The following is a 115776-nucleotide window of genomic DNA, read 5'->3' as shown; positions in this document are numbered from 1 at the left end:
TTTAAAAATCATCAGATAAATCACAGTGTCATTCTTTTCATTATTCTGACTGACATCTAAATCTAAATACAAAAACAGTAAGTATAAATAGTATCTATGTAAAAGTCCCACACACTCTAAGATTCTAATTACAGCTAGCTAAAGTCAAGTGATAACATTTTATAAGATTTAAATTACACTATATAGTATATTGTTATTTATATATATATTAAATACAATATTTATATTTATTCTATTAAGTTTCAAATAAATGTAATATATGTCATGTTTTTAAGTTATCTGCAACATCAGTTTGATTTATTTATTTAAACATTTCCTTAATTATCCTAAATGTCAAATAATTAATTAGTGGATAGAGTAAGTATCTATACAGTGAATAAACAGTGAATAGCCCTATTTGAGTAATGTTCTAATACATATTATGAGACGCAAGAACTACTAACCTGGGTAAAGAAAAAAATACTTTAAGAAATGAAGGTTAATCAATCCAAAACACTGCAGTTGCAAAGACCATCAAAAACGTTATGATGAAACTGGCACTCATCAGGACTGCCCCGGGAAAGGAAGAGCAAGAGTTTCCTCTGTTGTACAGGGTAAGTTAATCAGAGTTTCCAGCCTCAGAAACTGCATGTTAACACCTCCCCAGAGAAGAGCACCTAAATGCTTCTTCACAGAGTATTTTGGTTTGTTTAAAACTTTTAAGTTACTACATGATTCCTTATGTGTTCCTTCATAGTCTGATAGATCACTTTAGTATTCATTTACAATGTAGGAAAGAAAAAAAAACACTGAATGAGAAAGTCTGTTTCTATCCATCCATCCATCTGTCCATCTGCCTAAATTGAACAAATTGTTCCCTCAGCTTAAATAAAGAAGTCATAAACTGTATTTTTTTCCTATTTAAGATCATTATAATAGACATTTAAAAAGTTCAAAATTAATGAGTTTATATAGAGACATTGAGTAAAATCTGAATTTATAAATGTTTAACAATTTTCACACTGATAATTCTATTCATTATCTCAACATAGAAACATATTAAATATTTCAGGACTACAGGTAACATTTTAATTTTGTTAAAATACAATTTAAAGCTTTTAAAGTCCAGCATCATCTCACCAACTAGTCAGCTATACTGTAAAAAAAAATAAATGTACGTTTTTTTTGTTTTTTTTTTTAAGAAAAATACATAATTCTACTTTCCAAACGTAAATGAATATCATGACAAAGTGGATAGTATACTATACTTTGTTTTATGTCTTATAAGTTATTTAGCTGTTTAGCTCCATTCACACCTATTCATTGAAAACTCACTCTCGGGCTCCCTCTAGCGGTTATCAGTAATATTGTAATATAAGGGTAGGCTCTGACTGACTGGTATCATTGTGTTATGGCCTTATTTATGTGGAGAGAACGTTTTTTTTTAAAGTAAATGTTTATATTTAGTTAATATAGGCAAGTGTGATCCAAACAGTCTTTTGTCTATGAATAGATAGCACAAAAAGTCTCCACCTGGATTTAAGTAAGTTAATTGATGTGGGGTTGATGCTGCAGTTGGTCTGCAGGTTTAGGTTCAGCAACAGTATGTGCTGAAAGAATGAGGTCAGCTGTCTCTACCTGAATATACTGAATATAGACCAGGTTATTCCATCAATGGATTTTTTCTTCCCTGATGAACACGAACATATTCCAAGATAAGACAGTATCAGGATTCATGGGGCTGGAATTGTGAAAGAGTTATTCAGGGAGCATGAGATCATCATTTTCACACATGGATTGAGAGAGAGTTCACCACAGAGTCCAGATCTTAACCTCATTGAGAATCTTTGGGATGTGCTGGATGGAGAAGAGCTGCTTTGTGCAGTGGTTGGTCAGACTCTACCATCATCAATGCTGCTGCAAGATCTTGTTGAAAAATTAATCCAGCAACACTGGAGTGAAATAAATCTTGTAACATTGCCGAAGCTTATTGAAACAAAGCCACAGTGAATGCGTCAAAACAATCAAAGATAAAGACGGTCCAACTAAATATTAGAGTGTGTGACCTTTTTTGGGGGGCCAGACAGTGTACTTTAGCTAGCTGTTGCCCAAATTTCGTTTAGTCTGAAAATTAACTTTGCAGATGTTTTTCTTTATATATATATATATATATATATATATATATATATATATATATATATATATATATATATATATATATATATTCAAGGATTCAAGGATTCAAGGAGATTTTATTGTCATTCGCATCTTATGTGGTACATGAGGTGGAACGAAATTGTGATCTCACGATCCAGTTTACACCCAGGAGCTGTTATTAAATAGATATATAGATAAAAGTACAATAAGGAATACAATAAAAATAGAATATACAAAATAGTTAAAGATAAATACCCCAAATGAAATAAATAGAAAGAGTAGACAGGTTGCAACAACAAGTCCAGAGTGCAAATGTGCTATAGCAGCATGAAATGAATTAGAGCAGTAGAAAATAAAGTGTCTCAGTGCGGGTAAAGTGACCGTGTTTGTGCAGTAATTGTCCTTGTGTGTCAGTGCAGTGTGTTGTTAAGTGGAGTTTAAGAGTCTTACAGCTTCCGGAATGAAGCTGTTTCTCAGTCTGGTTGTTTTGCACTTGATGCTCCGCAGCCTCTGTCCTGAGGGAAGCGGGACAAAAAGTGCATGTGCTGGGTGGGTGGGATCCTTCCTGATGCAGGTGGCCCTTTTCCTGCACCTGGATGTGTAGATGTCCATGGTGCTGGGGAAGCTGACTCCAACAATCCTCTGTGCAGCCTTCACCACCCTCTGCAGAGCTTTCCTGTCTGCAGCAGAGCAGCTTCCATGCCACACGTTGATGCTGGAGCACACGACTCTCTCGTCGTCTCCACATTGTAGATTAATATTAAAGACATGAAAACTATTAAGGGACACAAATTAAATTTGGTAGTAAACAGAAAAAAGTGTTATTCCTCCACCTGACCCAATCCCCTGATCTAAACATGACGAACTGAGATGGTGATTTGAGGTGATTTAATTGGGATGAGCTGGAGCTTCACAGCCTGAAGAAAAAACAGCTACTATTGTTCAGCACCTCCAGAAACTCCTTCCTTCACGATGCTGAGAAAACTATTCCAGGTGACTCTCCCTCATGAAGACACTGAGATTAAAATACCCTGAGTTATGCCCTCAAAGATAAATGTGCTACTTAAAGTTAGTATAAAACATATTGTAGTTAATTTAACACTACAGCGCTAGCATGTGTTTCTGTATAGCTTTAATAGAGTTTTCAATGTTAAATTTTACAATGTAAAAAATCATAAAAAGAAAGAAAACATTGAATGAGAAGTCCAAACTTTTGACTGATAATTTATAACATTAATAAACACTATTATATAATAAAGTAATGATTCAACTTATTATCAATTAACTTATTATCAATCAACACTTATTAAGAGATTATTAAATATTTCTAAATTGTAATGCTTGAGAATATGCTTGTAAATCACGTAAATAATCAATTATTTGAGATTATTGATGAATAATGCCTTAACAAATTATTGAAACATTCTGTCCTAACCAGAGACTGTAAAAAAAGATGGACGCCGTGTCTCCGTTCCCATGAAAATGAAGCCAAAATCTTCCGCCATGTTGGCGATCCTGCCACCCGATTCTGCGCAGTAGAGACCAGAGGAGGGAGAAAGACTGTGGAGAGCAGTGTGGTGTATCCTCTTGATGGATGGTTCTTGAAGAAATGAAACTTAACACACTGTCTTCTATTTTTATCAATCAGGTTAAGTTTCTATTGTATGGAATACAAACTCCTAATACATTTCATATGAATACAGCGTTTTTACCATTTTAATACACCACAGCAGCCTACTCATTTAAATAACCCCGCCCCCGAGGGCTGCCTCGAGGTCACAGGCTGCAGAGCGGAGCTGACGGTCTGTTACTGGTCCCGCCCATAAGCAGCCCTTTTACAATAACCACACCTTTTTTGAATAGAGCTGAATAACATTTTAAAAACCATTAATTAATATTTCATTAAATTATATATAAATGATCATAATGATTATTAATAATTCAGTTCAGTAACAGTGTGACAAAGGGTCTGACTAGGGTGCCAGATAGACGTTTTATAAGTAATAGGATCAGCCAATCAGAGCGCACCTCCTCCTGTGCATGCATGTGAATGATGCATGCACCTGTAATATTCTAGAAAGTTTTGGGGAGAGGTCGCCATCTTTCACTGCTTTTATATTATTTAGTTAGCAGTTTATTACTGTATCTTGTGGCTTGTGTGCGTCCAGAAACGTGAGTACATTTCCTTATTTAGTGTTTGTATGCTGTCAGGTGTATTAATAGGCAGGATTTATGTTTAAACCTTGCTTCATTTAAATCGCGGAGGTAATTTACTACCGCGAAATATTTTGCGTGAGTTACCCGCGAGGTTACAGTGCTTAATGTTCATTTGATGTCTTCATATTGTGCATATTCATGCTTATGGTGTTGATGTATGTGTAAAATGGTTATTTGTAATCTTTATTTTAGTTAGCTATGATGGGAAACAGTGGCATTTCTGACTTTTTCTTAACTAGTAAATGTAGCATTTGGTATTTAGCTTAGGTCAAGCTATTTCATATTTGTTTGTAAGCTACAGGATATACTGATGCTAATTTCTTTATTATTGTATTATGGAGTAATTTCTCCTTTGTTATTGGTTTCCTTTTCTTTCAGAAAACCACACATACACACACATAATTAACACAAGTACTGTACTTCTAGTGATTTATTATTTACAATAAATCTCCAATAATCCCCCCTGGAACATCTTTGTGTGCATTCTTACCGATGCCCCTCAGTGGCCACAACTTTCCTCAAAGAACTTTTTATTCATCATAACAAACAGTGTGTAATGAGTTGTATTAGTTCTCTTTATAAATTAATAGACACTGTTATGTGGCACATACCTTCTCAGAGCAGCAGAGGACAGTGTTGGACAGGCTGTGCATCAGCTTCATTCATACTCATTCATCTTTCATCAGGTAAAAGCAGACTTATTTTAACATATTCACTGTATGTATGTATATATATATATATATATATATATATATATATATATATATATATATATATATATAGTACGACAAAAAGGTTTGTCTTTTATAAATCTTTGGTTGTTCAGATCAGCAATTTCAGTTAATTATAACATATATCAGATAAACACAGTGATATTTGAGAAGAGAAATGAAGTTTATAGGATTTACAGAAAGTGTGCAATAATTATTTAATCAAAATTAGACAAGGGCATAAATGTGGGCACCTCTACCGAAAAAAATCCTTTTGCAGCAATAACAGCCTCTAAACTCTTCCTATAGCTTCCAATGAGAGTCTGGTTGAAGCTTCTGGTTGAAGGTATTTTGGACCATTCTTCTTTACAAATCATCTCCAGTTCAGTCAGGTTTGATGGTTTCTGAGCATGAACAGCCGCTTAAATCACACCACAGATTTATAGTAATAATAATAATAATAATAATAATAATAATAATAATAATAATCAGGTCTCATTCCAGAATTGTTCCTCTGCATGAATGCATTAATTAGAAGGGCTCTTCTCATTCAATGTCTTTCTTTTTATGATTTTTTTTTTCAATATTGAAGACTATATTAAAGCTATACAGGAACGCATGCAGAATTATTCTCTAAATAAAAAATGTTAAACAAAACAGAATTTTTCACATGTATCTTTGAGGACAGATCTGTACACTCTTGGTTTTAATTTTAATCTCAGTATCTTCATGATGTAGAGTCACCTGGAATAGTTTTCTCAGCATCGTGAAGGAAGGAGTTACTGGAGGTGCTGAACAATAGTTGCTGTTTTTTCTTCATGCTGTGAAGCTCCTTACTTGGCTTTTTAATTGTTTTAATGTCTTTAATATTAATCTACAATGTAAAAAATAAATTAAATAAATAAAGAATAAAGAAAAACAATGAACTTTTGCCTGGTACTATACATGATTAATTAAATGCCAGCTGGGATAGGCTCCACCCTACTATAATTAATCTATATCTAATATGAATATTTCTGTAAATTATTCAGTATTATTTTGATAAAAAGGGTCAACACTACACCTGTGCACGGGTAAAGGCACATAACAACCATCACTCAGAATCAGTACTGATCCTATTATATAATTAATATACCATATTTTCGCACTATAAGGCAAATTTAAAATCCTTTCATTTTCCCAAAAATCGTCAGTGTTCCTTATGTATGAATTTTACCAGTCAGGTATTAAGGAGCAGTAAAGTCAGTCCACTGAAGTACAGAGTTATACAGGAGTTTCAGTTTAGTTCTCCAACACCGAGACTGGAGCAGTATTAGCATTAGCCGCTAACCACGCTAAGCGCTAGCTCTTTTGCCTGTAGTCTGCTGCTAACCCGGCTAGCTGTATTAGCATTAGCGCTAGCTCTTTTGCCATTCAGAGGTGAGTATTATTGGCCTGTAGTCTGCTGCTAACCCGGCTAGCTGTATTAGCATTAGCGCTAGCTCTTTTGCCATTCAGAGGTGAGTATTATTGGCCTGTAGTCTGCTGCTAACCCGGCTAGCTGTATTAGCATTAGCGCTAGCTCTTTTGCCATTCAGAGGTGAGTATTATTGGCCTGTAGTCTGCTGCTAACCCGGCTAGCTGTATTAGCATTAGCACTAGCTCTTTTGCCATTCAGAGGTGAGTATATCAGACTGTAGTCTGTGTGTTTACTGTGTTAAAACAAGCTATGTGGGATGAACTGCTAGCTAATTTCGCCCTAGCTTACCAGAACACTCAGGGTTCCTCAGTGTAGCGCTGTCAGGCGGCATTAGCCGCTAATGCTAATGCTAATACTCCAGCTTACTGTAACTTAAATAAACAGAAGTGCTTTACTCACCCAAATGAACAGTTTTCAGGAGAGAAATCTGTGTAGATTAACATCCAGTGCTCATCTGACTTTAAAAGAAAATGTTTATTTAAGAATTACAGTTTTATTTAATTATCTTTAGCTTAGTTAACCTACCTTTAAACCCCCCACCCCCAAGCAGCGCGACCTGCTAAATTAGAAGATAAACACCCCAACACCCCTATTCCTTACTAGTGTCGCATAATGCACCTTTTAATCTGATGCGCCTTATAGTGCAAAAAATACGGTAAATTCTGATACTGATACTGTATATCTGTTCATTGCGTAAAAGAACACTAAGCTATTTCAGCTCCATTACGCAGGTCTGCACTGGTTACCAGGCCCTTTGTGAACTGGATCAGGTATGCTGGGTATGAATAGCTGAACCCGTGAAGAGCAGTGTGTTCCCGGGTGTCATGTCTGGTGCTGAAAGCACATCTGTGTCTCCCACATCCAGCTCTATCTGCGATTCTCACAGTAACAACTACAATACCCAGAACGCACCACTCCATGACACAACACACACTCCCGATCACATGACACGTCACATGACGCCACCAGGAAGCCCCGAGTACTGATTACTCAGAGTATTTAAGGACCATGCTCACGCTCACACCTCGCCGAGTATCTGTTTGGTAAATCCTACAATACAAAGCGTTTCTCTTGCCCTTGCTATTCTCCGTGTATGATCTTGTTTTTGTTTTCTACCGACTTTGATTTTTGCCTGCTCCCTTGTGTTGGATTACCGTGTATGACCTGGACTGTTTATTGTACTCTGGATTTTTGCCTACCCTGTGATACTGCCTACCTGTGTATGAACTCTGGACTGTCCTCCGGTTATGGTATGGTTTCTCTACACTGTGCATTTTTGGTACTGACCCTGTTTCTGTTGACTACCCCTGTCTACTCTATAACTTTAATAAAAGTTATTTTATTGTATCTGCACCAGTCTCATTCCTGTCTGGCCCTGACAAGATACTCGGCCGTAATGACAGAGACTGCGGATACAGAGTCTATTAAGTCTGGTTTGGCTAACCAGGGTCGGCTTCTAGGTCAGCACCAGCAAACGCTCGCTGGTGTGACCCAAGCTGTTGATGAGCTAGCACGCCACCAGGTTAACCAACAGCAGCAGCTAGCCGATATTATGAGTCACCTCCGGGGTTTGTCCACCCAGAACCCTAGCCCAGTGGTTAGCCCTATAGCCAGTCCTAACAAACCCACTACTCCCTTTTTCGCTGTGTGTAAACCAGAGGTCTATGACGGTAACACTGAGAAGTGTAATGGATTTCTGCTCCAGTGCTCCGTGTTTTTTAGCAACTCACCTCCTGCTTCTGATAAAGCTAAAATCGGGTTTATAATCTCTCGGTTGTCTGGCAAGGCTTTGGACTGGGCTACAGCTATTTGGGAAAGCATTTCTGAATCCAGCTACGACACTTTTTTGTCTATTTTTCGCAGTGTTTTTGATCATACACGCTATGGGCAATCTAGTGGAGAGCTTCTGATTTCCTTGAAGCAAGGTAAACTATCTGTGGCAGCCTTTGCTCTGGAGTTCCGTACGCTAGCTGCTAGCAGCGGTTGGAACGACCCTGCTCTCATCTCCATGTTTCGACACGGACTTAACCCCGAGATTCAAAGAGAACTTGCATGCAAGGACGACTCACTCACCCTGGATCAGCTGATCGCTCTGTCTATCCGTCTGGATCAGCTCCTTTCCCGTAAGCCCAAAGCTGTTAGCCACACTCCTGTGGTTCGCCCTGTGCAACTCCAGTCCGGGAATCCAGTTCCGGAATCTGTGCCTGCACCCAGCCCTGAGCCCATGGACATCACACGATCCAGACTATCTGTCGCTGAGAGGCAGCGTCGCATACGCCTTCACCTGTGCCTCTATTGTGGTGGTCCAGGTCATCTAAAGGCTAACTGTGAACTCCGGCCCAATTCTGCTCAAGCGTCTGCTCTGGGACAGCGCGTGGAGAGTACTCCACGCGCTAACGTGGTATGTACCCCTGTTTCTAAACTTAAAGAAAAATGTTTCGAGTTGCCTGTTATTATTACCACTCCAACGGATGTTTTTTGTGTCTCAGCGCTTGTAGATTCTGGGTCGGAGGGGAACTTTATCAGCCTGGATTTGGTGGAGGAGCACGCCATACCCACGAAAGTTCTCTCCAAGTCGATCTCCATCCATGCCATCGATGGAGAGACTGTACGCTCCGAACCTGTGACCCTGCAGACTCTTCCTCTCACCCTTCAAGCCAGCGCTCTACATGTGGAACAGCTCTCTCTCTATGTGCTCCCACGCACAGAACATCCACTGGTTTTGGGAGCGCCATGGCTAAAGACACACGACCCCGTCATTTCATGGAGCCTGGGAGACATCACTGCCTGGTCTCCTTTCTGTTGTGAGAACTGTTTATCTTTAATTTCACTCTCTTTGCAATCTACCTCTGTCGAAAGCCCTAATTCTGTAGATACCCCTGATATTCCCTCCGAGTACTATGATTTTTCTGATGTGTTTAGTAAAGCTAAAGCTACTGAGTTACCTCCGCATCGCCCCTATGATTGCTCTATTGATTTAATAGAGGGTTCTGTACTGCCCAAAGCTCGTGTGTACCCATTGTCTCGTGATGAGGAGAAGGCTATGGAAGAGTATGTTAGTGAAGCTCTTGCGCAGGGTTTCATTCGCCCATCCAAATCCCCAGTTGGTTCAGGTTTCTTCTTCGTGAAGAAGAAGGATGGGGGTTTGAGACCCTGCATAGATTACAGAGGCTTAAACGACATTACTAAAAAGTTCGCTTACCCGCTCCCGTTAATCCCAGCAGCTCTCGAACAGTTACGTAATGCCGTGTACTTCACCAAACTCGATCTCCGTAGCGCTTATAATCTCATTCGCATCAGGGAAGGTGACGAATGGAAAACGGCGTTTTCCACCACCAACGGCCACTATGAATACCTGGTCATGAGCTACGGTCTCGCTAACGCCCCAGCTATATTCCAGTCGTTTATGAATGACATATTTCGCGATCTCATTAATCACTCTGTTGTCCTTTTTATAGATGATATCCTTATCTATTCACCAGATCTCCCCACACACATTCAGCATGTCCGCCAAGTTCTCCAACGCCTGAGAGAACATAGTCTGTTTGCCAAAGCCGAGAAATGTGAGTTCCACACTCAAAGGGTCACATTTCTCGGCTACGTTATCAGTTCCTCCGGTGTCCTTATGGACGATGAGAAAGTAACTGCCGTTACTAATTGGCCAGTGCCCCAGACCATTAAAGAACTCCAGCGATTCCTTGGCTTCGCTAATTTTTATAGGCGGTTCATCCGTAACTTTAGCTCCATTGCTGCGCCCCTGACTGCTCTCACTAAGGGGGCTGCTAAAATCCTGAAGTGGTCAACCGAAGCAGATCGCGCTTTCAGTGAGCTGAAAGCTGCGTTCACTTCTGCCCCTGTACTTAGGCACCCTAATCCCGAGTTTCCCTTCGTAGTGGAAGTGGACGCTTCCGAATCGGGTGTTGGCGCGGTTCTCTCTCAGCGTAGTGGGTCGCCACCCAAATTGTTTCCTGTAGCCTTCTTCTCACGCAAGCTTTCCCCTGCGGAGCGTAACTATGGGATAGGGGATAGGGAACTTCTTGCTGTGAAATTAGCTCTAGAAGAATGGCGTCACTGGCTGGAGGGGTCCGTTCATCCGTTTACTGTGTATACTGATCACAAGAATTTGGAATACCTCCGCACGGCTAAACGACTTAATCCGAGACAAGCACGTTGGTCTCTTTTTTTCTCTAGATTTAACTTCTCGATCTCGTTCCGTCCGGGAAACCGTAATACTAAAGCTGATGCGCTGTCCAGGGTTTACAGCACTGTGGACAGCGTATCCCAGCCCCAGGAGGCTGAACGCATTCTTCCTCCCTCTGTTCAGATCGCAACCATTCAATGGGAGTTAGACGATCAGATTCGCCAAAGTAACGCTAATCAGCCCAATTCTGAGGACTGTCCTCAGGGTAAAACGTTCGTACCCGTTCAGTTTCGAGACAGGCTCATCACCTGGGCTCATTCCGCTTTAACCTCTGGTCATCCTGGTGTCACACGCACTTTACAATTACTCTCTGCCCGTTACTGGTGGGATTCTATGCGTGCTGATGTTCACTCTTTCGTTACCTCCTGCTCTGTCTGTGCGCAATGTAAAACGCCTAAAACCCTTCCAGCCGGTAAGCTACTACCTCTCCCTGTACCTGAGAGACCTTGGTCGCATATAGCGGTTGATTTTGTTACTGATCTGCCTGTATCTGAGGGTTATACTACAGTTCTCACTATTGTTGATCGTTTCTCTAGAGGGGTTAAATTTATTCCATTCCCAGCTCTGCCTACTGCCTTCCAAACTGCTCAAGCTATTTATATGCATGTATTTAGACACTTTGGTATCCCCGAAGATATTTTGTCTGACCGTGGTCCTCAATTTACTTCTCGTGTGTGGAAGGCATTTTTTGAACATCTCGGTGTACATGTCAGTCTCACTTCTGGGCATACCTGTCAAGTCTCCCGTTTTGGCCGGGAAACTACCGTATTTTACTCCTCTTTCCCGCCGTCCTCCCGTATTAATATTTTCCCGTAAATTTCCCGTATTATATTAAAATTAAAAAAACTTTATTATTGAGGAGACAGGGCACTGACCGATCTGTGTCTCTTAACCAATCGTGGTGCCGGTTCAAGGAGAAAGTCTCGCCTTTCAGGAGAAACAGCCAATCAGCTTGCTGGTTTCGCGGAGCGCAGAGGTATATCAGATTCTGATAATCTAAATTTAGTGTGTAAGTGGTTCACATGTGGTTATTTTAGATTTCTTGTAAACCTGTCTTAAAATGTAAGGAATACTAAATCTTGGTTGGGCTGGTGGGACGACTTTAAGCGGACGGAGGAAAATATCCCTTATTTTTAAATATAAAACTTGACAGGTATGCTTCTGGGTTCCACCCCACATGTAATGGTCAATGTGAGAGGGTTAATCAGGAACTCGGGAAATTCCTCCGCACATACTGCTTCAAACATCCCACTGATTGGTCACAATACCTCGTCTGGGCTGAAATAGCACAAAACTCCCTAGTTAACACTACCTCTGGCCTCACCCCCTTTCAGTGTGTTCTGGGTTTTCAGCCTCCTCTAGCTCCTTGGACAGCGGTGTCCACTGATGTGCCGGCTGTGGATGAATGGATGAAGCGCAGTGAGCAGGTGTGGGAAGACACGCATCGTAAAGTCTCTGAGGTACTGCGCGTGTACAAGGAGCGTGCTGACAAGCACCGTGGTGACAACCCAGACTACCAACCAGGAGATCGGGTGTGGCTCTCTACCCGGGACTTTAGGTTTGAGGGTAGTTGTAGAAAGCTCCTGCCTAAGTTTATTGGTCCTCTTAAGATTTTGTCACGTATTAATGAAGTTACTTACAAGGTGGAGTTACCCCCTCAGTATCGTGTTAATAATTCTTTCCATGTATCTCTCCTCAAGCCTATGGTCCCGGGTCCGCTCGCTGACGCTGCACCGGCTGATGTTCCACCCGCGGCTGTGGAGGGGGAGGGGTCGTCCACGTATGCTGTCCGGGAGGTGCTGGATTCACGCAGACGTGGGGGTGTACTCCAATACCTTATCGATTGGGAGGGGTATGGTCCGGAGGAGCGTTGTTGGGTGGCTGCCAAAGACGTGCTGGACCCTGCCTTGCTCGTGGAGTTTCATGCTCGTTTTCCTGGTAAGCCTGCTCCTAGGCCCCGTGGACGTCCCAAGCGTCCTCCGACCTCCTCTGCTCCAACTCGTCGGGTTTCTCGCTCTGGTGAGCCCCGTCTGTCTGGCACCTCCGCTCCGACACCTGCACCTCCCGCCGGTACTCCCTGTCCGCCGGGTGGTCGTCGCCGGGGTCGGCCCCGTTCTGCCTCCGCTCCGGGCCCTCAGGGGGAGGGTACTGTCATGTCTGGTGCTGAAAGCACATCTGTGTCTCCCACATCCAGCTCTATCTGCGATTCTCACAGTAACAACTACAATACCCAGAACGCACCACTCCATGACACAACACACACTCCCGATCACATGACACGTCACATGACGCCACCAGGAAGCCCCGAGTACTGATTACTCAGAGTATTTAAGGACCATGCTCACGCTCACACCTCGCCGAGTATCTGTTTGGTAAATCCTACAATACAAAGCGTTTCTCTTGCCCTTGCTATTCTCCGTGTATGATCTTGTTTTTGTTTTCTACCGACTTTGATTTTTGCCTGCTCCCTTGTGTTGGATTACCGTGTATGACCTGGACTGTTTATTGTACTCTGGATTTTTGCCTACCCTGTGATACTGCCTACCTGTGTATGAACTCTGGACTGTCCTCCGGTTATGGTATGGTTTCTCTACACTGTGCATTTTTGGTACTGACCCTGTTTCTGTTGACTACCCCTGTCTACTCTATAACTTTAATAAAAGTTATTTTATTGTATCTGCACCAGTCTCATTCCTGTCTGGCCCTGACACCGGGTCTGGAGTTCTGAAGTTCTCAACAGTCTCACCTTCTCTCTGTTCCTATCACATCTGACTCACATCATCACAAGCTGCAGGATTATTTAATATCTTTAAATGTCAAAATCAGAGTATCTTTACCAATCAGCCCCACAGAGATAGCACAGGAAAAGCTTCAGTATTAATAATTAATAATATACTGTTTTCAATTATCACTAAATGAGGTAACTGAGTTTTATAATCACTAATCAGTACAAACAACAGTGTTAATAATGACAGTTCAGTAGCTAAAGCTGTCTGATACACAATAGTACTTCCTTCATTTTAATCAGTAACTGATGCATCCTTAATAATCAATAATTAGTAAGACAAGCAGTCTTAGTAATCAGTTCATACTGAGGCAGTGTTATGTCTAATCAGTAATAACCAATACTCAGGCAGCTTTAGTAATCAACAATAGGAAACTGCAGAAGCCTTAATAGTCAATAATCAGTAATTGATGCTGTATTAATATTAGTAATAACAATTAGTACTTAGTAATAATAGTACATAGTTTATTATCCATAATAAATACTGCAGTTTTTTAATAAACAATAATCTGATAATAGACAATAGTCAGTACTATAGATCATAATCAGTAACATAGGATGTCTTAAATAATCAATAATCAGTAAGTGAGGCCATCTTAATATAAGTACTATTTATTTGTACTTAGTAATAATAGTCCTTGAAAGAGTTAGTTGATCAATAATACGTACCTCAGTATTTAGTAGTTTGGTAATAATAAGCAATAACCTGGTAATAGACAATAATTAAAAAGTAATATAGGATGTCTTAAATAATCAATAATCAGTAATTAAGGCTGTTTTATTAGTAGTACTAATGATTAGTAATAATAGTACACAAGACAAGACAAGTTAGTTCAATAGTACGTACTTTAGTACATAGTAGTTTGGTAATAATAAGCAATAATTTGGTAATAGAAAGTAACATAAATCATAATCAGTAACATAGGATATCTTAAATAATCAATAATCAGTAATTGAGGCTGTCTTAATATTAGTACTAATTATTAGTACTTATAATAATATGTAATATATAATAATAGAACCTGAGACAGTTAATCTATAATAATTAGCTTAGTTTGGTAATAATAAGCAATAATCTGGTTATAGAAAACAGTCAGTAACATAGATCATAATCAGCAACATAATATGCTTTTAAATCACATCAATCAATAATTAGTAATTATGGCTGTTTTATTATTAGTACTAATGGTTAGTAATTAGTAATTATAGTACCCGAGACAGTTAGTTGATCAATAATAATTAGTAGTACTTAGTATTTTGAAATTAATAAGCAATAATCTGGTAATAGACAAAAATCAGAAAGTAATATAGATAAATAAATAGTAATCAGTAATTGAGTTTTTTTAATATTAATACTATTTATTAGTACTTATTAATAATAGTACTCAAGACAGTTGATCAAAACAAAGTACCTTAGTTATAATTGGTAATAATAAGCAATAATATGGTAATAGAAATAATTAAGGTCTTCGTAATAAAAGTACTATTTATTAGTATTTAGTAATAATAAATTACTTTGGTAATAATAAGCTATAATTTGGTAATAAATAATATTCAGTAAAATAGATCATAATCAGAATCTGAAACGTACAGTATTTATCCATTATCAGTGACTGAGGCTGTCTTGTGTTTTTTTTTTTTTTTTGCAACTCAGGCAGTTACCTTAGGTTCACTTCATAATAAAAAAAAATTACCTTTTAATAATAACTCTTAATAATCAGTAACTAAAGCAAAATTTTAATAACTAATCATAACTCACACAGAAAACACACAACGTGAATGTTTAATTTGTGTTTATTTATAAATTACAGCACGTATGAGAGCGGGGTACTGAGTCCAAGATATAAAAATAAAAAAAAGTGATATTTAGTGTAAAAATGTGCTTGTAGAAGTTGGGATGAATAGCAGGGGGTGTGCTGGTTTTGACACAGGGCTGAAAAGCGTCGCTCAGACCAAGGAGGATATTCTAGCCTCGGGAGCCGAGTCACCCTGCAGCTGGTGTCCCTGTCAGTCAGGACATGTGGACAAGTAAGTGCTGGACAATCTGCTGATGTACCAATATAGAGTGTCGGGGCTCCAGGAGCAGGAGAAGAATCACTTTTGCATGTGCTGAGGTCCTGGGATGCCAACATACACTGACATGCCACATTTCATGGGATAGGAACTAGTGTCGTGTCCCAAGACTTTTGGCATGTCCCATGGTGGAAGCTGAGGAACACCGAGCTGTGAGACATATGTGTGAGGTTATACCTTCTGCATTGAATGGCCAGGTTTTCTGCAGTGCTGCCCATCATGCAGTAGTATGAACACAAACGCTTAGACTGGGAATTAGTGTATTTACCGTATTTTACACACTATAAAGCACAACTAAAACCGTTGCATTTAACCCCTGCTAAAGCAGCATTAGCCATTAACCACCATTAACCAAGTATATCAGTTAGCCACTAATGCTAAAGTTGCTGCACCTAGCCTTAGTGTAAATCTGGAAATCTAAGCTTACTTCAAATGAACGGAAGTGCTTTAATCAGCCAATTTTTTTTTTCAGGAGAGAAATCTGTGTAGATTAACATCCAGCGCTTGAAACATTTGAAAATGTTTTTTTTTTTTTTTTTAAGAATTACATTTTTGCTTACTTAGCTTAGCTTTACTTAGCTTAGCGGTGAGTCCTGCTAAATTAAAAGTAAAACATTAAGACACCTCTGTTCCTTATTAGTGTCGTATAATGCACCTAATCATTTGTTGTGCCTTATAGTGTAAAAATATGGTACTGTAACAGTAGGTTTACCATTATTTATAAACAGAAATATAGAAAATCGGAGGAGGATCTTTTACACTAATTAGATAATACTTCACAACATGATCAATTTACATACTCCCAGCCCATGACTTTTCAGGCATGTCAGTGAATGTTCCTCTTAAAATGCAGGACATATGATGTGAGGAATGTTTAGTTCTTAGTTATGACTGCTTATTATATAATTATATTACATTATCTGTGATTTAGAGAGAACCCACTAAAAGAATCCAGTCTGTTCTGTGAGGAGTACACCAGCTGAGTTGCATGCATGCTGTCGAGTACAAAAAGTGCAAAAAGTGAAGTTACAAATAAAAGAAAATACCCTCACATACACTTAGTGTTTGTCATAGTTGGCCTGACCATTTGTGTCCTAACATACAGCTTTTTGCCTCCACTCATTCAGAAATGGTAATAATGCAAATTGCTAATAAAGGCTAGTGCTAATTGTTTCCCACAGTGTTCATTCTGGTCTTTTAAATTTAGCTGAAGTATTTTGAAGCCCCAGTTTTAGATAACTAACTAACTAGCTAGTTAAAGTTTTGGTACTATGTGTAAAGCATAAGATGAAGGTCTAATAGCAATGATAATTTGTTTCTGTTTAATCTGTTTATTCTCAACCAACTTGGTTATAACAACCTTAACAGGTACGATTTTACTTATTTAATATTAATATTAATATTAATACCAGGCTCCGAGTGGTCTGAGAGGTTAAGCGCTGCCACTATGATCGGGAGATCCCTGGTCCGAATCCCGGTCATGCAGCTTGCCATCAGCTGCCGGAGCCCTGAGAGAGCACAACTGGTCTTGCTCTCTCTCTAGATGGGTAGATGGCGCTCTATCCCTACATCACTCCAAAGGGTGATGTGGATCAGCACAAGGCTGCATCTGTGAGCTGATGTATCAGAACCGAGTCGCTGCGCTTTCCTCCGAGCACACTGTGATGCTATTCAGTAATGCTGCATCAGCAGCAGTTCAAAAAGAGGCGGAGTCTGACTTTACATGTATCAGAGGAGGCATGTGCTAGTCTTCACCCTCCTGGTTTTGTGGCATTATAGGGGGAGTCCTAATGATGATAAGGTAATTGGCCTTGTAAATTAATATAAAATATTAATATTAATACCAATATTCCACTAGCAAGTTGGTTAATATCTTCCAAACCCGAGGCTTATTTTGCTCAATGCTTCTACAGGTCTCTAACCTCCCAAAAGTTCTTATCCCAAATGTCTGACTTCCATTAAAACTGGTTTCCCCCCTCATCTTAACTTTAACATTATGTGAATGAAGTGCATTATTTAGCCGTAATATGCTAGGCAAAGTGAATTACAGGCTCTAGCAATGTAGTCCATTATGTTTTGTTTTTTTTATTTCTACAGTTTACATGACGTAATTCAGTATGCAAGCCTCTAGACTCAGTTCTATATTCTCCCGATAATGCTTTACCTTGTATTTTTTGCATATTTTAAGCATTGTGAATGGTAAAATCATCAGTATATACAGACACATAGGCATGTAAACAGTATATTGCAGAGTTTTCGGTTAAATTGCAAGTCACCAGCATTGTCCATATGGTTTGCACTCGAAAAAAGAAAAGCATAGTGCCATAATCCCTTGTTTAAACACCAGCTCACATCAACTTTGTACATACTGTAACTCATATACAACATTCATGACATCCAAAGTGAACTGTCAACTGTCAACTGTCATCGTTATTATTATCCTATTAAACTTTCAAAAACGACAATCATCCATTATGTACCAATAGATTCCTTCCACATTTGGTTTGTGTCAGACCCAAAACTTCATCCACAAACTACGTTCTTGTACTCTCAAATCTTTGCAAAGCAACTCTATGTAAAAAAAAAGCTTGTTTTAGAATTATACAAGAAGAGACAACACAGAAAATAAGACCTTCTAGCACTGCTGTGAAGGTTCTTGCATGTTGGTTATTTCTTTGGTCACTAGAAGCAATGGAATGTCTTTGGTTAAGAACTGTTCCAGTCCATGTACTGCATAGATTATCAAAATAACTGCCCGTGTAACATACCTATGTAGGGCTTGTAAGAAAAGCCCAACTTTAGACACTTAGACCATAAACTTTTGTCCATGAATTAAGGTTGACTGTAACAATAGGGGCCAAATTAGGAAGCCCAACTTGGTTTCCATTCAAAGTCCATGGGAACCCACTTAGCCCATGTTTCGCCTGTGTGAACACCACATGAGCATGCTGACTGTATACAGTAAGGTGCAAAGGAATTGAAGAAATGTCTTCAGGTGCAAAAGTGCCCATTACCAATCCCTTCAAGAGCTAAATCAGATGTGTACGAGTTGGTAAAACACAAAGCAAAGGGGTGAAGTTGGTGTCTTGATGACTGGGACTGAATGCCACTGAATTAGAAGATAAAGTATTTTCATTATTGCTTCATAAACCCAAGTCTTCAACACTGGCAGTTAGCAAATCCCAAACTCCAGCATTACATTCTGAAATTAAAGGCCACTTTGGAATTAAAACAGCAGGAATAGAACGGCCCAAGAGTCTCTAGTTTATAGTCCATTCGCTGCTCAATTGGACATCAACCCTTTCAACCTTCCTGCAGAGTTGAGGTTCAACCCAAATCTTGTCTGATGACCAGCTTCCAAATCCATGTTCTGTACTCAATTGGCCATCCACCCTTTCAACCTCCCTACAGAGTTGAGGTCCAACCCAAAGCTGAACCATACTAAGGGCTTGTTGACTTGCTTGATGCCTAGCTCCAATTCCGTCCCATTGACATAAAAAGGTAGCATCAGTTGCAGACAAGTTCTGTATTCCATTGGCCAGCAGCCCTTTGGACCTTTGGGCAGGGTAGAGTTCAAATCCAAATCTGAAACACAACGTACAAATCCATTCCATAAAACCAAAAAGGTTGAGTACTCGCAACAGCTTGCATCAGTTAGAGGCTTGTTCTATACTCCATTGGCCATCAAGTTATCCAACCTTCCTGCAGAGTTAAGGTCCATCCCAAATTTGAAAAAAATATGTTTCATTAAACTGCATAGGTTGAGTACTGACAGGAGCTTGTATCTGTTTGAGACTTGTTCTATACTTCATTGGCCATAAGGCCAATCAACTTTTCTGCTTGCATTGAGCTTCAACCTAAATGTGAAATGCTTGAGGCATTACAATTAATTGCACTGGTAGAATAATGACATGAGTTTGAGGCTTGATATCAAAACAATACTGAAGTTCCCATAAATCACAAGAATGCCAGGTATTTTAGTTCACTTGGTACAACCAATATTTGACTATGAAAGTTTGGTCCCACATTTGGTAAGAAGCTATGTTTAGCAGTCAACATCTTAAAGTCTTGTTTGCTTTTGCCTGGTCACTTGACAAGAAGGTTAATCCCAGGTACACAAGTCTATTCTTTAGGATATTGCAACTGAGGAACATCCAAGGTAGCAAGGTAGCATAGCAAGTTTGGGATTGGACTTTAACTCTTTAGGCAGGTACATTTCCAAGAGGGTAGTTGAAGCCCATTGCAGGTGGTCCATCAACATTTGGTCCACTGTCTTGGCCAGTTTGTCAGTTTATCAGTTTGTCATCCAGCATCAGTTTGTCATCTCCCATAGCCCTTTCATCCTACAGGTCTTCGGACATTCCTCCTCTTTTCACTCTCAGACTCCCAGTCCAGCCACGTGGGCAGGTGTTGTAGCTGCGCACCCCAGATGAACGCACACCCGAATCCTCGGATTCCAGCGAGGCATCAGAATCGGTGAGCGACCGGGTGTTGTAGAGTCGCAGGGGGGACCGCACCATGCCTGTAGGAGTAGGCGGGGGGCTGGTGAAGGTTGGGGACTGGGCCCCCAGTGAGCGAGACTGAAATGGACTCACAGGTTTGTGTTCGAAGGGCAGGATGCTGCTGCTTACAGGTGACATAGGAAGACTGTGTCCACTTAGAGCCCCAGGTGAGGGGCTGTTTTTCCGCTTGGCTGCATTGATGATGTTCTTGGCCAGGAGGCGGTGATTGGCCTTGGTGTCCTGGGGGCTGATGGGGGATTGGCACCTTGTCTCCCAGGGTGGAGACACTGGAGACGTGGCAGTGCGGTTGTTGACAGGCCTGGAGAATGGTGGGACTGGGTTGGTGTTTTGGAATGCTCTTGGGGTTGTAGGGGAGGTGATGGGGTTTTTGATTGACTTTGGGGTTGGTGAGAAGGTAACCGGATCATAGAAGGGTCTTGGGGATGATGAAGAAGGGGATGGGGAGGATGTCACTCGGTTATGGATGGGTCTAGGGGGTGGGGAGGTGACCAAAGTGCTGCGATGGCTGGTGGGGGACCAAACTGGACTCGAGGGGCCCTCAGGGCTGCTGAGGCGGCGTGAAAGGTTGGGCGTCCAGGGCGTTGGAGTGCTTGAGCGGCTGGATGGAGCTGCAGTTGGTAACTCTTCCTTAACCTAAAGACAGACAGAACAAAAAGACATTAATCTCACTTATGTAACAAGCTTAAATTACTGCTTACTTATCCCACAGCAAGGACAGGCAATCATTTTCCAGATGCATGTTAATCCAAGAGGTAATAAGAAATCGCTGAAGGCAACAGCAAGTCACATAATGTCTCTTTTAGTTATCTAGGATGCCTAATTTAAGTCATGAAGATTTTAATCCAGTTAGAACTGGGCAATGCCTCTTCAGGACAGGCTTTGACAACCCTTTTCCAAGCCTTAAAAAATGATGATCCAACTGAATATACTCATTAAGCATGTGATTTAGATTAGGCCAAGCTTAATCTGTGTCCAGAAAACATGCCTCAGCTCATACAAATAGGCCAAATGAAGCTCTTTGTGCTCATGCCAACCAGCTACTGTGACCGAATATGTTTCAACAGGATCAGGAAACCAATAAACACCAAACCCCAAACGCCAAACGCATCCACAAGAACTATTCTATGTTAAAAAAGCATCTACAAAGTCTACAAAGCTGCAAGCAGTATTTTGGAGTGTTCCAAGTAAATATAGCAAGCTCTATTTAATCTCCAGCGTTCTCTTTTTTTTTCAGCATAGTGAGCCTTCGTGCCCTGTTCAGGTTACCAGCATGCAAGCCAACGGCACTAACCTTTGCTGAGATATGCGTTTACTCTGCTGAGCCTGCTGGGTAGGTTTTCACTTCCAGAGAACATTTATACCATGTGAGAGGGAGGCCAGGGGTCAGCCTGGCTGAAAGCAGGGGTTCGGGCCCTGTGGTGCAGGATCAAAACACTGGAGTTCTCAGCTATGTTTCAGTATTGATTTTAAAATCCTTGTACTTTTCTTGGAGTCTGTAATAGTCTAATGCGCCTTGTCTTGCTAACTCTTTCTAAGTGTCTTAAAAGTATTTTAAGAGTATTTTAATTCAGCATTACTGAAATAAGTTGAATTTACTTAAAACATTTGAGGAAACCAGTTGCCTTAAAAAAAGGGTAAGTAATGGGGAATGTGGAAACTCAAATTAGAACATCAAGTTATTACAACTAAAGAGGAAGTTGATTTAACTTTTTTATTTATTTTTGTTATACTGTAAGACCGGATAAGTTGAGTTTACTTAACATTTTAAGGCAGCTGGTTTGCTCAGTTTTTTTAAGTAATAGGGAATGAAAATTTGAGTCAGCATAAATTAAAACATCAACTTATTACAACTAAAGGGGAAGTTGATTTATTTCTAAGGTATCCCAGGGGGAATCACTACACACTGATGGTGAGTGTTAGTCAGAAACTGTTGGACACACCCAGTATGCAAATAGATTGTGAAAGAAGCCAATGGAAAAGAAGCTGATAATGGAAACAGACTAAACTCAGTTATTGTAAGTTGGTTCAACTCAAAGATCTCAGTTTGAATAGTACAGTATATGTGCCCACAAATGTTCAACTAACTCAAAATAGTTGAGTATTGTTTAGAAATATCCAATTTTATGTAAAACAGACTTAAATAATTTGAGTTAAAACAACGTATGGGTTTACAGTGTAGGAGTATACAATAAGGCAAATAAGGCAAATGTTTCACCCACTTGAAATGTTAATTAACTGCTTTTTTAGGCTCATTACTATGTTAAATTACAATCTGTGGACAAAGGTATTGTGATCTCTTAGTCATTACAATCAAGGGTTTATTTAGGCCCATAGCTAAAGGTGAATGACCATTTTCTCTGCCTTTAGTGAATGGGTCATCTTAAAGCATTGTTCTTCAGTCGTATTTATAAAAGGGCCAGTGTGGCTTTAGGTTTTCATTCCAGCCGAGCAAAAGTTCATGTTATCAGTTGTTTAAAGACTGACCAACTGATTAAACTGGTGTAATGTCTGGCAACACAGTAGCAATGGCGGCAAGGGCGGTGGCTGAGCAGGCAGAGCAGCTCTCAGCAAAAGAGGAAAATTTGGGCATTAGCATAAAAGATGCTCCCGCTACTATAAGTCTAATGTCTAGCTGCATTTTGGCTTGCCAGAATAATAAATGCTTCCAGAGAACATTTATACCATGTGAGAGGGAGGCCAGGGGTCAGCCTGGCTGAAAGTAGGGGTTCGGGCCCTGTGGTGCAGGATCAAAACACTGGAGTTCTCAGCTATGTTTCAGTAGTGATTTTAAAATCAATGTTTCAGTATGTTTCTGTTACCAATATTAATGGTAACAGAGTGACCGACAAGACACGAACCAAATGTAACAGGAACCATAGGCTTAATATGACTGGTTGTGGTTTGCACTATATAGGTTTTAGTTTAGGTAAAAGTTTTATTTTTATTTTTTATTTATATTGTTTCTATTTTTTATAGACTTAATTTGTGGGAGAAACCAGTGTTTTGAAGTTTGCGTTATGTAATTTTATAAAATTATTTTTTTCTTTAAAATATTTAAAAATCTCGTCTCGTTCTCATAAACCCAGTATCATGTCTTGTCTCGTCTCATGAGATAAGTGTCCCGTCACACCCATAGTAATTTCCCAAAAAATGTTTTTTTTTGTATCTGCTGTTGATTAATTATTGGTGCCTATGGGTTTTAAATAGAATGTCATAAAAGCTCTGGTAGGTGTTATGTGTAGGTGTCCTAATACTTTTGCCCAAATCTGCTGTTAGAAAGACAAAAAAGGGTAACTGTCTCTATATGTTAATGCCTTGGGTTTAGAATAGGATGTTATAAAAGGTCCTGTAGGTCATGTACAATAAAGAATGTACAATAAAAAAAGGAAATGAAATGAAAACATACTGTAGGTAAGCAGGAAAGAAAAAGTAGCATAGAGGTGTTAAAGCAGCGAGGAAAGAATAAAGAGGCCAAAGGACAGAGTTGTGTTGTGTTGTTGTGTTTTAATGAAGAAGAAAACAGAAGATCAGAAAAGAAAGTAGTAAAAGAAAGAAGCATAAAGCATTCAGAGAAGGAAGTCTTCAGTGGAGTCTAATTCTCTAATAAATCTACTCTGAAATAAAAATGCTAAACAAACCCAACACACACAGGCTTCCCTGCTCATGTCATGTCATTAAAGCATGGGAAGACAATTATGTTTTCATTATGTGGAAATATTGCATTCTTGCATCAAAAACAAGCATTTGGTACGTCTGAGAGACAGTAAAGGAGTTCCCTCACTTCTTCTGTCATGTCTCTCTACTCATATTAAATTACAAATCATAGATCATAAGCCCGGGACAACATCTGCTAAAGTGCTTTAGAAGACCAGAGCAGACTCAAGCTCAACCTAAAGACCCACCAGAAAGGTTTTTGGCCTAAGCAGAACTAAAGCATCTTCAAAATACGAGTTGCACTAAATTAATACGGCTTCATTTAGTGACTTGTCCAAAAATAAGACACATATTTAGTGGGAGCTGCAGGCCACGAGACTCAAAATAGCCCTCTGGTGGCCGGCGCAGTATGGAGGAGTTGCCGTTTCTCAGAAGACTACCTGATGTTTATTGCCTCCCCATGCAAAAGTGGGAAAATAAACTACTACAGTCAAGCATATTTCTTCATTAAATCAGGGACGAAAGGAATCCTGGACGCCTGAAGAAAATAATAAACTGTCTCTGTGTGAAAATAATCTATAGTGCCTTCTTTTTCCTGGACTGTCTCCCATTGCTGCATGTGCTTGTTTCGTCTGCTATAATTGCACAAACAGCACGGTATGTCCCGTGTTAGGCCTCGTCACGTGTTTCACTTTGGTCTGTAGAGTGCACTGAATGAGTAACAAGAGCAGCGGAAAATTTACAGAAGAAGAGAAGTAGGCTAAAAGTAGGAAGGCTTCCACACCTGTGGGGCAATTCCAGCTTTCTTGGCAGAGAAGGTTGGCTTGGGTGCCTGTGCAGCCGACCTCGGTGAAGCCACACGTTCTGGCGCTAAACCTGACACAGGAGTTGACTGGAGGCCACTGCTCATGGACCCTGGAGGCATCATGGTGGGTGAGAAGCAATGGGCAGATATGTAGGCAGCTGAGGGACTGTACTGGGTGGTGATGGGGCTTGCTGGGAGAGAGGTCTGTCTGGGGAAGGAGGATCCAGCCAGTACAGGTTTTGGTGGTGGTGCTGCTTTTGGAAGGGTGCTCATGGGGTCCTTGGTTGGGTTAAGGATGAACAAGGAGGAACTGAGCTGGTACGGTTGGTGCCTAGACAGTTCCATTTCCACTCTGCTGCAGCCATTCTCCAAAGCTGGGGTTTCTGGCACTGGAGGTGGAATAGATACTTGTATCTTTGCTGGAACATTCTTCTTCTGCGTGGCCTGCTTGACTTTGAGAGATTTCGTAATCTCTGCACTGATATTGGAAGAGCTGACGATAGCCTTGACTCGACCCGGCATGTTTGATGGATACACCCAAGAAGGAGGCAGGGATGAAGTCGGAGAAGGAGACCTCGGACCGGCTTTGTGTTCATGGACATACTTCTCCATCCTGGTCTGACGCTTGGCAAAAAGCTCTGCTCCCTTACCAGATGCATCAGTCAGGGCTTGCTCTGGCTTGTGCTCCATCCTGCTGCGAGTCCTTGAGCTTTTGAGTGTGGAGGCCCACTCTGGCACCAAGGCCTCCTCCACTCCGCCCCCATCTTTGGCTAGGAAATTGGAGGCCTCTGCACCAAGGGCAAGCAGCTCCTCTTCTGGCTGTTGTGGCTCTGGTTGTCCCCTCCCTCTTCTCATCTGATCTGTCCCCTGGACCAGTGACAGAAGCTCAGGGTTTGGAGCTAACTTGGGCTTCTCCTGAAACGTGAACATGGACTTGCGCGTGGACCTCCGCACAACGCCTTCATCCAGAATTCCCGTACGAATGGGAGTCAGCGACCTTCTCTCGCTCAAGAACTGAGGGACAAACAATGGCCGAGGTGCAGTCGGGGGAGCGTAGTAGGTGGGGGTGGGAGGAGGTGATGTGACAGACATGGTGGAGGGTGGTGGGTTTGAATGGATAGACTGAGGTGGGCTCATGTAGGTGGGAAGCGGAGGGGTTGGGTACGAAGGTGCAGGAGGTGGAGGGGAGAACGCTGGTCTGGATAACACTGGGAAAGGTGGATCGACACGGGTTGGTGGTTGTGGGTCAGAATATGCACTGCTGAGTGGTACCTGGTTAGAGGTAAGTGGAGGAGTTGAGTAGGAGAGTGCTGGAGGGATGTCTGGAGCAGGACTCCCAGAACTAGCCATGGTCACCGTGGCTGGAGAGAAAAAGGGTCGAGCTGTCCTGTTCACGATGGTTGGCTGCTTTGCCATTGGCTTGGATGCATCTCCATTGGGTTGTGCGCTGTGGCAGCCGTTCGGCATGTCTTTAAAAGCCTCTGCTTTTAATTCCAGTTCCTCTCGTTCATCTTGATCAAGAACTGCAGTGGTACTGTCGCCAAGAGAGGTAACCTCATCCTTTGCTTCTTCAAGTATCTCCTCATCCTTCTCATTTACAGGGAGAAAGTGTCTGTCTCCTGCACTGTCCTCCACATCTGCCAGCTCACGCTCTACCTCCCCTGCTTCCATGTCACGTCCCTGCAGGACTTGCGTTTGACTGCGTCTGTGATTCTGTGAGTCTTTGAACTGGTTGTCAGGCGAGTGGTCTCTGTCCCATGTCAATGTGCTTGAAGCAGGAGAGTACGGTTCATTCCTGGACTCGTTGTTGCCTCCTCCTCCTACACTCACTAATGTGAAGGCATTCACCCTCTGTCTCCGTCGATTAAAAAGCTGGACGCCTCTGGAGTTGGGGTTGGACGAAATGGTCAGCTGTGCAGCAATGATCTGACTTCGTGTTCGTGCTTCCTTCAGCTCCTTCTCTGAGAGACTGGCACTTCGGCTGAGGTCTGCAATTACAGAAAAAAGACAGCAGAAAAAAGGTCAGACCAGAAATACAGGCAAAAAAATTGATGTCTATACAGTGACTTCATTGCTTGCGCACAGTCTAACCCACATGCAAGGCTAGTGCTGTTCCCCCCCTCAGTTAACAAGGAGCATTGTGAGGTGTTGCTCAACAAAGCTCGTAAATGTCTGACTCGCTGTGAACCACCAAGCGCAAACTATTCACAAGCCTGGTGAGGCATATACTATTTTGACACCCATATAATCTTTCCTGCTGCATGTGGTTCTGATTAGCAGCATTCTAGCACGGCAGGCCCGAGGTGATACATATTGTAGCTCGGGCCCTGTTTTGCATTAGAGCATCTCTAAACGAAGCCTGGCGACTCCTACTCTGTCTTTATTTTCATTACCCCCTCGTTACTGTCATGAGAGTTTGGGATTTGCCTGAATGTTAGCCATATGGGATCTCCTAATAGCGAGGGCCCAGTGCAGTTGTCTCTTTGTATTAAACATTTCAAACGGTAATTTAATGTTAGCTCCACTGAACAGATTCAAACCACTCGATACATTAGCAGCAAAGTCATCCACTGACTTTCCAATTGTCTAACTGGCTCTGTCTTTGTCTTTTAAAACATGTAGGCTATAGAAGTAGTCTTTTCACATTGTGAATACAGATGTTTTCAATTTTAACAAATAAAAAATTTCTCCCCAATTAGTTTCGTAGTCACTTGACGAAACTAATCACTAGGACTTCCAGGATCACTTGTACTTCTCCCAACCAGAGATGAGCACATGACTCACAGTTAAGACATATACAACAAATAGATCACAGACTTGACTTGCAACTCAAACCTCATTCATGGCTCAACTCAAAATAATACAGGATCAAATAATACATGATACATTTCAAGGCTCGAAAATACTTAATGATAAAAAAAGTGTCTTTTTTATCATAGACATGGTGTGGGAAAGTTAGAGGAAGTTACTTTATTCTGTTGACTTGTGCGAAGCGAACAAAGCAGTGTAGCATCCTGGGAAGAGTATCAACATTTAAAGAAGGTGGGAAACGAAATATAAGACTCTGGTTCACACTTCATATGGTATCTAAAAACACCCCCTTATTCTTTGGCTTATAAAAAGCTGCTTAGCCATCATTCCAGCTACATTCCAGCATATGCTGTATGTCTAAAAGTTTGTGGACACTCCTTCTGACGAATTTAGTTATTTTGAAGGAGAAATCCAGTGTGAAATGGATCTGGGTTGTAGTAACACATATTAAAGAGTACAAACTTTTATTGAATAGCCCACCTCTGTTCTCCCCCAGAATTCCCAAATATAGCACTTTTAGCCGATGCTCCCAAAAGGCTTACAATGCAAGTTCATAGCATTGTTCATGTAATCCCAATTTTTACACCATTGACAAGCTCAGAGTAGCTCCACACATTATTGGTAGAATTCTGATGGCCCTGGCCTTTAAAACGTGGCACTAAGAGCTTTTAAAAGTCCACATGTAGCTTATTAAAAAACAATTTTAATACACAAATACCCTGAGGTAGTTGTCTAGGAGCCATCACCAAGTCCATTTTACATGTAGTTGCACCCATTGCTGACATAGATGTGCAAATGCACACACATTGACTTAAGTCTTGACTTGACGATGACTCAAGCCTCTGTAACTTGGTCAGGTTAACCAGGTCAACTCTGTAACTTGACCTGGATTTGAGCCTAAACAGACTTTTTACTTGGAATTGATGAGCCTAAAAACTCATGACTTGATCTGGGCCCAATCACATTTCACCCCTTGGCCCTACCACTTACCCCTTCCCCTTGTTTTAGAGTGTAACCCTTTCCCTTGGAACAGAGTTACAAGGGGAACGGGTGAAATCCTAAACCCTAAGAATTGAGACAACCCTTCAAGCACCCGATACGTCATCAGTAACCTAGCTGCTGCTGCTGGTTACCTAGTTAACTTTAGGGTGTATTTTATTGTATATCTTCAGAAAGGGGGGAGATGGTGCAGAAAAATAATTATTATTGTCCATTACTTAAGTCCTCTGTGATGGGGAGCTGAAATTAGCTTTGATTAGCTTTTATTTTTTTGTTTCCATTCCACCTTAAATGCTGCAGCCCCTGCTGTGTGTTGCAACATTTAAGGTGGAATGGGAAAGTTAGCCAGCTAGCTACTGGCTAACTACTGGAGATCTTTTATTATGCTTGTTATGTAGAATTTGGCCATAAAACATTGAAACAACACATTAAATTATGGTAATATAGTGTTAATCATTACTTTTAACAAGGAAAATACTTACATTTGTGGGTTTCCTTTTGTATGTTGGTTCTGCTATCTTATCAGTAATTCTCAAACCCCTCGGTTTAAGGTTTGCATCTGAAAATCCCCATCCCTTCCCCATAACCTACCCCTCCAGCCTAACAAGAATCGGGACACCCAGGTAAGGGGTAGGGGCCAAGAGGTGTAATGGGATTGGGCCGTGGAAAAGTGGCAGATACCCAGGTTGGACACATAAGCTACAATAGTAGTGATTAGAGGAAAAAACACCATCTACCCACCCAGAGACATTATGGTTAACTGTGCTCTCTCTGAGTCTGGCTGCTGATGGCGAACCATAGGGTCAGCTTATAATCATCTGCTGAGACCCTCTTAGAAACGGTTAATTCAGAGTTCCAGCAAACCCCTGCACTATTTTATGTAAATTAAACCCCAAAAACAAACAAATAAACCAAAAAAACCCTTTTCAATGATCTGAAACTCATGCACACCTCAGTGGACGGTGATAAGCTTTTCCAGCTTGTTGTTTTAACGGTCCACAAGAATGAGGGGAATGTAAGTGACTGTGAAGCTCTGGCAAAGAGAGATGTTAAACAAGCATCTTTCTGTTGAAAATGGAAGGGGTTTTATTGTCTGGCCGTTTAGAGCTCCCATTCCTTGCTGCACAAAGTATTTCCTTTAGCACGCGTCTCCAGTCCCTCCCTTAGCATTCCTCAACTGCCGAGAAAATTCCCTGCCTCGCTCTGTGGCATGCTTGCTCTGTGACGCTGGACAGTTGTCTGGCCCCATTAACATCATACTGGACATGCGCCTCCAAAATAACATTTAAATGCTTAGTTCTTTGATTGAATTACAATTATATTAAATTCTTACCTGTCCCTATGCCTATTATACAATTCTTTACACTGTAGTTACGATGTCATTTATATTAGAGTTTTCATATTCAGTATGTGACATATTTTGCCAAATCGGTACCATTTCTGTCCTCAGGAAATTACATGTATATATGTGCACACAAAATAACTTTAAAATACATTTTATTATTAAGCATAGTGTCATGTACATTGACCTAATTGGAAAAGTAAGATACGTAATTAAAAAGTTAATAAAAATACTTTTTGTTACTTGTCTCCACTCTAACTATAAACTTTACCATACAAAATATACTTATTAAAATCTTTTAGAGATTTTTTTTGCATTGTTGTAAGACTCCAAATCCCATCTATGCTTTAAAAAATATTTTTCTCACACTTTAAAATACACATTTTAGTTGTGTCCCTGGGTTTTACTCAGTCCTGTTACCATAACACATTACCCTGATCATCTGAAACATCTGGAACATTCTACAACAGTCACATCTACAACAGGAAGTGGTTCTTCTGAAGACCATTAGAAGTTCCCTCATTTGTTTTTCTGTAAATTTGATCTTATTGTAACTATGACTGAGGAGATCAATCTCAACGCTCTGTCCTGTTACCCAAAATCACTAGAATGTGCTCAGTGTCCTCATGCTATTAGCATAGCCACCATTTTGCTATTTTTCATGTTCTTGCTAATTCTAGGGTAAAATTTCAAAACAGGAGTGAGTGCCAGTAACAGGAGTGAGTGCCAGTAACCGGAGTGAGTGTCAGTAACAGGAGTGAGTGTCAGTAACAGGAGTGAGTGCCAGTAACAGGAGTGAGTGTCAGTAACAGGAGTGAGTGTCAGTAACAGGAGTGAGTGCCAGTAACAGGAGTGAGTGTCAGTAACCGGAGTGAGTGCCAGTAACAGGAGTGAGTGTCAGTAACAGGAAAGAGTGTCAGTAACAGGAGTGAGTGCCAGTAACAGGAGTGAGTGCCAGTAACAGGAGTGAGTGTCAGTAACAGGAGTGAGTGCCAGTAACAGGACTGTCAGTAACAGGAAAGAGTGTCAGGAACAGGAGTGAGTGCCAGTAACCGGAGTGAGTGTCAGTAACAGGAGTGAGTGCCAGTAACAGGAGTGAGTGTCAGTAACAGGAGTGAGTGTCAGTAACAGGGGTGATTTTTTTTTGTCATAAATATCAATTATTTAAACTTGTAGTAAAACATTTCTTTAAAATGAAGAGAAAAATCATAGGAATTAGTTGACTTGCTTTTATACATGCTTTTTAAATGTCACATTTTTTGTGTCACATGAGTTTTGTAAAGATAAAGCTGCCTGAGTTTGACCAGCACATGTTTTGAATAGTTAAATATATGTGTTATTAGATTCAGAGTTGAAAAGAGATGAAAAGATAAGTTTATTTTGAAGAGTTACAACAGGCAAATGGCACAGTATTGTGTTGATATACACTGTACAGGCACTGTAATCAACAATGCCTACTGTATATTTATGCATAATAAATATTTACATTATAGTTTGTTTTTCCTTGTTAGAGACACTTAGACTTAGTAAGACAAGCTGCTGTAGCTAAAACAGCTAGAACAGGTTTCCAACCATACATGACACCTAATGCTGATATACAATTCTGCAGTGTTTTACGTGCTTTTTTGTGATGTCATAAAAGAACCAGTTTTGTGTGAAGAACCTTTAAACTGTGGAAAAACTTATGAGTGTTCTGATACATTAGCTCACAGGCGCTTTGTGCTGATCGACATCACCCTTTGGAGTGATGAGGGGAAAGAGCACCATCTACGCTGCTCTTAAATGGAACCAGTTAACAGAGAGCATTAGAAGAGCTCCAACACTAAACATGTTTAAATCCAGACTGAAAACCTACATGTCTGAACAGGCCTTTAGCTCAGCTTAAAACACTGCAGCTCCGCCCACTTTTATTCTGTAACGGCACTTTTATATTATGTTTTATTCATGCTTTATTCTTATTAATTCCTTGTTGTTCTTTTACATGTTTTTAATTTAATTCTCTTTGTTTTAATCATGTTTTAATCAATCATGCTTTATTCTTATTTTAGTTTTTATTTCCATTTTTACTGTTAATCTTTTACATGTTTTTTTTTATTTTTATTTTTTTATTTGATTTCTCTGTGTATTTTCTAATTTGTAAAGCACTTTGAATGACCGTTGTGTATGAAAGGTGCTATATAAATAAACTTGCCTTGCCTTGCCTTGCCTTACTGTACCCACCCAAAAAGAGCAAGACCAATTGTGCTCTCTCAGGGCTCCGTCAGCTGATGGCAAGAAATCTATTTTGTAAAATGAAGCAGGTAAACCCAAGAAGAAAGGAAAAAATAAATAAATAAACACACCACTCCTCACACAGGATCGAACCCGTGTGTCAGGGTTGCGGCCCAATACACTACCGCTGCCCCAGCTAGTGAATTGGGACACGGCCAGGGAAAAAGGCCTTATAAGGAGATAGTGAGCCCGAGAACGGGCGAAAAAACAAGAATGGGCGGAAACTAAAGTCACACCGAGATCGACAGAGAGAGAGAGGGACAGGGGAGGGATGTAAACTAAAGCTCACCAGAGAAATCTTTTATTTAATTTATTAAATTTTTTCATTATAGTTCATTATAGTTCAAACAACCTCACGGGCCAGATGTTTCACACTTGTTACACATCTGTAGCAATAGAAATGCTCAGAAACATTTTAGCATTGGCTTATATTGAGAGTTAAGAAGTTTTATTCACTGTCATGCAAAAGCCTTAAGGGCCCTATTTTTGCAAACTATAGTGAACAGGTCAATTGCACACTGAGCAGCTGTATTTAGGGTGTGTCAGTGAGTCTTTGGTATCGTGAGGGTGCAAAAATATGCCTTGCGTGGCTTGAAAATACTTGCGCAAAAAGGCATGTTCTGATTATCTTAATTAATCATGAAATAAACCATTCAGTGTGCCAGTCGTCATTTCCTTCGAGAGCCAGATGAGCTCTGACTTTGGCGCGTTGGTATCTTAACAGTGTGGCACATTTACTTTTCTCTGCAAAAATAAAACTGAAAATAAACTGAGACTGAGATTGGCGCACTAGCAGATAATTTAAGGGAACAGCAATGTTTTTTTTTTATTCTTTATTCTGTTTATTGCTGATGTAAAATCTGGATTTGTGCATTTTGTCCAAAATGGTCAATTTATTGAAGAAGAAGCAAACCCTCAATTGTAATGGAAGCCAATGTACAAATATTTTAGTCTAATCATTTTGGAAATTTTCTATTGGTCCATTCATCACTGCCAGATTCACGGCAATGGAAATTCAGGGGTTTTCCATAACAGCATCTCTACACAAAATGTCACATAATGCCATCAAACATCACTTTTAAAAGCCCTACAATAACACCCCCACATGCATCACTCTCTGAAATGTCTCACACTGAGAGTGAGGCCATTGTTGTGGGCTGGATGACTCCCTCGAGAGAGAGCTGACTCTCGATACAGTGCTGTCAAACAGAGCAATACGAGCGCAGTCTGTTTCCTTAATAGAGCTGTGATTAATTGTTCGCTGTGTGTTTCTCAGTGGGAGTTAAGAGCTTTTGTCTTTAATCCTGCACCGGGAAGTCTGGCTCCACACTCAACAGCTAACAGCGTTCAGAGCAGAGCAGGCCCGGCCCGGCCCTGCCAGCGCTCGGCTCCAGCTATTTCAACCAATAAAATTCGAGAGTTGTATTTAAATCCTTCTTTGAATATTTTATGAGCCGACTTGTCAGGCTCAAAACAGCTTTCACTTCAAACAGAGCAAAATCACACACTCGCGCCGCGTCTCACCAGAAAACGCCTCTCTCTCCTTAACTGACTCAGGCTGCTGAAAGCTACCTCAGAGCCAGTGGTTAGCATTTTCCATTTTCTTCCTGCGCAAATATGCATCTTCTTTTTCAACAGATATTCAATATTCAGATGAAGCTTGTGTCTCTAAAACCAGCCGTCACCACATTCCACAGTAAAAGCCCGACTTTACATCAGAAAAATAACTACAAAAAAAGACTTTTACTGTGGAACAGTGACAGTAAACTAAGCCACACATTTAACATTAACATTTACGATCACATGCTCAGACAGCGTGGGTGTTAACTTCATATGTCACGTCATATATTCAGCAATTAGTCCAACACGGATGACAGTACGAATGCCACACACAAATGTTAAGAGCTTTATTAGAATAAAGAAACTCTACCTACCATCAGAAAAACATATAATTCAAACTAAATCCCTGCCTGAGCTAAACCAAATAAATCCCAAACCAAACAATCTACAAATCCCTTCCGCAGAAACTAAAACCCTATAAGACAAATTAATTCATATATACAGATCTAGAAAAAATTAAGAGACCATTTAAAAATAATGAGTGTCTTCAATTTTACCAAATATATAATCAAGAGGAAGATGGATGATGTCAAGCCATCAAACCAAACTGAACTGCTTGAATTTCTGCACCAGGAGTAAAGGCATAAAGTTATCCAAAAGCAGTGTGTAAGACTGGTGGAGGAGAACATGCCAAGATGCATTAAAAAACAAATACTGAGCTCTTAAAACTTCATTAATATGAACTTGTTTGCTTGTTTTCTTTGCATTATTTGAGGTCTGAAAGCTCTCCATCTTTTTTGTTATTTCAGCCATTTCTCATTGTCTGCAAATTAATGCTCTAAATGACAATATTTTTATTTGGAATTTGGGAGAAATGTTGCCTGTAATTTATAGAATAAAACAGCAATGTTCATTTTTACTCAAACATAAACCTATAAATAGCAAAGTCACAAAATCTGATTCAGAAACTAAAGTGGTCTCTTAATTTTTTCCAAGAGCTGTATATATATATATATATATATATATATATATATATATATATATATAAAATAACCCCAACTAACATATACTAAATCATCTCACACACTAAAACAATTGAAACAATCTAAAGCAAGCACCCTCAAATCTAACACAAAAAACAAAAAAAACGAGTTGTCCCCCTGTCACAGGGGGACGTAGGGCCCTCGCACAACAGCGCAAATCGTACCGGGCCAAACCGAGAAACCGGTGAAAGTAATTTTGAGGTCTTATTAAGAATGGTAATTTTCAAGAGTTTTCTATCCTGCCAAAAATGTGAAATACCCATTTAAAATACAGGTGGCGCTATAGAGCTGTTAAAACACATATATTTGAAATTCTAATTCTAGATCAAACAACAGCCTCAGATAAGCAGGCCGGTCAAAGTTTGTGAGCTTTTCTCTCTTATAACGTCCTCAAAACTCCTAGCATTTCCTATGTGTCAACCTCCAGTTTTGATGTGGCATCTCAAACATTCAACCGTCCGCCATTCCCTCCTCGTTTAAGATATCGACTATTTCTTCACAATTTATCATCAGATATGTTCAATGTTTATATTTACCAAATACCAAGAGAATTCAACAAAATTTCTAGGAGTAGTTTGACAACATACGCAAAAAATGTATGTAAAATTCAGATATTTCAAAATGGCCGACTTCCTGTTGGGCGGAGTCAGTCCTACCAATACTGAAAACGTGTCTAATGATGTCTCTTGTGTTTTTGCCAAGTTTCATGAATTTTTAATCATCTGTGTTCTGACCGTGTCATTGTTTCACTTTGGTTTAGTGTTGCGTCTCTAGTCAATCAATTGCTCGCCATTACGTCACCGTTTTAGCGATCAACTATTCCTTTGGCAATTTTCATCAACTGTGTCTGATGTTCATTCTCAGCTAATTTAGAGGTAATCTGACAAAGACTTTAGGAGCAGTTTAAATGAGTTTGTGAAAAAAAGTGTAAAAAAATTACAAAATCCAATATGGCCGACTTCCTGTTGGGCGGAGCTAATACAAACCAATTGCAAATATGTGCAGAGTCATAGTATCTACGCTCCTACCAAAATTTGAGAAGATTAGACAAATTGTGACACATCCACAGCTAATTTATTAAACGAACGAATTAGGGGGCGCTGTAGAGTCTGCTAGCTATACATGAAAAATTTGTCAAAATATTTGTAAAGTGTTTTTAGGTCTTATGCAATCTGTCAATTTTCAAGAGGTTTTGAGCATTCCCGTAATGTCAAATATGCATTGAAACCTAGGAGGCGCTATAGAGCCAATGAAATACGCATACAAGAAATTTTAATTTCAGATCAAAGTACTGCTTAATTCAAGCAGGCCTGTAAATTTTCGAGAGTTTTCAACCTTTTTAACCTCCTCAAACACCTACTAACACCAGAATGTATTCACTTCCTGTTTTAATGGGGCATCTCAAGCCGTTCAACTGTCCGCCATTTCGTCCTCGTTTAAGATATCGACTATTCCTTCGCAATTTATCATCACGGATGGTAGTAGTTTTTTGCTGACAAATATCAAGAGTATTCAACAAATTCCCTAGGAGGAGTTCGACAAAGTATGCAAAAAATGTGTGTAAAATGCACATATTTCAAAATGGCCGACTTCCTGTTGGGCGGAGTCAATCATTCCAATACTAAAAACGTGTCTTATGATGTCTCTTGTGTTTTTACCAAGTTTCATGATTTTTCAATCATCCGTGTTCTGACCGTGTCATGGTTTCACTTTGGTCTAGTGTTGCGTCTCCATTAAATTAATTGTCCGCCATTACGTCATCGTTTCAGCTATCGAGTATTCCTTTGCAATTTATCACCATGTATGTCTGGGGACTATCCACTGACAATTTAGAGGTAATCTGACAAAGACTCTAGGAGGAGTTCGAATGAGTTTGTGAAAAATATGTAAAAATTCCACAAATTCCAAAATGGCCGACTTCCTGTTGGGCGGAGCTAATGCATTCCGATTGCTAATATGTGCAGAATCATATTGTCTATGTTTCTGTCAAAAATCGAGAATATCTGAGAATTTTTGAGAAGGCCACGGCTAATTTATTAGCCGAACCAAATAGGGGGCGCTGTAGAGTCATCTAGCTACACGCGACAAAAATGACAATATATATCTAAGTCACTTCGAGGCCTTATTGAATCTGCCAATTATCAAGAGGCTGAGCACTTTCCAAAAATGTCATATGAAATAGGTGGCGCTAGAGAGCTGATGAAACACGAATATACAAAATTTTAATTTACGGTGAAAGTTTGGCCTAAGCCAAATAGCTCTGTAAAATTTTAGGAGTTTTCAAACATCCTAACCACTCCGAAACCCAGCGGGAAACTTTTTATTTTGCAACTTCCTGTCAAAATGGCCGACTTCCTGTTGGGCGGAGTCAAATAAAACCTAGTGATTCTTGTTGTTTATGAAGAGGTCAATGAGTGTACCAAAGTTGGTGCACATTGGACAAACTTCATCCCGGCCAATGCCGACGTTTGGGGGCGCTATGGAGCTCCTGAACCACGCCCATGTCAATGCTCTATGGAACTTTTACATTTTCACCAAGTTTGAGGCCTGTGCCAAAATGCGTGAGTTTTCCCATATCAGAAATGCCTCAAAAATGAGCGAAATGATCAAGAAGCGTAATAATAATAATAATAACGAGTTGTCCCCCTGTCACAGGGGGACGTAGGGCCCTCGCACAACAGCGCAAATCGTACCGGGCCAAACCGAGAAACCGGTGAAAGTAATTTTGAGGTCTTATTAAGTGTGGTAATTTTCAAGAGTTTTCTATCCTGCCAAAAATGTGAAATACCCATTTAAAATACAGGTGGCGCTATAGAGCTGTTAAAACACATATATTTGAAATTCTAATTCTAGATCAAACAACAGCCTCAGATAAATACCCATTTAAAATACAGGTGGCGCTATAGAGCTGTTAAAACATATATTTGAAATTCTAATTCTAGATCAAACAACAGCCTCAGATAAGCAGGCCAGTCAAAGTTTGTGAGCTTTTCTCTCTTATAACGTCCTCAAAACTCCTAGCATTACGTATGTGTCAACCTCCAGTTTTGATGTGGCATCTCAAACATTCAACCGTCCGCCATTCCCTCCTCGTTTAAGATATCGACTATTTCTTCACAATTTATCATCAGATATGTTCAATGTTTATATTTACCAAATACCAAGAGAATTCAACAAAATTTCTAGGAGTAGTTTGACAACATACGCAAAAAATGTATGCAAAATTCAGATATTTCAAAATGGCCGACTTCCTGTTGGGCGGAGTCAGTCCTACCAATACTGAAAACGTGTCTAATGATGTCTCTTGTGTTTTTGCCAAGTTTCATGAATTTTTAATCATCTGTGTTCTGACTGTGTCACGGTTTCACTTTGGTTTAGTGTTGCGTCTCTATTCAATCAATTGCTCGCCATTACGTCACCGTTTTAGCGATCAACTATTCCTTTGGCAATTTTCATCAACTGTGTCTGATGTTCATTCTCAGCTAATTTAGAGATAATCTGACAAAGACTTTAGGAGCAGTTTAAATGAGTTTGTGAAAAAAAGTGTAAAAAAATTACAAAATCCAATATGGCCGACTTCCTGTTGGGCGGAGCTAATACAAACTAACTGCAAATATGTGCAGAGTCATAGTATCTACGCTCCTACCAAAATTTGAGAAGATTAGACAAATTGTGACACATCCACAGCTAATTTATTAAACGAATGAATTAGGGGGCGCTATAGAGTCCGCTAGCTACACATGAAAAAATTATCACAATATTTGTAAAGTGTTTTTAGATCTTATGGAATCTGACAATTTTCAAGAGTTTTTGAGCATTCCCGTAATGTCAAATATGCATTGAAACCTAGGTGGCGCTATAGAGCCAATGAAATATGTATCTATGAAATTTCAATTTTTAATCAAAGGACCGCTTAAATCAAGCAGGCCTGTAAAGTTTCGAGAGTTTTCAACCTGTCTAACCTCCTCAAACACCTACCAACACCAGAATGTATTTACTTCCTATTTTAATGGGGTATCTCCAGCAATTCAACTGTCCGCCATTTCGTCCTCGTTTAAGATATCGACTATTCCTTCGCAATTTATCATCACGGATGGTAGTAGTTTATTGCTGACAAATATCAAGAGTATTCAACAAATTCCCTAGGAGGAGTTCGACAAAGTATGCAAAAAATGTGTGTAAAATGCACGTTTTTCAAAATGGCCGACTTCCTGTTGGGCGGAGTCAATCATATCAACACTGGAAATGTGTGTAATGATGTCTTTTATGTTTTTGCCAAGTTTCATGAATTTCCAAGCAGCTGTATTCTGACCATGCTAATGTTTCTATTTGGTTTAGTGTTGTGTCTCCATTAAATCAATTGCCCACCATTACGTCATCGTTTCAGCTATCGACTATTCCTTCGCAATTTAGCACCACGTATGTCTGGAGACTATCCACAGACCATTTAGTTGTAATCTGACAAAGACTCTAGGAGGAGTTCGAATGAGTATGTGAAAAATGTTTAAAAATTTAACATTTTTCAAAATGGCCGACTTCCTGTTGGGCGGAGCTAATACATGCCAATGGGTATTATGTGTGGCATCGTAATATCTATGTTTCTACCAAAAATTTTGAACATTGGGGAAAATTTGAGACAGCTACCGCTAATTTATTAGCCTAAACCAAATAGGGGGCGCTGTAGAGTCATTTAGCACCACATTAGAAAAATGTTTACATTTCTCGAAATCATTTAAAGGCATTATTGGGTCTGCTAATTTAGAAGAGGCTAAGAGCTTTCTATAAATGTCATATAAAATAGGTGGCGCTAGAGAGCTGATAAATTATGAATATGAAAAATTCTAATTTTACATCAAAGTACAGCCTATGCCCAATAGGCCTGTGAAATTTTATGAGTTTTCGAACATCGTAACCCACCCAAAACACCACGGGAAACTTTTTATTTTGCGACTTCCTGCCAAAATGGCCGACTTCCTGTTAGGCGGAGTCAAATAAATCCAAGTGATTCTTGATCGGTATAATGAGGTCAATGAGCGTACCAAAGTTGGTGCACATTGGACAAACTTTATCCCGGCCACTGGCAACGTTTGGGGGCGCTATAGAGCTGCTGATCCACGCCCAAACCTGTGAACAATGTAATTTAAAATTTTTCACCGGCTTTGACGTCTGTGCCAAAATGCAAGAGTTTTCGAGTATCAGAAAGGCCTCAAAAATGGGTGCGAAGTTTAAAAATAAAAATAATAATAATAAACGGACCAAAAACAATAGGGCTTTGCACCTCCGGTGCAGGCTTCGCCTGCGCCTTCGGTGCTCGGGCCCTAATAATAACGAGTTGTCCCCCTGTCACAGGGGGACGTAGGGCCCTCGCACAACAGCGCAAATCGTACCGGGCCAAACCGAGAAACCGGTAAAAGTAATTTTGAGGTCTTATTGAGTGTGCCAATTTTCAAGAGTTTTCTATCCTGTTAAACATGTGAAATATCCATTTAAAATACAGGTGGCGCTATGGCGCTGTTAAAATACATGTATTTGAAATTCTAATTCTACATCAAACAACAGCCTTAGATAAGCAGGCTGGTCAAATTTTGTGAGTTTTTCTCCGTTATAACCTCCTCAAAACACCTGGCATTACCTAAGTTTTCACCTCCTGTTTTGATGTGGGATCTCAAAAATTCAACCATCTGCCATTTCGTCCTCGTTTGAGATATCGACTATTCCTTCACAATTTATCATCAGATATGTTCAATGTTTATTTTTACCAAATACCAAGAGAATTCATCAAATTTGCTAGGAGAAGTTTGACAATGTACACAAAAAATGTGTGTAAAATGCAGATATTTCAAAATGGCCGACTTCCTGTTGGGCGGAGTCAGTCCTACCAATGCTGAAAATGTGTGTAATGATGTCTTTTGTGTTTTTGCCAAGTTTCATGAATTTTCAATAATCTGTTTTCTGACCATGTCATGGTTTCACTTTGGTTTAGTGTTGCGTCTCTAGTGACTCAATTGCTCGCCATTGGGTCACCGTTTTACCGATCAACTAATCCTTTGGCAATTATCATCAAATATGTCTGTTGTTCATTTACAGCGAAATAAGAGGTAATCTGACAAAGACTTTAGGAGCAGTTTAAATTAGTTTGTGAAAAATTTGTAAAAATATTACAAAATCCAATATGGCCGACTTCCTGTTGGGCGGAGCTAATACAAGCCAATTGCAAATATGTGCAGGGTCATACTATCTACGATCCTACCAAAATTTGAGAAGATTAGACAAATTTTGACACATCCACAGCTAATTTATTAAACAAACGAATTAGGGGGCGCTGTAGAGTCTGCTAGCTATACATGAAAAAATTGTCAAAATATTTGTAAAGTGTTTTTAGGTCTTATGCAATCTGTCAATTTTCAAGAGGTTTTGAGCATTCCCATAATGTCAAATATGCATTGAAACCTAGGTGGCGCTATAGAGCCAATGAAATACGTATACAAGAAATTTTAATTTCAGATGACAGTACTGCTTAATTCAAGCAGGCCTGTAAATTTTCGAGAGTTTTCAACCTTTTTAACCTCCTCAAACACCTACTAACACCAGAATGTATCCACTTCCTGTTTTAATGGGGCATCTCAAGCAGTTCAACTGTCCGCCATTTCGTCCTCGTTTAAGATATCGACTATTCCTTCGCAATTTATCATCACGGATGGTAGTAGTTTTTTGCTGACAAATATCAAGAGTATTCAACAAATTCCCTAGGAGGAGTTCGACAAATTATGCAAAAAATGTGTGTAAAATGCACATATTTCAAAATGGCCGACTTCCTGTTGGGCGGAGTCAATCATTCCAATACTAAAAACGTGTCTTATGATGTCTCTTGTGTTTTTACCAAGTTTCATGATTTTTCAATCATCTGTTTTATGACCGTGTCATGGTTTCACTTGGGTCTAGTGTTGCGTCTCCATTAAATTAATTGTCCGCCATTACGTCATCGTTTCAGCTATCGACTATTCCTTCGCAATTTATCACCATGTATGTCTGGAGCCTATCCACACCAAATTTAGAGGTAATATAACAAAGACTCTAGGAGGAGTTTGAATGAGTTCGTGAAAAATGTGTAAAAATTCCACAAATTTCAAAATGGCCGACTTCCTGTTGGGCAGAGCTAGTACAAGCCAATGGGTAATATGTGCGGGATGATAGTTTCTATGTTGTTGCCAAAAATCGAGAATATTGGAGAAATTTTGAGACAGCTACAGCTAATTTAATGGCCTAAACAAAATAGGGGGCGCTGTAGAGTCCTCTAGCTACACATGAGAAAAACGACAAAATATTCCTAAATCATTTCAAAGACTTATTGAATCTGCCAATTATCAAGAGGCTGAGAGCTTTTCATAAATATGATATAAAATAGGTGGCGCTAGAGAGCTGATGAAAGACGAATTTACGAAATTCCAACTTACGGTCAAAGTATGGCCTAAGCCAAATAGCTCTGTAAAATTTTAGGAGTTTTCAAACATCCTAACCCCTCCGAAACCCAGCGGGAAACTTTTTATTTTGCAACTTCCTGTCAAAATGGCCGACTTCCTGTTGGGCGGAGTCAAATAAAACCTAGTGATTCTTGTTGTTTATGAGAAGGTCAATGAGCGTACCAAAGTTGGTGCACGTTGGACAAACTTCATCCCGGCCACTGCCGACGTTTGGGGGCGCTATAGAGCTCCTGAACAACGCCAAAGTCCAGCCTCTATGGAAATTTAAAATTTTCGCCGAGCTTGAGGTCTGTGCCAAAAAGCGTGAGTTTTCGAGTATCGGAAATGCCTCAAAAATGGATGCAAAGAGGCAGAATAATAATAATAACGAGTTGTCCCCCTGTCACAGGGGGACGTAGGGCCCTCGCACAACAGCGCAAATCGTACCGGGCCAAACCGAGAAACCGGTAAAAGTAATTTTGAGGTCTTATTGAGTGTGCCAATTTTCAAGAGTTTTCTATCCTGTTAAACATGTGAAATATCCATTTAAAATATAGGTGGCACTATGGCGCTGTTAAAATACGTGTATTTGAAATTCTAATTCTACATCAAAGAACAGCCTTAGATAAGCAGGCTGGTCAAATTTTGTGAGTTTTTCTCCGTTATAACCTCCTCAAAACACCTGGCATTACCTAGGTTTTCACCTCCTGTTTTGATGTGGGATCTCAAAAATTCAACCATCTGCCATTTTGTCCTCGTTTGAGATATCGACTATTCCTTCACAATTTATCATCAGATATGTTCAATGTTTATTTTTACCAAATACCAAGAGAATTCATCAAATTTGCTAGGAGTAGTTTGACAATGTACACAAAAAATGTGTGTAAAATGCAGATATTTCAAAATGGCCGACTTCCTGTTGGGCGGAGTCAGTCCTACCAATGCTGAAAATGTGTGTAATGATGTCTTTTGTGTTTTTGCCAAGTTTCATGAATTTTCAATAATCTGTTTTCTGACCGTGTCATGGTTTCACTTTGGTTTAGTGTTGCGTCTCTAGTGAATCAATTGCTCGCCATTGGGTCACCGTTTTACCGATCAACTAATCCTTTGGCACTTATCATCAAATATGTCTGTTGTTCATTTACAGCGAAATAAGAGGTAATCTGACAAAGACTTTAGGAGCAGTTTAAATTAGTTTGTGAAAAATGTGTAAAAATATTACAAATTCCAATATGGCCGACTTCCTGTTGGGCGGAGCTAATACAAGCCAATTGCAAATATGTGCAGGGTCATACTATCTACAATCCTACCAAAATTTGAGAAGATTAGACAAATTTTGACACATCCACAGCTAATTTATTAAACGAACCAATTAGGGGGCGCTGTAGAGTCCGCTAGCTATACATGAAAAAATTGTCAAAATATTTGTAAAGTGTTTTTAGGTCTTATGCAATCTGTCAATTTTCAAGAGGTTTTGAGCATTCCTGTAATGTCAAATATGCATTGAAACCTAGGTGGCGCTATAGAGCCAATGAAATACGTATATATGAAATTTTAATTTCAGATCAAACTACTGCTTAAATCAAGCAGGCCTGTAAATTTTTGAGAGTTTTTAACCTTTTTAACCTCCTCAAACACCTACCAACACCAGAATGTATTCACTTCCTGTTTTAACGGGGCATCTCAAGCAATTCAACTGTCCGCCATTTCGTCCTTGTTTAAGATATCGACTATTCCTTCGCAATTTATCATCAGGTGTGTTAGTAGTTTATTACTTACAAATATCAAGAGTATTCAACAAATTCCCTAGGAGGAGTTCGACAAGGTATGCAAAAAATGTGTGTAAAATGCACATATTTCAAAATGGCCGACTTCCTGTTGGGCGGAGTCAATCATTCCAATACTAAAAACGTGTCTTATGATGTCTCTTGTGTTTTTACCAAGTTTCATGATTTTTCAATAATCTGTTTTATGACTGTGTCATGGTTTCACTTTGGTCTAGTGTTGCGTCTCCATTAAATTAATTGTCCGCCATTACGTCATCGTTTCAGCTATCGACTATTCCTTCGCAATTTATCACCATGTATGTCTGGAGCCTATCCATACCAAATTTAGAGGTAATATGACAAAGACTCTAGGAGGAGTTTGAATGAGTTCGAGAAAAATGTGTAAAAATTCCACAAATTTCAAAATGGCCGACTTCCTGTTGGGCGGAGCTAGTACAAGCCAAAGGGTAATATGTGCGGGATGATAGTTTCTATGTTGTTGCCAAAAATCGAGAATATTGGAGAAATTTTGAGACAGCTACAGCTAATTTAATGGCCTAAACAAAATAGGGGGCGCTGTAGAGTCCTCTAGCTACACATGAGAAAAACGACAAAATATTCCTAAATCATTTCAAAGACTTATTGAATCTGCCAATCATCAAGAGGCTGAGAGCTTTTCATAAATATGATATAAAATAGGTGGCGCTAGAGAGCTGATGAAAGACGAATTTACGAAATTCCAACTTACGGTCAAAGTATGGCCTAAGCCAAATAGCTCTGTAAAATTTTAGGAGTTTTCAAACATCCTAACCACTCCGAAACCCAGCGGGAAACTTTTTATTTTGCAACTTCCTGTCAAAATGGCCGACTTCCTGTTGGGCGGAGTCAAATAAAACCTAGTGATTCTTGTTGATTATGAGGAGGTCAATGAGCGTACCAAAGTTGGTGCACGTTGGACAAACTTCATCCCGGCCACTGCCGACGTTTGGGGGCGCTATAGAGCTCCTGAACAACGCCAAAGTCCAGCCTCTATGGAACTTTAAAATTTTCGCCGAGCTTGACGTCTGTGCCAAAATGCGTGAGTTTTCGAGTATCGGAAATGCCTCAAAAATGGACGCAAAGAGGCAGAATAATAATAATAACGAGTTGTCCCCCTGTCACAGGGGGACGTAGGGCCCTCGCACAACATCGCAAATCGTACTGGGCCAAACCGAGAAACCGGTAAAAGTAATTTTAAGGTCCTATTGAGTGTGCCAATTTTCAAGACTTTTTTATCCTGTTAAACATGTGAAATATCCATTTAAAATACAGGTGGCGCTATGGCGCTGTTAAAATACATGTATTTGAAATTCTAATTCTACATCAAACAACAGCCTCAGATAAGCAGGCCGGTCAAATTTTGTGAGTTTTTCTCCGTTATAACCTCCTCAAAACACCTGGCATTACCTAGGTTTTGACCTCCTGTTTTGATGTGGCATCTCACAAATTCAACCATCTGCCATTTCGTCCTCGTTTGAGATATCGACTATTCCTTCACAATTTATCATCAGATATATTCATTGTTTATTTTTACCAAATACCAAGAGAATTCAAAAAATTTGCTAGGAGTAATTTGACAATATACACAAAAAATGTGTGTAAAATGCAGATATTTCAAAATGGCCGACTTCCTGTTGGGCGGAGTCAGTCCTACCAATACTGAAAATGTGTGTAATGATGTCTTTTGTGTTTTTGCCAAGTTTCATGAATTTTCAATAATCTGTTTTCTGACCGTGTCATGGTTTCACTTTGGTTGAGTGTTGCGTCTCTAGTGAATCAATTGCTTGCCATTGGGTCACCGTTTTACCGATCAACTAATCCTTTGGCAGTTATCATCAAATATGTCTGTTGTTCATTTACAGCGAAATAAGAGGTAATCTGACAAAGACTTTAGGAGCAGTTTAAATTAGTTTGTGAAAAATTTGTAAAAATATTACAAATTCCAATATGGCCGACTTCCTGTGGGGCGGAGCTAATACAAGCCAATTGCAAATATGTGCAGGGTCATACTATCTACGATCCTACCAAAATTTGAGAAGATTAGACAAATTTTGACACATCCACAGCTAATTTATTAAACAAACGAATTAGGGGGCGCTGTAGAGTCCGCTAGCTATACATGAAAAAATTGTCAAAATATTTGTAAAGTGTTTTTAGGTCTTATGCAATCTGTCAATTTTCAAGAGGTTTTGAGCATTCCCGTAATGTCAAATATGCATTGAAACCTAGGTGGCGCTATAGAGCCAATGAAATACGTATACAAGAAATTTTAATTTCAGATGAAAGTACTGCTTAATTCAAGCAGGCCTGTACATTTTCGAGAGTTTTCAACCTTTTTAACCTCCTCAAACACCTAATAACACCAGAATGTATTCACTTCCTGTTTTAATGGGGCATCTCAAGCAGTTCAACTGTCCGCCATTTCGTCCTCGTTTAAGATATCGACTATTCCTTCGCAATTTATCATCACGGATGGTAGTAGTTTTTTGCTGACAAATATCAAGAGTATTCAACAAACTCCCTAGGAGGAGTTCGACAAAGTATGCAAAAAATGTGTGTAAAATGCACATATTTCAAAATGGCCGACTTCCTGTTGGGCGGAGTCAATCATTCCAATACTAAAAACGTGTCTTATGATGTCTCTTGTGTTTTTACCAAGTTTCATGATTTTTCAATCATCTGTTTTATGACCGTGTCATGGTTTCACTTTGGTCTAGTGTTGCGTCTCCATTAAATTAATTGTCCGCCATTACGTCATCGTTTCAGCTATCGACTATTCCTTCGCAATTTATCACCATGTATGTCTGGAGCCTATCCACACCAAATTTAGAGGTAATATGACAAAGACTCTAGGAGGAGTTTGAATGAGTTCGTGAAAAATGTGTAAAAATTCCACAAATTTCAAAATGGCCGACTTCCTGTTGGGCAGAGCTAGTACAAGCCAATGGGTAATATGTGCGGGATGATAGTTTCTATGTTGTTGCCAAAAATCGAGAATATTGGAGAAATTTTGAGACAGCTACAGCTAATTTAATGGCCTAAACAAAATAGGGGGCGCTGTAGAGTCCTCTAGCTACACATGAGAAAAACAACAAAATATTCCTAAATCATTTCAAAGACTTATTGAATCTGCCAATTATCAAGAGGCTGAGAGCTTTTCATAAATATGATATAAAATAGGTGGCGCTAGAGAGCTGATGAAAGACGAATTTACGAAATTCCAACTTACCGTCAAAGTATGGCCTAAGCCAAATAGCTCTGTAAAATTTTAGGAATTTTCAAACATCCTAACCCCTCTGAAACCCAGCGGGAAACTTTTTATTTTGCAACTTCCTGTCAAAATGGCCGACTTCCTGTTGGGCGGAGTCAAATAAAAACTAGTGATTCTTGTTGTTTATGAGGAGGTCAATGAGCGTACCAAAGTTGGTGCACGTTGGACAAACTTCATCCCGGCCACTGCCGACGTTTGGGGGCGCTATAGAGCTCCTGAACAACGCCAAAGTCCAGCCTCTAAGGAACTTTAAAATTTTCGCCGAGCTTGAGGTCTGTGCCAAAATGCGTGAGTTTTCGAGTATCGGAAATGCCTCAAAAATGGACGCAAAGAGGCAGAATAATAATAATAATAATAATAAACGGACCAAAAACAATAGGGCTTTGCACCTCCGGTGCAGGCTTCGCCTGCGCCTTCGGTGCTCGGGCCCTAATAATAATAAACGGACCAAAAACAATAGGGCTTTGCACCTCCGGTGCAGGCTTCGCCTGCGCCTTCGGTGCTCGGGCCCTAATAATAATAAACGGACCAAAAACAATAGGGCTTTGCACCTCCGGTGCAGGCTTCGCCTGCGCCTTCGGTGCTCGGGCCCTAATAATAACGAGTTGTCCCCCTGTCACAGGGGGACGTAGGGCCCTCGCACAACAGCGCAAATCGTACCGGGCCAAACCGAGAAACCGGTAAAAGTAATTTTAAGGTCTTATTGAGTGTGCCAATTTTCAAGAGTTTTCTATCCTGTTAAACACGTGAAATATCCATTTAAAATACAGGTGACGCTTTAGCGCTGTTAAAAAAAAAGGATTTGAAATTCTAATTCTACATCAAAGAACAGCCTTAGATAAGCAGGCCGGTCAAATTTTGTGAGTTTTTCTCCGTTATAACCTCCTCAAAACACCTGGCATTACCTAGGTTTTGACTTCCTGTTTTGATGTGGCATCTCACAAATTCAACCATCTGCCATTTCGTCCTCGTTTGAGATATCGACTATTCCTTCACAATTTATCATCAGATATGTTCAATGTTTATTTTTACCAAATACCAAGAGAATTCATAAAATTTGCTAGGAGTAGTTTGACAATGTACACAAAAAATGTGTGTAAAATGCAGATATTTCAAAATGGCCGACTTCCTGTTGGGCGGAGTCAGTCCTACCAATGCTGAAAATGTGTGTAATGATGTCTTTTGTGTTTTTGCCAAGTTTCATGAATTTTCAAAAATCTGTTTTCTGACCGTGTCATGGTTTCACTTTGGTTTAGTGTTGCGTCTCTAGTGACTCAATTGCTCGCCATTGGGTCACCGTTTTACCGATCAACTAATCCTTTGGCAATTATCATCAAATATGTCTGTTGTTCATTTACAGCAAAATAAGAGGTAATCTGACAAAGACTTTAGGAGCAGTTTAAATTAGTTTGTGAAAAATTTGTAAAAATATTACAAATTCCAATATGGCCGACTTCCTGTTGGGCGGAGCTAATACAAGCCAATTGCAAATATGTGCAGGGTCATACTATCTACGATCCTACCAAAATTTGAGAAGATTAGACAAATTTTGGCACATCCACAGCTAATTTATTAAACAAACGAATTAGGGGGCGCTGTAGAGTCTGCTAGCTATACATGAAAAAATTGTCAAAATATTTGTAAAGTGTTTTTAGGTCTTATGCAATCTGTCAATTTTCAAGAGGTTTTGAGCATTCCCGTAATGTCAAATATGCATTGAAACCTAGGTGGCGCTATAGAGCCAATGAAATACGTATACAAGAAATTTTAATTTCAGATGAAAGTACTGCTTAATTCAAGCAGGCCTGTAAATTTTCGAGAGTTTTCAACCTTTTTAACCTCCTCAAACACCTACTAACACCAGAATGTATTCACTTCCTGTTTTAATGGGGCATCTCAAGCAGTTCAACTGTCCGCCATTTCGTCCTCGTTTAAGATACCGACTATTCCTTCGCAATTTATCATCACGGATGGTAGTAGTTTTTTGCTGACAAATATCAAGAGTATTCAACAAATTCCCTAGGAGGAGTTCGACAAAGTATGCAAAAAATGTGTGTAAAATGCACATATTTCAAAATGGCCGACTTCCTGTTGGGCGGAGTCAATCATTCCAATACTAAAAACGTGTCTTATGATGTCTCTTGTGTTTTTACCAAGTTTCATGATTTTTCAATCATCTGTTTTATGACCGTGTCATGGTTTCACTTTGGTCTAGTGTTGCGTCTCCATTAAATTAATTGTCCGCCATTACGTCATCGTTTCAGCTATCGACTATTCCTTCGCAATTTATCACCATGTATGTCTGGAGCCTATCCACACCAAATTTAGAGGTAATATGACAAAGACTCTAGGAGGAGTTTGAATGAATTCGTGAAAAATGTGTAAAAATTCCACAAATTTCAAAATGGCCGACTTCCTGTTGGGCAGAGCTAGTACAAGCCAATGGGTAATATGTGCGGGATGATAGTTTCTATGTTGTTGCCAAAAATCGAGAATATTGGAGAAATTTTGAGACAGCTACAGCTAATTTAATGGCCTAAACAAAATAGAGGGCGCTGTAGAGTCCTCTAGCTACACATGAGAAAAACGACAAAATATTCCTAAATCATTTCAAAGACTTATTGAATCTGCCAATTATCAAGAGGCTGAGAGCTTTTCATAAATATGATATAAAATAGGTGGCGCTAGAGAGCTGATGAAAGACGAATTTACGAAATTCCAACTTACGGTCAAAGTATGGCCTAAGCCAAATAGCTCTGTAAAGTTTTAGGAGTTTTTAAACATCCTAACCCCTCCGAAACCCAGCGGGAAACTTTTTATTTTGCAACTTCCTGTCAAAATGGCCGACTTCCTGTTGGGCGGAGTCAAATAAAACCTAGTGATTCTTGTTGTTTATGAGGAGGTCAATGAGCGTACCAAAGTTGGTGCACGTTGGACAAACTTCATCCCGGCCACTGCCGACGTTTGGGGGCGCTATAGAGCTCCTGAACAACGCCAAAGTCCAGCCTCTATGGAACTTTAAAATTTTCGCCGAGCTTGAGGTCTGTGCCAAAATGCGTGAGTTTTCGAGTATCGGAAATGCCTCAAAAATGGACGCAAAGAGGCAGAATAATAATAATAATAATAATAAACGGACCAAAAACAATAGGGCTTTGCACCTCCGGTGCAGGCTTCGCCTGCGCCTTCGGTGCTCGGGCCCTAATAATAATAATAATAAACGGACCAAAAACAATAGGGCTTTGCACCTCCGGTGCAGGCTTCGCCTGCGCCTTCGGTGCTCGGGCCCTAATTAAACACATGTATGTCCCCTTCCAATCCACTAACAAACAAACTAAACCACTGTCACACAAACTAAATCATTATAACACAAGTTAAACCACTGTCACGAAACTAAACCCCATTAAGCACCTACCACACAGATTAAATGACTAAGCAAACCAACCCACAATCCAACAACCTAAACCATTAACACAAACACTCACACACACACATACGTCAGGTATCAAAACCTGTCATACTGCAGATAATAACTGTCAATAACATGGTAACACCATACCAAACACCCAATACCAGACTAATCCCATACAACAGGGAATACTATCACAACACACTAACTAAACACCTAACATACAGTCATTAACAGAATAATATAAGTCTGCCCAGATGCCAAACTAACTAAGCCCTGCCCACATAGATTAAACCCTTACTTAAGTAACTAACCCCCTCCCACATAACTAATACCAGACTAATCCCCATAACACAGGGATTATTAACATATTGGTTGTAGCAGACTAGACTATACCACACTAAATAAACTCATAAATTACAGTCAATAACAGTTTGACCACTTGCCAAGCAGACTAAACCCCTTCTACACAACTAATACCAGACTAAACCCATACCACAGTGACTACTAACATACTGGCAATGCCAGCCTAGAGTCATATCAAATTAACTAAACACCTAACATACAGTAAATAACAGACTAACTGTATGCCAAACAGACTAACCCCCAATTATACAACCACCCATACCACTCTACAGGCACTGCCACCACTGTACAGGACTAAACCCTTACCTAAGATACTACTACCAGAGACTTCCACACAACCAGTACCAGACTTAACCCATGTCACAGTGAGGTAAACCACATCAACTAAACATCTAACATACAGTCAGGAACACAGTAAAACCAACTAAACCCATACCACGGGGAATACTACCGTACCGCACTAACTAAACATCTAGCATACAGTCAGTAACAGAATAACATAAGTCTAAACACAAGCCAAACGGACTAAGCCCTGACCACATAGATTAAACACACACACACACAACTAATACCAGACTAAACCCATACCACAGGGACTACTAACATACTGGCAATGCCAGCCTATAATCAAATCACACATACAGGCTTTATCACAATAAACACATAGACCAAACCCTTACTAAACAGACTAACCCCCTTCCACACAACTAATACCAGACTAAACCCATACAACAGCGACTACTAACATACTGGCAATGCCAGCCTAGAATCAAATCACACATACAGGCTTTATCACAATAAACACATAGACCAAACCCTTACTAAACAGACTAACCCCCTTCCACACAACTAATACCAGACTAAACCCATACCACAGCGACTACTAACATACTGGCAATGCCAGCCTAGAATCAAATCACACATACAGGCTTTATCACAATAAACACATAGACCAAACCCTTACTAAACAGACTAACCCCCTTCCACACAACTAATACCAGACTAAACCCATAACACAGGGACTACTAACATACTGGCAATGCCAGCCTAGAATCAAATCACACATACAGGCTTTATCACAATAAACACATAGACCAAACCCTTACTAAACAGACTAACCCCCTTCCACACAACTAATACCAGACTAAACCCATACAACAGCGACTACTAACATACTGGCAATGCCAGCCTAGACTCAAACCAAATTAGCTAAACACATAACATACAGTACATAACAGACTAACTGTATGACAAACAGACTAACCCTCAATCATACAACCACCAATACCACCAGACTGACCCCATAACACACACATACACGCATTATTAAAACACATAAGACTAAACCCGTACCTAAGAGACTAACACCAGAGACTTCCACACAACCAATACCAGACTAAACCCATACCACAGGGACTACTACTTATACAACTCACCAAAATACAAATGGCAGATTAAAATTCATTAAAAGTCCTATGACACAGACTAAACCCTTATCACAGAGACTAACCCCCACCATAGAGCAAATACTAAATACTAAACAGTAGCTTACATGTTAATAACTTCATATAATAAATAGTAGGTCCACTCCTTTACCCTGATCTCAGGTCAGATTCACCTGTGTTACTCCTGTCAGTATGAGCTGAATATAATCTTTACCCAGTCTTACAGTAGTTGAATCTTTCTAACAGACAGTCTTTAATCCTGAGAGTTAACCCCGGCTGCTGCTGTGCTGAGTGTTTATCTGGTGATTTCTCCTTTAGAAAAGTTACTGAACTCCCCTGATCTTCCCTCTTTCCTTCTTTCCCTCTGTTCTTACCGTGCTGAACTTCCAGTGCTGCCTCTGCGCTCACTGCTCCTCCGCCTACTGCCACTAAACTAACTCTCTCTCTCTCTCTCTCACTCTCTCTCTCTCTCTCTCTCTCTCTCTCTCTCACTCTCTCTCTCTCTCTCTTTCTGTCTCTCTTACACACACACTCTCTCTCTCACATACAAATTCAAATGGCTTTATTGGCATGAATTGTAAACAACAACTGTTGCCAAAGCAAACAATTCAACAAATACAAAAATAATAATCAAATTATGACAAAATTGAAGGATAATAAATAAATTACAATATGTGAGAAAAATAATAATAATAATAATTATTATTATAATAAGAAATAAATGTACATATAGTTTATGCAATAATATATATATAATTATATAAGCAGGGTGGTTTAGTGTAGGGTGGGGCTCTGGTTTCTCAGGGTGTGGCAGTTGTGTACATATTTAGCAGATAATCCAACACATTCTGTAATCTCTCCTAAATACAGTCTGATCAGATCTTCCTCTGTTATTAATCTGAGCGATGGGATGGTGGATGTGATGTTCTGTAGGAACTGGAGTCTGAGCTGGGTGTATTTAGAGCAGGAGGAGAGGAAGTGCTGCTCGGTTTCTACCTGCCCGGAGCTGCAGTGATCACACACTCGCTCGGCTCTGGGTCTCCAGTGTTTCCTCTGTCTCCCGCTCTCTATCTCCAGGCTGTGGGCACTGAGTCTGTACATCGTCATACTCTCTCTCACACACACACTCTCTCTCTCTCTGTCTCTCTCTCTCTCTCTCTCACACATACACACACACTCTCTCTCTCTGTCTCTCTTACACACACACACACTCTCTCTCTCACACACACACACACACACTCTCTCTCTATTTCTCTCTCACACACACTCTCACTCTCACACATAAACACTCTTTTTCTTACTCTCTCTCTATTTCTCTCTCTCACACACACACTCGCTTTCTCTCACACACACTCTTTTTCTTACTCTCTCTCTCTCACACTTTCTCTCACACACTCGCTCTCTCTCTCACACACACACACTCTCACACACTCTCTCTCTCGCTCTCTCTCTCCCTCACACACACACACTCTCTTCCTCTCACACACACACCGTTTTTCTTACTCTCTCTCTCACACACTACCTCTCTCTCTAACACACACACACACCCTCTCTCTCTCTCTCTCTCTCTCTCTCTCTCACACACACACACACACACACACCCTCTCTCTCTCTCTCTCTCTCTCTCTCTCTCACACACACACACACACTCTCTCTCACACACACAGTCTCTCTCTCTCTCTCTCTCACACACACACACACACTCTCTCTCACACACACAGTCTCTCTCTCTCTCTCTCTCTCTCACACACACACACACACATTCTCTTGTCCAACACACACATACAAACACACACACACTCTCTCTCTCACACACACACAGTCTCTCTCTCTTTCTCTCTCTCACACACACACATACACACTCCCTCTCTTTCTGTCACACACACACCCTCTCTCTCTCTCTCACACACACACACTCTCTCTCTCTTTCTCTCTCTCTCACACACACTTTCACTCTCTCTCATTCACATTCTCTCTATCTCTCTCACTCTCTCTCTCTGAGGCTGAGTGTTTGGCTCATGTTTTTAGTTTCGGGTGATGAGCTGTAAAGCAGTTCTCTTGCCGCTTCCTGAAATTCACTGCATGTCCAAATGCTTGTTCACATCCTTTCTAATGAGAGAATTCATCTACACTAAGTTGTGCACAGTGCTGACACAGATGTGCAAGCATGCACGCTCTGTATAAAGCCCCCCAGTATTGAGCTGTGGATCAGTGGAGGAATTGTGTTCACTGGGATGAGTTGGAGATGGGGTGGGGTGGGGATCAATCATACAGCATCCTGACCTCACTAACTTGTCTCTTGTCTTGTCGCTGAATACAATCAGATCACAGCAATACTTGTAGAATGCCTTTCCTAGACAGTAAAGACTGTTGTGGTTTGGATTACTAATTTTATGATTGAGAATGATGTCACATTGTTAGTGTTTTGGTTGAGAATGAGATTTGGAATATTGGTGTTTGGATTTTTGGTTTTAGGGTTGGGAATATAGTTTGGACTGGGAATAATGTTGGATTATTGGTGTTGGTAATGGGAAAAGGGTTCGGATTGTTAGTGTAAGGATGGAGGTTTAGATTATTGGTGTGAGGCTTGCAGACATAACATTTTGCCATGATCTGCTTGCAGACATAAAATTTTACTTTTATTTTAATTCATTATTTTTTTTATTAGATTTACAGTATTTAGAGGTGAAATGAGTTTTATATTTTTCCTTTTTGGAAGGCCCTACCTCTGCTTTCCCTGCCTCCGCCATGATCTGCTTTCTCTCCGTCCGGGAGGGGAGAAAAACACTACCTGTCTCACAGACTCTTTGCAGAGAACAGGTCAATCAGAACCCTCTCTGTTTTCTCTCTCTCCTTCCCACACGTGATTAGAGAAAAAAAAGTCTGTGGCCTGTGTGTGCGTTTGGGGCACTCGTTCTGAATTCCGGGAGATTATATGTGACTCGCGGGCATCAGGGAGCCACTACCGAAATGCGGGAGACTCCCACAGCTTCAGGGAGACTTGGTTTGTCTGGGCTTGGGAATGAGGTTTAATTGAGAATGATTATTCATTAGTGCTATAGAACTTCCTGATAATGTTCTACTAGTCTGTGGTAGGCAGCGTCCTTTTTTACGCTGTAGTGTGTTGGGAAGGCAGCATCAGCAAGAGGGATGCTGGACGACTCAAAGGGCTGGTGAGGAAAGCTGGTTCTGTGCTGGGATTAGAGCTGGAGTCCTTAACACCAGTAGCAGAGAAGAGAGCCCTCAGCAAGCTGCTGAACAGCATGGACAATGTTCATTTATCAATCTGTATATTTACAGGGGTTGGACAATGAAACTGAAACACCTGTCATTTTAGTGTGGGAGGATTCATGGCTAAATTGGAGCAGCCTGGTGGCCTATCTTCATTAATTGCACATTGCACCAGTAAGAGCAGAGTGTGAAGGTTCAATTAGCAGGGTAAGAGCACAGTTCTGCTCTAAATATTGCAATGCACACAGCATTATGGGTGACATACCAGAGTTCAAAAGAGGACATTGTTGGTGCACGTCTTGCTTGAGCATCTGTGGCCAAGACAGCAAGTCTTTGTGATGTATCAAGAGCCACGGTATCCAGGGTAATGTCAGCATACCACCAAGAAGAACCAACCACATCCAACAGGATTAACTGTGGACGCTGTAAGAGGAAGCTGTCTGAAAGGGATGTTCGGGTGTTAACCCAGATTGTATCCAAAAAACATAAAACCACGGCTGATCAAATCACGCAGAATTCAATGTGCACCTCAACTCTCCTGTTTCCACCAGAACTGTCCGTCACCACAATAAATTATTGTGGTCTAAAACCAGGTGTTTCATCTATCTGTCTACCTACCTATCTAAATGTGAACAGGATTGAAAATTATGGGATTTTTGGTTTTGGTAATGTGAACAGGGTTTGGATTATTAGGTTTAAGGTTGAGAATGAGGTTTGAATTAGTGTTATTGTGAACATTGTGAATGAGAATAATAAAAGATCATTATTGATAATAATGTGAACAGGATTGAAAATTATGTTGAAATATTGGGTTTTGTACATATGTAAAGCATTGGATTATCAGTGTTAGGGTTGGGAATGAGGTTTGAATTAATATTGTTGGGATAGATAATTGTGTTGTATCATTGGTTTTGGGAATGGGAACAGAATTTGGACTTGGATTATTGGTGTTAGGGTTGAGAATAATCTTGGATCACTGATGTTGGGTAATGAGAACAGTATTTGGATTGATGGTGTTTGGGTTGTTTTTTTTTTTATTTGGCGTCTGAGTCTGGGTTCAGTCCTCTCCAGATTGAGCACTCTGATTGGTAACCTGACTCAGTTCACATTAACCTTTCAGGAAGAGACAGAACCCCCTCCTACTCCTCTTCCTCCTTCAGTTCCTCCAGGAGAAGCAGAGACAGACAGAGACCGGAAACCAGGGAGAAACAGACACTAAGGAGAGAGAGAGGACACGGATAGAGGGAGGGCAAGAGTTCAGACGAGTGGAAAAGGAGAGAAAGTGAAGGAGTGGAGAGGGGGAGAGGGAGGAGAGGAATCTGTTAGCCCCTGGCTGATGGTCGTGCTGATGGCCGGCTGTGTGATGTATTGGTGGTCGTTGGTGAGGGTAGAGCGGAGGACTCTGACCCTGGCTATGTATCACAGGTCAGATCTCACTATCTGATGTTGTGGTTGTTCAGCAGGAGACCAGATTAAATGACATGCTTCCACTGGGCTTGGCATGCAGATTAGCCTGTGTGTGCAAAATGTGGACAGCATGGGATTTAGGGTTTTCCTTAGAGAGTTCTGCTTCCCAAAAACATCATCTTCCAAAAAAAAAACCTTCCAGAAAAAAGTGTGTGTTGCAATCGAGGATCATATTTGTGCAGTTATCTGATTATTCAAGTGATTAATTAAACAGCATTCTAGAAATATGATTAGGAAATCCAATAAAGAGAGCAAGAGCTCAATAATCATATTTCTTTGATTATAAAAAAGACAGAAATCCAATTATTATTTCATGTAAACCCAGACTTTCTGAATACCCAAGTGCATGTTAACATGTTTATCTGATTTTCTGTAATTATTCGGTTATTAAGTGCATATAAATGCAGCTTTAAAAATCACTGTGATGCTTCACTGACTGTAATAAGGAGAATATTGATCCTACAGTTGCTGCTCCAAGCTTGAAACACCGCTAACTGCACTATGTAACTCTGGCAAAGTGGGCAGAAAGGGTGTGCAATATTGTATCATACAGTATGTAGGAGTGGACGATATTGTCCCTAAAATAATATCACGATATTTATTTATTTATTTTGTTTTCACAATAACCATATGGGGATATGACAAAACACTGAATTAAAAAATATATATTTCAAGAATGCTCTACTGCAACAAAATGAAAATAAAATTTTATTATTGCATACAATACAATATGGCACGCCCCTAACTGAGATATTAGAAAATACAAGAATTTTATCAAATTTATAACAGAAGTCAATATCCAGAATGTCATCATACTATTAATACACTCCTAATATCTCCATATATCCAGGATTAAAGTAAAATAAATGATACTGGACAGATATAATCTGCCTCTAGTAGATATATAATGGGAAATGAGAACAGTGTGAAACTACCCTGGAATATTGTGATATTGTTTTAGGACCATATTGCCCACCCTAGTGGGCAGAACCATCTCAGCCTTTATACTTCTTTCACCTACAGTGATTCCGTATCTTTCAGCTTGTCCAGAAATGCATGTGTAAATGTCAGTTTATGCATATTGCCAACTGCCAGGTTCAGTGTGTATCAAAAATGTAAAAAAAATGGCAAAAATTGAGATACACTGTTTTTGCGTGACAGTGACGATATGCAGCTCTAGATCAGTTGGAGTTGCATTTCCAGCGCTCAGAATTTTCCTTTTGCAGTTTTTCAGATGCAGCAGATTGTGTATATGAAAACAGATGCTGTGCATTCGTGAGGAATTTGCCTGTTAATTAGGACCATGTTAGGTTAAAGGCACATTTGCTTGGATTCAGCTGGCAGGTTGGGTTGATGTGGCCTGTGAGTGCAGAGTACAGAGTGTGGAGACTTTCCCCAACCCAGCAAACCACAGAGAGCCAAACCTCTGCACTGTTTAATGCATTTAAGGCCTGGAGGCTGATGTCAGAAATAAAAGTTAACACATGAGATGCCTTTCAGGGCACAGCATGTCTACACGCTACAGGACTGCCTGTACAGTTGTGGTCAAAAGTTTACATACACTTGTAAAAAAACATAATGTTATGGCTGTCTTGAGTTTTCAATAAGTTCTACAACTCTTATTTTTCTGTGATAGAGTGATCGGAACACATACATGTTTGTCACAAAAAACAGTCATAAAATTTGGTTCTTTCATAAATTTATTATGGGTCTGCTGAAAATGTCACCAAATCTGCTGGGTCAAAAATATACATACAGCAACAAAATTTGTCAATTTTGGTGATGTAGCGAGTTGTGTCAATCAAATTAGCTTCATGTCATGGCCTCTTCACTTCTTGTAAGTGATTCTGATTGACTACAGCTGTTGACTTCTCATGAGCCCATTTAAATAGGGCTCATTTGACCCAGTGATTAGACTCAGCTACAAAAGCTACAATGGGAAAGTCAAAGGAACTCAGTGTGGATCTGAAAAAGCGAATTATTGACTTGAACAAGTCAGGGAAGTCACTTGGAGCCATTTCAAAGCAGCTACAGGTCCCAAGAGCAACTGTGCAGACAATTATACGCAAGTATAAAGTGCATGGAACAGTTGTGTCACTGCCACGATCAGGAAGAAAACGCAAGCTATCACATGCTGCCGAGAGGAGATTGGTCAGGATGGTCAAGAGTCAACCAAGAATCACCAAAAGCAGGTATGCAAGGATTTGGAAGCTGATGGAACACAGGTGTCAGTCTCCACAGTCAAGCGTGTTTTACATCGCCATGGACTGAGAGGCTGCCGTGCAAGAAAGAAGCCCTTGCTCCAGAAAAGGCACCTTAAGACTCGGCTGAAGTTTGCTGCTGATCACATGGACAAAGATAAAACCTTCTGGAGGAAAGTTCTCTGGTCAGACGAAACAAAAATTGAGCTGTTTGGCCACAACACCCAGCAATATGTTTGGAGGAGAAAAGGTGAGGCCTTTAATCCCAGGAACACCATGCCTACTGTCAAGCATGGTGGTGGTAGTATTATGCTCTGGGGATGTTTTGCTGCCAGTGGAACTGGTTCTTTGCAGAAAGTAAATGGGATAATGAAGAAGGAGGATTACCTCCAAATTCTGCAGGAAAACTTAAAACCATCAGCCCGAAGGTTGGGTCTTGGGCGCAGTTGGGTGTTCCAACAAGACAATGACCCAAAACACACATCAAAAGTGGTAAAGGAATGGCTAAACCAGGCTAGAATTAAGGTTTTAGAATGGCCTTCCCAAAGTCCTGACTTAAACCCCATTGAGAACATGTGGACAGTGCTAAAGAAACGGGTTCATGCAAGAAAACCATCACATTTAGCTGAACTGCACCAATTCTGTCAAGAAGAGTGGTCAAACATTCGACCTGAAGCTTGCCAGGAGCTTGTGGATGGCTACCAAAAGCGCCTAGTTGCCGTGAAAATGGCCAAGGGACATGTAACCAAATACTAATGTTGCTGTATGTATATTTTTGACCCAGCAGATTTGGTGACATTTTCAGCAGACCCATAATAAATTTATGAAAGAACCAAATTTTATGACTGTTTTTTGTGACAAACATGTATGTGTTCCGATCACTCTATCACAGAAAAATAAGAGTTGTAGAACTTATTGAAAACTCAAGACAGCCATAACATTATGTTTTTTTACAAGTGTATGTAAACTTTTGACCACAACTGTATATACATACAGCTCTAAACAAAAATAAGAGACCACTTAAAAATGGTGAGTTTCTTTGATTTTGCCAAATTAAAAACCTCTGGAAAAAAAATCAAGAGGAAGATGGATGATCACAAGCCATCAAACCAAACTGAACTGCTTGAATTTTTGCACCAGGAGTAAAGCAGCATAAAGTTATCCAAAAGCAGTGTGTAAGACTGGTGGAGGAGAACATGATGCCAAGATGCATGAAAACTGTGATTAAAAACCAGGGTTATTCCTCCAAATATTGATTTCTGAACTCTTAAAACTTTATGAATATGAACTTGTTTTCTTTTCTTTCTTGTTTTCTTTCATTACCGAGTAACATCACAGCGCATTCAGAGGAAAGTGCAGCGAGTCGGTTCTAATACATCAGCTCACAGACGCAGCCTTGTGCTGATCAACATCACCCAAGGAGTGATGAGGGGAAAGAGCACCATCTACAGCAAGGCCAGTTGTGCTCTCTCAGGACTCCGGCAGCTGATGGCAAGCTGCATGACTGAGGTTCGACATTTCACGCCACTGTATATCACATCAAATCTCCTGAGGTGTAGACACACTTTCAGTTTCTGCAGGAACTTTTTTACTCCCGGTTTGGTTCTTTACTTTTCTCTGGAACCTGCACAAGACTATGAAATAATAAAGCAGTAACTTGTCTATAAAGTCTGTCTAGTGCCTTTTTTTCATCCCTCATCTCCTCACACTCTCCCGTTCACCTCTTTCCCCTCATACACATCACCTCACGCTCTCCCCAAAGCTGAAACAATACCAGCATGGCCTGTAGAAATGCCTGATTACCTCTGCACCCTGTCTGAAACACGCTCTCTGAACTTCAGGCTGCTTTTAATGCTTTTCCCACCCGCTCAGAACTGAGAGCCCTGGCGCAGGAGTGTGAAATGCCTCCCAGCGGCCCGAAGGCGAGCGGTCATCTGTGATTCTGATTGCGAATTCCTTCCAGCGAACTCTTTTTAGCATATGCATTATGGTCAGCGGCTCTGCGGTGGAGTCGAAAAGAGAGAAAGAGAGAGAGAGAGAGGCCCATTACTGCATTACAGCACAGGAGAATCAGCACTGTGACCAGAAGGAAGCAGATGTGGGGTTTAATGTTTAATGCTGAGCCCTTTCTGAAGCTTGACCAGTAAGGGTGTGGTGATCTGGCTTGGTTTCTATCAAACTCAGATGTAATTCCTTCCTGATGATGACATTTCCAGCCACCCGTATGAAGCTACACACGGCCCTGTACTGGACCATGTTGTTCAACATGAGTGGGTATCAACAGTACTCATGCTTACAGTCCTGGATGTAAAACAGTAAAGCAAAGTAAAGCAGTGAGGCTGAAGCACTGGTTACTATCAAGCATCAGATCCCCCAGTAGAACATCTATGAGGACTGTTATGTTTTATGTACCATCGGTGTACAGTGTGACACTTCCTGGTAACAGAGTCAAGACATGCTCTCAGAGATTTAGGATGTAAACCATCCTAAATCGTCGCTGTCCAATGAAAAACAAGTATCTCCAAAACAGCAACTTTACAGGAGAGAGAAAAAACCTTCTGAACTTTCAATGGAAGTCAATGTAAAAAAAAAAGTTCATTTCAGGTCATTTAGAAGTACTTCTATTGGTCCATTCATCAAGAAATTCTGGGACAGTATAAGGGGCAGTTTGTTTGTTACAATTTTGTAGTAAACTAAAAATCGACAAAAAAAAGGATTTTTCCCTTTTCTTTCCCATTTAAGCTCTTTAGGTTTTCAGGTCCAGCAAATAACTGAAAATTGTAAAAATAATAATAATAAAAATAAATAAATAAATAAATAAATAAATAATCATTTTAAAAAGAGGGCAAACAAATAATTGGTTAACAACTTTTAATAAGCTGGTAATTAGCAATTAAGAAATTTGACCTTTGAAAATTGATTTAAAACATAAAAATTTCCAAAGTGCTAAACTCAGACTTAGTCCAATCAAGTTAAGCTGAGCAAAAGGCTAAAGCTATTGCCATGCGTTCACCGCTCTTTGGCTTCATCTGTAATTTCTCTAAAGAAAAGACATGTACTTTTAATAGTTACAGAGTTCTCTGTGTTTTATCTGTATATTTTCCTAGTTATTATGATGAAAGTGTGAATGTGCTGTGTGTGTGTAAATGTGTAAATGTTGCAGTAGAGAGTACCAGCAGTAACTCCATCTGTTATTAAATTGACATGTTAAATCCATTTCTAAGGCTCAGTTTAATTCCATTACTACTGTATTTTTCGCAATATAGGATTTTTTCGCACTTAAATCCTTAAGTTTTCCCAAAAATCGTCAGTGAGCATCATAATCCAGTCCTTTTAATGTATAAATTCTATCAGTCAGGTATTAAGAAGCAGTAAAGCCACTCCGCTGAAGTACAGAGTTATACAGGAGTTTAAGTTTAGTTCTCCAGCACCAAGACTTAAGACTGGAGCAGTAGCATTAGCATTAGCCACTAATCATGCTAAGCGCTAGCTCTTTTCCTGTTCAGAGGTGATTATTATTGTAGCCTGCTGCTAACCCTGGCTAGCACTGCTGGAGCAGCATTAGCAACACTAGTGGAAATCTGATATCTAAGCTTACTGAAAATAAACCGAAGTGCTTTAATCACCCAAATAAACTGTTTTTAGCAGAGAAATCTGTGTAGATTAACATCTAGTGCTTGTTTTTTTAAATATTACAGTTTTGTTTACTTAACTTAGCTTAGCTTTACTTAATGTGGTTACCTTTCCAACACCACCCAGCAGTGAGACCTTCTGAATTAGAAGGAAAACATGGTGACACCCGTGTTCCTTACTAGTGTTGCATAATGCGCCTTATAATCTGATGCGCCTTATGTATAAAAAAAATAGGCCAGAAAAAACTTTTTTTTTCTTTTTTTTCAATAATAATGATTTTTTTTTTTGTGTTTACTACATTTGACAGTTGTACACTGTATTTTGGAGAAATAAAGAGTAAAGAATAAAAAAAGGGAAAATTGGGGGTGTTCTAAAACTGTTGACCGGTAGTATATAAAGTGTTTCTTTGGTTTGTTCAATAACCTCAGCTACACAGCAGTTTTTAAATCACCCACACACTTTTGATCAAACAAAGAGGTGGAGTTTTGTAGATTTTTGCTAACCCTGGCTACCACTGCTGGAGCAGCATTAGCAACATTAGAGGAAATCTGGAAATCTAAACTTACTCTAAATAAACGGAAGTGCTTTAATCACCCAAATAAACGTTTTTTGGACTTTTTAAACTTCTTTTTTTAGAATTACAGTTTGTTTACTTAACTTAGCTTTATTTAACTTAATTACCTTTCCAACACCACCCAGCAGTGAGACCTGCTGAATTAGAAGGAAAACATGGCGACACCCCTGTTCCTTACTAGTGTTGCATAATGCGACTTATAATCTGACGCGTCTTATGTATAAAAAAAAAATAGGCCAGAAAAAACAATTTTTTTCTTTTTTTTCCAATACTAATTAATTTTTTTCAGTGTTTAGTACATTTGACAGTTTACTGCAAAAAGTTGTACACTGGATTTTGGAGAAATAAAGAGGAAGGAATAAAAACCCACACACTTTAGATCAAACAAAGAGGTGGAGTTTTTGTAGGTTTTTTTTTTTTTTTCCAAATTCTTACGCTTACGGACATTCTGTCGCTCTGTCTGAAAGCTGTGTTTTGTCCAACCACATGGCAACACTCAAAACAGAGCTCTCCAAACCTCCACCCTGGAGAGTGTTTTCAAAATCCTCCAGTTTCAGTGACCTAAAACCCAGTTTTCTGGAGGACGGGAGGCCAAAAGTGAAAAAAAAAACACTTTTAATAAAAATATCAGAGTGTTTGTGGAGAGGCCTGAGACAACCTGAGGACTCGGGTCTCTGGTTTAACATAGGAAACGTCTCCGAACAGACAATCAGACCAGACACATGATGAATTATGAGTCGTCTGCCTTTCAGCAGATCTTTGTTGGTACTTGTAAGAGACGAGGTTCTCACATTGTCTGGACATGTGTCTGCGTTTCCTTGTGAGCTCTGAATAAATCATTAGAGAGCAGATAGGTTCACTATTAGTACAAGGCTGGGTCACGTTTTAAATCATTAGGAAAATATATATGTGTGTATTAAACCCATTACGAAAGTACAGTACGTACACTATATGTGGATATGTGGCCTTTGAATGCAGGAATGCATTGAGCTTCTTTGAGCTGCTGAAGCCATAGCTGACACAGATGTGCAAACGCACACACACACACACACACACACCCACACACACACAGTTCCTGCAGTGAAGCATTGCCAATAGAATAGGACATTCTGGAGCAGACGAACAAGCATTAGCCTACTAGCACTGTGCCCAAAGTCTGGCCTTACCGGAATCTACGTTGATATTATTTTATTCTACTCAAACTAATAACTTTCCCATAATAATCTCTTATAATAAATCCATACCGATGGGTAGCATAATTCGACAGAAAACCGGTTCCCCCGAGCACAGCTGAATTACACAGTGTCTCTGCCGCTAACTGCTAAACACTGCTGGGAAAAGTTCAGCTGCGCTGCCATGGAGAACAAAACTTATTTTTTTTTATTCAGACAATTATCCCCCCCCCCCCCCCCTTCCCAGCATTTTTTTTTTACTCAGTAACAGGGAGTTTTCCAATGTAGTGAAGTAAATTACTTGTGCCAAAATGTACTTGAGTAAAAGTAAAATTACCTATTTAAAAAATTACGTTGATATTATTTTATTCTACTCAAACTAATAATTTTGCCATACTAATCTCTTATAATTTACTCTTTTTATAGAGCTTTCTGAGATCTGTATTAACAGTTTTAATTAGTGATGTAATTGCATTACATTGTTGCAGTTCATGCTGTTCAGAAAGTTGATAACTTTTTATTTATGCTGAAATATTGATTAAATCTTATAACTAACACTCACTCTCCTTAATCTCTTTAATCTTCACTCTCTTTCTTTTTCTTTCTCTCTCTCACTCTCTCTCTCTCTCTCTCTCACACACACACACACACACACACACACACATACACAGTTCCTGCAATAGAATAAGACCTTCTGGAGTAGATAAACAAGCATTAGCCTACTAGCACTGTGCCCAAAGTCTAGCCTTACCTGAATCTACGTTGATATTATTTTATTCTACTCAAACTAATAATTTTCCCATAATAATCTCTTATGATTAACTCTTTTTATAGAGCTTTCTGAGATCTGAATTAACAGTTTTAATTAGTGATGTAATTGCATTGCATTGTTGCAGTTTATGCTGTTCAGAAAGTAGATAACTTTTTATTTATGCTGAAATATGGATTAAATCTCATAACTAACACTCACTCTCCTTAATCTCTTTAATTGTCACTCTCTTTTTCCTTCTTTCTCTCTCTCTCTCTCTCTCTCTCTCTCTCTCTCTCTCTCTCTCGCTTTAACACTCACACTTTTTTATCTGCAACTTATAACCATAAATTAATACAGTCCCAGTCCTGTAGTCTTCCCCATTTAAACATTCAAACATCATGTTTTTAGACTAGGAGGTTCTCCAGGACCAGGGTCAAGACCTGCTAACCTCTAAGACCATTCTAGCATTTCTTTTCCACTTAATAAACAAGATATTGGAGTAAATATTTACTTGTTTTGCGCCCCAGCCGGCTGGAGCCAGAGGTCAGGGCTGGCTTCACTTTGACCCAGCTGTGCTTCTCCTTCTCCCATCCATGAGGGCTAGTCCTGTCCTCGCTTTCCCCACAGGAGATCACTTCTTCGTGGGTTTCCTGCAATTCGGCTCTTCCCAGCGTGGTCAGCGTGGTAGCCCCGGGCCCTGACCAGCTGACACCTCTCCTGATGGGGTCGTGCTCCTGCTCCATCCTTTCCTCCTGGCCCGAGGCTGGAGAAAGTTCAGCGGAGGTTATTAGTTTAGGAGTTTTAAGAGCGAGGAAGCGTCTTGTGGTCTGTAGCGTCTCGTCTGCTTGCTTCTCTGCCTGTCCAGGCTTGACCGAAGCTTTGTGTTTGTGTTTCTGACTGGAGGTCAGAGTGGCTCAGATGGGAGGGGGGTTTCTAGCTCTTTGGACTTGCGGGAAAAAAGGAAAAAAAAAAAGCTTCCACCCACTACATCTGCTTAGAGGTCTCTCTCTCTCTCTCTCTCTGGAGTAATCCGTCCGAGGAGATAGAGATGTGTTGAAAAGCCACGCGTTTGCTTTGCGTTAAACTCCACACGATATTACTCAAGCTCTAACTGGACCGTCATGGCCGACTCTCCCACAGACTCTCACTCTGAGTCTCTCTAATGCACCCTGGATCCGTTCCCATGGAAGAACGCCAAGGAAATTTCACAATTCGCGATGCGAAGGCTGAAACACCATCCGATCTTCAGTTTTAGGACTGTTTTCCTTAACAAACGATCCAGAAATTTGTCTTTCGTCTGTCTGTTTTTTCTTTCTTTCTATCTTTCTTCTCTCAGTCCAGTCTCCCAGTCCCTGAACGACCCCCTTCAAAGCCGAGCGACGTTCAGAAGGTTGGCTGCGCTCCTCAAAAGACACGTGCACGCCCCTTGCCGCTGAAATCTTTCAACAATGTCTGAAAAGAAAGGCAACGTTTCACAGCTTCCTGTAATTTCTCACAAACATGAAACCACCATTCAGCTGGAAAGGTCACCCAAACGTTCCCGATGTCAGCGCTCAGAACAGAGCAGAGCATTCTCGTTTCAACAAGGATTTATCGTATACATTAGTATTATAAACAGATCCCTGATGCTATAATCCCTCCGTATCCTCACGCTGTTGACAGATTCGCTCTGGGTGGTTCCGTTGAGGTCCGTGCTCCTTCAATCAGAGCCAAAGCCGATGGCGATGGTTTATTTGTTCTCTTCAGATTAGGTCCGATGAGACGAGGCAGCTGAGGCAGATGGTTTATCCAGACAAAGTAGGGTGTCTGAACTTCTATTTTGGCTTGAATGTCCTACAAAAATTCCATTGGAGTTGAGAAGAACTCAGAATGGCCTCTACTTGTCCTCTCTCACCTGAAACAGAAATATATAAAAAAATATTAGACCAGTAGTAATAACATCTGAATATATGAGTAGCCGTTCATGAACCCTTTTTTATTTAAATTTTATTCATATTTTTTCCCTATTTTCTCCCTAATTTACACGGCCAATTACCCAACCCACCCATTTGGACTGCCCCTATCACTAGTGATGCCCCAACACACCAGGAGGGTGAAGACTAGCACATGCCTCCTCCGATACATGTGAAGTCAGACTCCGCCTCTTTTCAAACTGATACTGATGCAGCATTGCCGAGTAGCATCACAGCGCTAACGCTCGGAGGAAAGCGCAGCGACTCAGTTCTGATACATCAGCTCACAGACGCAGTCTTGTGCTGATCCACATCACCCTAAGAGTGATGAGGGGGAAGAGCGCCATCTATTGTACCCACCCAGAGAGAGCAAGACCAACTGTGCTCTCTCAGGGCTCTGGCAGCTGATAGCAAGCTACATAAACAGGATTCGAACCAGCAATCTCTGACCTATTTGGAGGTTTTGTTTTAAGGAACGATGAACAATTTGAAATGAAAGTAATGTACAGTACATTGATTTTAGTGCACTGTTATGTTTTACAAAAAAATCTGGATAAGTGGAATATGAGGATTATGAGAATTACCCCCTTTTAACAGTTTTTTAGCTAGAAATTTAAGGAAACAAACTGTCAAATATATTGTTTCCTTTGTTAAAATGTTCCGATATTTTGCACATAAAGGTGTTCTTTAAGTGGTGTGTATGTTTAAAACAGTTCTGTTTACACTAGTTACTTAGCTAGCTAACTATATTGTGCAAGTAAGAAAAGGTGGGTAGTCCAGGTCCAGAAATCCACCCTGGGGTTTTGTTTCAACTGCCAACTGGGGTGGATTTTTACTTTCTGGACCTGGACTACCCACCTCTGTGTGTATGTAACTATAGGTTTACACAGGATCTCCGGTGGATTTTATGTTTTACAGAGACTCTAAGACTAGGTCAGTGGCTGAAAGGAACTATGCAGGACATTATGTTGTAAAGTAACATTTGACATTGCAAAGACTGTTATTAGAGTAAAAATGTCTTTATTTTAAAACATTTCTTATTGTTGTCCATCTCGCTGCTTCCTGGTATCACAGTGCTGTTAGCCAATCAGAGGCGATATGTTAGCATGTATGAATATTCATGAGCAAGAGCAGAATTCCTATCGTACTTCCCTGTCCACTCCTCCACTTGACTAAAGCAGTGTTATACCGGATCACCAGAAGCTAAGCTAAGACTAAGCTTTTGGAGGTGTGTCAGTGTGATAGGCAATTGTGTCCATGCTAAATTGCGTAAAATCCCATAAGTGTGAGTGTGAGTGAATAATTGTGGCACTTTATTTAGGGGCTATTCCTGCCTTGTGCCCAGTGATTCCAGGTAGGATCTGGACCCATCACTTCACTGACCAGGAAAAAGTGGATAAAAAGATGGAGGAACTGCCAGCATGACTGCAGGTTTGGATGTCATTCAAAATAAACACATTATGCAATGTGACAGTTTCTGAAAGAGATAATTAGTGTTTTATTGGCAGGACTTCCAGCCCTGAGGCGACGTGAACATCAACGTCAGAACCAATTCGCTCTGGTGAAATCTCTGAAATCTCACCAGGTGGGCTGGATTTGTTGTTGGCAGAATGGCAGAACTCCCCTCTAGTGGATGTATTGTTTGACATTCATGCCAATGTAAAGGGTATACAAGAATGCGGACAGTGATGTTATATTACGTTTAAATTATCCTTTTTGGACGCATTTCCTCCATGACTCTTTCAGCTTTTAATACTGACATATAAATTCTCACATGTAAAATACGTATAAATTAGCCTTAAACCTTGTCCCTGGGGGAGGTTGAGCTTAAAGAATGGCCATATATAAAGCAAAGTAAATAAACATGCTGACCAAGAGGACTACTGTACAATCTAAAACAAAGAGGGCAGGGTCTTTCTGTGCACGTGAGTGGCATATACAGCTCTGGAAAAAATAAGAGACCACTTAAAAATGATGAGTTTTTTTATTTTTACCAAATTGAAAACCTCTGGAATATAATCTAATATAATCACAAGCCTTAAACCAAACTGACCTGCTTGAATCTTTGCACCAGGAGTAAAGCAGCATAAAGTTATCCAAAAGCAGTGTGTAAGACTGGTGGAGGAGAACATGATGCCAAGATGCCAAAACTGTAAATAAATATAAGGGTTATTCCACCAAATATTGATTTCTGAACTCCTAAAACTTTATGAATATGAACTTTGTTTTCTCTTTGCATTATTTGTTTTTTTGTTTGTTAATTCAGCCATTTCTCTTAATTCTCTGCAAATAAATGCTCTAAATGACGATATTTTCATGTGGAATTTTGAGAAATTTGGTCCATAGTTTATGGAATAAAACAACAATGTTAATTTTACTCAAACATAAACCTATAAATAGCAAAATCAGAGAAACTGATTCAGAAACTGAAGTGGTCTTTTCATTTTTTTCAGAGCTGTACACTCATCACTGAATTAAATACAGATTTCCTTTGTACTCTTGCGTTAAAGGAGGGACGCTTCCTTTGGTTTTTATTAACATTCATTTTTTCCAATCAGTTGTGGAACAGACGTCCCTCCCAATGAATTATTATTGGAAAGAATGATCTGAATTTCCTACTCATGTAATACAACAATGCGAAAGTCATTTTTCTTTTGACTAACGGCAAGAGAAGGAAAGGGTGGCAAACGCAGCAGCTAGGTGTTGCCTAATTAGGGGCTGAAATGTGATAAAGTCTCGTTCCTCGTGTTGGAAGCTGGAAGCTGGGAGGGTTCAAATGCTTTCGGGGTGTTGGCGACTGGAGATATCCCAAGAATGTGCTGAAAAGCTCTCACTCTGTGTTCTGCTGTATAAGCTTTTGTGCAACGAAAACCGCAAAATGAACGAGGTCCATGCATTGAGTGGCGGAGTTTCAAGTGGAAAAAAATCGTAAATCACCTCTGGCCTGTGCCGGCAATGCTCCCTCTCTCTCTCTTTCTCTATCTCTCTCTGTCTCACTCTCTCGCTCTCTTGTATCCTGTGGAACCAGTGCCTGAAGACATGTGAACTGGAGAGACACCATTTATCACAATCATCTTCTTTCCCACTCTATTAAAACCCATTACAGTCTAAATAGAGAGAGACTCCCTCTCCAGCTACTGATGAGTTTTACTTGTCCTAAGATCAGAGGCACCACTTACTTTTGTTTGGCCCCATTCCAAAACCATTCTTTGGTAGAATGGCTTGAATGCTTAGGGTCATTGTCTTGCTGCATGACTCATGTTTTCTTGAGATTTAGCTCCCTCAAAATTTGCAGGTATGATTTACAATCTGTTGTTCCATCAGTGACAGCAAGCCAAGCTGTCCTCACCCAGATACAGAAGAACAGGCTCAAATCATGATACTACCACCACCATGTTTTACATGTCCAGGAACAGGGTTGGGGTACACTTTCCTGACAATGACAAGATCTCTATGGAAGCGGCTTTTGAAACAGCATTTTTTTCATTCTTACAGAAAAGCTGTATATATTTTGTGCAATAAAAATCCCCAAACTGAACAAAATCCATGCGTGTGAACTGGAGAGAGGACATTTATCGCAATCATCGCCTTTCACACTCTATTAAAACCTATTTTGGCCTAAAAAGAAGAGAGACGCCCTCTCCAGCTACTAATGAGTTTTACTTGTTCTAAGATCAGAAGCACCACTCACTTCTGCTTGGCCCTAATCCAATATATTACATTTATTATTCTCCATTAACCATTCTTTGGTAGAATGATTTGTGTGCTTAGGGTCATTGTCTTGCTGCATGACCCACGTTCTCTTGAGATTTAGCTCCCTGAGAGATACTCAGACATTTTCTTGGTAAGCCATGCTGTCTTCACCCAGAAACAGAAGAACAGGCTCAAATCATGATACTACCACCACCATGTTTTGGATGTCCAGTAACTGGGTTGGGCTACACTTTGCTTTATCATCTTTTTTCTTGGGAGGATAATGACAAGATCTCTATGGAACGTAGCTTTTAAAACTGCAGGCCTCATTTTTTCATTCTTACAAAAAAGGTTTAAATCTCTTAATTTGCTATATAAGCTTTTGTGCAATAAAACCTTCAAACTGAACAAGATCCATGCGTGTGAACTGGAGAGAGGACATTTATCACAATCATCTCCTTTCACACTCTATTAAAACCCATTACAGTCTAAATAGAGAGAGACTCTCCAGCTACTAACGAGTTTTACTTGTCCACTTACTTCTGCTTGGCCATAATCCAATATATTAGGTCTATTCTCCTTTAACCATTCTTTGGCACAATGACTTGTGTGCTTAGAGTCATTGTCTTGCTGCATGACCAACGTTCTCTTGAGATATATCTCTCTGAGAGATACTCAGACATTTTCCTTCAGAATGTGCTTTAGAATATGATTTAGAATTCATTTTTCCATCAGTGATGGTAAGCCAAGCTCCTAACCCAGATATGGACGAACAGGCACAAATCATTATACTACCCCCACCATGTTTCGGAGGTTCTGGAGCAGGATTGGGGTACACCCCATGTCGCCATTTCAATATATTACATTTAATCTCCTTTAATCATTCTCTGGTAAAATTACCAGTGTGCTTAGGGTCATTGTCTTGCTGCATGACCCATGTTCTCTTGAGACACAGACATTTTCTCTTTAGAATTTGCTGGTATGATTTAGAATTCATTGTTCCATCAGTGATGGCAAGCCAAGCTGTCCTTTCCTAGATGCATAAGAACAGGCTCAACTCATGATACTACCACCACCATGTTTCAGATGTCCTGAAACAGCATTGGGGTACACTTTGCCATATCATCTTTCCTGTTTCAAGTCTCTGTTTTGCTGTGTAAGCTTTTGTGCATGCATTAAGTTCCCTGAAGGCATGTGAGCTGAAGAGACGCCATTTATCACAATCATCTCCATTCATACACTATTAAAACCTACACACAGACACTCCCTCTACAGCTACTGATGAGTTTCGCTTGTCCAGAGATCAGAGGCACCATTCGCCCAACGCCTCCGTCTCCAGCTTCATGCCGTCACCACTAAATCGCAGACAATCGACTCAAACAAACCCACTTGGCCGCAGCAGCCTTCAGATTAGCACTCTCTGTCACGATACCAGCGAAAAACAGCTGCATTGTTTAGATATGCTACGAGGAGATGGGACCTTTGATGGTAGCCATTAACGTTTATCACTTCCAGGCCGAAATAAAAAGTTCAAGAGCTGCTGCTGGAGTCCGCCCAGCCAGTATGGACCACAGAACCTCACAAAAAAGAAAGAAAGAAAGAAAAGGTTCCGAAATATGAGCATCTGAATGCTTTAGGAGGTCATCAAGTTCAAGATGCATCATTTAAACCCCCCAAAAGACACTTTTGTCTCCTGAATAGCTTCTCCAGGGTCTCCACACTTTGAAGATCCATGCAAAAACAGCAATGACAGCAGCAGTACGTAAAGGAACCTTTGGTGCACCCAAAACCCTCTACAGCCAAAACCACAAGGTCACCGGTTCAGATCTTTTCACAGAACATTAAAGAGATGTATCAGGATCAAGTATCAAAGGCCTGCACTTTTAAAAAGCCCCTTCCGTACTACTCTTGTCATTATCCTGTGAAACAAGCATGCAGTTGGGAAAAGATGATACAGCAAAGTGGACCCCAACCCCGTTCCTGGAAATCCACCTTCCTGTAGAGTTCATTTCCAGCCATGATCCACCACATCCGCTCCAGATAATTACTGTCTCCAGACGACTTTGATTTCCAGGATCAGGTGTAGTGGTGTCAGGTGAGAAATATAGGCATCCAACATTTTTGACTGAAGGAAAAAAAAAAAAACATATAACCTCTAGCATACTAGTCAAGGCTAAAGCTATTTCTCACAGTTTCTCAACACAACTACATTTCTATGCAGCTTTCTGCACCAGAAGTGTCCCAAAGCAGCCTTAAAGAAATGTGGTTTAATGAGTGACTGTAAATCAAGCCTGGGAGCATGAGAAAGGAGCACTGAGAGAAACCATCAATTAAAATGATTAACTCTCTAAGATCACGAGGTAGAACTGTGGAAGAAACTTCAGGAAAAAAATGAGAAACTCAACACAAGGAGAAACACTGAGAAGAACCAAGCCTCAAAACTTAAAAACTCTTTAAAACTAAGGCTATTTTCATAAAGCATAGTTATAAAAGTGTATAATACTCTAGGTGACTCTGATGTGTTGTCTCTATGGTAGTGTAAAGGCGCAAATACACTGAATCTGACTTTTTTTTTATTCCTGTGAAGAGTGGACGTAAGTGCGAGTTTTTATTGAAAAAATAAAGAATTAAAGAAAACAAAACAAGAAACTAAAGGAGACATCAGATTGGTGAGATAAACACACAGCTTTAAAAAAAAATAAGCGGCGACTTAAAAACTATGAGTTTCTTTGATTTTACCAAATTGAAAACCTCTGGAATATAATCAAGAGGAAGATGGATGATAACAAGCCATCAAGCCAAACTGAACTAAGCTTCTTGAATTTGTGCACCAGGAGTAAAGGCATAAAATTATCCAAAATCAGTGTGTAAGACTGGTGGAGGAGAACATGATGCCAAGATGCATGAAAACTGTGATTAAAAACCAGGGATATTTCTCCAAATATTGATTTCTGAACTCATAAACTTTATGAATACTTTATAAAAACTCTTTTTTTTGTTATTTCAGCCATTTCTCATTTTCTGCAAATAAATGCTCTAAATGACAATATTTTTATTTGGAATTTGGGAGAAATTTTGTCTGTAGTTTATAGAATAAAACAACAATGTTCATTTTACTCAAACATAAAACTGTAAATAGCAAAATCAGAAACTGATTCAGAAACTGAAGTGTTCTCTTCATTTTTTCCAGAGCTGTATGGGGGCCACTTGTTTTACTTGTTGTACAAACACAGCATATAATGTGCAATAGAAAAACTAAGAAAAACCAGGCCTCAAAGTAAAAAACTCTGTAAGAATGTAAAAAAGAACCATCCACCCACCCATTGAACCATAGATCGTATAGAAGTATGGTTCCCTGATCTAGTGCCAGAGATCTATAGATGTGTGTATGTTTCTGCATGTAGCTGTAAGTGTATCAGTACTGGTATCATCACACATCGGAAAAGCGATTAGGAGAACAGTGACTGCTGATTACTCGCCTGGAAGCCCTGAGCCTGCATGTGCGACTGTTATCGGTTGTGTGTAGCAAACACGCACACACACACACACACATAAACATGTCTTCTCAGTGAGGTAAGCTGCTCTCTCTCCTCCACTGCTCTGCAGCTATTTGTTTTTCCTCTACCTCTCGTTAGTGAACGATGAGTGCTGCCAAACAGCTCCAGGACAGCAGCGGTGCGGTCTCGTCTACCACCGCTAATGACTTCATCCTGCCTTTACACACTCACACACTCTTCTCACGACTCAAACAGTGATGAGTGTGTGTGTGTGTGTGACAGTGACTGACACTTGTTAATAATGAGTTTCCAATTTAATATCCAGATCCATTACAGCCTTCCAGACCTGAATCCCTCACTCACCCCCAACAACCTGATCAACACCTCTAACTCTCTCTCTACCTCTACCTCCCTGTCTCACTCTCTCTACCTTTCTCTCTATCTATCTATCTATCTATCTATCTATCTATCTATCTATCTATCTATCTATCTACTGTCTCTTTTACTGTCTCTCTCTACCTCCCTGTCTCGCTCTCTCTACCTTTCTCTCTCTCACTCTCATAATCTATCTATCTATCTATCTATCTATCTATCTATCTATCTATCTATCTATCTATCTATCTATCTATCTACTGTCTCTTTTACTGTCTCTCTATACCTACACTCTCTACCTCCTTTCCTCTCTCTCTACCTTCTATTCTTTCTCTCTCTCTCTCTCTAACTCTCACTCTCTCTACCTCCCTGTCTCGCTCTCTTTACCTTTCTCTCTCTCACACTCTCATAATCTATCTATCTATCTATCTATCTATCTATCTATCTATCTATCTATCTATCTATCTATCTATCTACTGTTTCTTATACTGTCTCTCTATACCTGCCTTACTTCTGTCCCTACCTCCTTACCTCTCTTTCTTTCACTACTTCTCTGTACCTCTACTCCCCTCTCTTCCTCATCTATCTATCTATCTATCTATCTATCTATCTATCTATCTATCTATCTATCTATCTATCTATCTATCTATCTATCTATCTACTGTCTCTTTTACTGTCTCTCTATACCTACACTCTCTACCTCCTTTCCTCTCTCTCTACCTTCTATTCTTTCTCTCTCTCTCTCTCTAACTCTCACTCTCTCTACCTCCCTGTCTCGCTCTCTTTACCTTTCTCTCTCTCACACTCTCATAATCTATCTATCTATCTATCTATCTATCTATCTATCTATCTATCTATCTATCTATCTATCTACTGTTTCTTATACTGTCTCTCTATACCTGCCTTACTTCTGTCCCTACCTCCTTACCTCTCTTTCTTTCACTACTTCTCTGTACCTCTACTCCCCTCTCTTCCTCATCTATCTATCTATCTATCTATCTATCTATCTATCTATCTATCTATTGCCTCAATATACTTCCCTCTCTCTCTCTCCATCTTTCTCTCTATACCTCTCTTTCTGTTGCTACTTCTCTGTACCTCTGCTCCTCTCTCTTCCTCATCTATCTATCTATCTATCTATCTATCTATCTATCTATCTATCTATCTATCTATCTATCTATCTATCTATCTATCTATCTATCTATCGCCTCGATATACTTCCCTCTCTCTCTCTCTCTCTCTCTCTCTCTCTCCATCTTTCTGTCTATACCTCTCTTGCTGTCGCTACTTCTCTGTACCTCTATCTATCTATCTATCTATCTATCTATCTATCTATCTATCTATCTATCTATCTATCTATCTATCTATCTATCCCTCTCTTACTCTCTTTCTACCTCCGCCCCCCCTCTCTCTCCCTGTCTCTCTCTCTCTATACCTCCATTACTCTCTCTCTCTACTTCTCTCTAAATATTTTTTCTATACCACTCTCGTTATATATGTGTGTTGTGCTGGTGGTACAGTGAGTGGATGAGATGCAGCAGTGCTGCTGGAGTTTTTAAACACTGTGTTTAATCTCTCACTGTCCTCCACTCTATTACACACTACTACCTACAGCTGAAACACCCTGGAGATAAAGAAAAAAATTACTAATGTGTTACACACTGATTATTAATGATTTTTAAGGCACTTACAACCTAATTAGTAACCATTAATAAACTAATTGTAAACCCTTTATAAAGGTAGTCTAATTTTAAAGTGGTACCAACTTAAACAACACAAACTGACTCACTTTATCCCTTCTTTCTGTTCTTCTCTTTAATCTCTTTGTCTTCTATATGTATCTAATTTTCCATTTCATTCCATCTGATTTCTTTTGCAAACTTACACCCATATCTCTTTTTCAGTATCATACTTTCTTACTGTCTTTCTCACTTTTTAAACCTCTAAACCTCTCTCTCTCTCTCTCTCTCACACACACACACACACACACACACACACTTTCTCTCTCTTTTACACACATTTGTACTGTACACACACACACACTCACAAGGCCCTGTTTAAGCACCTGTAAATGCTTTGAAAAATAATTTGGGGTTTGTTGCTGTGCGATTGGCATTCCTTGAGACTAATGTTCAGAGGGCTCATGATGTCCGACGTGCCCCGGCTTGTACCTGCTGGTGACAGACAACCAAAACACCACCAGCAGCTCCACACCTCTGAAACACACACACACATACACACCACAAGTGTCTTTCTGAGCTGAATACAATGACAATGTTTCCCAGTGGAACTATGATAACATTATAGCAACACATAATGAACCACTCGTCTCAAGCCATGGGTCAGAAGTTTATTAATTGATCATGAAGTGTTTCCTCAGGGAACAGCTTGGGAACACCCACTTCTGTATAAGTTGTGAGGTGTTATCTTGTGATTAAGGCTAAACACTGGCCATTCCATCTCTGAAGCTGTGAGGGTATTTTATATTCCTCGATCCACAGGGTCATGTGTGTAAGGGGAGTACTTTATAGAAGGCTAATATTATCACCCACAGTAGACAGCACAGTGGTTGATAAGTATCATGACCGGTGGTGTCTGGCTAGAACTGCACTGTGTCACTATCCAGTCCAATGACAGACATGGGCTAGAGGGATATAAAGTGGAATTGTGTTCTATGGAGTGATGGAGCACCATCCATTGCTTTTGGATTGGATAAGTTGGGGAGTTTGAGATCACCTGAATGCAATCAAATCCTCACAGCAATGCTCCACAGCTATCTAGTAGAAAATCTTCTCTGAACAGTAGAGACAGTTACTCCAACAAAAGCAGGATAAAGTCATTTTAATACCATTGATTTTGGGTGAAACAAACACTGAGGAAGTATCGCAATACTTTATTTAGTCCATAGAGTATAGTAGTGAAGTGGTAAAGTCAAGATGGAACTAGACTTACAAGACCAGTGGCCCTATCTTACACCCTGTGTAAGGCACATCGCAATGCTCATTGCTATCTTATACCCCATCAACAGTCTATTTCATGCCTTGTGCCCACACTGTTAAAACAGCTTTAGAGTTTATGAATGAATCTACACTGATGAGCATGGTGGTCTGGAAGTGAGGTGTGTTCAGGTAAATTTCTGGCACGTTTCTATATATTTTGGTGGGGAAAAACACAGATGCGCCACTGACTGATTAAAACCCTGACAACAGTCAATCATGAGAGTCCAATTGGAACATGGCTTTTGCACTTTTTGAGCCACGCAAGGTGTATTTTTTGATCCTGCACGATACCAAAGACACACCAACCTGCTCTAAATCCAGCTGCACATCAAACAATTGACCGGTGCTCTATAGATAACTAAAATAGAGCCCCATAGGCTGTTGTTGAACACTGCAGGTAGAGAATCAGTGAGGCAGAGCAAAAGCAGCAGATGCCCAGCGTCCTGCTGCCGTCTGCAGCTCAGCGGCTGATGTATAAGTCATTAGTCATTACGGTCGCTAAGATACTGCTACACCGGATACACACTCTACCGACTCTACTGTTACTGCACACCTCTGCTGCTCACACACACACACATACACACCAGCTCCACAAAGAAATGAACGCACAGCTTTCACTCACCTGATCATCATACATCTTCTCATTACCATTTCATGTCCTCAGTTACAGTTACCATCATCCTACCATCAGACATATGTTCTCTGAGCCTACCTGAACAAACTCTTTAACCATGAAACCAACTATAACAATACTATATGCGTAAAAATGAGTTTTCCACTATATTTATCATATTAAATTTTGTTGGACTGTAAAATATAAGCTTGATATCTTTAGATCTATATAAGTCTATATAATATTTCATATAACTTTTTTAAGCAAGGTTGCTCATCCTGGTGCTGGAGATCTACCACCCTGGAGATTTCAGATCTAACACACCAGAAAGAGTCCAGAAAGTTCACGTCCCCGAAGGCCTTATTTACCTGGATCAGGTGTATGAGATCTAAAATCTCCACGGTGGTAGATCTCCAGGAACAGAATGAGCAACATTGCTCTAAAGTGATATGAAATATTATATAGACTTCATAGATATATAGACAGCTCTTCAGTTTCTGAATCAGTTTCTCTAATCTTGCAAGTTATAGGTATGTTTGAGTAAACCTACTGTAAAACATTCAGTATTTACTGCACATAATTCAGTACCTACTGTGAACCATTCAGTTTCTACTTTCCATGCTTCAGTACCTAATATGAAGCATTCAGTATCTTCTGAACACGATTCATAATGTACTTTCAAAGTATTCAGTATCTACTCCACATGATTCAGTGCCTACTATGAACCATTCAGTGTCAACTGCACATGATTCAGTACCTACTATGAAACATTCAATATCTACTGCATACAATTCAGTAACTATTCAGTACCTACTATGAAACATTCAATATCTACTGCATACAATTCAGTAACTATTCAGTACCTACTATTAAACCTTCAGTATCTTCTGAACACGATTCATAATGTACTTTCAAAGTATTCAGTATCTACTCCACATGATTCAGTACCTACTATGAACCATTCAGTGTCAACTGCACATGATTCAGTACCTAGTATGAAACATTCAGTATCTACTGCACACAATTCAGTAACTATTCAGTAACTACCGTGAAGCATTCAGTATTAACTGCTCATGATTTAGTACCTACTATGAAACGTTCAGTATCAACAGCACATGAATCAGTACCTACAATGAAACATTCAGTATCAACTGCAAATAATTCAATACATACTGTGAAGCATTCAATATCAACTGCACATGATTCAGTACCTACTAGGAATTATTGAGTATCTACTACAAATTATGAAGTTACTACTATATATTACTCAGAACCTACTATGAAGCATTCAATATCAACTGCACATGATTCAGTACCTACTATGAAACATTCTATATCCACTATAAGTTACTCTTTACCTACTATGGATTATTTAGTATCTACTACAAATTATGCATATACATTACTCAGCATATTTTATGAAGCATTCAGTATCTACTGCACATGATTCAGTATCCACTGCACATGATTCAGAATGTACTTTGAAATATGCAGTATCTACTTCACGGGATTCAGTACCTAGTATGGATTAATTAGTATCAACTGCACATGATTTAGTATCTACAGTGAAGAATTCAGTATCAACTACACATGATTCCATACCTAATATAAAGTATTCAGTATCAACTGCACATGATTCCATACCTAATATAAAGTATTCAGTATCAACTGCACATGATTCAGTACCTACTGTAAAGAATTCAGTATCTACTGTACATGATTCAGTATCAACTGCACATGATTCAGTATCAACTGCGCATGATTCAGTATCAACTGCACATGATTCAGTACCTACTGTAAAGAATTCAGTATCAAATGCAAATGATCCAATACCTAGTATAAACTATTCAGTATCTACTGTACATGATTCAGTATCAACTGCACATGATTCAGTATCAACTGCACATGATTCAGTATCAACTGCACATGATTCAGTACCTACTGTAAAGAATTCAGTATCAAATGCAAATGATCCAATACCTAGTATAAACTATTCAGTATCTACTGTAGATGATTCAGTATCTACTGCACATGATTCAGTATCTACTGTACATGATTCAGTATCTACTGCACATGATTCAGCACCTACTATGAAGCATTCAGTATATACTGCACATGATTCATTATCTACTGTACATGATTCAGTATCTACTGCACATGATTCAGCACCTACTATGAAGCATTCAGTATATACTGCACATGATTCAGTATCTACTATGAAGCATTCAGTATATACTGCACATGATTCAGTATCTACTATGAAGAACTCAGTATATACTGCACATGATTCAGTATCTACTATGAAGCATTCAGTATATACTGCACATGATTCAGTACCTACTATGAAGAACTCAGTATATACTGCACATGATTCAGTACCTACTATAAAGCATTCAGTATCCAGTTACTCTGTACTCTACCTATTCAGTATCTACTACAAATGATTCAGTAACTACTATACATTACTCAGTACCTACTATCAATTATTCTGTATCTACTATGAACTACCCTGTATCCACTATGAATAAGTCAGTACCTTCTATCCTTCTGTGATCAGTATCTTTAGTAAACATGCAATTTGAAGAAACATCTCACAGCAAGCATGCATACACACCTACACCACACACACACCTCTACCACACACACACCTCTACCACACACACACATTGACTCAATCTGATCTATCGTAGCTCAGCGAAAGTTCCGTCAGCTTGTGGTTAGTGTCCTGCATCCGTTCTCAGGTCAGTCCGATCTACAATAGATCAGATTGAGATCAGACAGACTACAAATCAGACAGACAGGCAGATAGATCAGTAAACGCAGACTCACCTGAGCTCTCCTGCACTCTGCAGTGTGTGTGTGTGTGTGTATGTGTAAGTGTGTGTGTATGGAGATGACAGCCTGTTCGTTCAGCCCCCTCACCAGACCCTCCTACTGTTCTTCTCCTCCTCCTCCTCCTCTTTCCTCCCTCACTCCCTTTCTTCCCGCGTTCTTTTCTTCTCCTTCTCCTGCTTCTCTTTCTCTCTATCACTTCTGTTCTTGCATTCTGTCACTCTTTCCCCACTCTTTCTCTCTCTCTCTCTCTCTCTCGATCCCTCTCTTCCTCTTCCTCTCTCCAGTCTCGGAGAGTGAACGGGGGGAAAGGGGGAGTGGACGAGTGGAAAACACAGAAGGTTCTTTGTCTGCCCGCTTTCATATGGTTTCCTTCAACTATGCATACTGAACACATTATGCCATTATATATTTTCATATTTAACGCATAGAGTCACTTTCTCTGCCTCTGCCCCACAGTATATTGTACCTGGCACGGCTGAAGCTGAACTACCTTGTGGAACTTATAGAAAGAAAGCAAGAAAGATGGATGGTTGGATGGATGGGTACAAAACAGACAACAAGAAAGAAATGCATGAAAATGAAAGAAAACGAGAGAAAGAAAGAAATAAAGATACATTTATATTGAAATGTAAAAAAAGGAAAGAAAGAAAGAAAGAAAGTAGGCATGAAGGTAAAAAGAACACAAGATAGCTGGAAAGAAAGGATGAACAAAGGAAATGGATAGAAAAATAGTAAAAAGAAATGCTAGGTACACATATTAGCAAATATTAACTTGTAGATTACCATGTTAAAGAAAGCGTGAGATAGATGGATGGATGGATAGTTACAAAGACATATAGTGAGAAATACATACTTGAAAAAGAAAATAGAAAGAAAGAAAGAAAGAAACAAAGAAAATATAGATTAAGAAGGAAAAAAGGAAAGTAAAAAAGGAAAGAAAAGAAGAAAAAGCAAGATAGATAGATGGATAGATAGATAGCATGAGATAGATGGATGGATAGATAGATAGATAGATGGATGGATGGATGGATGGATGGCTACAAAGTCAGATTGTGAGAAATACTTAGAAAAGAAAAAAAGAAAGAAAGAAAGAAAGAAAGAAAGAAGAGTTACAAAAAGGTACAAATAGAAAGACAGGAGGGAAAAAGAGAGATCAAGAAAGAAAAAAGGAAAGTAAAAAAGGAAAGAAAAGAAGAAAAAGCAAGATAGATAGATAGATTGATTGAAAGACTGATTGATAGATAAAGAGAGACCAAGAAAGACAAAAGGAAAGTAAAAAGTAAAGAAAAGTGGGGAAAAAAACAAGAAAGAGAGAAAAAAAGAGATCAAGAAAGAAAAAAGGAAAGTAAAAAACTAAAGAAAGAAAAAAAATTAAGAAAACAAATATTAGAAAGAAAGAAAGAAAGAAAGACATAAAAAGGAAAAAAAGGAAAGTACAAAAAAGAATGAAAGAAAAGTAAGGAAAAAACAATAGAAAGACAGGTTGAAGTGTTCGACAACCACCTGAAATGCAATAGCAACCATCCTAGCAACCACCCGGAATTTCATACTAAACACCATAGCAACTATCAAGAAACACATTAGCAGCACCATAACTCCTCCATACCAAACACTTTAGCAATAACTTAATCTTAGCAACCACCATGTATACCAATGTAACCCCAGGTGCAATCCTCCTGCATTACTGTAGTGACCACCTTAGCACCTTACCTTAGCAGTTACCAAGTAACCACATGTTATACTGCAACACTTTAGCAACCACCTGGTACACCATAGCAAGCACCGAGAAATTATTTAGCAACAATGTTGCACCCAATCAGCAACACTTTAGCAACCGCCTGATACACCATAGCAAACCACCGAGAAATAATTTAGCAACAACGTTGCACCCAATCAGCAACACTTTAGAAACCGACTAGTACACCATAACAACCACTAAGAAATAATTTAGTTACAACTTTGCACTCAATCAGCAAGACTTTAGCAACCACCTGGTACACCATAGCAACCACCGAGAAATAATTTAGTAACAACTTTGCACCTAATCAGCAACACTTTAGCAACCACCTGGTACACCATAGCAACCACCGAGAAATAATTTAGCAACAACGTTGCTCCCAATCAGCAACACTTTAGCAACCACCTGGTACACCATAGCAACCACCGAGAAATAATTTAGCAACAACGTTGCTCCCAATCAGCAACACTTTAGCAACCACCTGCTACACCATAGCAACCAATAAAGAAAAATCCACCATAGCAAGCACATAAACACCCCTCAACAGCCACCTTAGAACCACCTGAAATCTTCATAGTATGCCATAGGAGCCACTCAGGAATAGTTTAGCAACACCATTGCATCCACTAAAATCCCAATAACTTAAATAGCAAAAGCAATTGCATACAAACAACCAGCGATACCAGAGCAACCATATTCAGCAGGTTAATCAGTTTTACTGTAGTAAATGTGTTGCAACTCCTTGAAAGTGGGAGCCACTTAAGCACTGCAACCACACGTTTCCTTCAGTAAAGTAAAGTAAGCTATTTTATAATGTAATTTTATGCTTTTTGGTTTAGTGCTTGGTATTTTTTCGCCTGCTCAAAGATTACAATCCATAATGACAGATAAAGCGTGTACTAATCTGCGCTGTCAGCTGAAACCTGAATTTGTCAGTTGGGGAGAAAGTAAAAGTGAGGAAAGTGGAGTAAAGTAAACGTGAGGAATGTCACGGGGAATTGGTGTATATGTGAGGAAACGTACCCTAACGTGGCCCCCAGAGCGGAGAGCGCCGTGTTTAGACTGGGTCTGATTGTTATGAATTATAAGAGTACCCAGCCAAGGCTCCGATTACTCCCTCCTGTGAGTCTCAGATGGAAGTAGAAAGGTGCGGGACGAAAAAAACGAGGTACAGATGGTTTTCCCACACATTTAGAGTCTGATTTAGAACTGGAGAAAAGAGCAAATTTGGCCCAAACTATAAGCTAAATTCTGGACCTTGTGCTTCCACTCAATGGACACTTTATTAGAAACACCTACAACTTACTACCTTCTACTTCCGCTCACTGGCCACTTTATTAGAAACACCTACTACTGTTACATTGTTCTTCCACTCAGTGGACACTTTGTTAGAAACACCCATATCTACTACTACTACTACTTCCTTGTGTTTCCACTTACTGGCCACTTTATTAGAAACACCTCCTACTACTACTACTACTACCTAGTGCTTTCACTCACTGGCCACTGTATTAGAAACACCTACTACTACTACCTAGTGCTGCCCCTTATTGGCCACTTTATTAGAAACATCTACTACTACTACTACTTTGTCCTTCCACTCACTGTGGCCACATTATTAGAAACACCTACTACTACTACCTACATTCACAACTAACTTGTGCTTCCACTCTCTGGCAACTTTATTAGAAACACCTACATTCACAACTACCTTGTGCTTCCACTCACTGTGGCCAATTTATTAGAAACACTTACTACTACTTCTAGTATCTTGTGCTTCCACTGACTGGCCACTTTATTAGAAACACCTACATCTACTACCTTGTGCTTCCACTCACTGGCCACTTTATCGGAAACAGGTCAGTCCTTTGTCTGGGTTTGTATGAGGTTCTGCTTTATCTTGCTCCACAGCCACAGGCCTGCTCAGACTTCCCCACAAATACTTGTGTCTGTTTGAGATTTCATACCAGGGTGATACTGGAGGCCTTCAAACACACACATGCTCTCACACACACACACACACACACACACACACACAGAGTCATAGTCATCTGGCTTTGCTCGAACACAAGTGCGTGTCTGAAAACTTTGATCTCGGACCACAGGCATACACTGCATAGAAAACATAGCACTGCAGAGCTATAAATTATTGGGCTGTTTTTCCAGACGAAGATTAGGCCTAATCTCAGTCTAAATTACATGTCTAGGTCTACAGGGAATCCTAATCTTACAAAGACAGTCATTTAAGTTTGAGTATCAGGTCAGAACTGATACAGGAATCTGACGACATACAAAATTAAGTCACATCAGATTTGTACTGACACTAGTGTGAGTTAACCTCATATAAAAAAACCTTGAACACCATAGCCCCGCGTAGTAACACCTTAGCAACCACTTAACATATACAAATAAAAAGACAAAGTTCATATTAAGCACCAACAAAAACAAAAACTAATTTTAACACCAGAACATCCACCCAGAAACACCTTATTAACGACTTGAAATAATGTCCCCTTGCCCTGTTTCCCTGTTTTTTTCCCTTCTGTGCTCACATTTCTGTGTTTTGTTTTCCCATGCGTTCCTGCACATGCTCTGTGTTTTCCCTGTGTCTCTGTCTGAGTGTTCTCACCTGTGTTCCCCCACGTCCCTCTATATGTAGCTCCGCCCCTTCGTTACCCTTCGTTTCTGCAGGTGTCCCCCATTTCCGTTTCCCTCCTAGTATATTTATACCCCAGTGTTTCCGCGTTTCCTTTGTCTGTCTTTTTTCTTTATTGTATCTCATTTTCACCGGCGTTACTTCCCTGTGGCTTTGTTTCAATAAGCTTCTGCAATGTTACAAGATGTATTTCAATCCAGTGTTGCTGGATTAATTTTTCACCAGGATCTTGCAGCAGCATTGATGATGGTAGAGTCTGACCAACCACTGCACAAAGCAGCTCTTCTCCATCCAGCACATCCCAAAGATTCTCAATGAGGTTAAGATCTGGACTCTGTGGTGAACTCTCAATCTGAATCACTCTTTCACTATTCCAGCTCCATGAATCCTGACATTGTTATCTTGGAATATGCCCGTGTTCATCAGGGAAGAAAAAATAAATCCATTGATGGAATAAGCTGCTCTATATTCAGTATATTCATGTAGTCAGCTGACCTCATTCTTTCAGCACATACTGTTACTGAACCTAAACCTGCAGACCAACTGCAGCATCAACCCCACATCACTTACTTACTTAAATTACTTACATCCAGGTGGAGACTTTTTTTGCCAGGCAAAAAACTGAAGTAAGCTACAGTTCAGAACTGAGTCATGTCAGAATAATAATCTAAGGTTAGTTAGTAAACAGCAATTAACACATTTAGGTTAATGGGGATTCCTAAACTCACCATGACAGCCCTTTAAGTTTAAGGTCTAAAATTACATGTATATGCAAGCAGACCACCAGCATATGTTATAGTATCTTTTTATTTAAGGCCATATAATACTGCCTGAGGGGATTGTTCACATTAGTAAGAGTATGATCCAAAATACGACTGACATAAACACATTCACAACATGACTTGTTTAACTTTTACAAACTCCAAACGCATGTAATACGATAGATATATATATATCAATCTGCGGAAGGTCAGAAATGTGCATAGTGGGTGAAACCAGCACTGCATTTGTCTAGTGCTGAAAGTGGGCCATAGATCACTTTGATTCATCCCACTCTCGCTGGCTCTTTTCTCAATGCGTGTTTATTTTCTTTTTTTTTCTCTCCGCCCCCTGTGCAGCTGGTTGGCCTGCCGCTGCTGCTCTGTGTCCTATGGGCTAGCTTGACTTTCCAAAGGGCAGCTGTGTGTGTATGAGTGTGTAAGAGTGTGGGTGAATGGGAAAGCTTGGGGTCCGGGGGTTTTCTTCTTTCTTCGTCCTGCTGGAATTTCCTAAGTGTTCTGGCCTGCGCTTTCCCCCGCTCTGTCTCGTACCCAGAACGTTATTAAAGACGAGCTCTCACTGAGATCCGACATGATTACAATCATATGCCTCCCACAAACCAACCCCCGCACCCCCCAGCCGGACCACCAGCATCCCAACCTTCTGCTCCCACAGATTCACAAGCCTCAGCCCAGTGGGAGAGAGGATCAGCGACTGGTTAAGACTGAATCAGTGTGAGTTACAGTTCATAAATGACTCACCACAGTAACAAGTGAAGACTGGAAGCAGTGTGGGGTAGGAGTTCAGAAATGAGTCAGTTCAGTTTAAGAATGAACAATGCTGAAGGCAGAGTGAACTAGCTGGGGTCGACTCAATAAAACAAGAAGAAGAAGGCCTACGTAAGCTCTGAAATGAGTCGGAAATTCAGGCCCAACCACTTAGGTTGTCCTGATTTTTATTAGGCTGGAGGAGGATTTTTCAGAGGCACTCTCCAAAAAGAAGGCTATTAGAATCACTGACAAGATGGCACTGGCACAAGCGGCCAAAGAAACGCACAAATCTGAATATATTCCTTTTTAAAAATGACAATAACCACAATATTACCATAGTTTAATGTGTAGTTTCAAGGGTTGCAAGAAAAATAATTACCATTAATTGGATGAAGCCTGACCCCCCCTACCATTAGTCAATGGCTACAAAAAGTCAAATATGTCTACATGATGGATTGCACAGCTACAAAATAAAGCTTCCAATTTTTATTAGAAGGTGGACACCTTTTACTATGTATCTTAACTCAGTTTAAAAAACAAATCAATAAAACATAGTTGCATATGTCTATGCATGTATGTATGTATGTGTTTGTATGTATGTGAATGCATTTGAGCATAAATGTTGGTAAAATAATGTAGGTATAAAGAACATAAGGTATGGATGGATGTAGAAGTTAAGTGATGCCAGATCTCAAGGTGTTTTTGTTATATAATGTTAATTGCCTGTCAATGTGTGTTAATGGAAATAAAGTAAAAAAAAATAATAATAAATAAATATATAATGTGTAGTTTCAATGTCTTATTGCCATTTTCTTCATAACAAGCATAAAAAATCGCTAGTAGTTAAATGTTGCAACAAACAGAACAGATGTAAATGTAATAAAATAAAAGGTACTAAAAAGCTAATTTCAGCTTCCCATTACAGAGGAATTAAGGAATGCACAAAAATAATAAAGTTTTGCACCATCTGCCCTCTTTCTGAAGACATACTATATAGCCATAACTAGTTGAACTTTAGCGCTCCACTGCTATAGCTATATATCTGTATCGGGTGCATGAAGGGTCATCCCAATTCTTAGTGGGAGGATTTCACTCCCTACACTCCAAAACAAGGGGTAGTACTGAAACCAGTATGAGTTAAAGTTGAGAATTGATTTATATTAGACTAGTACTAAAAAAAGTGTAAGTCAAAGTGCTATATAGGATTTATATGAGTTCAAAAATGTCATATCATTAAGTAGTTAGTACTGAAATGGGTATGGATTTGAGTTGTTGCATTAGTAACTGGTTAGCACTGAAATCAATTTCAGTTCAAACTGATAATATTAGTTGAGTACTTAAAGAAACACATTTTTACTGTGAGCTTAGATTTCCAGATTTCCACTAAGGCTGGGTGCAGCAATATTATCATTTGCAGCTAACCGCTAGCGCTAGTTAATGCTGCCCGACAGAGCTACACTGAAGAACCCTGAGTGTTCTGGTAACCCAGGGTAATATTAGCTCGTGTTTTAGAATGGAAAACATGCATACTACAGGCCAATATACTCCCCTCTGAACTGCGAAAGGGCTAGCGCTTAGCATAAGTAGCGGGTAATGCTAATGCTGCTCCAGCAGTGCTAGCCGGGGATATCAGCAGGCAACAGTCTGGTATACTCACCTCTGAACAGGAAAATAGCGGTTAGCAGCTAATGCTAATATTGCTCCAGTCTCGGTGCTGGTGAACTAAACTGAAACTCCTGTATAATATAGATAAATAATATAATATAATATATATAATATATAAATCCTTTACTTCAACAGAGTGGCTTTACTGCTCCTTAATATCTGACAGTTAAAATTCATACATAAGGTGCAACAGATTATTAGGTGCACAGATAGTCTTAGTATTGTTTGTTACTTTGTTAAATTTCCATATAGCTTCAGTTAAAACTGTCTTGTATTTGCCTCCTCCCTCTGACTTTGAGTCGTTACAAATTGACTATAGTTGAGTTAAGTCAAAAATGACTGAGCTGTTTTAGGGCTCTGTCACCTTTATGCAAATAAGCTGTTGCTGGCCACACCCCATGTATACCCTAAGTTTTGCCACATGTTAGTGTTACCTTGTGCTAAATGGCAAAACACAAGCAAGCTAGTTAATGCTTAACAGCGATAGAAACACGAAACTCATTATTTGTATTTATAGCTATATCTCCCTCATCTTTTGACTCCTCTCCGGACAGTAGGTACAGATCCCTCCCTCAAACGAAGTCTGCTGGCTAATCCTGCTGTGTATTGTCTGAGGTTCTCAACCAAAGTGACTGAAATGTATTTTTAATTTCAACTGATCTAGTAGGTGGGTTCTGATGGGGGTTGACAGGTGAGGGGTGGAGTCAGGGTGGTTCTATGCAGGAGCTTCTGCTTCTGGAGATGCTCTAAAAGGTTTTTGTTAGATATTATTAGCACTACCACAAAACTTATATTATAGCTTTCTTGACAATTAGAACAGGTCTATGGGCTATACACAAAACATGACTTTCAATATGAGATGTTTAAGGGCTCTGTCACATTTATGCAAATAAGCTGTTGCTGGCCACGCCCTGTATATGCTGAGCTTTTGCCACACATTAGTGTTAGCTTGTGCTGAATGAACAAGATAGTTTATAATTAACTGCAATATATCTCCCTCATTTGCTGACTCCACCTGGACAGTAGGTACAGATCCCTCCCTCGGAAGAAGTCTGTTGGCTAATCCTGCTGTAAGCTGTCTAAGCTTCTCAACCAAAATGACTAACATGTTTTTTTTAACTGATCTGGTAGGTGGAGTAGGTGGTGAGGGTTTCCTCCTTATTGTAACATCACAATAAGGGAGCATCCAAACACATCATAGAAACAAATTATTCCTGATACGAAACCAACTGTTTAGCTGACTCACAGAAAATGGATGGATGGATTTTTTTGGTGATTCTAGTCTTTTTTCCATTTTTTTTGCAATCAGAAACAATAACACATTTCAAAAAGTGTGTAAAAAAGAGTAAGTAAACCAACAGTCATTTCTTAAGTGGGAAATACCAAATCAGGCCCAGTCACTCTCCAGTTCTCACACGCTGGTGAGAAAACACTCCGTGTGCAAACAAAAAGCAGGAGGTAACTTTGGCGAGTCGCGGTTTTGCCTGAGAGCAAGTCAGGTTCTGTAGATATGAATCAGCATTAAGATATGAGATTAATCACACTGAAAAAAACACAATCACAGCTCTCTTTCTGCTCCACTGCTTCTCTGATAGGAACTTTAACTCTTCAGAGTTCGGAAAGTGAGAGTTTAGAATATTAAAGTTATATTTAAGTTTTATTTTTGCCATTTAAACAATTTAAAAAGTGTGCTTTGTTGGGTAATTGTGTACTGCAGTTGTATTTCAGTATTTTTGCAAGGAAAAAGGAAATTTAAATCAGTACTCCTTAAGGTTTACTTTTGAATTAAAGCAGTAGTAGCAGAGTTGGAGGAATGCTCCAAAATGCCTTGTTCCTGTTTATAGTGTAGGCTACAGGGATACAAAACCCTTTTTTTCTGCAGTAAAATAACTTATTTACACTCTGAAAATTTAAGAGCTTTGAAATCTCCTACAGAACAATTAGAGAAGCTGCCTGTTTTCTCTCTACTCCACTTAATAATTCCAGATCAGTAACAGGAATCAACCCAAATTCTGCATGTTTGAAAATAAAGACGTGAAAACTAGACAAACATAACGAAACTAAAGGTTTGGAGGCATGAACTGTTTGATAAGTATTCAGGAAAATACTGTTTTTATAATGAAGTTCAAAAAAGAGACAATTTTATGATTTTATTCATTATATTTTGATTAGCAGATTTACTTAAAGGAGAAGTCGGGTGTTAAATAGACTTTTGGCGAATAGCACACCTCTGTTCTCCCACAGCGTTCCAAGATCCAGAAATTTGTCCAATATCTTATACGGCTAGCTTCAGCTCTAAGCGCTGCCATCACTGAACTGAAAATAACATAGACATACAGGGGTTGGGCAATGAAACTGAAACACCTGGTTTTAGAGCACAATAATTTATGGTCCTGACGGACAATTCTGGTGGAAACAGGAGAGTTGAGATGCACATTGAATTCTGCCATGATTTGATCAGCCGTGGTTTTATGTTTTTGGGATACAATCCGGGTTAGCACCCGAACATCCCTTTCAGACAGCTTCCTCTTATAGCGTCCACAGTTAATCCTGTTGGATGTGGTTGGTCCTTCTTGGTGGTATGCTGACATTACCCTGGATACCGTGGCTCTTGATACATCACAAAGACTTGCTGTCTTGGTCACAGATGCTCCAGCAAGACGTGCACCAACAATTTGTCCTCTTTTGAACTCTGGTATGTCACCCATAATATTGTGTGCATTGCAATATTTAGAGCAGAACTGTGCTCTTACCCTGCTAATTGAACCTTCACACTCTGCTCTTACTGGTGCAATGTGCAATTAATGAAGATTGGCCACCAGGCTGCTCCAATTTAGCCATGAAACCTCCCACACTAAAATGACATTTCAATTTCAGTTTCATTGTCCAACCCCTGTGTATATACATAGACTCAGCATAGCCTAGCAGCTGGCGCCAGGAGGCAGGCTATGCAGACTCTATGTATATATATATGTCTATGTCATTATCAGTACAGTGATGGCGGCGCTCGGAGCTGAAGCTAGCGTTATAGTATGTAAACAGTGTTTTTAATAAGCTTCTTGTGCACTTTTTAAAGTTATTAAAGCCTCGTTTTAAATGTCAGGGCTCTCCGGATTCTAACAAGGAGGTGTGAAGCTACTTTGAGTCTGGATAACGGTGGAAAAAGCGATTTATCAGGGCAAACTATGTCCCGTTCACAAAGTCTGAAGGGTGTTTGGATAAACTGTTAAAATTTCTGGATCTCTAAACGCTGTGGGAGAACGGAGGTGTGCTATTCATCAAAGGTAAGAACTTTTTACCATGTTTTACTACAGCAAAATCCATTTTACACCAGAGTTCTCCTTTAAATATTGTTTTATATTTTCTTTTACAATTACAGTTATGATTTTCAGTAAGATTCCTTATCAAACATTAACACTTTTCATGTAATGCTTGAATAGAAATCCTCAAGATTTAGTGGTGTAATGTCAGGCAGAAAATGGACAAAAATTCTGGCCTATTAATGGGTTAACTTGCACTAAAAGTACTCTAAACTAGTACACTTCTAAAGGCTTATTTCACACACTCTGGGTCTGGTGCATCAGGTTAATCAAGGTTCATAAGCCAATATAAAAGGTGGTTCTAAATCAGAGCTGTTAGGACGCTGAGAACTTTCCGTGCTGCGTTGTCCTCATTTTAGAATGTAACTAAAATAATAGCAGTGTCCCAACCCTGTCAGATTATCGACCTCCCGGTGTCACACTCATATCCGCTGTTTGCTTGCTTTGGCAGTGTTGTATGTCTTGCATTCACACTGAGACATATTGCACCAGAGCCAGAGTGTGTCAGATTAACCCTTAGACGTATAATAGAGTTTTAGGGCCCTAATCTAGTGATCTATTGTGCAGCTGGATTTAGGGCGTGTCACGCTGTGAAGATACGCCAGCAGCTCATTCAAAAGAACAGCAATGGTATTTTATTCTTTATTCTGTTTATTGTTGATGTAAAAGCTGTATTTGTGCTCTGCAGCACATTTATTTGTGTGTATAAGGAGCGACTGATTGTTGACTGTTGTCAGGGTATTAATCAGTCAGCGGTGCACCTGTATTTTACACAGCCAAGATACAAACACACCAGAAATTTACCTGAATACACCTCACTTCCAGACCTAGATATATTCACAAGCACTGTTGCTATATAAACAACACAGGTAGATGCCATGAAAATAGACTGTTGGCAGGGTGTAAGATAGCAATGAGCTTTACAACGCGTCTTTCACAGGGTATCAGGGTTCTAAAGCAGGACTTGGGTCTTAGAACTGCGTCTAAAATTGAGCTTAAATGTTAGCTACTGTTATGAGGCTGAACAACGAGGCTATGTTCACATTACAAGCCACATTGCTCAAATCTGATTTTTTTTGCTCAGATCTTGGCGAGTTACATTCACAAATGTAAGTGATCTGTATCTGTGTGTAATGTGAACAAATCTGTCCCTAAAATGCTGCCTCACATGCGCACATTGATCTGTGTATAAACGTCTCCTTCTTTACCAACAACAAAAAAGAACCTTGTATTAGAGAGACGAGAGACTCGTAGCTTTATAAAGGGAAACGAATGAGTTTGTTAGCAGCTCAAATGTGAAGCATCTTTTGCTGGAGTGGCGAGTAAACAGCTGCTCTGAAGTCACACAGACTCTTCGCACTGATGCCGTCCGGCAGAAGATACAGAAGCATCCGAGCCTCAACTACTAGACTCTGCAACAGCTTCTTCCATCAGGCAGTCAGACTCCTCAACACACAGAGACAGAGCTGAACCCCACCCCACCCACCACAAATCCAACACACTTACACAAAACTGAACTGAACCCCCCCACCACCCTTTACACACAAAAAGACTGTACTTCACACAACACACACACACACACACACACACACAAACACACTCAGCACACAGAGACTGATATGTCTTTATTCCTATCAGCAATATTTGCTGCTACTCCCAAAAAACTATAAACTCTCTACCTCAGTAACTGCTGTGATTATATATGTTCTATATGTTACAGTATGTTACACATCTCTGCATATCCTCACTATCAACATTAATATACTGTATCGTTACTGCACTGTCCTGTCTTTTAAATTGTCTCGTCTTTTGCGGCATGCGGCTCTTTCATCCTAATACTGCGGCTCCGTGTGGCTTGTGAAAATAAATTATAAGTATTTCATTGAAGTGTATTTTATTTTTTGTTAGTTTTTTTATTTTTAATAGTTCTAAATTGGAAGATTATTGTAATCCTGAAATATTAAAACAAAATGATATTTTATTATAATTCATCGCTCAAAATAAGCGTCACACTTGCAAGTCGTGTTGTGATGCTCGTTACTATCTTACACCCTGTCAACAGTCTTGCGCACACGTCGTTAAAATAGCTTCCGGTTTATCCACTCACTGATTAAAACCCTGACAACAGTCAACAAAATACCACATATCACCGCCACCCCACTCCCACAACACGCAACAATTCTAGACCACAGCTCTCTCCAAGAGCCTCAGGAACCAAAAAAAAAAAAAAAAAAAAATGTGCACAGTAACTATTCATTACTATTAGTTATATTTTTCTGATATTTATAAGGAGTTATAATTATAGAACGCTAAAATAGGGCCCAAAAAGTATTTGTGGCTCCCAGTCTTTTCTTTTACGAGGAAACCGGGTCCAAAATGCTCTTTGAGTGTTAAAGGTTGCCGACCCCTGCACTACACTGTGTACCTGTACTCAGATGTAATGACTATAGAAGCCTCTTGACTTGACTTGGCTTGACATGCTCAGGTCGAGGAGGTGAAAAAAGGCCAGGCGGTTTGCTTTTGTATCAACTGTACATTAAAAATCGATAAAAATCATAGGGCTAATGTTTTCCCATTCTGCATGAATCTATGGCTCCAAATGTCTCATACTGTAGGAGGAAGGTGAATGACTCAGGTAGTGATGAGTTTCTCTCTCCGCTGAAAGTTATTATCCCAGCTGCTGGAAACTCTGACCCATCCTGTATCATGCTCTTCAAATCCCCTACAGATCAATAAATCTCCCTCCTCGTTTTTATCTATATAGACGTTCCAGCCGTCAGCCCGTATACCTTCTCATGAAGACATTCCTGCAGGATGAGGTGAAGGTCTTTGAAACTTTATCCTCTGAAAAAAGCACAAGCTCGGTATATCAATGAAATGCAGCCTCGCGTTACATTCCCAGTGTGTGATGTTCACCAGGATCTGGATGAAGTTTCTGTCTGGAGAACACAGTCTATAGATATACGGTTTACAGTGTTCAATTCAAGACAGCAAATAGCAAATCCTGGGTTCAATCGAGACAACTGACTTCCATTCCATTGTTCTTACAAATGACTGAAGAAAAGCACGGACAACATGTACAACAGCTCTCAAAAGTAAGGCTAACATAAGTCTAGTGCCTCTGCTGGCTGGTTTCAGTATGATATGTACCTACATTCATCACCAAAGGTTTTATACTGTATGTTTCAATAATAATATCTCCAGTGGCGAGTTTAAACAGGTAGTTTTCCATGTGCTAAAATTGCAATATGATTTATTTCCCCAGGAATCATTTTTTTTTTAATCAGCTTTTGAGATCAGGACAAGAAAAGCCCCCTGCAAGTTGATCAATTCATGAGAGTTTGATGGACCAGCTGGTCTACCAGCATGATCAAGTTGACCAAGCTTTTTAACTAATTTGGTTTAGCTGATCAAGCAATTGAACCAGTACGGTCATGACTAGCTGTCACATATTAGCCTGTGTCTGTCCAATGTTTTTTCCTCTTTTGGTTCTATGTGCTTCCGCTCTGTTTTCCTATCTGTATTTCCAGCCATGTGCTTTTTTGAGCACATGGCATTGTTTTGTTGTAGTTCTGTCTCCACCCTAGCCCCGCCCTAACCATTAGTGTTATCACCTTGTGTCTTGTTTGTAACCCTGTCCCCTCGTTATCCTGGCCCAGGTGTTCCTCACTCTCCTTGTGTATTTAAGCCCCTCTGTTTCAGTGGTCAGTGTGGAGTCTTTTGTGTGTTACCTTGCTGTGTATGTGTCAGGTTGGTTTTTGAGTCTAGTATTACTGTTTTCTTAGTTTTGATTGTTTTTTAATCTCATCTTAGTTATTTTTGTTATTTCAGTCTTGTATTTTTGATTTGTGTTTTCTTGTGTTTGCTTTCTGTTTTATTTGCTGTTTTGTTGTTTTCTGTTTTATGAGTTTACTGTTTAAAATTATTAAAGTTTATATCTGCACTTACGTCCATCATCTCCACCTCCCTGCGTGACACTAGCAGGTACATTTCAAGTGTGTTGCTATCTTGGCAAAGGAAAAAACAGGTGCTCCACTGACCGAAATGAACCTAGACAACAGCCAATCTTCCAGTCCATTCCTATAGGTGCGCCTAGCACTCTTTTTTACACTTTCACTCATTAAACACACACATACGGATGCACTGCAGAGCATAAACCCAACTTTTAACTCAACAATAATGAATATAAAGATTAAAATAACATTGCTGCTCCCTTAAATCCTTACATGAGCTGCTGAGCATAAAGTACCCTTCCCAGATCAGTATCTGCCTCTGCTGAGACACACAAAAGCTCCACACTGTTAAGATATCAACGTGCCAAAGTCAGAGATCACCTGCCTCTTAAAGGTAATGACAACTGGCACACTGATTGGTTCATTTCACGCTACGCCCAAAATTAACCACACCCATGATTAATTAAGAGAATTAGTTCATGGCTTTTGTGCTTTTTGAGCTGCGCAAGGCGTATTTTTTGTGCCCCTATACGATACCAAAGATACACTCTGATACCAAGATAAATCCATGAAGTGTGCCATTGACCAGTGTGCTGTAGATTGCTAAAATAGGGTCCTAAAAGTTTAAAATGATGTGTCTTATTATTTTTCACATGGTTATATTTATTCATTTGGCATATTTGAGTTGTGAATCAGTTTAGTTGTGTGTTTAGTGTACACATGAAAATCCAGTAAACACTGGATCTGCTGGAAGGACAGGAAGCTCCTTTCCATCTGTTTTGATCTGTCGTCCGAGGAATGTAATCAAAATCATCCCATTACAGCAACAGCAGCAGTGAAACATCCCGGCCTGCCTGTACAGACGTTCATATCACAACAGCTTAATCCATGTCACACAGGATAGATTTAAATTATCCAGCTAAATTTACCCACAAATGAGGTTAATCTGATAAACCTGAAGTATCAGCACACTCCCATCTCTATCTCGCATACAGTACGGCTTTTATCTCTCTCTCTCTCGTTCTCTCGTTCTCTCTTTCTCTGGATGTGTAATGCAGCATTCCTGGAGCTCAGCGATTGTGCAGCAGGTTTGTGAGTTTCATTATGAAGGCCCGTGTGGCTGTAATGAGCATGTAGCCTCGTCTCTTTGTGCCAAAGCCCTCTCTCTCTGCTCTCGCATGATCAGTGGAGCTCTACAGCAATTAGAGCCCCAGTTTACTGAGTTATCCACTGCTCTCCTCCAGACCAACACAGCCTCACTACACAGCTTCACTGCTGAGATTAAATAAAAACTAATAAAAAAGAATATTATAAACGATTAAAGGCCAACATAAAAGTATGCAGTGTCTGCCTGCTTAGCAGACATGTATAAAAAAGTAATAAAGAGACAGACTTCAGTAAAAAAAAATCTGATCTACACTGAAAAAAAGGATGGTAACACTTTCTATGAATGTCATCTCTATAAGACTCTATGACCACATTCATAACATATTATAATGCATTTATAAGGCATTATAAACGTGGCTATAAATATTTATGAAAATGCATAACCCATTAAAGCCATGTTTATTAAGCATTATAACTTATTATATATATATATATGTTAAAATAGTATATATCTATCGTTAATAATCTAGTCCCACAATGAAAGTCTGGCACTTTACTCAGAGCACACAAAGACCTGTTATAATACATTATAATTGACAATAACTAATATTATATTCACGACAAGAATAATTTATGAGTGGTTATTATTGACGGTGTGTTTATAAGAGGGAGCTTTTATAGTCGTAATACAGTCTGTAAGCTGGGACTGAGTTTCTTGGTATCGATGTATAACATGTTATAAACACAGCGATTTATAATCACAGTTCATGATGCATAATAAACATGGCTATGATGAATTATACATTTTTATAATGCATTATAATGTGTTATGAGTATATTTATAGAGTCTTATAGAGATGACATTCATAAAAAGTGTTACCAAGATGATGCGTTAAATTTACTTAAAAAAAGCTTTGCAACTTTATGCATTTGCTTTTTATTAAGTAAATTTAATTTAATGTAAATTTAAGTAACTTCAACTCTGTTTCAAGACCTAAATGTTACACATTTAGTAAGTAAATAAGTGAACCGAACTTCAGACAATCCTTTATTTAAGTAAACTTTACTTCATTTATTTTTACTGAATCAATCCTTTCTTTTATTAAACTTTACTTCATTTATTTTTACTGAATCAATCCTTTCTTTTAGTAAACTTTACTTCATTTATTTTTACTGAATCAATCCTTTCTTTAGTAAACTTTACTTCATTTATTTTTACTGAATCAATCCTTTCTTTTAGTAAACTTTACTTCATTTATTTTTACTGAATCAATCCTTTCTTTTATTAAACTTTACTTCATTTATTTTTACTGAATCAATTCTTTCTTTTATTAAACTTTACTTCATTTATTTTTACTGAATCAATCCTTTCTTTTAGTAAACTTTACTGAATCAATCCTTTCTTTTAGTAAACTTTATCTAATTTCTGCATACAATATTACTTAATTACAATTACTTCATTTATACAATATTACTAAAATAATTTATGATACATATTATATTATAATTCCTGAAATTTAAATATTTCTAGTTAAAACACATATTACACAGTCTCAACACATGGATGGCATGTAATACAAATCCAAATACAAATAGGTGTTTCCTATTTCTTGCTTAGGTCCATGTGTGTTTATAGTCTGCGTGTTTTTGTTCTCCATTGTCGGTTCTTGTGCTTTTTTTCTACGTCTGTTAGGTTGTAGGTTTTTCTCTTTGTTTTCAGTCCTTGTGAAATCTGTAGTTCTCATAGTTACCCAGTCTGTTTATTTGCCTTGTAATATGTTTATTTTGGTTTATTTCTGTGTAAAACCTTTATAATCTCGCATTTGCGTTTGCTCAACGTGACCTCTCCTTGCTGCACCTGACAGCAGTCAAGTCAAGTATTGTGAACAGTAGTTTATTGTAAAATGTAGTACTAAAATACTAAAAGTAAAAGTATAGTGCTGTGTTCTGTAGTTATGTAGTACAGAAAATAGTGTTTATTTATTCATTTTACAGTTTAGAGATGGCTTGTGCAATATGAAGGTCAGTATCAAACATAAAACTAATAAAAAAAATGTTAAACACAGACAGACTTCCAATGCAATGGACATTAAAAAGGCAAATAGTTTTTTTTTATTTAATTGGATTAAATTTGTATATTGATTTGATATTAGATTATTAGAGATTACAGGATTCTAACATTTTTCCATCACTAGAACCTGGATTAAAGTAAGTAAATGATGTGGGGTTGATGCTGCAGTTGGGCTGCAGGTTTAGGTTCAGCAACAGTATGTGCTGAAAGAATGAGGTCAGCTGACTACCTGAATATACTGAATATAGACCAGGTTATTCCATCAATGGATTTTTTCTTCCCTGATGAACACGGACATATTCCAAGATGACAATGTCAGGATTCATGGTGCTGGAATTGTGAAAGAGTTCAGGGTTCAGGGAGCATGAGATCATCATTTTCACACATGAATTGAGAGAGTTCACCACAGAGTCCAGATCTTAATCTCATTGAGAATCTTTGGGATGTGCTGGATGGAGAAGAGCTGCTTTGTGCAGCGGTTGGTCAGACTCTACCATCATCAATGCTGCTGCAAGATCTTGGTGAAACATTAATGCAGCAACACTGGAGTGAAATAAGGGTGATACAGGTCTGAAATGGGAAAGTGAGACTGAAAGCAAAGTGGCTTCAGCGGTGGTTGTTTGGCTACGTGATGCACTGTTGTCCATTTCTTATTGCTTTAATGTGAAGCAAACGTTGGAGTATTTAGACTGTCCAAATATGGCATTTAAATCTCCAGTCGAGCAGGAAAAGAGCACTGCCCCGTGATTCATGGCTGTGTTTGTACAGCTACCTATTCTCCCTCTCTCTCTCCCTCTCTTTCTCTTTCTCTCTCTCCCTCCTCACTCCCTCGCTCGCTCGCTCTCTCGCTCCACCAGGCCTGGGAGCAATTACGGCCAGTGACTTCTGCCATATGGGCCCCGGTTTCAAATTCTTACTCCCCTGATTTAACAAGCCCTCCTCATATCTTTTCCATTCAGCGGCCGGAGCTATTTCTGTTCTGTGGATATTGAAAGGTACTTTTGTACCCCCCCCCCTCCCTCCCTCCCTCCTCCCGGCCTCCTTTTATTCGTGCCACCGGCCTCTCTCTGTTTCAGCAGTCATTTCATCTGTCAGTCTGGGTTTATTTATGCAGTAGCTTTTATGTGTGTGAATTGCACGGGAAATATATATATATATATATATATATATAACATGGGCTCATAGGTTTAATGGCTAGAGTAAATTTTCTGTAAGCATGCTGCCCGTTGCACTGCTCTGGCTTCACCTGTGTTTATGTAGTGAGGGCTTTTATGTAGTTTAGAGAGAGTGGCACTGATGTAGTACACTGAAAAAAAAAAGGTGTGTAAAATTTACTTAAAAAAAAAGTTTCGCAACTTTCTGCATTTGCTTTTTTTTATTTAACTTCAACTCGGTTTCAAGACTTAAATGTTACATAGAGTAAATAAGTGAACCGAACTTCAGTCAATCCTTTCTTTTAGTAAACTTTACTTCATTTATTTTTACTGAATCAATCCTTTCTTTTATTAAACTTTTCTTAATTTCTACATAGAATATGACCTAATTACAATTACTTAATTTATACAATATGACTCAAATAATTTATGATACATAATATATTATAATTCCTATTAAAACACACATATTACACTCTCTCAACACATGGATGGCGTGTAACACATTCTTTTTAGTATACTGTTTACAAAATAAATCTTTGAAATTATGTAAATATTTGTGTCATGTCCTGGCCCTGCTTCCTATCTGTCCTTGTGCCTGTGTGAGTCCCACGTGACCTGTGCCCCTGTGTTCTGTCCCAGTAGTTTTCCACCTGTGTCAATTTGTAGCTCCGCCCCCTAGCCCCAGGTGTTTCCACTTCCTGTGTGTGTTAAATAGCCCTCTTGTGTCAGTGTTTGCTGTCGGTCTTTGCACCTACTCCTGTCGTTTGTCTTTCCACGTTTCTTTGTTTTCACAGCCATAGCCCTAGCCCCGGTCCTTTGTTCTTTGTATATTTCCTTGTATATATCCCTGCTCTGTTTAGTTTTGTCTTGTTTATTTCTCATTGATCTTTTGTTATTTTCCAGTCCATTGTTTATGTCCTTGTTTTGTTTATCTAGTTCAGTTATTAGCGCGTTCCTTGTTTAGCCTCCCTGTTTGTTTTATGTTATTGTTACACCCTGTTTGTTTTGGTTTGTTTTCTTGTTCTTTGTTTGTTTGTTTCTTTGTTATTTATTTAATAAATTATTATTTCTTATGCCCTTACCTGCACTTGAGTCTGCCTCCTCGACTCCCTGCCTGGCCTGGCACTGCCTGGTGTGTTTTAACTTAAAATATTTAAATTTCAGTAATACTGTATAAATGAAGTAATTGTAATTAGGTAATATTGCATGCAAATGAAATACAGTTTACTAAAAGAAAGGATTGATTCAGTAAAAATAAATGAAGTAAAGTTTACTAAAAGAAAGGATTGATTCAGTAAAAATAAATGAAGTAAAGTTTACTAAAAGAAAGGATTGATTCAGTAAAATAAATGAAGTAAAGTTTACTAAAAGAAAGGATTGATTCAGTAAAAATAAATGAAGTAAAGTTTACTAAAAGAAAGGATTGATTCAGTAAAAATAAATGAAGTAAAGTTTACTAAAAGAAAGGATTGATTCAGTAAAAATAAATGAAGTAAAGTTACTAAAAGAAAGGATTGATTCAGTAAAAATAAATGAAGTAAAGTTTAATAAAAGAAAGGATTGATTCAGTAAAAATAAATGAAGTAAAGTTTACTAAAAGAAAGGATTGATTCAGTAAAATAAATGAAGTAAAGTTTACTAAAAGAAAGGATTGATTCAGTAAAAATAAATGAAGTAAAGTTTACTAAAAGAAAGGATTGATTCAGTAAAAATAAATGAAGTAAAGTTTAATAAAAGAAAGGATTGACTGAAGTTCAGGTCATTTATTTACTCTATGTAACATTTAAGTCTTGAACCGAGTTAAAGTTACTTAAATTTATCTGAAATTAAATTTACTAATGCAGAAAGCTGTGAAAATGTTACGCATCATTTTTTTCAGTGTATGGCTACCTGGAGTTTCCTTTAATCTGACTGGGACTCATTTTTTTAGCAACGGGAAATTAGAAAAAAGAGCATTCAGCTCCCTTATTGCCGCCACTCTTACAGCATGCCGCTGATTTATAGCACGCTAGACTGAGACATCAGGCCTTGTGGTGAAAACTGTGTCATGATTTTTCAATCAGCGAACAAAAAGAAGTGCTGGCAGAGGCCAGCGGACACAATGAGGAGTCTGTCACTGGACTGCAGGGGCTTTTTCCTCTCAGCTGACCTCATGGCAGGTCTCCAAGTGCCAGGTCATGAGCACAAGCATGAACACAAGCATTATCATAAATACTGTAGGAACTGGAGCACACCATGGCATTACAGCAACAACCAGCATGGGTACAGGGTTAAACATGCCAAAGTTTGGGCATGATCTTGATGGTGAGAGTGGTTCACAACCCTGGTCTTGAAGGACAAGCCCTAGTTGAAAGTGGTGTAATAGAGCAAGAAACCACTAAAATGTGCAGGGCAGGAGGTCTTACAGAACCTGGGTTGGGAACCACTGTTCCCAAGGTCATGCTCAGGTTTTTTCCATCATGCCACTGGTTATTTCAGTGTCTATGTTTGTGATAATGCTTGTCCTCATTCCTGTTTCACGCTCTACTGTAGTGCAATGGTTCCCAACCACTAATATGAATTCTTTTCAGTAACAAGTAATCTAATGTGTTGTTATTTCAATCCAATAATCCAGTAATCAGATTAAAATTACATATCCAAATCACTGTGTGTTACTTTTTTGTCATTTTTCTTAAAAAAGGTATTGTAGCATCTGGCTAGACATGTTGGGTGCGTAATCACTTAAGTTCTCTCTCTCGCTCATTTTTGTGGTTTCAACACGGCCACTCATTTTATTTTCATGTCATAACCAAGCAGACTACAATAAATGACCAGTCCTTCGCTTTAACCCGCTTTAACCCAGTTTCTGCTCATCTTTCTGCTGGAAAAGAACCACGGTCGAGAGGTAGTAATCAGGATAAAGGAACACAGTCGTCACTTTATTGCAGGAACTGTCGACCTCAACCACGCTAAAACAACAAGAGGCTAGCGAGCTAACAAGCTACTACCAAAGCATAGCAAAGCTTCCAGTGGAGTAGCGAAGCTTCCAACACACTTTAATTCCCCAAGAACTGGGAACTTTAAGAACTTTACCAGCCTTAAGCTAGATACAACATTGCACTACTGTTATACGGGTTCTATTTATATTGTCACTTGATCTTAATCACCATTAATATTGCACTATTATCTTCTGTCTCACAAATGTCTATTGTGTTTTTGTTGTATTGTACATATAGTGTCTCCCACTCATTTAGATTTAGATTATATATTTATTTCTTTTTATTTCTATTTATATATCTATTTCACCCCCACCACTACTGCACCTTGTTCTGTCTCATGTATGTCTGTGTCCCTGCTGCTGTATTGTACACATAGTGTCTCCCCCTTTTTCTTTATTTTTCTTTATTATCCATTATCTGTACTTGCTGTAAAATTGGGAAGGAGAGTAACGTAATTTCAATTCTATGTATGTCCTGTACATATGCAGCATTGACAATAAAACTACTTGACTTGACTTGACTTGACTTAACTGACTTAACTGACTTGACTTGACTGAATAAAGTGAGTTCTGGAAAACTGTTAGGTTGAGGCGGCAGGGGTGTGTGTTTGTGGGGTGTGTTGTCGGCAGCTCCTTAAAGTAACTAATAAAGGAACTTAAAAGTAATTTTGTTACTTTTAAAATCAAGTAATCCATGAAGTAAAGTAGTTACTGTACATTTTAGGGTTACCCATCTCCAAACACAGCTTATCCAATAAGTAAGTAATTTATCAAGCCTTTCCTGGATTAAACAGAGTGTTTTAGAGCAGGAAACCACATTTTGATGTTTACTCTCCTCCCAACGCATCTGTTCTAGTAGCCCTACATGAGTTGAAAGTGGTGTGTTTAGAGTGGTTGTAGGAAACCACTAAAACTTGCAGGACAGGAGGTTGGGAACCACTGTTTATGGTCATGCTGAAGTTTTGGCTTGTTTTAATCTTCTAATGCTTGTGTCCATGCTAATTCTAATAAGCAGACATATTGGTTCTTGGCATAATACCTCTGCTTGTTCCAGTGTATATGCTGATGATAATGCTGGTGCTTATTTGTGTTTCATGCTCTAGTGCAATGGTTTCCCTGGTCTTGGAAGACCCCTTTACCCTGCTCCCTAAACACAGCTTATCCAATAAGTCAGCATTTTGTTAAGCCCTTCCTGGGTTGAAGGTAGTAGTGTGGTTAGTGCAGGAAACCACTAAAAGTGAAGGGCAAGAGGTCCTTCAGCATGAACACAGGCATAAGTACCTGAGAATGAGCCAAAGCTTAGGCATGACCTTGAACAGTGGTTCTCAACCCGGGACTTAAAGGACAAACCTTAGTTGAAAGTGGTATGTTAGAGCAAGAAACCACTAAAATGTGCAGGGCAGGAGGTCCTCCAAGACCTGGGTTCATACATTTCTTCAAGAATACACTGTTCATCCGCCATTGGCCATTGACTATGAATGCAACATAGATCTTCACATGCTTATTGTTAAGGGACATTTATAAGTGGGCACATATTGAGTGGTCTTAATGTTTTGGCAAATCTATTTATTTGCATTTCAAGGCAATTCAAGGCACCATAATGTATCCATATACCAGAGAAACAATAGACAGCAGCCGAAGCACAATCAGCAAACTGCAACATAAGATTTGCAAACTAAGTGGCAACTACTGTCCACGGATGGACAAAAGCTCTGTTCATCACGGTTGAGTGGCGTCCAGCTGCAGGACAGATGTTCCGGACTTGATGTCTCTAACCTGGACCCGACACTGACCCATGCTGCCCCCACTTCTCTTCTTTCCCGCCCTGCCTCATCCTGAGCAAGAGGAAACCAGGGGCCTGCTGCCTCAGGTGCACAGTAAAGCCCAGACAGATAAAAGCATGATGTCCACTCCCTGACGTTCACTGTGGGAGCTGTAGATCACGCTGGGTATTAATATGCAGGCCTGGCTTTCCCATAATACCCCTCAGCACTACAGTACAGGGGTCCCCTAAAGATCCTAAACCAGATACAGACAGGAGCTGTGTTTCTGTCTCATTCTTACATCTGCAGGTGTTCAAATTTCATCTGAAAACTCTGTAGGGGGACCAACATATAGAGTCTATACTAGTGCATCGTAAAAAAAATCAAAATGTGAAACTCATATATTATATAGATGTATTAAACACAGAGTGATCTATTGTAAGCGTTTATTTCTTTTATTGTTGATGATTAATACGGGTCTCAGAAAATTATAATGTTATATAAGACCAATTGGTACTTTTGGCAGTGTGGGCAGTGTGCCAAGTCCTGCTGGAAAATGAAATCCGCATCTCCATAAAAGTTGTCAGTAGCAGAGGGAAGCATGAAGTGCTGTAAGATTTTGTGGGAAAACAAAACTGCACTGACTTTAGACTTGATAATAAAACACAGTGGATCAACATCAGCAGATGATCAGCATGTCTCTCCAAACCATCACTGATCATCAGTACATTTTACATTTCATTTGTAAATCAAGGGAGCAGAGTCTGGAGGAAGAGTGGAGAGAAACACAGTCCAAACTGCTCGAGGTCTAGTGTGAAGTTTCCACCAATCAGTGATGGTTTGGAGAGACATGTCATCTGCTGGTGTTGATCCACTGTGTTTTATTATCAAGTCTAAAGTCAGTGCAGTTTTGTTTTCCCACAAAATCTTACAGCACTTCATGCTTCTCTCTGCTACTGACAACTTTTATGGAGATGTGGATTTCATTTTCCAGCAGGACTTGGCACATTGCCCACACTGCCAAAAGTACCAATTAGTCTTATATAATATTCAAGCTTTCTGAGACACTGATTTTTGTGTTTTCATTGCCTGTATGCCATAATCATTAACAGTAAAATAAATAAACACTTAAAATAGATCACTCTGTGTTTAATACACCTATATAATATGAGTTTCACATTTTGAACTGAATTACTGAAATAAAGTAATGTTTTAATGATATTCAATTAAATCCAAAAAGAGATATGAAGCTATTCTATCCTGAACTAATAACACATATAGGACATTCATGTGTGCACATTGGATAAACATCCATGTTGCAGGCTTGAAAAAGTAAGTGAACCCTTTAACTGCATCTGTATGCAGTCACCAATTACCAAATATGTCCTGTATCTCCAAATATGAATTTTTGAAATGTTGAGGAGGAATTTCAGACCATTCCTCCCTGCAGATGTTGTTCAGTTTATCAATACCTCTGGGATGCCTTGTGTGCAAAGCTATCTTCAGGTCATGCCACAGCCTCCTGTTAGGGTTAAGGGTCAGGACTCTGACTTATCCACTTCAAAACACAAGTCGTATTCTTTTTCAACCATTCTTTAGCTGATTTACGTTTGTGTGTTGGGTCACTGTCTTGTTACATTGCCCACTGTTGCTTCTTAGCTTGAGGTCACGCCCTGCTGCCCCTCATATCCAGGTCTACACACACAGTGTAGGCTAGAGTAAATGTAAAAGTAAGTCAACACTTACAGTTAATAATAATGCATTTTTAAACCATCTCCAAAAATGGTTTAAATCCAAAACTGATTGATTTTTTGCACCAGAAATAAAGGCATAACGTTATCCAAAAGCAGTGTGTAAGACTGGTGCAGGAGAACATGATGCCAATATGCATGAAAAGTGTGATTAAAAACCACAATTATCCCACCAAATATTGATTTCTGAACTCCTTTTTAAAACTTTATGAATATGAACTTGTTTTCTTTGCATTATTTGAGGTTTGAAAGCTCTGCCTCTTTTTTTGTTATTTCAGCCATTTCTCATTTTCTGTAAATAAATGCTCTAAATGTCAAGATTTTTATTTGGAATTTGGGAGAAATGTTGTCTGTAGTTTATAGAATAAAACAACAATGTTCATTTTACTCAAACATACCCTGGTGAAAAAAATATATACTTAATTGTACTTAAAACATATTGAGAGATGTCTAAGTATGCTGTAAATATTTATGTACTTTATTTAAATATAATTAACCCATTTCAACCCATCGGTCACAATTGTGACCGAAAAAAAAATTATTAATTATAAGCCTCTAAAAATCTTACTGGTGAATTTCCCAACACTCTATAAGGAAATATTGAAATATTACAATGTTTCAATTAAATGTGGGCAGTATCAAATTTTTTGAGTAAATTGTCACATGACCAGAGCTGTTTACTTCCTGGTTGCATCTTGAGAAGAGGATGGCTGCCTCAAAGCTCCCAAATAAAAGGCTGTTAAAATATGTTAAAATAAACATAGAAACAAATATTTTTGTACACATGCTCTCGAAGTTGTTTAGTTATGATATATGCATTTGTAATTAATCAAATGTCTTTGGTGTGTTTGCAGAATGAGTAAACATGTAAACAGTCACAATTGTGACCGGTGGGATAGAATGTTGTATCTAGATGCACACATACTTAATATACAAACAAAATTCTTGTTGTATCTTACCTACATTTTTTTATTTTAGGATAACTAAGTAAAGTCCTTGACATATAGTTGATGGCCCAGACAAGGCATGCAACATTGCTATCATACCTCAAAATGAGAAAGATTCTACAGGTGCTGGTCAACGAATTAGAATAATTTGAAATGTGCAATCATGAAATTCTTTGAATGCATTTTTTGTGCAGAAAGCAAATCAGGTGTTCACCGCACCTGTCCTACTCGTTAGACTAATCACACAACTCGTTACCTGGAAAAAAATTTGCTCAGCTGAGCTTTCCAAAAGGCCCATTTAGGCCATTTAACTGTGACACTGTTGTTTTGTTGAATTAGAATAATGGAGAAACCGTTTCATTGAATTAGAATAAATGCTCGAATTATTGTTTTCTGTGAAGAGTGTTCACTGTGCAGTATAAAGTCAGGGTTGAGTAGAATTTCTAAGTTGTAAAATCAATCATGGGTAAGCAGCGCAACCTCTCAACCGGAGTAGTGGCTCAAATTCAAGCCCTTTGCCAACAAGGCTTGACCCAAACTAAAATTGCTGAGCAGCTCGGCATCAGCCAGTCTTCCGTCTGCAAAGCTCTCAAGAAAAACTGCAGCAAGCGCACCAACTGTTCCGGCGTCCGAAAAACTTCTGCTCGCGACAACAAGCAGCTGAGAAAGATCGCAGTCAGCAACCGGTTCAAGTCCACTTCCAAGCTCACCGACTTGTGGAACAAGCAGACCGGCGCTGACGTCTCCAGATCAACCACTTACCGTAGTCTGCGCGAACTCGGCTTCAAATCTCGCGTTCCAGCAGTAAAACCGATGCTGAACAAGAAACAAATGGAGAAACGGCTGAAGTGGGCCAAAGAATACGGCGAGTGGACTGCTGAAGACTGGCAGAAAGTGGTCTTCAGTGACGAATCACGCTTCTGCATCTCCTTCGGTGACCAAGGTCCTCGTGTCTGGCGTCGTGGTGGCGAAACCTACAACCACGAGTGCGTGAAAAGATCCGTCAAGTTTCCCCAGAGCGTTATGGTCTGGGGATGCATGTCCGCTCGAGGTGTAGGGAAACTCTGCTTCCTCAAGAAGACTGTCAATGCTGCCGTATATCAAGATGTTCTGGAAACGTTGAGGAACAGTTCGGCGAAGAAGACTTCATATTTCAACAGGATCTTGCACTGGCTCATGCGGCAAAGTCGACCAAAGATTGGTTCACTAAAAAACAGCTTGAAGTTTTGGCATGGCCGGGCCATCGTCAAGCGGAAAATTTGCGACAGAAAGCCTACTACGCTGGACCAACTGAAGCAGAACATCGCCACTGCCTGGGAAGCTGTGAGTGCGGAAACTTGCGACAAGCTGGTCAAATCGATGCCGCGGAGACTTCAGGCAGTCATACAAGCCAAGGGGGCAGCCACAAAATACTGAGAAAGTGATGATTGTAATTATAATAAAAATTATTCTAATTCAATGAAACGGTTTCTCCATTATTCTAATTCAATAAAACAACAGTGTCACAGTTAAATGGCCTAAATGGGCCTTTTGGAAAGCTCAGCTGAGCAAATTTTTTTCCAGGTAACGAGTTGTGTGATTAGTCTAACGAGTAGGACAGGTGCGGTGAACACCTGATTTGCTTTCTGCACAAAAAATGCATTCAAAGAATTTCATGATTGCACATTTCAAATTATTCTAATTCGTTGACCAGCACCTGTATTATAAGTGATTGTGATAGTGATGGGTCAGATATGGACTACCATATCTGTTAACTTTATTTTCTAAGTTACTGTAATACAATGTCAGACTGATTGTTGATCAACAGAATCAAGCACTTTGCTCTACCTTATTACTGTATACCTGCCTATAATCTAATTACATTTAATTTTTGTTAAATTAGGTTGGTTCCATAACAGCAATGGGAATAACGGCGTTCAGGGGCGAGTAACAAAAGTAATGCAATAGTTACTTTTACTGGTAACTAGTTACTTTTATAATGGAGTAACTCAGTAACTCAGTTTCCTTTTCGGAGAAATAACTACTAACTATAACTAATTACTTTACACTAAAGTACAATTTAAAATGTTTACAAATAAATGTTTCAATACATGCTACACTAAAGTGATGCTCTTGCAATTTGTATTTGAAATAAACAAACAAGGTTAAGATATTTTGATCATAGTGTTCCTATGGTGTGGAAAGTCTCAAGTTCCTGATCAAGTATTCTGTTTCAGTGATTGCTGTCAGAAGGCCCTTATTTCAACAACCTTTCATTGAGAATACGCATATCATCCCACCGGTCACAATTGTGACCAGTAATAAAACACACTTTTTCATCTACTTTTCTCTATTTTTTGGTGGAAATAATTCTTGATTATTTCAAAGGGTTGCTAATTACACATGATTTGCATATTTGCATGTCTGGGAAAAATTTGGGCATAAATGGGTTAATTTAAAGATCAAAATATAAACTTTGATCTTTTACTTTAAAAAAAGTACTAAAGTATTAAAATATATTTCTATACCTAACAAAGTACACCTCCCCAGGTGTTCATTGTTTCGTGTTAGTATATATAGTACCCTTTTGTCTATGTTGATCCGTCAGTCTTTGCACCTTCCACTGTCGTTTGTCGTTTGCCACGTTTATAGTAGTTTATCTCCACGTCCCATAGTTCTTTGTTTATCAGTTATTCTCTGTTTATTTCTCTAGTTTGTTTCCTTGTTTATTTCTTGTTTATATTTACGTTTATTTCCCTTGTATATATATATATATATATATATATATATATATATATATATATATATATATATCCCCAGTCCTGTTTAGTTATTATCTGTCTAGATTTAGTTCTTTGTTTGTTTCCCTGTTTGTTTATTTTTTTATATTTTCTCGTTTATTCCTTATTTGTTTGTTTGATTATTTGTTATTTAATAAATTCGTCTGTCTTACCCGCTTTTACGTCCGCCTCCTGTCTGCTCCCTTCGTCACAGCACAATTTAAGTAAGACTTTTGTACTATTTTTATACAATTAAAGTTGTTCCATTTTAGCACTCTTTAGATATACTGATTAATAATAAAGTGGCTACAAGAAAACTTTAATCTACTTTTTTCACAAGGGTACACCTAAAAATAGCAAAATCAACTGATTTAGAAACTGAAGTGTTCTCTTATTTTTTATTAGAGCTGTACAATGTAAAATCAAATAAATTAAATAAAGAAATAAAGGCAATTAAGAAAAGAGTATACAAAAGTTTGGAACTTCTGGAACTGTATTTTATGCATCCCATAAAACAGTGGAAACTTCAGGTGTAAGCCGTCCACAGCAGGTGGGTTTCTGATTGGCCCCCGCTGTGTGTACAGACCCAGGCAGTTATCTCCCGGCTTCTGCTGCTTTTAAACACCTGGGCTGGTCTGGAGGGGGTTTAATTGCTTTCACCTCTGTCCCAACACTTTCACACCATTAAAACCAGCACCCTAAACTCCAGCTCCAGCTCAATCTCTGGGGCTTTCCAGCTGGAGATTTCACCGACATGTTCACGGCCTAATAACGAGCCTGCTTTTCTTCTCGGTAAATAGAGGACCCAGTGCTCGCGGAGATAAGTGGAAGCAGACTAAACACTGATTTGGGGGTTTACATTAGCACTTTCTCCCTCCCTCCTTCCCTCCCTGCCTTCCCCTCACTCTTTCCCTTCTCTCTCTCCATCTCTCTCTCTCTGTCTCTCTTTCTGAACCACAGTATATTTCCCTGCTTTATTAAAATCCCACTTACGTGGGCCGCTTAGTTTTAAGGTCTTCAAGCATGGCCTCCTCTAAACTCTGCTCTTTTATAGGTTCATCCAGTTGTCCAGGAGGTCAAAGGTCAGAGGTTTGGGTTTCGCCTCAGACTTCCAGCCCTGAGGTTTTGACACTTTAATGGATCTTTAGTTCAGTTCAAAGATCCTGAGCACATTCTTTAAGGTAGTGGATTGGGAATAAAGCTAATGCAGTTTAGAGAAGGTGAGATAACATTAGCACCCCAGTCCTGAGCTTCAGCCTATCGGGATGAATCCCATCAAATCTATAGAAAGAGGGGCAATTCCAGCAAATTATTACAAATAGTTTTGTATTATTGCTTTTTAACTTCTTTTGATTTTCTTTTATTATTAGTAGATTAAAATATATATTTATACCCACCGAAGTATACTAGAAATGTGATACTTACAAAAGACAGGAGCAAGAAACATTTTTGTACGTTAATGTAAATATATGTAATACCTGGTGTATAATAATAGGGTTACAGTTGTAATATTCATTAAATGTATTGTAATTTTACTGTAAGCATATTTAAAATTTGGCGTTACATACATGAAGTAGTTTTAATGTTTAAATGATACGTAAGTACATTTAAAATAGTTCAATTTTATTACAGTTAAGTACACTTAGCACAATGTAAGTAAGACTTCTGTACTATTTTTATACTGTAATTAAAGTATAACAAGTACAAAGTAAAAAGTTAATCTATTTTAGCACTCTTTAAATATACTGATTAATAATAAAGTGGCTACAAGAACACTTTAGTGCACTATAGCATAATAATGCTATTAATATTATTTTTTATTATTATTGCTTTTATTAGTTTATCTTTTTCTTATTTAAATTTTAAATTCATTTTATTTATTTTTGTTTATTTATTATTACTTTTATTATTTTTTTTATTTTATTTTAATGTTTTATATTTTCATTCTTGTTTTTAGTTCTATTATTCATTTAATCACTTCTTATAATTTTTAACATTTTACTTTTCTTTTACTAATATCTATTTACTTATTTTATATTTTATACATTTTTTACTTTTTAATGTTTCAAATTTGCATTTTTCATGGTATTTTACAAATTTCTGTTTTACATATATATATATATATATATATATATATATATATATATATATATATATATATATATATATTAAATGTTGATTTAAAATTAGTACTTCTTTTATTTATTTATTTTTTTTTTTACTATTTTATTTCGTATTATTTCTAAATTATTATTAAATGTGTTCGATCCCTTTGATGTTATAAAGGCTCAGCAACATTGTAAATAAGGGTCACCCTTAATGTTTTCCAGAGTAAAAATAAAGGTTGATTGATTGATTGATTAATTGATTGATTGATTGATTTTTTATTTTTTGTTCATTTATGTATTTTATTTTTTATTGTATTATGTAAAAGTTTGTTTTAGCTTAATTTTTTTGTTGTGTTAATCTTATCTTTTTTATCTTAATTTCTTATCAATTAAAGCAAGTTTTATTATAATTATTATTAATTTATTCTAATTCAATTTTTATTTTTTATTTACTGTTATTTTAACATAATTAAATTTAGTTATTAATTTCTTTGTCATGTCAATCCCTGTTTTTGTTAATGTTCGGCTGCATTGAAAATGAGGGTTGCCCTCAATGTACATCCGAGTCTAAATAAAGGTTGATTGATTGGTTGATAATAGGACGCATCTCTATTGTTCAGCACCTCCAGGAACTCCTTCCTTCAAGATGCTGAGAAAACTATTCTAGGTGACTCTCCCTCATGAAGACACTGAGATTAAAATTTAAATACCATGAGTGTGCAGATCTGTCCTCAAGGATAAATGTGCTGCTTAAAATATTCTAAGGTATTAAAAACATATTCTGGTTTCTTTAACATGTTGTTAAACAGGCAGAGCACAGAGTCGCTGTCGCTCCCAGTCTCTTCCACTGTGTTATAGTATCACTGACAGTTGGCTGTGGAATATTTAGTAGTGAGTAGTGAAATTTCACCACTGGACTTGTTGTACAGGTGCTGCATCCTACAGTATCACTGTACCACAGTGCTGGAGTTCACTGAGCCTCTGAGAGCCAGTTGCTTTTATTATAAACATGTGCTGGTGCTGTACTGCCAAACACAGATTTTAAATTCACAGAGATTTGTTTTCATTTTTATTTTAGAAAAAAAGTCTAATACAAATATTATATTAACTGAAAAAGAAATACTGTAATAATGACTGGGTCTAGTATATAGTGAAACTGAATTTGATTTACTAAGCAAATTTAAAACACATAACAAATGTAATAAATGAAGAAAATGAACAAAAAAGAAACTAAATTGGACTGATGGTGCAACACTCTGCTTAACAACCAAGAGATTGCCTGGAAAGTGCTGTGAAGAATGCCAGTTGACTGCCAGCTTTGGCAATGGACTAGCGTTAGTGGGAGGACAGTGGTCCACTATGCGTCTTATTCGCTCTGCCTCCATGTGGAAATAAAGGCAAAGCTGGGGGGTACGCTCCTAAACTGGGCATTCCAAAGCAGTGAGGGAGCCAGCAGAATATCCACCAGTTTAAATGCCAGTGTCTGTGTGGACAGCTAACCTTAAACGGTGAAAGCAAGGGGAAAAAGGGCAGAAAATAAGCGCAAGATACCCCGGACTGTTTTACTTAAAGACTAAACGACTAAAAGTAACTGGATTGAGGGTTATTTGCAGGACCTGTACGATAGCTAGTTAATTGCCTTTCTTTGCTGTATTGAAAACTGTTGTGTTAGCTAGCTGGCTGGCTAGTTAGTTACTAACTAAGGGGTGTCCAAACTTTTTTTGTTGGGGGCCAGAAGGAGAAATATATTTGAAGTCACGGACTCACTGGGGGTTCTGTATTCTGTATTTTCTATGTTTAATGTTTTGCCTGATTCTTTGTCCTGTAATCATGTTTCTGTAAAGCTGCTTTGTGCCAACACCTGTTGTAAAAAGCGCTATACAAATAAATTTGATTTGATTTGATTTGACTCTGTAATAAAACAAATAATAAAATATACCACTTTAAATAATACATGATTTTCCTGATTACTTTCATTTACACACCATTTTACTATTTTTTATTTACTATTTTTATCTTTGACAGAGTTGTGTAAACTAAGATTTTTCAAATTGATGTTTCATTTCATGATGTGTCTTATTATTAAACTCCTTAATTACGGCAACTTTTAGACTCTTTGGCCCGTTTTTCTGTGCTACAACTGCGCACTCTCTCCGCTTTTAGACTCTTTGGCCCATTTTTTGTCGCTAGAAATGCGCACCCTATCCGCTTTTAGACTCTTTGGCCCGTTTTTCTGTGCTACAACTGCGCACTCTTTCCGCTTTTAGACTCTTTGGTCTGTTTTTTGCGCTAGAAATGCGCACCCTCTCCGCTTTTAGACTCTTTGGACCGTTTTTTTTGCGCTAGAAATGCACCCTCTCTCGGCTTTTATACTCTTTGACCCGTTTTTTTGCGGGTTTTTTTACATTATAAAAAACTGCTTAACAGCGGGCCAACTTTCATTCTATTTCTAAAATACCTAGTTTGGACACCCCTGTACTAACTAATTTAGTGACTGTGGAAAAATACCTTATAGTTTGTCCTGAACATCTGTCCAGTATAATAACATGGGCACATCATCCTTCTTTGACTTTTACATTCCATCCAGCGTCTTAAAGAAACACTCTTTAGTAAAGTGTTCTAAACTTATTTTTGTGTCTACGTTAATCGGTAATATCAAATCAGACATAAAATTAATGTTAACATGTCCATTAAATACAGCCAAATACAGTTCAGCTAAGCATGAGTGTGTACACTGTTGTAAGACCAGGCTCCCGACGGTAGGGTATTAACTAGCTAGCTAGCTAAGCTAAGCAGCCTACTTTAAGAGCTATAGCTTGACTAACGTTACCCCTCACCCACTCGTTTTGATGTTAAAGCAAGAAAATAACCAGTTCAGGGTTAATTAAGTTATAGCCAGAGGGGGCGCTAAGTGGTCCAGTGGTCTAAAGTGCTGCCACTATG

The 115776-nt window shown here is 39.2% G+C and overlaps 1 protein-coding gene across 1 annotated transcript; it reads right to left on the bottom strand.

The window, feature by feature from the left end:
• Positions 1-15286: 15286 nt before the first annotated feature.
• LOC103022920 (synaptopodin 2-like protein) lies at positions 15287-81868 on the bottom strand. Its single transcript, XM_049475252.1, has 4 exons — positions 81327-81868; positions 65883-67265; positions 24543-26551; positions 15287-20737 (listed from the first exon to the last, which is right to left on the bottom strand). The coding sequence occupies exons 2-4, from the start codon at positions 66112-66114 to the stop codon at positions 19925-19927; spliced, it is 3054 nt and encodes a 1017-aa protein (XP_049331209.1). The 5' UTR covers positions 66115-67265; positions 81327-81868; the 3' UTR covers positions 15287-19924.
• Between the last annotated feature and the right edge of the window lie 33908 nt (positions 81869-115776).

The sequence above is a fragment of the Astyanax mexicanus genome, chromosome 2 (genome assembly GCF_023375975.1).
Source record: "Astyanax mexicanus isolate ESR-SI-001 chromosome 2, AstMex3_surface, whole genome shotgun sequence".
Lineage (NCBI taxonomy): Eukaryota > Metazoa > Chordata > Actinopteri > Characiformes > Acestrorhamphidae > Astyanax > Astyanax mexicanus.
The sequence above is the reverse complement of the archived record's forward strand: the minus strand, read 5'-3'. Positions and strand labels throughout refer to the sequence as shown.

Excerpts from the sequence above, each read along its gene's own strand:
- LOC103022920 (XM_049475252.1), bottom strand. The coding sequence starts at position 66,114 with ATGGAGCAGGAGCACGACCCCATCAGGAGAGGTGTCAGCTGGTCAGGG. Across the intron at positions 26,552-65,882 it reads CCGGCTGGGGCGCAAAACAA|ACCTCAGCCGAAGTGCCAGT; the intron begins GTAAATATTTAC and ends CTGTAATTGCAG. Across the intron at positions 20,738-24,542 it reads AAGCTGGAATTGCCCCACAG|GTTAAGGAAGAGTTACCAAC; the intron begins GTGTGGAAGCCT and ends GTCTGTCTTTAG.